The 144179-nt window shown below is 41.4% G+C and overlaps 2 protein-coding genes across 3 annotated transcripts; one reads left to right on the top strand and one right to left on the bottom strand.

Moving 5' to 3' along the window:
- Positions 1 to 36381: 36381 nt before the first annotated feature.
- LOC117527931 (cytochrome b5) lies at positions 36382 to 68345 on the bottom strand. 2 transcript variants are annotated; one of them, XM_034190450.1, is made up of 5 exons: positions 67921 to 68345; positions 67162 to 67290; positions 46846 to 46872; positions 46666 to 46699; positions 36382 to 38046 (listed from the first exon to the last, which is right to left on the bottom strand). In XM_034190450.1, exons 1-4 carry the CDS (start codon positions 68116 to 68118, stop codon positions 46688 to 46690), a joined length of 366 nt encoding a protein of 121 aa, XP_034046341.1. In that variant the 5' UTR covers positions 68119 to 68345; the 3' UTR covers positions 36382 to 38046; positions 46666 to 46687. The 2 variants fall into 2 exon arrangements, with proteins under 2 accessions (XP_034046341.1, XP_034046332.1); XM_034190441.1 differs by having other exon boundaries at positions 36382 to 38049; positions 46669 to 46699; positions 67921 to 68344.
- Positions 68346 to 69952: 1607 nt separating this feature from the next.
- dhx38 (DEAH (Asp-Glu-Ala-His) box polypeptide 38) lies at positions 69953 to 134134 on the top strand. The gene is made up of 27 exons (XM_034190431.1): positions 69953 to 70107; positions 70499 to 70818; positions 76542 to 76735; positions 82324 to 82479; positions 82715 to 82877; positions 85506 to 85624; positions 85737 to 85813; positions 88000 to 88155; positions 88243 to 88404; positions 88593 to 88700; positions 89585 to 89709; positions 89848 to 89985; positions 98824 to 99010; positions 103930 to 104115; positions 106540 to 106680; positions 107269 to 107379; positions 107488 to 107604; positions 107749 to 107856; positions 107985 to 108097; positions 109035 to 109243; positions 120102 to 120256; positions 123076 to 123231; positions 123708 to 123842; positions 127200 to 127325; positions 127417 to 127512; positions 127606 to 127724; positions 131977 to 134134. The coding sequence occupies exons 2-27, from the start codon at positions 70499 to 70501 to the stop codon at positions 132056 to 132058; spliced, it is 3759 nt and encodes a 1252-aa protein (XP_034046322.1). The 5' UTR covers positions 69953 to 70107; the 3' UTR covers positions 132059 to 134134.
- The last annotated feature ends 10045 nt before the right edge of the window (positions 134135 to 144179 follow it).

Raw genomic sequence — 144179 nt, 5'->3', positions numbered from 1 at the left:
TCTTGCACCAGCTCACGTGTCTTTGTGTATTACATCACTTCAGTTTGTGCACTCCCCTCACAATCTTGACTGTGCGTTATCTTTGTTCACTAGCCACGCCCCCTTCTAGATCGTTCCTCACGTGCACCTCATTGACAGCACCTGTCCCTCCTTTCACACTAATTAGTCCACATGTATTTAAACCCCACAGTCCTTCACTTCCCCGCCAGATTGTCTCATTACACTTTACAGCGCCCTTCACAGTCCGGTTTTTGTCTAGCCGTGTATCGAACTACTGCTCTGTTTCCTCGACCATGCCTCTTGCCTCATCATGAGAAAGTGCCATTCCTAAATAATGTGATGTGATATTTTTGTTAAATCCCTTAAATTAAGGCTGAAAGCCTAAAGTAAAAGCACATTTTAAATGGCTGATTTTACAGTTTTTCTCAGTCACTTTGGTACATTTCTCAAATCTTCCTCAACATTTGCAAACAGCAAGTGCATTTCTCAAAACAATTCATATAAATGGCAAAACACCATGGATTACCCATAAAAGCCTGTCTCTTGCTCAAAATCCTTCGTTTCATCTCTCAAAAGTAAATATCTGTGTCAGAACATCAGTGCCATCAGAATGGCAAGTCCTGGTGTCATTGTGTGTGGATAAGACAGTCAAGTTGCTTAGTCATGTTGTCAGTATAACAGTGTACTCTGGAAGGATGTTCTGATGTAATCTATGGCTCAAGGTTTGATGATGATGAAGTTACACCCTGGTGTATGTGGGAGACTGGACTCACATTGACGCTTTTACTGTTTGTACTGTAATTTGTTGACAGATAATGTCATTGTGATACAGAAAGGAAAAGGCAGCACTGCATAGGACATAAAAAAATGAACATAGGACAATGTCCTTAGGGACAAATGTACATACAGTGCTTTAAGAATTATGGTCCAGTCTTCCTACACCTCCTGATGTTCATGTCTGTTGGGCCACAAATTCTCTTCTACATCACAACACAGTGTGGGAAGAATCTTTTAGAGTGTCTCATCCAGCCTCTGCAGACATCTGCTGTGATGTCATCACACGCTGCATCCATTGCAGCAGTGCTGGGTAATTTACTTTGAAAAAGTAATTAGTTACAAATTACTAGTTACTTTTTACAAAAGTAATTAGTTACATTACTTAGTTACTGCCTCAAGAAAGTAATTAAGTTACATTACTTAAGAATTACTTTGTGTCAAAAAATAAAAGCATTGAACATGTCTGTTTGTTTTATTAAAGACATTAAACAAACAAACAAAAAAAAGATCCAACTACAAACAAGTTGTTCAATACTGGCTCAAAAGACAACATAAACATGAAAATAAATACTTTTATCAGCCAGGATTATTCACGGCAGTGAGAAGCAAGCTGCACAACTCTCATCAATATTCACATATACTGCGTAACAAAATACCAAATTACTGTTAACAATTATTCAGACAATGTGTCAAACCCAGGCCGGTCCTCAGCGTCTCACAAATGAACATCACAAGGTCGAGTTCCCGGCAATTCTGCTTGAATCACACATGACTTAAATGCAGAACGCCATCTCATTATCTGCTTCAGCTGAAAGTCTTTAAGGTTGCATGTGAGCACCATCCACAGGTGCTGCACATCACGTTGATGAGGGTGAAGGACTCTTCTGCCAGCACCTTCTCCACAGACAATAAATCAGTTTGCATACCACCTGGAGAGCAAAGAAAAGAAAAGAACACCAAAATGTCCAGCCAAACCCCCCAACACACAACAAAGGTAGTTTAGTCTACAAGAGTTTGTAGCGCTGAAACATTTCAAATAATCTAAAAATAAAAAATATTTGTAAACAACCTGAATTTTAACATGTATAAAAGTGCAAAACGTATTTTTAAACAGTGCAAAAGGTAACAGTGAACTGTTGTAGCATCCTATGCTTCCTTTAATGATTATCAAAGTAATGGTTGTACCTGAGTAGCAATAGCGTCTCAAATCGTTTGGCTGACAGCGTATTCCTTCTTGGAGTTAGCACCAGGCTACCCAGACTGAAAAGTCTCTCTACTGGGGCACTTGAAGGTGTTGGGGTGTTCAGTTTTAGGAATAAAGCTTTAATGTTATGAAACTGGTGGATAATGTCTATTTCGCAACCTGACTGGAAATAACTAAAGACTTCACCTTCACAGTTGCGAGAAGCTGGATTGTCATCTTCAAAAGCAAAAAAGTCCATATCACCTTTGTAGGAGGAATCAATCAATCAATCAATCAATTTTTTTATATAGCGCCAAATCAGTTGCCCCAAGGTGCTTTATATTGTAAGGCAAGGCCATACAATAATTATGTAAAACCCCAACGGTCAAAACGACCCCCTGTGAGCAAGCACTTGGCTACAGTGGGAAGGAAAAACTCCCTTTTAACGGGAAGAAACCTCCAGCAGAACCAGGCTCAGGGAGGGGCAGTCTTCTGCTGGGACTGGTTGGGGCTGAGGGAGAGAACCAGGAAAAAGACATGCTGTGGAGGGGAGCAGAGATCGATCACTAATGATTAAATGCAGAGTGGTGCATACAGAGCAAAAAGAGAAAGAAACAATGCATCATGGGAACCCCCCAGCAGTCTACGTCTATAGCAGCATAACTAAGGGATGGTTCAGGGTCACCTGATCCAGCCCTAACTATAAGCTTTAGCAAAAAGGAAAGTTTTAAGCCTAATCTTAAAAGTAGAGAGGGTGTCTGTCTCCCTGATCTGAATTGGGAGCTGGTTCCACAGGAGAGGAGCCTGAAAGCTGAAGGCTCTGCCTCCCATTCTACTCTTACAAACCCTAGGAACTACAAGTAAACCTGCAGTCTGAGAGCGAAGCGCTCTATTGGGGTGATATGGTACTACGAGGTCCCTAAGATAAGATGGGACCTGATTATTCAAAACCTTATAAGTAAGAAGAAGAATTTTAAATTCTATTCTAGAATTAACAGGAAGCCAATGAAGAGAGGCCAATATGGGTGAGATATGCTCTCCTAGTCCCCGTCAGTACTCTAGCTGCAGCATTTTGAATTAACTGAAGGCTTTTTAGGGACCTTTTAGGACAACCTGATAATAATGAATTACAATAGTCCAGCCTAGAGGAAATAAATGCATGAATTAGTTTTTCAGCATCACTCTGAGACAAGACCTTTCTGATTTTAGAGATATTGCGTAAATGCAAAAAAGCAGTCCTACATATTTGTTTAATATGCGCTTTGAATGACATATCCTGATCAAAAATGACTCCAAGATTTCTCACAGTATTACTAGAGCTCAGGGTAATGCCATCCAGAGTAAGGATCTGGTTAGACACCATGTTTCTAAGATTTGTGGGGCCAAGTACAATAACTTCAGTTTTATCTGAGTTTAAAAGCAGGAAATTAGTGGTCATCCATGTCTTTATGTCTATAAGACAATCCTGCAGTTTAGCTAATTGGTGTGTGTCCTCTGGCTTCATGGATAGATAAAGCTGGGTATCATCTGTGTAACAATGAAAATTTAAGCAATACCGTCTAATAATACTGCCTAAGGGAAGCATGTATAAAGTGAATAAAATTGGTCCTAGCACAGAACCTTGTGGAACTCCATAATTAACTTTAGTCTGTGAAGAAGATTCCCCATTTACATGAACAAATTGTAATCTATTAGACAAATATGATTCAAACCACCGCAACGCAGTGCCTTTAATACCTATGGCATGCTCTAATCTCTGTAATAAAATTTTATGGTCAACAGTATCAAAAGCAGCACTGAGGTCGCTTTCTGAAAGACTTCTAGTGTAATTAAACTTATTCCCCACTGCTGGGTAGTCCATCAGAGTAAATGTAAATGTTATTAAGAAATGATCAGACAGAAGGGAGTTTTCAGGGAATACTGTTAAGTCTTCTATTTCCATACCATAAGTCAGAACAAGATCTAAGATATGATTAAAGTGGTGGGTGTGTTGGGGAAAGTGAGGAACACGGACCCACAACAGGGGGCGCAAATGAACGGACAATAAAGAAAGTCAAATAACAAGGTTTTACTGTTGTGAACACGCACAACAAACACAACAGATCACAATTGTGAAATAAATCAATTCCAACGGTGTCGTGTGGGCAGGCTCGAAGATAGGAGACGTCCGTCTGAGTCGAACCGGAACCACCCGATTTCCTCTGCCACCGAACCCCGGGAATACTGGAGCCGCCAAGTCCCAAACTCCCAGGTGGCCACTGCCTCCGCTCGTCGGATACGGTACTGCTGGCGAGGAACAGAAACAGTCAGATGTGGGTGCGGCTGCACCCAGTAACACGTAGGGTGGAAACACCACCTCCACCTCTCGTCAGGAAAATACTGATAAGTGCAGGAATGTGAGTACTTATCCAAAACAAGTCCAACACAGTCTCCAGCTGTAATATTCACTATCTGTACACAAGCAACAAGGGATTACTGTCAAGAAGACAACACAATTGGCTGAGTACGTTACCTTCCTAGTAGAACGATATCTCGGCAATGAGATGGAGATGCCGTCCAGCTGATATACCATGGATGTCAGCTGTTTCAGTTGATAAGTGACGGCTGTCACCTGGGCTGCTCCTGTAAGGCGGCAGCGCTCTCTGGTGCCTGGAGCCCGCACTCCAGGCGGGGCGCCCTCTGGTGGTGGGGGGCCAGCAGTACCTCCTCTTCAGCGGCCCACACAACAGGACCCCCCCCTCAATGGGCGCCTCCTGGCGCCCGACCGGGCTTGTCCGGGTGGCGGCGGTAGAAGTCGGCCAGGTGGGCCGGGTCCAGGATGAAGCTCCTCTTCACCCAGGAGCGTTCTTCGGGGCCGTACCCCTCCCAGTCCACCAGGTATTGAAAGCCCCGGCCCATCCGTCGGACATCCAGAAGCCGGCGCACAGTCCAAGCCGGCTCGCCATCGATGATCCGGGCAGGAGGTGGCGCCGGACCGGGAGCACAGAGGGGCGAAGTGTGATATGGTTTGAGTCTTGACACATGGAACACAGGATGGATCCGCAGTGAGGCTGGAAGCCGAAGCCTCACTGCGGCGGGATTGACGATTTGGAGGATCTTGAACGGTCCTATGTATCGGTCCTTCAGTTTCGGGGAGGCCACTTGTAGTGGAATGTCCTTGGTGGACAGCCACACTTCCTGCCCGGGGCGATACGTAGGGGCCGGGGTCCGCCGCCGGTCTGCATGGGTCTTAGCCCTCGTCCGGGCCCTCAACAAAGCAGAACTGGCGGCACGCCACACCCGACGGCACTTCCGCAGGTGGGCCTGGACCGAGGGCACACCGACCTCTCCCTCAACCACCGGAAACAATGGGGGCTGATACCCCAAACATACCTCAAAAGGGGAGAGGCCGGTGGCTGACGACACTTGACTGTTGTGGGCGTACTTGATCCAGGCCAGATGAGTACTCCAGGCCGCCGGGTGCGCGGCTGTCACACAACGTAGTGTCTGCTCCATCTCTTGATTGGCCCGTTCTGCTTGCCCGTTGGTTTGGGGGTGATACCCGGACGAGAGACTGACCGTGGCCCCCAGTTCCCGGCAAAAACTCCTCCAGACATGCGAGGAGAACTGGGGGCCGCGATCGGAGACGATATCTGATGGTATTCCATGCAGCCGGACGACGTGGTGGACCAGGAGGTCCGCTGTCTCCTGGGCCGTTGGGAGCTTTGGGAGGGCCACGAAGTGGGCCGCCTTGGAGAATCGGTCCACTATCGTGAGGATGACGGTGTTTCCCTGGGACGGCGGGAGGCCCGTGACAAAATCCAGGCCGATGTGAGACCAGGGGCAATGAGGTACGGGCAGCGGCTGTAGCAATCCCGAGGACTTGCGGTGGTCGGCTTTGCCCCTGGCGCAGGTGGTACAGGCCTGGATATAGTCCCGGACGTCGGTCTCTAGGGATGCCCACCAGAAGCGCTGCCGGACGACTGCCACGGTTCTTCGCACTCCAGGATGACAGGAGAGCTTAGAACCGTGACAGAAGTCCAGGACCGCAGCCCTGGCTTCTGGTGGGACGTAGAGCCTGTTCTTCGGCCCGGTTCCGGGGTCCGGGCTTCGTGCCAGGGCCTCCCGGACGGTCTTCTCCACGTCCCAGGTGAGGGTGGCCACGATAGTGGACTCCGGGATGATGGGATCCGGGGGATCCGACGGCTCTGTTTTGACTTCGTCTTCATGTACCCGGGACAAGGCATCCGATCTCTGGTTTTTGGTCCCGGGACGGTAGGTGATCCGGAAGTCAAAACGTCCGAAGAACAGTGACCAGCGGGCTTGCCTGGGATTCAGCTGCTTGGCGGTCCTGATATACTCCAGGTTCCGGTGGTCAGTGAAAACCGTGAATGGCACGGACGCTCCCTCCAACAGATGTCTCCACTCTTCAAGAGCCTCTTTCACCGCAAGGAGTTCTCGATTGCCGACGTCATAGTTCCGTTCGGCCGGGGTCAACCTGCGGGAAAAATAGGCACATGGGTGAAGGACCTTATCGGTCTTCCCGCTCTGGGACAGCACGGCTCCTATCCCTGAGTCTGAGGCATCCACTTCAACCACTAACTGGCGACTAGGATCGGGCTGCACCAGAACGGGTGCAGACGAGAACCGGCGTTTCAACTCCTTGAACGCGGAATCGCAACGATCCGACCAGGTGAAGGGAACTTTTGGCGAGGTCAGGGCTGTCAGTGGGCTAACTACCTGACTGTAGCCCTTAATGAACCTCCTATAGAAATTAGCGAAGCCGAGGAACTGTTGCAGCTTCCTACGGCTTATGGGTTGGGGCCAGTCTCTCACCGCCGCAACCTTGGCCGGATCGGGAGCGACGGAGTTGGAGGAGATGATGAACCCCAGGAAGGACAGAGACGTGCGGTGGAACTCACACTTCTCGCCCTTCACAAACAGCCGGTTCTCCAACAACCGCTGTAGGACCTGACGTACATGTCGGACATGGGTCTCAGGATCCGGAGAAAAGATGAGTATGTCGTCAAGATATATACGAAGACGAATCGGTGCAGGAAGTCCCGCAAGACATCATTAACCAATGCTTGGAACGTCGCGGGAGCATTTGTAAGACCGAACGGAATGACCAGGTACTCAAAATGACCTAACGGGGTGTTAAATGCCGTCTTCCACTCGTCTCCCTTCCGGATCCGAACCAGGTGATACGCATTCCTAAGATCGAGCTTGGTGAATATCTTAGCTCCATGCAGGGGCGTGAACACCGAATCCAACAAGGGTAAGGGGTATCGGTTACGAACCGTGATTTCGTTCAGCCCCCTGTAATCGATGCATGGATGTAATCCACCATCTTTTTTCCCCTCGGGGAGGTGGAATTCCGGATCAACCCGGCGGCCAAAGAGTCCCGGATGTAGGTCTCCATTGATTCGCGTTCAGGTCGTGAGAGGTTGTACAGCCTGCTGGACGGGAACTCAACACCTGGAACCAAATCAATGGCACAATCATACGGGCGGTGCGGGGGAAGGGTGAGCGCCAGATCCTTGCTGAACACCTCCGCAAGGTCATGGTACTGCACCGGAACCGACCCTAGATTGGGCGGGGCTCTGACCTCCTCCCTGGCCTGGGAACCGGGAGGAACCGAGGAACCTAAACATACCCGATGGGGGGTCTCGCTCCACTGAACCACTACCCCGGACGGCCAATCGATCCGGGGATTGTGTTTCAACATCCAAGGGAATCCTAAAATCACACGGGAGGTGGCCGGAGTCACAAAAAACTCGATCTCCTCCCGGTGATTCCCCGACACCACCAGAGTTACTGGTGGTGTCTTGTGAGTAATTGGAGGGAGTAGGGAGCCATCTAGCGCTCGTACCTGCACAGGCGAGGTAAGCGCCACCAGAGGGAACCCTATCTCCCTGGCCCATTTGCTGTCTAGCAAATTCCCTTCAGAGCCCGTGTCCACCAGTGCTGGGGCCTTCAGGGTTAAATCCTCATACAGGATGGTAACTGGGAGTCGTGTGGCAATGTGGGTGTGTCCCACGTGAATGTCTCGGCCCACCCCTAGCCCAGTTTCTAGGGGCGGCGTTGGTGTTTTAACCGCTCGGGGCAGTCTCTTAATTGATGCTCAATCGAGCCACAAACAAAACACGCCCCGTGGGCCAGCCTCCTTTGTGTAACCGGTGCCCTAAATGTTGCCCTACTCGTGTCCATAGCTTCGTCAGCAGGGGGGGCTGTAACCGCACGGAGCGCAGGGGCCGTGGAGCGTGGGGAGGGCGGAACGCGGTCGGAACCGGAAGGGAGAGGGACGACGCGTGCCCGGCCACGCCCTTCGTCTCGTTCCCGACGGCGCTCTTCTAACCGATTGTCTAATCGTATGACAAGATCGATGAGCCCATCTAAATCCCGCGGTTCGTCCTTAGCCACCAGGTGCTCCTTGAGGACCAGCGACAGTCCGTTTACAAAGGCGGCGCGGAGGGCAGTGCTATTCCAGCCGGACCTCGCAGCCGCGATGCGGAAGTCGACTGCATAGGCAGCTGCGCTCCGGCGCCCCTGTCTCATTGACAGCAGCACGGCTGAAGCGGTCTCTCCTCTATTTGGGTGATCGAACACTGTTCTGAACTCCCTCACAAACCCATCATATGTCTGAAGGAGCCGTGAATTTTGCTCCCAGAGCGCTGTAGCCCAAGCGCGTGCCTCACCACGAAGCAGATTTATCACATAAGCTATTTTGCTAGCGTCAGTCGCGTACATGACGGGACGCTGTGCGAAGACGAGCGAACACTGCATAAGGAAATCCGCGCACGTCTCCACACAGTCTCCGTACGGCTCTGGGGGGCTTATGTATGCTTCAGGGGAAGGTGGGAGGGGTCGTTGAACGACCAGTGGAACGTCGCTGTTACGCACAGGGTCGACGGGAGGGAGAGCCGCAGCGGCGCCCGGAGGGCGCGCTTCCACCTGTGCGGCGAGAGCCTCCACCCTGCGGTTCAGGAGGACGTTCTGCTCGGTCATCAAATCCAACCGAGTCGTGAAAGTGGTGAGGATCCACTGCAACTCACCGATCACCCCTCCTGCGGACGCCTGTGCGCCCTGTTTTTCCATTGGCCGTTCAACAGCCGGTTGACGCCCCTCGGGATCCATGACGCTGGCCGAGATATCCTGTTGGGGAAAGTGAGGAACACGGACCCACAACAGGGGGCGCAAATGAACGGACAATAAAGAAAGTCAAATAACAAGGTTTTACTGTTGTGAACACGCACAACAAACACAACAGATCACAATTGTGAAATAAACCAATTCCAACGGTGTCGTGTGGGCAGGCTCGACGATAGGATACGTCCGTCTGAGTCGAACCGGAACCACCCGATTTCCTCTGCCACCGAACCCCGGGAATACTGGAGCCGCCAAGTCCCGAACTCCCAGGTGGCCACTGCCTCCGCTCGTCGGATACGGTACTGCTGGCGAGGAACAGAAACAGTCAGATGTGGGTGCGGCTGCACCCAGTAACACGTAGGGTGGAAACACCACCTCCACCTCTCGTCAGGAAAATACTGATAAGTGCAGGAATGTGAGTACTTATCCAAAACAAGTCCAACACAGTCTCCAGCTGTAATATTCACTATCTGTACACAAGCAACAAGGGATTACTGTCGAGAAGACAACACAATTGGCTGAGTACGTTACCTTCCTAGTAGAACGATATCTCGGCAATGAGATGGAGATGCCGTCCAGCTGATATACCCCTCAGCTGATGGATGTCAGCTGTTTCAGTTGATAAGTGACGGCTGTCACCTGGGCTGCTCCTGTAAGGCGGCAGCGCCCTCTGATGCATTTAATCATTAGTGATCGACCTCTGCTCCCCTCCACAGCATGTCTTTTTCCTGGTTCTCTCCCTCAGCCCCAACCAGTCCCAGCAGAAGACTGCCCCTCCCTGAGCCTGGTTCTGCTGGAGGTTTCTTCCTGTTAAAAGGGAGTTTTTCCTTCCCACTGTAGCCAATTGCTTGCTCACAGGGGGTCGTTTTGACCGTTGGGGTTTTACATAATTATTGTATGGCCTTGCCTTACAATATAAAGCGCCTTGGGGCAACTGTTTGTTGTGATTTGGCACTATATAAAAAAATTGATTGAAATTGATTGATTGGAGCCCGCACTCCAGGCGGGGCGCCCTCTGGTGGTGGTGGGCCAGCAGTACCTCCTCTTCAGCGGCCCACACAACAGGGTGGACTCATTTACTTTTTGAGCAAAGCCAATAGAGTCTAATAATAGATTAAATGCAGTGTTGAGGCTGTCATTCTCAGCATCTGTGTGGATGGTAAAATCGCCCACTATAATTATCTGAGCTAAGCACTAAGTCAGACAAAAGGTCTGAAAATTCACAGAGAAACTCACAGTAACGACCAGGTGGACGATAGATAATAACAAATAAAACTGGTTTTTGGGACTTCCAATTTGGATGGACAAGACTAAGAGTCAAGCTTTCAAATGAATTAAAGCTCTGTCTGGGTTTTTGATTAATTAATAAGCTGGAATGGAAGATTGCTGCTAATCCTCCGCCCCGGCCCGTGCTACGAGCATTCTGACAGTTAGTGTGACTCGGGGGTGTTGACTCATTTAAACTAACATATTCATCCTGCTGTAACCAGGTTTCTGTAAGGCAGAATAAATCAATATGTTGATCAATTATTATATCATTTACCAACAGGGACTTAGAAGAGAGAGACCTAATGTTTAATAGACCACATTTAACTGTTTTAGTCTGTGGTGCAGTTGAAGGTGCTATATTATTTTTTCTTTTTGAATTTTTATGCTTAAATAGATTTTTGCTGGTTATTGGTAGTCTGGGAGCAGGCACCGTCTCTACGGGGATGGGGTAATGAGGGGATGGCAGGGGGAGAGAAGCTGCAGAGAGGTGTGTAAGACTACAACTCTGCTTCCTGGTCCCAACCCTGGATAGTCACGGTTTGGAGGATTTAAGAAAATTGGCCAGATTTCTAGAAATGAGAGCTGCTCCATCCAAAGTGGGATGGATGCCGTCTCTCCTAACAAGACCAGGTTTTCCCCAGAAGCTTTGCCAATTATCTATGAAGCCCACCTCATTTTTTGGACACCACTCAGACAGCCAGCAATTCAAGGAGAACATGCGGCTAAACATGTCACTCCCGGTCTGATTGGGGAGGGGCCCAGAGAAAACTACAGAGTCCGACATTGTTTTTGCAAAGTTACACACCGATTTAATGTTAATTTTAGTGACCTCCGATTGGCGTAACTGGGTGTCATTACTGCCGACGTGAATTACAATCTTACCAAATTTACGCTTAGCCTTAGCCAGCAGTTTCAAATTTCCTTCAATGTCGCCTGCTCTGGCCCCCGGAAGACAATTGACTATGGTTGCTGGAAGTTGCTGCTACTGCTAAAGGAGGCCGAGGAATAACTAAACATTTCACACCCAGAGCAGAAAAGTGCGGGAGAGACAGGAGAAGCCGCCATGCTAAATCGGCTAAGAGCTAGTAGCTACGCTAAGCTAGCGGATTCCTAAAAACACGCAAAGTGAATAATGTGTAAATAATTTAGAGGTGATTCAGCAGAAGGAGTGTTTTAGTTAAGGCACGTAAAGATTACACTGGGAAACAAATCGTAATCTAGATAACTAGATCAATCTAACTGCGCAGATTAAACAGCTAACAGATACAGAAAAACACCGCTGTGCTCCGGAACAGGAAGTGATACAATACCGCAGTGAGAGCCAACCACCAGTAGAGGCAAGCAAGAATCCGAATCAATCAGAATCAGAGGAACAAGAGGCTTGTGGTGCAGAATCTGAAGGGAGCACGTCTTGTGTGACCATTGAAGTTTGGCATTCTGTGGTCAATAGAGTCTTTAATGTGACCTTCCTCTGCTCTTCTTTCAGCCACCTCAGTTTGAACTTTGGCAGTGTGACAGCGGCAAGCTGAGCATCCTTGCTTTCCAGCACTGACCCAAATCTGGTCTTGATGGCCTGCATGTAAAAAGAGTACAACAGCATAAATACTGATGCATTATTTTATATTCTTTAAATTATAGTATTGTACACATACCTGCACAATGACATCTGGCAGACCTGCAGTCATTCTTGAGATCCCAGGTTGCAATGCCAACATCTTGGACATCAAAACTTCAAGTGTTGGCAGAAGGCATCCGTAGTAGCAGTTATCTTCACCTTGCAAAATATCTAAGTCTACGGTGAGGGGTTTCATTACTGAACAGTATTCAGTCAGAAACTTGTGTTCACGTTCAGAGAGGACTCTTATGTCTAGCTTACTACACAAGTGGTTTAACTGTGGGATGGGATTGTCAGTATGCATGTCAATGCATCATGGAATGAGTTCCATCTTGTTGTTACAGGGACAATGAGCTTTTTCTGGCATATATTTTCAACAAGTTCTGATGCTACAATTGAACAACTACACTTGGTCCAGAGAGCAGAACACTTGGCTGTTGCACTTCTGTATACAGATTTGGACTCAGCATTTGCAGACAGCCATTTGTTGACATCATTATTGGAAATCAAGTTCAGTGTGTGTGAAGCACACCTTAAATGAGGAGGCAGAGTGTAATCTCCTTCTGACATGCCATTTGATAGGATGTCATTAACGTTAGCAAAAATAACATTGTCCTCCTCTTCACTCCCCTCCTCCTCCGAATCAGATGGTGCTGTTGTTGCCTCGTAAACACGAAAGGCTTTTATGAAGTTTGACCCATTATCTGTCACAGTAGCAGTTACTTTATGAGTGAGTCCAAAAGCTGAATGTATAGGTTCTATTTCACTTGCCACGATGTCGTATGTGTGATGTCCTTTTATTCTTCGGCAGGCAAGTGCTGCTTTCTCACGTTTTAAAGTATTTGGGTTAATCCAATGTGCCGTCATGCCCATAAAACCTTTGTTATGACATGTCCAAATATCAGCGGTGGTCGATGCATACTCCAGGCTCTCAAAAGTTGACTTTAGCTCACTTTCCATCTTGGTATAGCATTTCTCCAGATAGTTCGCAAATGTTTTTCTATCGCAGGTACTTTCCAATCCATCCGCTGTTGGTTGTTCTGCATAAAATGTTTCTGTAAGACAGCGACTCCACGGTAGAAATAGTCAACATTTCCTCCACAACATACGCTGCCACAAACCTGTTTATTTCTGTCTTGGAGGTTACGTGACTGTGGAATTCAAGTCGGGGTTGTTTGTATCTTGTCGGCGTTGTGCTGTCGGAGGCGGTGGCTTCACTGTGTTGTTGTTTAGCGAGTAGCTTGATAGTTGAGTGTTGACACTGAAAGTGTTTCAAAAGGTTGGATGAAGAGTCGGCTGCAGTTGACAATCGTTTGTTGCCCACACAAAGCTTGTACTCCATGACAACGTTTTTATCTTTTTGACTGACATAGTTAAAATAGTGTGCATATCTCCACCGGTGAAACGCATTCCTCTCCTCTGCCATGTTTACAACCTGTCACTCCTGTGCTCGGCATGGCGTGAGCACGCAAGCAAGTGAATTGAAGTGAATGTTTTCCACAGCTTTACCATAGCAGAGCCGGTGCCACCAGTAACTAAGTATTTAGATAGTAACTGTAATTTAATTACAAGTGTTTTCATAATAACGCGTTACATTACTGCGTTTCTAAAATTGTAATCGCGTTACAGTAACGCGTTACACCCAACACTGCATGGCAGCCAGAAGGGTCATCTGTGTATGCGGTTGCCGATAATATACTTTCCATCTCCATGCTGACAAAAATTCCACAATGGGGTTAAGGAATGGGGAGGAGGGTGAGAGGAACTCCATCAGTATCCTGTTGTGGGTCGCAAATCATTGCCTGATGATGTTGGAGCAATGGAAACTGACATTGTCCTAAACTATCATGTACTTTAACAAGTCATCTCCAATCTGAGCCTTTGTTGTTCAGGCATGAGATCCGTGTATAGGGTGTCTAAAAAGGTGACAACATGCTCTGTATTGTATGGCCCAATAATGGGAATATTGCTGGCTTAGTGGTTAGCACTGTTGCCTCACAGCAAGGTCATGGGATCAATTCACACCTGTGCCCTTTCTGTGTGGAGTTTACGTGTTCTCCCAGTGTTTGCGTGGGTTCCCTCCGGGTGCTCCAGCTTCCTCCCACATCCAAAGATATGTAGGTTTGGTTGACTGTAAACGCTGTATTTGTTCATCTGCATGAATGCCTTAGTAGATTTTGAGCAGTGTTTAGGGTCGTTGTCTTGTTGAAAGATCCAGCCCCGGCGCAACTTCAACTTTGTCACTGATTCATGAACATTGTTCTCAAGACTCTGCTGATATTGATTGGAATCCATGTGACCCTCAACTTTAACAAGATTCCCAGTACCTGCACTGGCCACACATCCACACAGCATGATGGAACCACCTCCAAATTTTACTGTAGGTAGCAAGCATTTTTCTTGGAATACTGTGTTCATTTTCAGCCATGCACACAATCCCTTGTTATGTCCAAATAACTCAATTTTAGTTTCATTGGTCCACAACACCTTATTCCAAAATGAAACTGGCTTGTCCAAATGTGCTTTAGCATACCTCAAGTGACTCTGTTTGTGGCGTGTATGCAGAAAAGGCTTCCTCTGCATTACAGCATCATACAGCATCTCCTTGTGCAAAGTGCGCTGTATAGTTGAATGAAGCACAGAGACACTATCTGCAGCAAGATCATGTTGTAGGTCTTTGGAGCAGGTCTGTGGGTTGACTATGACTGTTCTCACCATCCTTCACTTCAGCTTATCTGAGATTTTTCTTGGCCTGCCACTTCAGGCCTTAACTAGTACTGTGCCTGTGGTCTTCCATTTCCTCACTATGTTCCTCACAGTGGAAACTGACAGCTGAAATCTCTGAGATAGCTTTTTGTATCCTTCCCCTAAACCATGATGTTGAACAATCTTTGTTTTCAGGTTTTCTGTAAATCGTATAAACTTCATTTCACTTCTCAAATATCACTGGGTTCGTCTGCTATATGATATATTTAACTGAAATTTCTGATCCAGACAGCCAGTGATTTATAAAGGAAAATCATGAAAATTATCAGGGGTGCTGTGCACTGACGTCATACTTCCAAAAAAAAAAAAAACAAAAAAAAAAAAAAAGACTTTTTGTAGTTCCTCAGTCCAGTGAAAAGCCACATCAGCATTTCATCCTAACAACTCTTCATGGTGTAGTTTCTTGGTCCAGCAAAAAATCATATCAGCTTTTCAGTTGTTCATCAGAACAGCTCTTCATTCCTCCAGATGGCTTACAGCGGAGCAGATTTGTGTGTGTGTGTGTGTGTGTGTGTGTGTGTGTGTGTGTGTGTGTGTGTGTGTGTTAGAAGAACAAGCACCGTCAATTAGCTTTTTCAAATTGTTGTCCGTTAGCAACACAAACTCCGCCATGTTTGTTTTAAAGCTAAGCGCTGTCCCGCTTGTGTGAGAGCGCACGCACATACACACCGAGCGCACTCACACAAGCAGGACTGCGCTGGTGGTGGTGGAAGCGTGCTCTTCTTTTCTTCTTCTTTCAGCTGCTCCTGTGCAGGATCACCACAGCAGAAGCGTGCAATGGTACCAAACATATGGAACCAAATTGCACTGTAAATGGAACCAAATTGCACTGTAAATGCAACAATGGGATGAATAATCTATGTCACGTGACATACAAAGCACCAATCAAATGACAAGGATCCACTCAGCTGTTTTATATATATATATATATATATATATATTGTAGCGAGAAGCCTGTCTTCAACATTCAACCTCCTAAGATTGCATGAAGCAAAAGGTCATAAAAGTTTCTTCAAAGAAGAACCCAGCACAGCTCAAGGTATGGAATATATATAGATGTCAAAATGATGTTTTTCTGAGCCCAATACAGGATGGCCAGGTGTCATAAAACCACACCACTAGTAGGATTTAAGACTTCCAAAGTGCATTCCTCACTAATGCCGCGTTCACACCGGGCACGACGCGAGGGACAGCAGCGACAGGTTGCCATGTAATCCCTATGGAAGGACGCGCTGTGGCGCCAAACCACTCAGCACGACGCGATGGATGCGAATGAAGCAACGCGAGAGAAGCGATTTTGAGCGATTGGTGCATTTGTGGCGCGATATTGCGTCACGTCACGTCACATTGCCCTCCTCCCCAAGTTGAAAAATCTGAACTTTTTCATCTTGTCGCGCCGCGATGACCAATCAGGGACTGAATGTGTAGTGACGTGGAGATGTCTGGAGTTTGACTGAGTGGGATGTGAACATGTCCTGTCTCTAGTAACCAGCCTGTGAGCAGGACGTATGTCCCTTTTGTCCTTTATTTCACAATTATGACAGAGTTTGGGGAAAGAGCGAGTGGCAGTGGACAGTGGAGTTTTGTTTTGTTTTTTTTGTTTTTACGTGCGCGCGCGAGTGAATTGTCCGTGAAGACTATTTTATTTATTAACTACACAGATGTATAATAAACCAACTGGTGACGGGTTTCTAAACACAATTATGACAGAGTTTTTGGAGCGAGCAGCAGCCCCGCAGCAGGGGGAGCGGAGTTTTTTGTTTTGTTTTGTTTTGTTTTTTTTTACATGCGCACGCGAGCAAATCGTCCGTGAAGATTATTTTATTTATTAACTACACAGATGTATAATAAAGCAAATAGTGACTGGTTTCTAAACACAATTATGACAGAGTTTTTGGAGCGAGCAGCAGCCCCGCAGCAGGGGGAGTGGAGGGTTTTTTTTGTTGCTGTTTTATGTGCGCGCGTAAGCGAATCGTCCGTGAAGATTATTTTATTTATTAACTACACAGATGTATAATCAAGCAAATGGTGACTGGTTTCTAAACACAATTATGACAGAGTTTTTAGAGCGAGCAGCAGCCCCGCAGCAGGGGAGTGGAGGTTTTATTTTTTTTTTACGTGTGCATGCGAGCAAATCGTCCGTGAAGATTATTTAATTTATTAACTACACAGATGTATAATAAAGCAAATGGTGACTGGTTTCTAAACACAATTATGACAGAGTTTTTGGAGCAAGCAGCAGCCCCGCAGCAGGGGGTGCGGAGGTTTTTTTTTTTCATGTGCGTGTGCAAGCGAATCGTTCGTGAAGATTATTTTATTTATTAACTACACAGATGTATAAGCAAATGGTGACTGGTTTCTAAACACAATTATGACAGAGTTTTTTGGGGAAGAGCGAGGAGCAGCCCCGCAGCAAGCAGCTGAGTTTTTTTTAAATTGTTTACATGTGCGCGCGTGAACAGGACAGGATGTCCTCAAACTGGGTCCTGCAGAGGCGGAAGGACCGCTGAAAGCGACCGTCATCCAGACGCAGCTCCTGCAGCAAATAATGATACTCCCCGAATTGGGAACATCTCATGATGTTTGTCAGCTTTCCACAACAACTCGCTCTGTGTGATCAAGGTCCCTCATGTTAACTTGACTGACAACTGGAGCCGGCGAGTGGAATGGAAGCTCCTCCTATTTGATGATGCCTTGGGGTGAATTTTTGCAGCGAAAGCAGAGCAGCACACCAGGCGATGGTGGCGTGTCCGTCGCCAATCGACCAACGCGAATTTGTGGCGTCTGGTCGCGCCCGGTGTGAACGCGGCATAAGAGTTTGGCCCTTATCACCTTCCAAAGCCAGATGATCAGAACACTCCTTTATCCTCTAAAAACAAAGACCCAAGATAGTCCGGCGGCTAAGGGACAAATTTTAGGGGAATCATGCACTTTTATACAAAAGCGCCAAAACTTTATCAGAGGTACTTTATAGTGTCCTGAAGTATATAAGATCGGGAGACATTGAATCCATAAACGTCTACACTCTAAAAACCTGGGTTTAAGAGAATAACCATTTTCAGCCTTCTACAGCATATAATTGTTTATATGCTGTATATGCCCCACACCTGCTTGCAGTGGTAATGTCATTCCATGAGAACATGCACAGCACGGTCTGCTACAACGGCGCAATGTCCGAGGCATTTCCAGGCAGTAGCAGAGTGAAACAAGGCTGTGTCCTCGCACCGACACTGTTCGGCATCTTTTTCTCCATGCTGCTCCAGTTTGCCTTCCAAGACTGCAGCGAGGGTGTCTACATCCACACCAGGTCCAACGGCAAGCTCTTTAACATCGCCCGACTCCGCGCTAAGACCAAGGTCATCAAAGTTCTCATTCATGAGATGCTGTTTGCAGACGATGCAGCCTTGGCATCACGGCCTCCAGCAGCTTGTCAGCCGCCTCTCTCTCACCTGCAAGGAGTTTGGTCTGACCATCAGCCTCAAGAAAAACCAACGTCATGGCACAGGGTGCCCAGATCCCACCAGCAATCACCATTGACGGGTACACCCTGGAAGTGGTCGACAACTTCACCTACCTTGGATCTATCATCTCTAGCACACTGTCCATCGAAGCAGAAATCAACAGCAGGATTGCCAAGGCAGCAGCAGTCATGGCCAAACTGAACCAGCGAGTGTGGAACAATTCCAACCTCACTGAGAAGACCAAGATGTTTGTCTACCGGGCCTGCGTGGTCAGCACTCTCCTCTATGGCAGCGAGTCATGGACCACCTACGCAAGGCATGAGTGGAAACTAAACAGCTTCCACATGAGGTGCCTGCGACGCATCCACCAGATCAAGTGGCAAGACATGATTCCCAACACCGTGGTGCTGGATCGTGCCAGCATGGGCAGCATGCACTCCATGCTTTGCGAGAGACGGCTCCGTTGGCTCGGCCATGTCAGGTGGATGGACACAGGCCGCATCCCCAAAGACCTCCTCTATGGCGAGCTGGCAGAAGGCTCTAGGACGACAGGGTGCCCAAAACTGCGCTACAAGGACATCTGCAAGAGAGACATGAAAAACTGCAACATCGATGCCCAGACGTGGGAGAGCCATGCAGACAGCCATCCCACTTGGCGTCTTTCTATCAAACAGGGCACAAAAGCCTCGGAGGCAACACGGAAATCAGTCGTCATCAACAAGAGAGCAAAGTGGAAAGAGCACCAACACAAGCCCCAGAAACCCACTCACTTCGCCTGCGCCAGGTGCGGCAGAGACTGCCATTCAAGGATCGGACTTCACAGCCACTCCAGAAAGTGCAGAGGAACCAACTAGGGTCTACACCATCGTCTCTGGAGACGGACGGATGCAGAAGAAGAAGACAGCATATAATTCATGACAAACTCTTATCCAAATGTCTTTTAAGTTCATAATATAAACTTGAAGGTTATGAAAAATGTACGAGGTCTGTTAGAAAAGTATCCAACCTTATTATTTTTTTCAAAAACCATATGGACTTGAATCACGTGTGATTACATCAGACATGCTTGAATCCTCTTGGGCATGCGAGAGTTTTTTCACGCCTGTCGGTTACGTCATTCGCCTGTGGGCAGGCTTTGAGTGAGGAGTCGCCCACCCTCTCGTCGATTTTTCATTGTTTAGGAATGGCTCAGAGACTGCTGCTTTGTTTGATAAAATTTTTTTCAAAAGCTGTAAGGCACAACTGAGTGGACACCATTCGATAAATTCAGCTGGTTTTCGGTAAAAACTTTAACGGCTGATGAGAGATTTTGGTCTGGTAGTGTCACCGTAAGGACGGCCCACAGCACCTGACGGCGATCTGTGCTTCGAGGCGGCAGCGTCTCACCGTTTCAAGTTGAAAACTTCCACATTTCAGACTCTGTTCACCCAGGTCGTTGTCAGAGAACAGAGAACTTTCAGAAGAAGTCAGCATGAGGAGTTTATTCGGACATTCCATTGTTAACGGACATTTTGTAATGAAAGAACGTGCGGGCAGAGTCGCATGTCAGGCCGGACCCGACCGCGGGGGGTCACGACAGGAAAAACACCTCCGTTGGAAACCTTAACGGGCAAGTTGGAACATGCCCAAGCTGTTAAACAGTTTCTCAGTTACTCACTTGTTGAAAGCCATCAAAAGCCGCCTGAATTTTACAAATGGTTTTCAACACGGAGGTGTTTTTCCTGTCGCGGCGCACACAGATTTTGCGCGCACGTCTTTCATTTAAAAAATGTCCTTGTCCGCATAAAGTCCTCATGCCGGCCTCTTCTGAATCTTCTCTGTTCTCTCACGATGTCCTGGGTGAATTAAGCCTTAAATTAGGATGTTTTCAGCTCGAAACAGGCTAACGACGGCGCCTGGAAGCGCTGCGTGACATCCCGCTCCGTGGGAAGTCCTTACAGCGACAGAAACACCCCATAATCTCTCATCAGCCGTTAAACTTTTCACCGAAAACCATCTTAATTTCTCGAATAGTGTCCACTCGGATATTCCTCACAGGTCCAGAAAAAATTTTGATAAAGCAACGTGCGCCGTCTCGAGCAGCGTGTGAAACAAAGGAATTCAGCCGAGAGGGCTGGACCACATCTCACTCAAGGCCTGCCCACAGGGAAATGACATCACCGACACGCGTGAAAAAACTCACGCATGCGCACGAGGGTTCAAGTATGATTGGTGTAATCGCACGTCATTCAAATCCATATAGTTTAAAAAAAAATAAAAGTGTCGGTTTCTTATCTAATACACCTCGTATTAAGGCTAAGTAGGGATGCTTCAAATGTACTTCAGTGTGCTTACACTCTTAGAAAAAGCGTTAATCTAGGGAAAGTGACTAAATATTGTCTAACTCGTGAATATCAATATACCTATGCAATATAGCTGTTTGCGAGCATAGGGCAAAGGAAAGATGCTACTCATGCACTCTAACATATTTACACTCTAAAATAACAGTGTTTGAACGGAAAGAAATGCTTTTTTATTAATTACAAGAAATCAATTTTGTTTTTATGGCCATAACCATTATTATTATTATTGTTGTTGTTGTTGTTATCATTATTATTTTATGTTATTGGTATTAAGACGATTATCACCATATTTTTTAACTGAAAACATTGTAAATACCTGGTTGGCAAACTTCCTAGATATGCACAAATGTTTCATGAATATTTTTATTGAACTACTGTCTACAGCTTTCATGCTAGGAAGATCACAGTGACCTAATTTTATGTCTCAGAGGTAGAGGCCTGTTAAAGATCCCTACAGGCCTGAAACGAGTCCTGTACCTCTTTCCATTTTGAAACATACCACCCTGCTAATGTATAAGGATGTACAACGACGTATGATGCTGCACGATGGACGATACATGATCACATAAGCTCAGTATAGCTTTGCACTAGTTGCAGTAGCCATTCTCTACAGATTAACAGTGTCCAATCTTGATCACTGGCCCCCTACATAATAACCATATGATCGTATTGTCATATGAATAGCAAAATATACACTGTATTATAACCATGCAAACACCCTTTTAAAAAAAGCAGGATACAGGGCTAAAATCAAATGTCTCCCGCTTTGACATGACTTAATATAACCTAAAGAGTCCCTGGACAAAGTTTGGCGCTTTTGTAAAAAAGTGCACAATTCTATCCCTTAAGTGCTGGACTATTTACAACCCCTGGCAAAAATTATGGAATCACCGGCCTCGGAGGATGTTCATTCAGTTGTTTAATTTTGTAGAAAAAAAGCAGATCACAGACATGACACAAAACTAAAGTAATTTCAAATGGCAACTTTATGGCTTTAAGAAACAGTATAAGAAATCAGGAAAAAAAAATTGTGGCAGTCAGTAATGGTTACTTTTTTAGACCAAGCAGAGGGAAAAAAATATGGAATCACTCAATTCTGAGGAAAAAATTATGGAATCATGAAAAACAAACGAACGCTCCAACACATCACTAGTATTTTGTTGCACCACCTCTGGCTTTTATAACAGCTTGCAGTCTCTGAGGCATGGACTTAATGAGTGACAAACAGTACTCTTCATCAGTCTGGCTCCAACTTTCTCTGATTGCTGTTGCTAGATCAGCTTTGCAGGTTGGAGCCTTGTCATGGACCATTTTCTTTAACTTCCACCAAAGGTTTTCAATTGGATTAAGATCCGGACTATTTGCAGGCCATGACATTGACCCTATGTGTCTTTTTTCAAGGAATGTTTTCACAGTTTTTGCTCTATGGCAAGATGCATTATCATCTTTAAAAATGATTTCATCATCCCCAAACATCCTTTCAATTGATGGGATATGAAAAGTGTCCAAAATATCAACGTAAACTTGTGCATTTATTGATGACGTAATGACAGCCATCTCCCCAGTGCCTTTACCTGACATGCAGCCCCATATCATCAATGACTGTGGAAATTTACATGTTCTCTTCAGGCAGTCATCTTTATAAATCTCATTGGAACGGCACCAAACAAAAGTCCCAGCATCATCACCTTGCCCAATGCAGATTCGAGATTCATCACTGAATATGACTTTCATCCAGTCATCCACAGTCCACGATTGCTTTTCCTTAGCCCATTGTAACCTTGTTTTTTTCTGTTTAGGTGTTAATGATGGCTTTCGTTTAGCTTTTCTGTATGTAAATCCCATTTCCTTTAGGCGGTTTCTTACAGTTCAGTCACAGATGTTGACTCCAGTTTCCTCCCATTCATTCCTCATTTGTTTTGTTGTGCATTTTTGATTTTTGACACATATTGCTTTAAGTTTTCTGTCTTGATGCTTTGATGTCTTCCTTGGTCTACCAGTATGTTTGCCTTTAACAACCTTCCCATGTTGTTTGTATTTGGTCCAGAGTTTAGACACGGCTGACTGTGAACAACCAACATCTTTTGCAACATTACGTGATGATTTACCCTCTTTTAAGAGTTTGATAATCCTCTCCTTTGTTTCAATTGACATCTCTCGTGTTGGAGCCATGATTCATGTCAGTCCACTTGGTGCAACAGCTCTCCAAGGTGTGATCACTCCTTTTTAGATGTAGACTAACGAGCAGATCTGATTTGATGCAGGTGTTAGTTTTGGGGATGAAAATTTACAGGGTGATTCCATAATTTATTCCTCAGAATTGAGTGAGTCTATATTTTTTTCCCTCTGCTTGGTCTAAAAAAGTAACCGTTACTGACTGCCACAATTATTTTTCCTGATTTCTTATAGTGTTTCTTAAAGACAGAAAGTTGCCACTTGAAATGACTTTAGTTTTGTGCCATGTCTGTGATCTGCTTTTTTCTACAAAATTAAACAACTGAATAAACATCCTCCGAAGCCGGTGATTCCATAATTATTGCCAGGGGTTGTATTATTCACATGTGCGCGCAAACAAACCGTCTGTAAGTGGACTGGAGATGTCTGGACGTTTTACTGGGTGTGGACGTGTCCTGTCTCTGGCAATCATTCTGTGACCAGGACTTTTATGGACTTTATTTAAACACAGTTGTGAGAGAAGAGTGAGTAGCTGCAGCAGCTGTCAGGCTGCAATCAGCTTTTTTTTTTCTGTGCTCTTTTTGAGCGTGTAGTGTCACTGCATTGTGTACATGGTATAAAAACAATCCTGCCTGATTTATACTTTGGGAACAATGGAACACAGCAGGGATCATAAATTGGTGTCGGATAACATTGTATTGTGAGGGTGTGGCTTCCAGTCATGTTGAGTACCATCGCGTTGCTCTGACTTGCGCTGAAACCACTTAATTTCTGCGTCCTTTGCTCGATGCAGAAAAATTAAATATGTTTCATTTTTGGCGTCCGATTCGCTTCATCCTTTGCGTCCCTCGCGCTCTTCTGACGTTGAGCTACATCGTCTTTGCACTGGGTTGCTTCCACGTAGCATCGTCATGATGCCGCACGACACAACTCGAAGTGGGCCGGGTGTGAAAGGGGCTAGGCCTACCTTGCTTGGCCTACTCATCACCCGTGGTTATTAGGGTGGTTCAAAAAAATAAAAGTTGGAAATTCATTACTCTCACCCCTTCATTTTATGATGCTTTGGGAAAATAGAAAGCCTGTCAAATATTTTTGTCATACATTAATATTTAGAGGTAGCACATCATAGCTGAAGTGTTGTGAAAGTGTAGTGACATGGACCCACAACAGGGGGCGCAAATGAACGGTCAATAGATGAGCCAAAAAGTAACAATTTAATGTTGTGAAGGTGCACAACGAATATACAGACAATCTCAGAATCGGATAACAGTCAATCCACAAAGGTGACGTGTGGGCAGGCTCGAGGATAGAAGACGTCTGTCCTGAGAAGAGCCGGAACCACACGATTTCCGCCGCCACCGAACCCGGGGAATACTGGAGCCGCCAAGTCCTGAATTCCCAGGTGATCACCGTCCCCGACTGTCGGATCTGGTACTGCTGGCGAAGAGCAAAGACAGTCAAGTGTGGGTGTGTGTACACCCCGTAACAACAACGGTGGGAATGCCACCTCCACCTCTAACACACACTCGTGCAGCGTCTGTGTAACCACTTATCTGAATCTGCAGGCTGAGAAGGTTACCTCCATAGAAGTACGATATCCCGGTGATGAGGTGGAGATGACGTCTGGGTTTTATGGAGTGAGATGATGAAGCATGAATGAGCGACAGCTGTCAGGAAATAATGAGTGACAGCTGTCACTCCCGGCTGTGTCCGTGGCGGCAGCGCCCTCTTGTGCCTGAAGCCCGCACTTCAGACAGGGCGCCCTCTGGTGGTGGGCCAGCAGTACCTCCTCTTCTGGCGGCCCACACAACAGGAAGGTTGTAAATATATCAGTTATCGCTGCCCGAGTGCCCGTGCAATAGGTTATCCATTATCCAGTATCTAATCACATCACTTATAAAGAGGATAGAAGTTAACCACCTGAGTGTAACTAAAGTATAATTTTATACTCAATTCAAAACTATACCTGGGTTTAAATATTCCTTACAAACAACATACTTTCAAAAATGTTATTCTCGGCAACAAGCTGAAAATTTTGCTTCAATTCACAGCTTCTTTTCTTTCAGATCTTTGGTGATGGTGACTCTAACATGAGATAAATGTAAAAAGAGACACTTGCTGACTTAACATGCTTAACCATCAACTGGAAACTTCAGTAAAACATGTCAGCTGCTCGAAGCAGAACATTTGTATACCTTATTGGTTCCACCGACTGTGAAATAAAGGGAAACAAATTGCCCTCAAATGGGCAAATACTCAAGGTATTTTTCTTCAATCACACTGATTTGAAGAAAACTGTCCATGATGCTGCTGTGACTACAATAGACATGGCAATTCCTTTTTGGGAGAGAGCTAGAATTCCACTGAGGGCAAAGGAGCATCTGATCACAAAGTTAGAAAAGTTGTTCGGAAAATGGAAAACATTGAAAAAGACCAAGAATCGCAATACAGACAAGCAGAAGAAAGATGAAACAGTGTTTTGTGAATGTTTGGATGACTTGTTTGACATGGTACATCAGGATGCCCTAACAATGATAAAGATTGAAGATGACAGACAGTTCCTACTTGCTCAGCGAGAGAAAGGTAGAAGGGGAGGCATGGCAGGCATAGATAAAATACAAACTGCCAAAGAACAAAGAGCAGAAAAAGGAAAGCTGCAGAAGCAAAATACAAAGAGAAACTGGAGGAGCCTGGACCATCTAATGTTTCACTACCTGACACTGACTCCAGCCAGAGTGAAGAGAACACAGAACGTTCCGATGAAGAATTTGTTATGCCAGTGCCATGTGAACCTAAAAGACATAAAGCCAGTAAAATTAAAGCTGTTGTAACACCAGGACTTGCAGCAGCATTGGATAGGACCAAAACGACAGACAGAAGTGCCACCTGTATTCTGACCGAAACGGCAGCAAATCTTGGTCATGATACAAGCAACTTAAGTATCAGTCGCTCCACTATCCATCGCAGCCATACAAAATGGAGAACAATGCTTGCTCAGAACATTAGAGATGAATTCAAGCCAGAAGAACCACTAGAGGTACACTGGGATGGTAAGCTGTTAGAGGATCTAACTGGCAAGGAACATGTGGATCGCTTACCTGTCTTTGTATCTGGACACAGCGTTAGTAAGCTATTGAGTGTGCCAAAGCTAGCATCAGGTACTGATGAAATGATGGCAACAGCAGTTAGTGCAACCCTTGAGGACTGGAGAGTGTCAAACCAGGTCAAGGCAATGTGCTTCGACACTACTGCATCAAATACTGGGAGGCAGTCAGGTGCATGTGTTCTCCTTGAAAACAATCTTCAAAGGCCTTTGCTCCATTTAGCATGTAGACACCACATCATGGAACTTGTTTTGAAGAGTGCTTTTGAAACTGTCATGGGTAAACGCTCTGGTCCTGACATGCGTCTCTTTAAGAGATTTCAGGAAGCATGGTCATTCTTCGACCAAACAAGTTACCTTTCAGGCCTAACTGATCCACATGTGAGACAGCATATCTCTCCTGTCATGTCACAAATCATTTCAGAAGCAAGTGAGATGCTTTACCTCCAACATCCAAGAGATGACTACCGCGAGCTACTTGAGCTCACTATCATTTTCCTTGGTGGTGTTCCTCCCAAAGCAATAGCCTTTCGATGCCCAGGGGCTTTCCATCATGCTCGCTGGATGTCCAAAGTTCTGTACTGCTACAAAATTTGGCTCTTTCGTCAAAGCTTTCAACTTACTAAGAAAGAAGAAACTGGACTAAGAGAATTGTGCATGTTCGTGGCTATTGTATATGTAATGCCATGTCTGTTAGCTTTTGCAAGTGTATTTGAATTGGTGAGGAACTGCTTTATACAATTATACAATAACTAATTAAAATAATTAACTAAGGCTACGTCAAATGAATAGTTATTGGCCAAAGTTACAGAATCTGTAGTTGTAAGCTTTGGTCTTGAAAAATGAGATGTGGGGAATTTTTTTTTTTTTTACATTTCTGTATGTCGTACGGGACATGACCACAAACCCCCCATCGAATATGACAATTTCTGCCAAATGCAGTGAAGTCACATGATCAGGGGGTGGGGTGGATATAGGCAGTGCCCTCCCCTGTTGACTAATAACAATGAAAAAGCTGCAGCAATTAACTGTTAAAAATGTGGGACAAAAAGTCTTATTTTATCTTTTTCAGAATTTGAGAAAAATTCAAAATTCTGTGATTTTGCCCCAAAATATCCAATTCCTGGTGACTGGCAGGAAAAAATCTATTTGGTCTTTGAAGCTTAAGTATTTAAGCACACAATGCATCAGTCGTCAGTTATTTTTGAGTAATTTTTAAATTACCATTTTTTTACCTTCTCATGTGGAATCACCCATGTGTGATGTGGTATCGTAGTTGGACCACTTTCGTAATCACCCCAAGCCACTCTGCTAGTCTGAAACTAACCCTTTACAGCCTCCCTGCCAGTGGAAGACATCACCCAGCAACCTTCACAGCCTTCCTCGTCTTGGTGATTCAACGTTGGAGACCCAAAGTCGAATCGACTGGGGGAATGTAGCAAGAAGCCTGTCTTCAACATTCAACCTCTTAAGTTTACATGAAGCAAAAGGTCATAAAAGTTTCTTCAAAGAAGAACCCAGCACAGCTCAAGGTCTGGAATATATCTAGATGCCAAAATGTTTTGCTGAGCCCAATACAGGATGGACAGGTGTTATAAAACCACACAACTATCAGGAGTTAAGACTTCCAAAGTGCATTCCTCACTAAGAGTTTGGCCCTTATTAGCTTCCAAAGCAGATGCCAGAACCCCCCTTTATCCTCTAAAAACAAAGACCCAAGAGGAACATACTTTTCCCCCAAAGTCCCAGAAGTTTGTCTTCACAGCAAAATTCCAATAAGTTCATATCACAGATGAACTGTTACCAACTTGGAGATCACAATACAGTTTTTCTGGTCAAAATCGACTTCAGATTGATGGATTTCATGTTTTATGATAAAATCCAAAACCAGCCTCATGATCATTTAACCCCACACATGGAATTTACATATCCTGTGCCTTTTGTTCTGACCATAGATTGTAGAAAGTTTATAAAATGTTTGCTTGTTTTCATGTACGGTTGTGCGCTGCTTCCAAGGTGATTGTTTACAAGAGTTTTGTAATACAGGACTTGCTTGGTTTTAAGTGGGAATTTAAGAAGTGGACACTGATTTATTATAAAATTAGACAAAGAAACGCCAGAATTCCCAGAATTCTTGGGGGTGGAGCTTTTAACCCTTCAAAAGCATGTGCCCCCGGGAAGACCCTCTCTTACTCTTACGCTCTTACCCTCCGGCTCTTCCTCTTGCTCACTTTTTCTCTTTTCTTGGGTCTTGAGATGCTCACCTTTTCCGTCCCACTTTAGGACCCTTTGTACTTTCAACCATGTGTTGTTTGAATTGATTTCTCGTCTGTGTGTGCAACAAGAAATTACTTTTTACTGTTCTTCCGCAGATAACTTGTTCGTGCTGGCACATGTAACTTCCTTTGACGATTTTTCAATTTAAAACCTTTTTCTTCTTCAACTCCAAATTTATCTTGTGAATATTTTTCTTACAAAGTCAACTATTTTTGGTATCGCGTTTTTGATTTGACCTGGCTTCCAAAGATGACACGAAAGACGAATTTTTGTTTTTGGCCAGTAGAGAATAAAGACACTCAAACCTTTATTCTGAAAATCCCAGACCGCAAGTGCTGCAGAGATATATACATCCAGTTCAGCTTGAGCCGTGCAGTGATTCGAAACGCTGTCAGAAAGTCACAGCTTGAACAACATAAATCACCCTTAGTAACCACACAAAACCTGGGCGGGGACGGCAGAGTCCCTCTGTCAAGGTCCTTCAAGTCAGCTGTTGCAGACAGACTCTTCATCAACTGGAAACGAGATGGCTTCCAGCATCTGAACTCACAGAGATCTACCTGCACTGCGTCCCAAATAAGCTCTGGTTTTTGTCAGAATCTAAATGGAGTGGCTTCATTTAATTCTATTCCCTGTCATTAACAATATCTCATGTTAATAAATACCAAAGTAAATCACCTGCTAACTACGACGTAATTCATTCTTAAACTCACACAACTAAACCATATTACATAAATGTCATATAATAATTGTCCATTGAACTTTGTCATCATAAAATTGCCTTAGTGTGATATGTCCTGTTATTCAACTCCTGACTGAGTTAAATAAATGTTTGAAATGTATGCAGTGGTCTGTGACTTGTATGGTTTACAGAGGTATCGGATCTTGACCTGCAGAACTTCCGACCGGAAGATCAGAGACTGATTTAATATTTCCTATAGACTGACCCTAAAATTAGTGATATGATAACCTTGTTATAATATCGTTCAGTCATAGGTGGTGCCCCCAGTATTCGAGGTAAAATTACCCACAAGTGGTAATATCTGCACATCCAACAAAAACATCTTTCCGCTACTATATATATATATATATATATATATATATATATATATATATATATATATATATAGGAAACAAATTGTAATGGAAATATATTGAAATATGCTTGACATATTATGACAACTTGTTCAACCATTTTGCATGTAAAGACTTATGTAATGAACTCATGCTTAATGTGTGTGTGTGTGGGGGGGGGGGGACTATTCAACAGAGACCCATTTTAATACATTTTTAGCAACATGACATAAGCAATTAATAATGTAGGAAACAGTAGAGAATTGTACATAATCATTTGCATGGAGGTACCAAAGCCTTTGCAACTTATTCAAAGAAATGAGAAACTGCTTTTTGATGTGCACAAGTGACACAATGATGTGAAGATTGAACAGGTAGTTTTGAGAATTTCAATTCTGATTGGAGGAATGTACCAATAAAACTGTACCTTCGTTATGGTTGTGTACAGAGGCAAAAAAAAAGAAAAGAAAAAGTCATTGTTCAATTATACATGGACCTGACTGTCTCAGTGCAGCATCACATTGACACTTCATTATTCCATCACCACATGACATCTTTCACTTCAGGTGTGACAGTGCTTAATTATTCTCTTTACTGTTACAAAAGACATATACATTTTTTAAGTAAATACTATTTTAATACAATTCACAGCCATGCTTTTGAAGACCTCAATAAGTGAACCATCAGTAACTCCATGAGGTTGTAGTACCACCTAGTGTTTATAGCAACAGCATGGCATCAATATTGTTCCTGATGCTTAGAGTTTATGACACTGCTAAACAGGCTTTGTGATTAAATTGGCTCATATAATTACCCAAAATATTATAACTTAATGATTCACAGTTTACTCTTTTAACTGGCATGTATTTTTTTCCGGCCCTGGTAGAGGTGTAGGGCCTGGACAGCAAAAAGTATTTGAGTGAATGTGTTAATCCTTCTCAGCCAGCTCTGAAGACAATAACTCAAAAACAATAGATTCCATAGTGAGGAAGAAGTGATTAGTTTATTGTGAATTTTAATACACCGGATCAATTAAAAACAAACAAACACCTTTCTCTGGCCTATGTAACATCCCATAGGCATCTGCCACCTGCTGGATGGTTAGCAAATTCTGGACGGATTACGGAAAATTACAAATAGCTGCCTAGTGTTGGCTAGCTACATCTAGCAACCACAGGAATAAACATCCCATATGGAAAAGATATACATACATTTTATAAAGTTTGTATCTGTTCTATCTGGAACTTCTAAGTAATGCATGTGACAGCCAAACCAGATATAAGATCCTTAGTAAATTTGTACAATATGTGACTTATATAAATTGGGAACTTAAAAGAACAATATATGACAGTAATTCCACATACAGAATCCTTAATAGATATGTGTAATATCAAACTGAGACTTATAAGCACAACACGTCAAATATAAAGTTTATTACTGGAACCGATGTAACTTCTTGTGAGTTTTTTCTATTTCTTTTCCATATGGGATGATACAACAGAGCGGGAAAGTAAAACCAGAATAAAATAATGTGGTTGGGGACAGACATGGGGCCAAATATAAAAGTATTTGTATTTGAAAATACTTAAATACATTTTTCGGAGTATTTGTATTTTCTGATTTTGAATTCAAAGTATTTGTATTTGTATTTCAAATACATCGCCGATCCCAAGTATTTCCAAATACTTTTACAAATTCTTTTTCAAATACTTTTCAAACTTGGGAATCTCTGTGACACCGTGTTGAATATAGATTGTGATAGTTTGATTATTGCCTGTGATATTATAATAATGAATTCGTGATAAAACATTCAATCCTTTACTTATCAATAGTATTTGGTCATGCTATTTTCACAAGAAATTGTCACCGGTTTATCAGTTTTTATGTTGATTTGTTGTTTATGGTTCATAGAAAGTATTTGTATTTGAAATACTCAAAATATAACGTATTTGTATTTGTATTTGAAAAAGTACAAAGTATTTGTATTTGTAATTCGAAAATCTAAAGTATTTGTATTTAAATATAATGCAAAGTATTTTACCCCATGTCTGGTTGGGGACCATATCAGATCTTTTCACCAGTATTTTTAAAATTACTGACAGCACATTTGAGACACTGTTCAGACATTTTAAATATAACGCAATGCTAAAATACCCTCGGCCATATGAGCCTTGTGTTCTTTATAATTTGCAGTCGTTTAATTATTAAGATCCTGTTGCCTTACATACAATTTGTACATGCTCAATAAAGCCTCTATTAATCAGTCAATCAAAAACAATATTTATGTTTTAACAGTATCTGCAGGAGGCTTTGCGTGTGCGTGTACATAAGCTTTTGACAAAAGCAGACGTTATGCAAATCAAGGAATATTTGTAGATCACCCTCTGTGCATTTGCTGTTATTAATGAGACAAATTTAACTCCATAGGAAGTTAGGGTTGAGTCAGCGTAAGTTAGTGTGCATGGTAACGCTGCAAAATGTGTTATCAGGTTTAAAAAAGAGCATTTTTAGTATTAGAACTGTTTATTTTTCGCTATCTTTTACATAATATATGACAAAGAGGATATATTTAGTTTTGCAGCTAGCTACCAGCCTGTGACGTCACCATGCTAACATCTGTGAAATAAGTTCAGAGGTGTTATTAGGTTCCAAAAATGGCGTTTTTGGTTTTAGAAGTGTTTATTTCTTGCTAGCTTTTACATAATGTATGAGAGACATACATATAAACACAAAGCAAAGCGGTTTTGAAGAGACCAGCCACTGACGTCACGGTGCAGCGCTAGTCTGATTAGCTGTCATCCCCCGCCACTCCAAAACAAAGCAGAACAGATTCAAACAGAATGTGACTTTTTAACCTCTTAAAATATGTCAAGGTTAGCTATCTTTGAACTTGTCCAAGGTCTGTGTCCCAACAATGTTCCCTGTGAATTTTAAGACCGTGGCAGTAATAGAACTGGAGTTATGCTGAACACAGACAGACAGACGGACAGACGCCAGGTCTTCGCAATATCCAATGGCCATACATATGTTGGCCTCAGGTAAAAACCGTGTTTGGGAGCGCATATCAATAGAAGCTATCACGTACTGTGCTAATGGGGCCTCCTTCACAGTTCCAAAGCAAATGTTTAAGAATGTGTTAATTTGCACCCTGTGGCATTGAAACATAATATTGAACAAGTGTTTGTCACAATGAAACTGTTATGAAACTGTTACCAGTATTACAAAAATAAGTTGCAATGTTTGTGCAGGATTGTCTATTTTTTAATTCCCCCTTTTGGAACTGTTGGCCAGATGGCTTTCTTCATGCTGTAGTGTGGCTGAAACCTGTGTTCACTTATCTAAAATGCCTTATTCATTTTGACTAATACATACTAGTACATTGTTTATGTAACTACAACAACAGCTCTTAATACAGCCCACCTGATTAAAGGGTAAATTGATGCTGTTGATTTGTATGTTCTCTTTTGTGCTTATGAACAATTTGTGCTTTGAGGGCTCTTGCGGAGGCTGCAGGATGAAAGGCTTTAATTTCAATCACTGTGTCCTGCTACTCCCCACGCAACTGGAGCTGAAGGCAGAGAGCATACGCAGGGCTCGAGTATTATTCACTCAGTGCCGTTATTGAACTATCACAGTTATCTCAGGAAAACAAATCCAAAACCACATCAGCTATAGTCAGGCCTTGTTCATGTGAGATCACAACCCCATGTTGATTTAACAAGCATACAGATGATTCCAGTACCACTGCCAGCTACAATTTTGAGTCATTTTTCAACTTTACTTGACTTCATCACATGATGTCATTGATGTCACAGATCTGATACATTTGTTAATCCCAGGAGAGCATAATTTTACTCAGAAGACTGCGTTTCAACATCCTATGTATTTTGTTCCAGAGATCTGCTCATTAATGTGTTTTGGCTCTGATTTGATCCTAACCTTAGGCATGTGATGTTACGAGAGAATGGGCTATCGAGTTTGTCCACCAAGTTTTACTAAAATTCTTCTTTGTGTTTTCGCAGTGGACATTACATTAGCTTTTATATAATGGCTGAGTGGATCCTTGTCATTTGATTGGTGCTTTGTATGTCACATGACATGGATTAATTCATCCCATTTGTGTTGCATTGCAGTGCGGCTTGGTTCCATACGTTTGGTACCATTGCACTCTGCACACACACACACACACACACGCACGCGCACGCACGCACACATGTCCTTGTGCAGGCACGCACACATGATCACACATCATTGCACGCGCACACAAAACAAGTCCACTGTGCTGTCTGGAGGCTCTTGGGTTGGAAAGAAAAGCTGGACTCATTTCAAACATGATTTTTTTTTCCGCTGCACTGAGGATGTACACAGTCTTTTTTTGGTAGTACACGCACGCACAAGTGCCGACCAGATTGCGTGTGTGTGCGCGCACAGGGGACAATGACACAATTTGATTGAGCTAACTGACGCTGCTTGTAACACACACACACACACACACACACACACACACACACACACACACACACACACACACATAAAATCCACTCCGCTGTAAGCCGTCTGGATGCATGAAACGCTGATGTGATTTTTGGCTGGACTGAGGAACTACACAAAGTCTTTTTTTTTTTTTTATGGAAGTCCGAAGTCAGTGCACAGCATCACTGGACTACATGTTACAGTGGAACACCAAAATGTAAGTCCCTTTTCTGTTGTTTATAAATTAATAAATATCAAATGACAAGGATCTATTTTTGCCGTTATATAAAACAAATAATGAATGTTTTTACATTCTTTCAATGGTATGTTCCAGCTTTCACCTCATAAAATATTCGTACCATTGAACTCATAAACATTCATTATTTGTATACTTTTCACTTTGCGACTAGGCTATAAGTGCAGCAGATAAGAGAATGTTTACAGAGGAATCCTTCAAATGGTGATAGAAACATGAAATTTGGAACAAATACTCCTAGACATTACTCTTCTGAAAAAACAACTGGCCACTTGAATTTTCAATAGGCAGTCAGGTTGGCAATATATGTTTTTATGTATGTCCACGTGAGGACAGCAAGCAGGCACACGCATGTTACGGTGGACAGTTGTTAGTTCATGTCCGTCCAAACACAGTACGTTTCCCAGCCATGACATCCAGAACCACAGATCTCCACAGCCATTCCTGTGGGTGGCCACACCCCCTGTCAGTTCAGCGCACACACCAATGTGTCACTGTCTGTTTGCAAAGCCACACTCATGGGGCACTTAGACAAATTTCACATCCAGCTTGACAGTGATCATCTGCTGTTTTCGTGATGATAGTGCAAATGGCCACACATTTTCTAAGTGCCATGCGAGCGGTGTTAGATGTTCATGTGTCACCTGGAATTTGGCAGACACCTGCTGTGAGAGGGTTCGAAGGGCTCTCACAGTGCACACTCTGTCTTTCAGCTGCTGGTGTGCACAAATAGTCGTAGCAACAGGTGTACGAGGCATTGGAGGCAGCTACAATTTTTCACGTATTGCATAAGATTCCTGCTTCATGTGCAATTCAACCAAATTCCCACTATGTGTGAAGGGGCCCTTAGACAAGACTGGGGATGGATACATGAACATTTCCAAGTCACTGAATATGTCTTGGACTTTATTTACGTCAGTATTTAAGAAATACAAACAGTATGGTAAATCTGTCTGGAGGAGACAGGTTTCTAAAACTGAGTGACTGTGCAAGAAAGAGACAAATGAGGGAAACCACCAAGACGACTCTGAAGAAGTGATAGGCTTCTGTGGCTGATTGGAGAAATTGTGCACAGTGGAACTTTTGTCTGTTGCACCACCACTCAGCCTCATAGTGTCATGGAGCAGAGAGTGATTTTCATACAACAAAACAAACCAAATCTGGGCCTGCCTCTCTTATGTACCTTCTGTACCTAAACTGTAGCTGAAATTTCACTTTTTTTTTTTTTAGAAAATCCATCTTTGTGCCACTCTAACATGAAGCTCTGGTGATGCAAAATTCAAAACTTCCACTAAACTTCTTCAGGGTTGTCTGGGTGTCTTTCCTTACTCATCTCCTTCTTGCAAGGTCTCTTAGTTTTTGAGAATGTTCTGCTCCACAAATTTACCAGTGTGCCATGCTGTTTGTATTTCTTCATAACTGATGTAAATAAACTACAAGACATAATCAGTGACTTGCAAATGTTCATGTGTACGTCCCGAATTCTCAAAAGAAAATTGGCTGTAAAAGTGATTTACTGTAAAATCAAAGGGTGCCAATAACTGTGTCCGACTTGCATTTTATGTCAGGATTTTTTAGTTTCACTTTATAAAAGCATTTTGTTTTGTTCTTGTTGCCAAATAACTTTGGACACTTTGAAAAAAAATATTTTAACAAAATTGCTTTGTTTGCATTTATTTCTGATCATCTATTAATATGTGTACATAAAATATAGGGGTACCAACAATTTTTATACAATTTTGTATACTATTGAGTTCATTAATATTTAAAAACTAGCAGCACACCACAGAGAATACAAGTGTATGACCAGAATAATCAATCATATGGACCACTCCTGTTACAGACTACATCATCTAATGACATGGTGATGAATGTGTAAGTGGAGAACAGAAGAGGCTGGCTGTGATCTTTTACATTGTATATGTTAGCCACACTATAGTTGTCTAATTTAAATGTTTAAAATTTAAATCTTGACTTACCATGTCATATTTTGATTCAAACCGATACTCTATTTATAGGCTAAATGATAATGCCGCCCTTAAAGAAAATGCTTCTAATATACAGATACTGAGCAGTTATAGTATAGTGTATTATTATTAAAAAAATCCCAGTGCATCACATGGCTTCCAAACTGTAGGCATATTTTCACTGTTGCACTGGATATTTTAACATATATTAGCACACAGTAATTGTAAGGCAGTATCATACTATATGGAGAAAGTCAAACTGTTGGCAAGATCCCCCCTATCACCACCACTAGAAACCAAAAGCTACACAGTATAATCACTGCAATTCAAAAGTGCATAAACTTTGGAAGCATTTGTAATTTTCAATAACTACATCTGTTTATTGAGAACATAAGAACTGTAAGCTCTCAAAAAAGGAGTCAAGATTGCTACTTGACAATTCACACTTACACCACCACCTTAGGAATATAATTATTGTATACAAATGAATTTCAAGTTTACCTATAAGGCATGCATTTCCTTTTAAATGCCAGTGTATTTGCACAGAACCTTGACAGATGAAATACAAAGAGTCTGCAAATCTTTATGGTCTAAGAGCTACTTATGACAATTTATGTTGACATCAGTTGTGTAACATTTTTGTCACATGTGCAAACTGCAATATGTTATGTTGAAACTTAAGCACTCAAGTCTTACGAGGCGTTTGGACAGTGGTAAAGTAATTAAAAATGTGGTCTTTCTCACCAAATGTTTTTTTTCCTAGTGAATGTAAGCAATGGTACTGTACTTAATCTAATATTTCTTCCAATTCATAAAATGATACCCACAACTGACCAATTTTATTTGACATTCAAAGCCTCCTGTAACAGCTGGTAGTAACAGTCATTTAAATTATAACATTAAAATGCATTACAATGAAACAAAATTGTGAAAACATGTTGTATAATGGCAGTGACATTTGAAATAGATTATCTTTCAAGGGTATTCATGAAAATGATCAACTTCATGCAGTTACAATTGCTTTATTCAGTCTACCAACTTTGCTTTGTTGATGCACTTTAATATTCACAAATTTGAAAGAGGACTAAAGAAAGAAAACCCCACGAATTATACCAAAAATGACAATTATTCCAAAATAAATATGTAGAAAGACATGACACTGTATTTAAATACTCAGTGACCAGCAAAACAGTTACATCTGTTCCAAGTATAATTCAGAGTGTCCTGTAACCAACACTTACTCAAACCAAAATTAATAATTTGTTTTCATCATTGATACTATGCCAAAAGAGGTTCTGATTGAGCTGCATGGTCATTTGGAGATTGGAGTCCATGTTTCTGATGGCAGATTGTTTTAGTTCAACAGGTTTTATATACACTGTGCTCCAATGCATTTGTAACTAAATAAATTGCATGAAATTTTAAATCCACTTTAAATAATATCTATTCAGTACATCTCATCCAGCAATTAGTTTCAAAATGTATCCTAATATTGCTTCACATATAAAAAGACAAGACTGAAGAAAAGTGAACATTTTAATTTCTGTCATACTTACTGAATGATAGTTTAATGGTATGGTAAAAACGTGTCAGTTTTTCTGGCCACAGAGTACATGATTAACAAATTTTGCATTTTCAACTAGAACATAAATGCAACTGAGCATTCACTGACACCAGAACAAATATGAATTACTGCTTTAAAGTGTCCAAAGAAGAAGGTCTCATGCATCAACTAAAGCAACAAAAAAATGCAATGGAAGTCATAAATCAGCGTAACAGCTACATAATCATCGCCGTTACTTTCTCTGAGTGCACACAAACTTAAGAGAACAAACACAGAATATAAATGCATATTAAATGGCAGAATAAGAAATTGGCATAGTGAAAAGCAAAAAGACAATATCCAACTGTCTACTGAATGAGGTCACTGACAAGGTAAAAAGGTCAAAGGTACTTTATCAGACTGCTTGTATTTCTGTTGAAAAGGATGCAGCCAACCCTATTGTGCATTTGTTAAGTGGGACAACAATTTAATCAAACATTTCAAGGCCTACAGAAGAAATGAATGATAAAAATTGTATACCAGCACTCAAAAGGACTTGTGTTCAAATGTATAGTATCGGTACATTATACCAGCAATAATGACACCAATGGCAGGTAGCATCCACATGATCCAAGAGAAGCTGAGGAAGAAAACATACACACACACAAAACACTTAGTACACATGCAATATGTGTATATGTACAGTACATTTGGAAAGGATTCACAGCGATTCACTTTTTCCACATTTTGTTATGTTACAGCCTTATTCCAAAATGGAGTAAATTCATTTTTCCCCCTCAAAATTCTACTCACAACACCCCCATAAACACAGGAAAGACATTTTTAATTTTTTTTTGCAAGTTTATTAAAAAAAAAGAAAAAAAGAGAAAAATGATATGATACAGTGAGGCCAATAAGTATTTGATCTACTGTTGTAGTTTTCCCACCTACAAAGGATGGAGAAGTCTGTATTTTTTATCGTAGGTACAGTAGTGTTCAGAATAATAGTAGTGCTATGTGACTAAAAAGTTTAATCCAGGTTGAGTATATTTCTTATTGTTACATGGGAAACAAGGTACCAGTGGATTCAGTAGATTCTCACAAATCCAACAAGACCAAGCATTCATGATTTGCACACTCTTAAGGCTATGAAATTGGGCTATTAGTAAAAAAAAAGTAGAAAAGGGGGTGTTCACAATAATAGTAGTGTGGCATTCAGTCAGTGAGTTCGTCAATTTTGTGGAACAAACAGGTGTGAATCAGGTGTCCCCTATGTAAGGATGAAGCCAGCACCTGTTGAACATGCTTTTCTCTTTGAAAGCCTGAGGAAAATGGGACGTTCAAGACATTGTTCAGAAGAACAGCGTAGTTTGATTAAAAGTTGATTGGAGAGGGGAAAACTTATACGCAGGTGGAAAAAATTATAGGCTGTTCAACTACAATGATCTCCAATGCTTTAAAATGGAAAAAAAAAAAAAAACAGACGCGTGAAAGAAAACGGAAAACAACCATCAAAATGGATAGAAGAATAACCAGAATGACAAAGGCTCACCCATTGATCAGCTCCAGGATAATCAAATACAGTCTGGAGTTACCTGTAAGTGCTGTGACAGTTAGAAGACGCCTGTGTGAAGCTAATTTATTTGCAAGAATCCCCCGCAAAGTCCCTCTGTTAAATAAAAGACGTGCAGAAGAGGTTACAATTTGCCAAAGAACACATCAACTGGCCTAAAGAGAAATGGAGGAATATTTTGTGGACTGATGAGAGAAATTGTTCTTTTTGGGTCCAAGGGCCGCAGACAGTTTGTGAGACGACCCCCAAACTCTGAATTCAAGCCACAGTGAAGACAGTGAAGCATGGTGGTGCAAGCATCAAGATATGGGCATGTTTCTCCTACTATGGTGTTGGGCCTATATATCGCATACCAGGTATCATGGATCAGTTTGGATATGTCAAAATACTTGAAGAGGTCATGTTGCCTTATGCTGAAGAGGACATGTCCTTGAAATGGATGTTTCAACAAGACAATGACTCCAAGCACACTAGTAACCAAGCAAAATCTTGGTTACTAGTGAAAATATGGTACAAAGTAGTCAAAGGAGGTAAATTGGAAAATATGCTAAAAATCTTCAGATGGTGTGCATATGACACGGATTTCAAACCTAACTTAAATGATGGACGATTTAAATTATGGACAAAAAACGGACTAACAACTTTTCATTCTTTTACACACAAGGAAATACTCCGCAGCTTTCAGTCACTACAAACAATGGTTTGTGGCGGAATGATTTCTTCAGATTCCTACAGATGCGAGACTTTTTAACAATCAATGCAACATTGCAAAACTTACACCAGAAGATTATGATTTCTATAAAATTATTAAAGCGTCGTACAAGGGCTCCCTGAAAAAAGCTATCTCCAAGTTATATACTGTGCTCCTAAATGCTAAAAATGACAATACTCTTCACATTAAGAAAAAATGGGAAATGGAAGCGGGAGTGGCTATATCTAATGAGAACTGGGAGAAAATTTATAGTTTCCAGTGGTGCTCCACTAGTTCACTATCCTGGAGAGAGCACTTCTGGAAAAATATAATAAGATTTTTTAGAACACCCCTGCAGAGTAAATATAAAAATTTAAATGCAGAATGTTGGAGAAAATGTGGCTCTCTAGAGGCAGACCATTTCCATGTGTTTTGGTCTTGCCCGGTTTTAAATCAGTACTGGTCTGGAATCCATAAGGCTTTGAAAGATGTCTTCAACGTTCAAATTAATAATGATTTTATAAGCCTATATCTTGGTTTGATTGCATCTGTTGAAGGAGGGGATGTGAGGCTGCTCCAGGCTCTTCTAGCAGCCAGTAAAAAAAAAAAAAAAAGAAAAAAAAAAAAGAAAAAAAATCAATTACAAGAAAATGGTTAAATCCAACCACCCCCCCCCCCCCCCAACATTAGAAGACTGGTTTAATACTGTTTTAGAAATATTTAAATAGGAAAAATTGTCATTTTCCTTAAGAACCCAGAAAGAAAAATTTTATAATATTTGGAGGGGATGGATCAGGTTAATATCCCCGTATAGAAGTGATTTTATATAATGTTTGAATCCTGGTGGTATTGAAACTCTGTATCAATCACCGGAAACTGTAATAAGATGACTGGATATAGTTCTTTCTGTATATGTTTAAAAAGGTACCTGCAATACTCAGTTAAAGCCACAATGTTGTTTTGTTCATTTACTCAAAAATGTAAAAACAAGAAAAGGACTCATCTGGTATGTTTAAACAGATTGTAATGAATGCATCCTTTTCAATAAAAAAAGGGAATGGAAAAAAAAAAAAAATGCCACAAGCTTAGCGCACCTACAGTTGTTTGCAAAAGTTTGGGCACCCCTGACAATCTTCATGATTTTCCTTTATAAATCATTGGTTGTCTGGATCAGAAATTTCAGTTAAATATATCATATAACAGACGAACACACTGATATCTGAGAAGTGGAATGTCTAGTATTTACAAAAAGTGTACAATAATTTTTTTAACAAAATTAGGCAGGTCCATAAATCTGGGCACCCTTGTCATTTTATTGATTTGAATACATTTAGCACTAACTATTGGAACACAAAACTGGTTTTGTAAGCTCACTGACCCTTGACCTCCTCACAGGTGAATCCAATCATGAGAAAGGGTATTTAAGGTGGCCATCTGCAAATGTTTCCCTCTTTGCATCTCTTCTAATGAGTGGCAACATGGGAGCCTCTAAACACCTCTCAAATGACCTGAAAACAAAGACTGTTCCACATCATGGTTTAGGGGAAGGATACAAAATCTATCTCAGAGATTTCAGCTGTGAGTTTCCACTGTGAGGAACACAGTGAGGAAATGGAAGACCACAGGCACAGTATTAGTTAAGGCCCAAAGTGGCAGGCCCAGGTATGCATAAAAACTATAAACTTTCATTTCACTTCTCAAATATCACTGTTTGTCTGCTATATGATATATTTAACTGAAATTGCTGATCCAAACAACCAATGATTTATAAAGGAAAATCATGGAAATCATCGGGGTGCCCAAACGTTTACACACACTGTAGCTTTGGGCAGTTTTTCCCATTCCTCTTTGCAGCACCTCTCAAGCTTCATCAGGTTGGATTGGGAGCGCCGGTGCATAGCCATTTTCAGATCTCTACAGAGATGTTCAATCAGATTCAGGTCTGGGCTCTAGCTGGGCCACTCAAGGACATTCACAGAGTTGTCCTGAAGCCACTCCTTTGATATCTTGGCTGTGTGCTTAGGGTCATTGTCCAGCTGAAAGATGAACAGTTACCCCAGTCTGAGGTCCAGAGCACTCTGGACCAGGTTTTCATCCAGGACGTCTCTGTACATTGCTGCATTCATCTTCCCTCAATCCTGATTAGTCTCCCAGTTCCTGCTGCTGAAATACATCCCCACAGCATGAAGCTGCCACATGGTGCCTGGTTTCCTCCAAACATGACACGTAGCATTCACGCCACAGAGTTTAATAACTACATCTGTTTATTGAGAACATAAGAAAATGTTGAATTGTAGGCTGAGCCTGATTCTGCTGGAGGTTTCTTCCTGTTAAAAGGGAGTTTTTCCCTTCCCACTGTCGCCAAGTGCTTGCTCACAGGGGGTCGTTTTGACCGTTGGGGTTTTTCCGTAATTATTGTATGGCCTTGCCTTACAATATAAAGCGCCTTGGGGCAACTGTTTGTTGTGATTTGGTGCTATATAAATAAAATTGATTTGATTTGGGCTCTCAAAAAAGGAGTTAATATCGCTACTTGACAATTCACACAACACCACCTTAGGAATATAATTATTGTATACAAATGAATACCCAGTTTAGCCATTAACACATGCATTTCCTTTTAAATGCCAATTTATTTACTCAGAACTTTGACAAAATTCTTTGATTTTGGTCTCATCAGACCAAAGAATTTTGTTTCTCACGATCCGAGAGTTCTTCAGGTGCCATTTGACAAACTCCAGGTGAGTTGCCATGTGCCTTTTACTAAGGAGTGGCTTCCGCCTGCCCACTCTACCATACAGGCCTGACTGATGGAATGCTGCAGAGATGGTTTTCCTCCTGGAAGGTTCTCCTCTCTCTACAGAGGAATGCTGGAGCTCTGACAAAGTGACCATCGGGTTCTTGGTCACATTACTGACTGAGGCCCTTCACCTCGATTACTGAGTGACGGGTGGCCAGCTCTAGGAAGAGTCCTGGTGGATCCGAACTTCTTCCATTTGTGGATGATGGAGGCCAGTTGGAACCTTCAAATGTTACTATACCCTTCACCAGATTTGTGCCTTCAGATAATCCTGTGTTGGAGGTCTACAGACAATTCCTGTGACTTCATGCTTGGTATGTGCTCTGACATGCACTGTCAACTGTGGGACTATATATGCAGACAGGTGTGTGCCTCCAGTTAAGCTCTCAAAGATCAACAGTGGAAACAGGAGCTCAATTTTGAACTTTATGGCAAAGGCTGTGAATACTTACCAACATGTGTTTTTTTGTTTTTTTTTTAATTTGTAATAAATTTGCAAAAATCTAAAAAATCCATTTTGGAATAAGGCTGTAACATAAAAAATGTGGAAAGAGTGAAACACTGAATATTTTCCAGATGCACTCATAATGTGTGTGTGTGTGTATATATATATATATATATATATACACACACACACACACACACGGGGAAAAAAAAAGTATTTAGTGAGTCCCTCATTGTGCAAGTTCTCCTACTTAGAAAGATGAGAGAGGTCTGTAATTTTCAACATAGGTATGCTTCAACTATGAGAGATAAAATAAGAAAAAAAAATCCAGGAAATCACACTGTAGGATTTTAAAGAATTTATTTGTAAATTATGGTGGAAAATAAGTATTTGGTCACCCACAAACAAGCAAGATTTGTGGCTCTCACAGACCTGTAACTTCTTCTTTAAGAAGCTCTTCTGTCCTTCACCTGTTACCTGTATTACTGGCATCTGTTTGAACTTATCTGTATAAAAGACACCTATCCACAGCCTCAGTCAGATTCCAAACTCAACCATAGCCAAGACCAAAGAGCTGTCGAAGGACAACAGGAAGAAAACTGTAGATGTGCACCAGGCTGGGAAGAGTGAATCTACAATAGTCAAGCAAGTTGGTGTGAATAAATCAACTGTGGGAGCAATTGTAAGAAAATGGAAGACATACAAGACCATCGATAATCTCCCTCAATCTGAGGCTCCACACAAGATGTCATCCTGTGGGGTCAAAATGATCATGAGAATGGTAAGCAAAAATCCCAGAACTACACGGAGGGACCTGATGAATGACCTGCAGAGAGCTGGGACCAAAGTAACAAAGGCAACACACTACGCAGAGAGGGACTCAAATCCTGCAGTGCCAGGCGTGTCCCCCTGCTTAAGCCAGTACATGTCCAGGCCTGTCTGAAGTTTGCCAGAGAGCATGTGGATGATCCAGAAGAGGATGGGGAGAATATCATGTGATCAGATGAAACCAAAATAGAGCATTTTGGTAAAAACTCAACTCGTCTTGTTTGGAGGAAGAATGCTGAGTTGCATCCCGAGAACACCATACCTACTGTGAAGCATAGGGGTGGAAACATCATGCTTTCCGGCTGTTTTTCTGCAATGGGGACAGGATGACTGATATGTGTTATGGGAAGAATGAATGGGGCCATGTATCATGAGATTTTAAGCCAAAACCTCCTTCCATCAGTGAGAGCATTGAAGATGCAACGTGGCTGGGTCTTCCAGCATGACAATGATCCTAAACACACCGCTCGGGCAAGGAAGGAGTGGCTCCATAAAAAGCATTTCAAGGTCCTGGAGTGGCCTAGCCAGTCTCCAGACCTCAACCCCATAAAAAATTTGTTGATGGAGTTGAAAGTCTGTGTTGCCCAGCGACAGTCCCAAAACATCACTGCTCTAGAGAAGATCTGCATGGAGGAATGGGCCAAAATACCAGCTACAGTGTGTGCAAACCTGGTGAAGACTTACAGGAAACGTTTGACCTCTGTCATTGCCAACAATGACTCCGGCCTCGGAGGATGTTCATTCAGTTGTTTAATTTTGTAGAAAAAAAAGCAGATAACAGACATGACACAAAACTAAAGTCATTTCAAATGGCAACTTTCTGCCACAATTATTTTTCCTGATTTCTTATAATGTTTCTTAAAGCCAGAAAGTTGCCATTTGAAATGACTTTAGTTTTGTGTCATGTCTGTGATCTGCTTTTTTCTACAAAATTAAACTGAATGAACATCCTCCGAGGCCGGTGATTCCATAATTATTGCCAGGGGTTGTACAAAGTATTGAGTTGAACTTTTGTTATTGACCAAATACTTATTTTCCACCATAATTTACAAATACATTTGTAAAAAAAAAAAAATCAGACAATGTGATTTCCTGGATTTTGTTTTCTCATTTTGTCTCTCATAGTTGAAGTGTACCTATGATGAAAATTACAGACCTCGTTCATCTTTCTAAGTAGAACTTGCACAATCAGGGACTGACTAAATACTTTTTACCCCACTGTGTGTGTGTGTGTATGTGTATATATATATATATATATATATATATATACACAGTGAGGAAAATAAGTATTTGAATACCCTGTGATTTTGCAAGTTCTCCCACTTAGAAATCATGGACGGGTCTGAAATTTTCATCTTAGGTGCATGTCCACTGTGAGAGACCTAATCTAAAAAAACAAACAAAAACAAAAAAAAATCCGGAAATCACAATGTATGCTTTTTTTTTAATAATTTATTTGTATGTTAATGCTGCAAATAAGTATTTGATCCCCAACAACCAGCAAGAATTCTGCCCCACACAGACCTGTTAATTTATCTTTAAGGAGCCCTCTTATTCTGCACTCTTTACCTGTATTAATTGCACCTGTTTGAACTTGTTACCTGTATAAAAGACACCTGTTCACACACTCAATCAATCACACTCCAACCTGTCCACCATAGCCAAGACCAAAGAGCTGTCTAAGGACACCAGGGACAAAACTGTAGACCTGCACAAGGCTGGGATGGACTACAGGACAACAGGCAAGCAGCTTGGTAGAAGAAAACAACTGTTATGATTATTTATTAGAAAGTGGAAATAACACAAGATGACTGTCAATCTCCCTCGTTCTGGGATTCCATGCAAGATCTCACTTTGTGGGGTAAGGATGATTCTGAGAAAGCTCAGAACTACACAGGAGGACCTGGTCAATGACCTGAAGAGAGCTGGGACCATAGTCACAAAGATTACATTAGTAACACATGATGCTGTCATGGTTTAAAATCCTGCAGGGCAGCAAGGTCCCCCTGCTCAAGCCAGCACATGTCCAGGCCCGTTTGAAGTTCACTAGTGACCATCTGACTGATCCAGAGGAGGCATGGGAGAAGGTCATGTGGTCAGATGAGACCAGAATAGGGCTTTTGGAATCAACTCCACTTAACATGTTTAGAGGATGAGAACAACCCCAAGAAAACTATCTCAACCGTGAAGCATGGGGGTGGAAACATCATACTCTGGGAGTGCTCTTCTGCAAAGGGGACAGGATGACTGCACGGTATTGAAGAAAGGCTGGATGGGATCATGTATTGCGAGATTTTGGCAAACAACCTCCTTCCCTCAGTAAGAGCATTGAAGATGGGTCATGGCTGGGTCTTCCAGCATAACAATGACCCCAAACACACAGCCAGGGCAACTAAGGAGGGGCTCCATAAGAAGCATTTCAAGGTCCTGGAGTGGCCTGGCCAGTCTCCAGACCTGAACTCAATAGAAAATCTTTGGAGGGAGCTGAAACACCAAACCTGAAAGATCTAGAGAAGATCTGTATGGAGGAGTGGACCAAAATCCCTGCTGCATTGTGCGCAAACCTGGTGAAAAACTACAGGAAATGTTTGACCTCTGTAATTGCAAACAAAGGCTACTGTACCAAATATTAACACTGATTTTCACAGGTGTTCAAATACTTATTTGCAGCAGTAACATACAAATAAATTATTTAAAAAAAAAATCATACATTGTGATTTCCGGATTTTTTTTAGATTATGTCTGTCACAGTGGACATGCACCTAAGATGAAAATTTCAGACCCCTCCATGATTTCTAAGTGGGAGAACTTGCAAAATCGCAGGGTGTTTTTATATATATATATATATATATATATATATACAGATAGATAGATAGATAGAGCCAACAAGACTTGCATTCGCAGTACATCCTTATGTCTCACCTGGACACTTCTGAATTAGTCACATTTCTTCCTATAGAATAAAGGGGGTGGGGGGTATGGTATGAGAGAAATATCATACATTCAGATAAGTAAATATATTTGACCAGAGCAGCTTTGGGAGGAGTTCTGTGCATTTTACATGATTGTAATAAAAAAAAAAAAAAAAAAAAAGCTTACCTGTGGTTTCTCACTTTGTCGGTCACCCTACAAAGACAAATCAATAAACCACTTTTATTACATGCATGTTCAGTGTGACAGAAGATATATGAATGGAAATGGAAGGTGATCCAGCATAAGCTACATTATTCTATAATAAATGGAGTGTGATGTGGAAAGTGATTTAGTAATGGAATGAAAAAAATACTTTTCATATCCACAAAACTTTGGCACCAGCTAATAAATACTCCCAAGAAGAGTCTGAAAATTACATCATGTAATATATTCCACAAATGTGATTGAGGACTTAAAAAACCTTCAAAATACCACATCTGGATGTGCAATAGTTGCATCCTCTTGATGTTTCGTGGAGATCAGATAGCAATCCTGCTAATAAGCTGACAAACAAAACTAACCATAACTGAAAACAACATCCTTGGTACAGGAGGAAAAATCTTACTCCACACATTATCATAAAAACAACTATCAATAAACCAATAAAAAAGCACCAGAAAACCTGCAAGCACACATGCCAAGAATTGTTTGGATAAATACGAGGGCTGTCAATAAAGTAATGGTCCTTTTATTTTTCAAAAACTATATGGATTTCATTCATATGTTTTTACGTCAGACATGCTTGAACCCTCGTGCGCATGCGTGAGTTTTTCCACGCCTGTCGGTGACGTCATTCGCCTGTGAGTACTCCTTGTGGGAGGAGTCGTCCAGCCCCTCGTCGGAATTCCTTGTCTGAGAAGTTGCTGAGAGACTGGCGCGTTGTTGATCAAAAGTTTTCTAAACCTGTGAGACACATCGAAGTGGACACGGTTCGAAAAATTAAGCTGGTTTTCAGTGAAAATTTTAACAGCTGATGAGAGATTTTGAGGTGATTGTGTCGCTTTAAGGACTTTTCACGGTGCGAGACGTCGTGCAGACGCTCTCAGGCGGCGTCATCAGCCTGTTCAAGCTGAAACCTCCACATTTCAGGCTCTATTGATCCAGGACGTCGTGAGAGAACAGAGAAGTTTCAGAAGAAGTCGGTTTCAGCATTTTATCCGGATATTCCACTGTTAAAGGAGATTTTTTTTAATGAAAGACGTGCGGACGGAGCCCGCGCGTCGGGGTGCGGCGGCACAGGAAAAAAACCTCCGTGTTGATACCATTTGTAAAATCCAGGCGGCTTTGATGGCTTTCAGTGGAGTGAGTATATGAGAAATTGTTTAACAGGCAGGACATGTCCAACTTGTCCTTAAGCTTCAACAGAGGTGTTTTTCCTGTGGCGGAGCGTCGCGGCGGCTGCGTCCCGACGCGCGGACCCGTCCGCACGTCTTTCATTAAAAAAATTCCTTTAAACAGTGGATATCCGGATAAAATGCTGAAACCGACTTCTTCTGAAACTTCTCTGTTCTCTCACGACGTCCTGGATCAATAGAGCCTGAAATGTGGAGTTTTTCAGCTTGAACAGGCTGATGACGCCGCCTGAGAGCGCTGCACGACGTCTCGCACCGTGAAAAGTCCTTAAAGCGACAGAATCACCTCAAAATCTCTCATCAGCTGTTAAAATTTTCACTGAAAACCAGCTTAATTTTTCGAACCGTGTCCACTTCGATGTGTCTCACAGGTTTAGAAAAAATTTTGATCAAACAACGCGCCAGTCTCTCAGCAACTTCTCAGACAAAGGAACTCCGACGAGGGGCTGGACGACTCCTCCCACAAGGCGTGCTCACAGGCGAATGACGTCACCGACAGGCGTGGAAAAACTCACGCATGCGCACGAGGGTTCAAGCATGTCTGACGTAAAAACATATGAATGAAATCCATATAGCTTTTGAAAAAAATAAAAAGGACCGCAACTTTATTGACAGCCCTCGTATATACAGTAGTGTTCAGAATAATAGTAGTGCTATGTGACTAAAAAAGATTAATCCCGTTTTGAGTATATTTCTTATTTTAACATGGAAAGCAAGGTACCCAGGTAGACTTCTCACAAATCCAACAGACCAAGCATTCATGATATGCACACTCTTAAGGCTATGAAATTGGCTATTAGTAAAAAAAAAGTAGAAAAGGGGGTGTTCACATAACGTAGTGTGGCATTATTAAGTGAGTTTGTCAATTTTTGTGGAACAAACAGGTGTGAATCAGTGTCCCCTATGTAAGGATGAAGCCAGCACCTGGTTGAACATGCTTTTCCTCTTTGAAAGCCTGAGGAAAATGGGACATTCAAGACAATTGCAGAAGAACAGCGTAGTTTGATTAAAAAGTTGATTGGAGAGGGGAAAAACTTATATGCAGTGCAAAAAATTATAGGCTGTTCATCTACAATGATCGCCAATGCTTTAAAATGGACAAAAAACCAGAGATGCGTGGAAGAAAATGGAAAACAACCTCAAAATGGATAGAAGAATAACCAGAATGGCAAAGGCTCACCCATTGATCAGCTCAGGATGATCAAAGACAGTCTGGAGTTACCTGTAAGTGCTGTGACAGTTAAAAGACCCTAGTGTGAAGCTAATTTATTTTGCAAGAATCCCACGCAAAGTCCCTCTGTTAAATAAAAGACATGTGCAGAAGAGGTTACAATTTGCCAAAGAACACATCAACTGGCCTAAAAAGAAATATAGGAATATTTTGTGGACTGATGAGAGTAAAATTGTTCTTTTTGGGTCCAAGAGGGCCGCAGACAGTTTGTGAGACGACCCCCAAACTCTGAATTCAAGCCACAGTTCACAGTGAAGACAGTGAAGCATGGTGGTGCAAACATCATGATATGGGCATGTTTCTCCTACTATGGTGTTGGGCCTATATATTGCATACCAGGTATCATGGATCAGTTTGGATATGTCAAAATACTTGAAGAGGTCATGTTGCCTTATGCTGAAGAGGACATGCCCTTGAAATGGGTGTTTCAACAAGACAATGACCCCAAGCACACTAGTAAACGAGCAAAATCTTCGTTCCAAACCAACAAAATTATGCCTCGCAGATGTGAAGAAAATCATAAAAAACTGTGGTTATACAACTAATACTAGTTTAGTGATTCACAAGATTGCTAAAAAAGCAGTTTGAACATAATAGTTTTGATTTTGTAGCATCAACAGCAGATGCTACTATTACTGTCAACACCCCCATTTTCTACTTTTTTTTACTAATAGGGCCAAATTCATAGCCTTAAGAGTGTGCATATCATGAATGTTTGGTCTTGTTGGATTGTGAGAATCTACTGTACCTTGTTTCCCATGTACAATAAGAAATATACTCAAAACCTGGATTAATCTTTTATTCACATAGCACTAGCTATTATTCTGAACACTACTGTATTTCAGACAATGATGAAAAGAGTAAGAGCATTTAAATATTGTGTATGAAAGATTTGCTTGTTCACAGTTCTGTGTCATGTGAGAAACAGGAACAGATCTGTGCTGTAAAGGCAGAGTATTTTTCAGTAAATATAGAACTAAGACTTGCTCATGTGGCAGCCTTGTCTGAAGGAGTCATCCCAATTTCTGTTTGCAGCTCCCTCAGGCTGATGCACAAGCTGGAGGAATAAATCCTTCATTATATACTGCAAGGCAGCGTCACATGACTCCAAGTATCTAATACCAAAAGCTACTTTTCTGTCAGATATTTGGTTATGTGTTGTACTGGCACATTCAAGAGTGTTCCATCATGTTAAAATGTTTCACAATAACTACATTTTAGGACAGTGTTCCTAACTCTTGTGTATGAAAAGGAAGAAATCACATGCCTGTGCTACACAGTGCCTCAATGTATTCACTAAAACACTACATTGGACTTGCCCCCTTTGGTGTTCAAACATGATATAATTAACAAGAATTTACTGCAACACACTTCAACTTATGCTGCGTCTCCTACTCCTGTCTACAACCCCTGGCAATAATTATGGAATCACCGGCCTCGGAGGATGTTCATTCAGTTGTTTAATTTTGTAGGAAAAAAGCAGATCACAGACATGACACAAAACTAAAAGTCATTCAAATGGCAACTTCCTGGCTTTAAGAAACACTATAAGAAATCAGGAAAAATAATTGTGGCAGTCAGTAACGGTTACTTTTTTAGACCAAGCAGAGGGGAAAAAAATATGGACTCACTCAATTCTGAGGAATAAATTATGGAATCACCCTGTAAATTTTCATCCCAAAACTAACACCTGCATCAAATCAGATCTGCTCGTTAGTCTACATCTAAAAAGGAGTGATCCACACCTTGGAGAGCTGTTGCAACCAAGTGGACTGACATGAATCATGGCTCCAACACGAGAGATGTCAATTGAAACAAAGGAGAGGATTATCAAACTCTTAAAAGAGGGGTAAATCATCACGTAATGTTGCACAAGATGTTGGTTGTTCACAGTCAGCTGTGTCTAAACTCTGGACCAAATACAACAACATGGGAAGGTTGTTAAAGGCAAACATACTGTGTAGACCAAGGAAGACATCAAAGCGTCAAGACAGCGTCAAAAATCGAAAATGCACAACAAAACAAATGAGGACCGAATGGGAGGAACTGGAGTCACGTTGTGACCGAACTGTAAGAAACCGCCTAAAGGAAATGGGATTTACATACAGAAAAGCTAAACGAAAGCCATCATTAACACCTAAACAGAAAAAAAACAAGGTTACAATGGGCTAAGGAAAAGCAATCGTGAACTGTGGATGACTGGATGAAAGTCATATTCAGTGATGAATCTCGAATCTGCATTGGGCAAGGTGATGATGCTAGAACTTTGTTTGGTGCCATTCCAATGAGATTTATAAAGATGACTGCCTGAAGAGAACATGTAAATTTCCACAGTCATTGATAATATGGGGCTGCATGATAGGTAAAGGCACTGGGGAGATGGCTGTCATTACATCATCAATAAATGCACAAGTTTACGTTGATATTTTGGACACTTTTCTTATCCCATCAATTGAAAGGATGTTTTGGGATGATGAAATAATTTTTTCAAGATGATAATGCATCTTGCCATAGAGCAAAAACTGTGAAAACATTCCTTGCAAAAAGACACATAGGGTCAATGTCATGGCCTGCAAATACTCCGGATCTTCATCCAATTGAAAATCTTTGGTGGAAGTTAAAGAAAATGGTCCATGACAAGGCTCCAACCTGCAAAGCTGATCTAGCAACAGCAATCAGAGAAAGTTGGAGCCAGACTGATGAAGAGTACTGTTTGTCACTCATTAAGTCCATGCCTCAGAGACTGCAAGCTGTTATAAAAGCCAGAGGTGGTGCAACAAAATACTAGTGATGTGTTGGAGTGTTCGTTTGTTTTTCATGATTCCATAATTTTTTTCCTCAGAATTGATTCCATATTTTTTTTCCCTCTGTTTGGTCTAATAAAGTAACCGTTACTGACTGCCACAATTTTTTTTCCTGATTTCTTATAGTTTCTTAAAGCCAGAAAGTTGCCATTTGAAATTACTTTAGTTTTGTGTCATGTCTGTGATCTGCTTTTTTCTACAAAATTAAATAACTGAATGAACATCCTCAGAGGCCGGTTATTCCATAATTTTTGCCAGGGGTTGTATTTTCATCATCTCTCCAATGATCCAAAGTCTTTTTTGCCAGCTACTTTCTCCAAACATCATTCCACCACCAAGTCTCCTTGCCTTCCTTCCTGTGTCATGTTGTCACACCCAGTACCTTCCTAATTGTCTGTCTGAACATCATTTTTGCACTATTTATGCAGAATACTTTGATGTGCACATTTTTGTTTTACTTTGTTTTTTTAAGTGTTTGTGGGATGGGATTTTTTTTTTTTAAACTGAAAGCAGAAATCACAGTTTTCAAAAATACCTATGAATGTGCAGAATTAGTCTCAGTGTTATTTCAAGAGGTTTTAACACAAATATCATCTTAACCACTTAGGAATTATGACCATTTGTATAAATTAGGGATATCTTTTTTATTTTTATTTTACAGCCCTGCAGTCCTGTATCATATTCTATTGAGCTTTGCTAGAAAACAATGAACATCAATGTTTTTTTTGTTTGTTTTTGTATTTTATCGTAAAAGCTTACCCATAACTAACTTTGAAATTTTTATATTTTCTTACATTTGGGTGGATTTTCAAAAACTCGAACCCTGAGTAATAAAGAAAAAAAGGAAAAAGCATGATGACTCAGCAATACAATCTAATCACCACAGAAGTCTTACAAATGCTAAAGCTACGTTTACACATGACGACAAGTCACGAATGCCACGAAGTACACATTCTTGGCCGCTGATCACGAATGTGATTATTCGGGGCAGAGGCGTCAGGTGTCCTCAGGAACTGCTGCAACCTGTTACCACACGTTACGATTAATGGCACATGTTGCCGGAGAATTATCAGGAACCATTACGCACGGTCAAGAATAGTGTTACGCGTTGTTACGCGCTATTGTGCGTAACAGCGCATCGTTAAGTTCTGTCACGTTGTGTGTTAGAGATTTTGTATACATGTTATCACTGTTAAACGTTTGTACATTTGCCTTCTTTCTCATGAGAACGGTGTTGTGCTGTTTTGCACTTCACCCTGAGAACGTACGTGTTATTCAACCTTGTTTAGCTTTGTCTTCTTTCTCATGAGAACGGAGATGTGCTGTTTTGCACCTGTCTTAATGCAATCCTGAGAATTCAATTTTGTTTTGACGTTTGTGATGTGGTGTTTAGTGTGAAGGAGTGTGGAAGACAGGACACTTCAGGCAGATGGCAGAACAGCTGATACCTGCAACAGACAACGAGATGTGCTGACCTGAAGTTGTTCTTCCTTACAGCTGCACTTATTGACGTTTATGTTATGGGAAGAAACTTGTCTTGCGTCATTACCCCCACCCTTAGGACAAGTTTCTTGTTTATTGATGAGGGCGTCTCTTAATAAAAAGAGCGGAAAAGCAGGCCAGACTTTAGTGTAGCTTGGTGTACAGCCTGGCCGCACTCCGCGCGTAATATTTGATTTTCTGTCTCACTGGTGTTTCTTGACTCTGTCTTGTTAAAGGTTTTAAAAATGCTTGGAGGAGAAAATACCCAACATTGACTGGGGGCTCGTCCGGGATCTCAACAAACCGGAGTGTCCGGCGGAGGTCGTCAAGTCCAGACGTAAATCCTTGCCAAGGGCTGATCGATCGGTGATCGTGTCTGCAATTGTCGACCACCGTTGGCATCGTCTTGTTGACGAGATTTTCCCGAGAGAAGACAGACAGGAAGTCGAATCAGTGAGTAAAATTTCTTTGTAACAGTACTGAGTGAGTGGTGATCAGATCACATAAAACAGTTAAATTCCGCAAGCGATGATACGAATCGCCTGTTAATGCAAAGCAGTTAAACTCTGTAAGGAGGGTGCGGACTCCTCTGTTTATATACGCGTACCGGTAGGGGATAAAAGTGATCACATAAAACAGTTAAACTCCGTAAGCGATGATACAGAATCGTCTGTTAATGAAACACAGTTAAACTCTGTAAGGAGGACGGACTCCTCTACGGTTGCGAGGGACGCAAGTAGTTAAATTCCGGAAGGAGGATACGGACTCCTCTGTTTTAATACGTACAGGAAATCCCGGGTAGAAATATGTGCACTGTAAAAAGGCAGTTAAATTGGCAGGGACGGCGGAGTCCCCTAAGGCAGGACATTAGTTAAATTTCACGGGAGGGCGAGCTCCCCTGACATAAGAATACGCTTACGATTATTAGGAGTGTTTCTATGTGTAAATAGTGTTTGCGCAAGTGTAAATAACTGTGTGAAAGTGTAATACTTTGGACAACGTTAGTGACAAACCGTGCGTGTGGAAGCAGAGGCAAGTGATTCCGCTTCCTACGGGGAGGTGAAAGGAATCAACCACACGACGGCAAATTAATTGTCACGTCCAAGAAAGTGTGAAAACTTCAGATTTAGAACACCCTAGGTGTGGCCCCCGTCTGAAGTCCAAATATAACAAGGGATAATAAAAAGGGGGGGTAAGACGTCTAAAAATAAGGAAAATTTATCAACTGACGACTGGAAGGTTATGGAGGCAAAAAATCCAAAAGCAACAAAGAAATTGGAGACCTGGATAAATAAACATGACTTTGACGACGACTGAACCTGATCAGCATACAAAAGCTGAAGAAGGAGTTAGAACGGGAACATAAAGGTGATGAGAAAAGATGCAGAAAGTAGGGGCAGATTTAGTGGCATTTTGGGAGGAAGAAGCAGAGAAAGACAGAAAGGAGCAGAGAAGCGACGATTAGAGAAAGCAAGGAAAAGAGAAGCTGTAGGTTAAGGCAGAAGAAGATGTGATAATTCAGCACAGAGAGCCAGACAGCGCAACAATCACCGCCGGCTGGATCGTCGGTGACAAAGAGACCTTTATCTCCTCTACCAGAGGATGACGATGTACCGCCACCACAGTATGATTTGGCGGTAAAACCTAAGGTAAAAAGAGAAAACCAGAAAAACCAAACACGCAGTCAAGCGAAAGTGCCTACAGCCCCTCCCATGGTGGAACATAGTGATCAGGGAGGTGCCTATCCTATGATAGAAGTACCAAATCCTCGTGCAGGAACAGCAGACAGCTACCAACCATGCTCGTTTATCGTACATGGAATGCCTGATGATATCAAAGCAGCAGTCGACATGATACCATCGCCACATGTCGATATTGAGGGATTTATGCAGGATATAGAAAACATTAGAACATCTTACCACCTTAATGGACCTGAAGTCCAACAGGTGTGGATGAAAGCATGTGGCCCTAAATGGAGTCAGGTACGCGGAGACTGGAATCCTGCAGATCAAACAAGGCGTACCACTGACACATGATGATCTAGTCTTGAAAACAAGAGTGGAAGCTATGATTACACGTGCAAAAGGAGTGTTAGGACCAAAGATAATTATACTGAAATTACCAGGACAACTCAGAAAGAAGGAGAGCCATGGACAGAGTTTAGGTGCAGATTTGAGAATGTGTTTTAGGGTCCATAGTGGCATATGCCAGAAACACCTGTGTATGAACCACAATTGAAAAAACGCTCTGATCCACATTCCAATAAGGATATAAAGCTTGGATACAGAAACATTGGATGGGATTGCCTACAGGCACATTGGAAGACCACACATACACACTGCTGTCAGCAGGAAGAAGTCTTAAAACAGAAAAAGACAAGAAACAGCGACAAAGGGAGTGTATGTAGCACATGGAGATGATGAAATATATTACCAGCAGGGCAACTTAAGACAGCAGAAGCAGTGCAACGCCCCAAAAAGCCATGGCAAAATAGACAAGGTGGACAAGCCACAACGTCAGGACCATGGCAACCACAACAGCAGGAGGGCCACCACGTGTCCCCTGATTTGTTGGAACTGTGGAAGAGAGGGACATATGTATAGACAATTGTCCAAATCCACCTACTGAGGAGCAGCAGGATGAATTCCACAACGGAATAATCCTCCGCAGCCACAGTATCCAACAATGACTAGAATCCAAATCCATGATTCCATATCAATAGGCAGTCTGAATCTGTATGTATGGATCTGTGTGCCTTGCTGGAATCGGTACCAAAACCAGAAGTGACTTGTTGGTATGGACGACCAGTGACATCCTTTGTGAACAGGAGCATGTAGAACCACATGTAAGGACAACATACCTGTCCATCAATTAAGCAACGAACTCTTTAGGGTTCGCTCTGCAAATGGACAACATCAGACGTCCCTTCACCAAACCCATAACGTTGACAGATCCATTTGGCCTGACGTGTACTATGTCAGTGTTAAGCATGCCACAATGTCCAGTTAACCTCCTAGGACGAGACGATGACTGCATTGGCTGGTCCATAATTGTGGAACAAGGGAAATTAGTTGTTGAACGCACAGGAGGCGTTAACATGGTAAGAGAAGAAAGCGCTGACCCCACATTCCACTATTACTATACATTTGACATCTCAGAGAGATGCTGCAGGATGGGGTAAAGATGTCGTCTTGCAAGCGACAGCCCTACTAAAAAATCCTGAACAACAGATGTCACCACCTGACCTGCATGTCACAATGTGGCATAAAGATCCTCCAGGTCCGGACGGTGACTATGAAACTAAATTGAAAAATGTTTCACCTGTGAAACTGACAATGACCGATTTGATTCATGATGGCAACTCAATAGCCGTCATAACAGTAACAGGCGCCACTGAAGATGTATCAAAATTGAAATTCACAGGTATGCCATTACATATGTCACTTTGTAAGCCATATTTGACAGAATGGCAAGAATTGGGACTGACAGTCATAACAGCTTTGTCAGCCTCTGATTGGAGTAGAGTTGGCCCACGAACGGAGTTCAGTCCATCAACCAAGTTGTATAAAGTGCTAGTTAATGTCTCATTGGTGCTGACAGCTGGAACACACATTGATGCGTCCACTTCACAATCCTGAGTGTTTCAGTTGAGTCCTGAAGAGGATGCTCTTCTCTCTTCAGTACCGTCAGGATTGTGGACAACAGGTCCTTCAGACGTAGGACTGATTAAAAATGCACAACCTGTAGTTATAAGGCCAAAAACAGAATACAGACCATGTGTAAGACAGTATCCATTGAAACCTGATGCAATGACGGAATCAGGCCAGTAATAGAGGATTTATTAACAGCAGGAGTAATAGTGCCATGTCCAGATTCACCATGTAATACACCCATATTTCCTGTGAAAAAGGCTCCGCCCTCAGTGGGGTGGAGAATGATTCAAGATCTGCAGGCAGTAAATGCTGCTGTGATTAAAAGAGCACCATGTGTCCCAGATCCACATACCTTGTTAAATTCGCTGAGACCAAATTCTAATAGTTTCTCAGTAATTGACATAAGTAATGCATTTTTCTCTGTGCCAGTGCATCCAGATAGTCAATTCTGGTTTGCTTTTACCTTTAAAGGACAACGATATACATTCACCAGATTACCGCAGGGTTACGCAGAGAGCCCAACTATTTATTCTCAAGTCATGTCAGCATGTTTAGCCAATTTTGTTCCACCAGCAGATAGCCAACTATTAGTGTATGTTGATGACATTTTGATTGCCTCTGACACACGAGAAAACTGCATAACTGACACAGTAGCATTATTACGTTTCTTATTTGATAATGGCCACAAAGTGAGTAAAAACAAAGTTCAGTTGTGTAGGGATAAAGTAAAATATTTAGGACATGAGTTATCAGCCACAGGGCGCACGATCCTGTCTGACAGGAAGGAAGCAATTTTGCACGCTCCAAAACCACAAACCAAAAAGCAGATGATGTCATTTATTGGATTGACAAATTACTGCAGGGCATGGATTCCTTGCTATGCAGAGTTGACTAGTCCACTTTCTGATTTGATGTACAAAGATGATATTTCAATGTCAACCGTGTTGGAATGGAACAAAGATGCTGAGGAAGCCTTTGTAAAGTAAAGCAAACATTAGTGTCATCCCAGTTTTGGCACTACCAGATTATAGTAACCATTCATTCAAACAGTTGATTGTAAGAATAAGTTCATGACTAGTGTTTTGGTTCAAGTGTATGGCTCAAAATTGAGGCCAGTTGCCTACTACTCATCTAAATTGGATGCAGTAGCAAGTGCTTTACCACCATGCGTACAGGCTGTTGTTGCGGCCTCTATGGCTGTTCAAAGTAGCAGTAATGTTGTTCTATTCCATCAGTTGACATTGAAAGTTCCACATGCAGTCTCTGCACTTTTGTTGCAGACAAACATGAGCCTTTTGTCCCCAGCAAAACATCTTTTGTGCATGTCCTTGCTATTATCACAGCCACACCTTACGATAGAGCGATGTACAACATTGAATCCCTCCACATTGATACCTTTACCTGAGGATGGTGAGCCGCACAATTGTCTTGATGTAGCAACAGTTTGTACAAAAGCACGCCCAGACCTCCGGGACACACCCATCCCAAACAGTACAATCGTGTATGTGGATGGTTCTTCCACCAAAAATGCTTATGGACAACGCAATCTGGATATGCTGTCGTCACAAATTCAGAAGTATTAGATTCTGCTTCATTGCCATCGTCATTTTCAGCACAAGCAGCTGAATTAGTTGCTTAACTGCAGCTTGCTATCTGTTGAAGGTACGGCTTGTAACAATTTATACAGGACAGCCAGTACGCTTTTAGCACAGTGCATGTGTTTGCAAAACTGTGGGAGGAGCGTGGAATGGTGACGTCGTCTGGAAAGCCAGTGACTCATGCCACTCTCCTAACTGCCCTACTTGCAAGCTGTGAAGTTGCCTCAACAAATTGCTAGATGCAAATGTGCGGCTCACACCAATGGCTCTGACAGTGTTTCAAAAGGAAATGATTTTGCTGACAGAGCAGCAAAGAGGCAGCAGCAGCTCCTTCTATTTTTGTTGTACAGGAAACTACCCCCAGAGTTGCATTTAGGTCATACACTGCTTGCTGACATGCAACAGCAGGCAACTGACAGAGAGAAACAAATGTGGATAGCTAAAGGAGCTACGTATGCGAATGCTTGTGCGTATGACCACAAAAGAAAACCCATATGCCAAAAATATGTTTAAATGGGCAGCTATTATGAGCCATGGCGTGACGCATGTCTCATCAGGGGGTATGATATCGCAATTGCAATCTATTTTTTGTCTTTATGGGTTCGAAGCATATGCAAACAGCATTGTAGAGCATGCATGATATGTGCAAAACACAACTCACAAGGCAATTTGAGACCCCAAAGAGGTAAATTTCCAACACCACAATATCCCCTTTCAAGTGATTCATATGGATTATATACAGCTGAGTAAACATGAAGGGAAGGAATTTTGTTTAGTCATAATTGATGCCTTCTCAAAATGGGTAGAATGTTTCCCTACAAAACATGCAGATTCACTTACAGTGGCTAAAGCATTATGCAAAGACATCATCCCACGATTTGGAATACCAGAAACAGTCTATTCAGATAATGGAGCGCATTTTGTTAATGCAATAGTGCAATACGTAGGAGAAGCACTACAGGTAATCTCAAAATCATTGTTCTATCATCCACAAAGTGCCGGATTAGTGGAAAGGATGAATGGAAACAGTAAAAAACAGACTTAGAAAGACAATGGAGGAAACAGGCAGACCATGGACACATTGTGTAGATTTGGTAAAATGTATATAAACATAACTAGTACCATGGGGTTGACACCGTATGAAACATTGTTTGGCAGAAAATATCGATTGCCATATTATGGACAAATTTGGGATGTACCTGAGGAAGCCAATTTGGCGGATTACATGAGAAAAATGTTAGAAGGACAACGAGGGAGAGTTCCAAACACTGATGATCCCATTTCTCCACAGGAGGACCCTAAAGTGGTACCTGGAGACTGGGTGTTGATAAGAAGCATCAAGAGAAAACACTGGCATTCACCTAAATGGAAGGGCCCTATCAAGTACTACTCACAACACCCACAGCTTTGAAAATTGGGGAAAGAAGTACATGGATTCATTTAACTCACTGTAAGAAAGTCATTTCTGCAGACACAGACAAACAGTAAGAACAGTAGGACAAGACTAGTAATAGTGTGTGAGCTTGGTGTTGAGATCCAGGTTAGACACGAAAGCTAGCAGAAGACATTAAGAAGCCACTGTTCTGAACATAGGTGTGCTGTAGTGTGCAGAAATGGCGAAAGAAAAAAAAAAAAACGGGGGTTTCTGGACCCCACGGACAGTCCTTGTTATGCTACTTTTCTTTTTTGAATTGGGAGTATTATTAAAAGCCATGAGCACGGGACATGATAATAAGGATCACATCCGCAGATTGCAGAGACCAAAAAGAAGTAACAAAGACCCCAGTCCGATAATTAATGCCACAGTACATAGCTGTGATGGGAATAATGCATACCGATTTGGTGTACAGGCCTGCATTCCTAGAAATACTTCTGTGATCATCTCTGTACCATATAGTGCTCTTACCCATGGAATGCCGGATGGTGACAGAGGGACTAATTACGGAAATAGTTTCTCATGGTATATGACCAACGATCAACAAGATAGGAGATGGGAAAAAGTTGGTAGCCGATGAATGGAGTAGATGGACACCAAGATGGGCACAAACCGAGTGGGCTAAGTACCAGAGTCAAAGTCTCAAAATGTATCAAACAGATGATAAGCTGTCTATAGTGGTGAATACCACAGAAAAAGGAACCATATTCCCACCTGATATAGAGGGAGACTGTTGGTTGTTCCTCCTTTGGGTATACAAACAAGGAAAAGATCCGTATTTCCATTTCTTCCTCTGTGAAACAGAATAGAGTACAGCAACCAATATTGACCGAATTAAGTACGTCAAAGGGGGTGTCCATACAAGCAAAGGGGGTGTCCATACAAGCAAAGGGGGTGTCTGTACAAGGCACAAAAGACATGAAGGCAGATGACTGGTTCCTAGTAACTACTGGAATTAGTGGACAAAATAACAATTGGCTTTTAATGGCAGAACAAGCAGGACTAGCAGCAAAGAAGGACTGTGTTGTATGTATGGGACCCAGACCTATATTACAGGTAATACCGGCAGCATTACCCAAAGACTGTCTACTGACTGCTATGACACAGACATACATTGCGGCAAACAACAAATGTTCTAAGTGGGACAAGATCTATCCAGTGACCAATTGACTAAGATTAAACCTTTATTCTCAAGCAAAGTTGGGCATGCTAACCATACATGTGTACACTTGACAGGGACAAGTAAGACTTTGGGTAGCTTAAACCACACCGCCTGGTGTAAGAATGTGGTCCATAGTACTCCCACATTCAAACCTGTCGGGAGGAGTGACGTATGGTGGTGGTGTGGGGATAACAGAATCTTTGACAGACTGCCACGAAATGTGTCAGGTTATTGTGCATTAATATCATTATTGTTACCAGTTGAAGCCATACCCATGACCCCTGAAGACGTTACGACATATGCAGCCTCTCTTATTCCTGAAGATTGGCAGAAAGGCGTAGCCAGACATAGAGTGAAAAGAGATTGGAAAGGAGTGGGAAATCCAACATATATTGACGCAATAGGAGTCCCCAGGGGAGTGCCTGACGAGTATAAACTGGTTAATCAAATAGCAGCTGGATTCGAATCTTCCATCTGTTGGTGGTGCTCAATTAATAAAAACGTGGACAGAATAAACTACATCCACTACAATGTACAGAAAATTAGGAAATTGGACTGAGGAAGGATTTAAGGCTGTCCATTCACAGTTAGAAGCCACGTCCCTTATGGCCTTCCAGAATCGCATTGCTCTGGATATGTTGTTGGCAGAGAAAGGAGGTGTTTGTGCCATGTTCGGAGAACAGTGCTGCACATTCATTCCCAACAACACAGCTGCAGACGGCAGTCTCACTCAAGCCATTGACGGGCTGAGGACGTTGAACAGGAAGATGAAAGAGCACAGTGGAGTAAACACCGAAGGCTGGGATTGGTGGCTGGAAGGGATGGGAAAATGGAGGTCTTTGATTTCTTCACTATTAGTGTCTATAGCAGTATTTGCTGCAATTCTAACATTGTGTGGATGTTGTTGTATTCCATGTCTCCGAGGCCTTGTAAATAGAATGATAACCACAGCAATAAGTCCAGGACCAGGAGGGGGTCCAGCATCATATCCACTTCTGGGGACAGATGACGACAAGGAGGACGATGGCTCTCCTGACCTGTACCCAGACCAATGGAAGTATGATGACCCAGACGCCGATGATGGTGACAATGATGACATCACCTCTGGGGTGTAAGCCTAGAGAAAACATACCATGATGAACCTCTTAGTGAAAATCTCAAAAAGAAGTGCTAAGCTGAGTGATGCCTACTGTATGTTTAACAGGCGATAAACAGGAGGGGAATGTTAGAGATTTGTATACATGTTATCACTGTTAAACGTTTGTACATTTGCCTTCTTTCTCATGAGAACGGTGTTGTGCTGTTTTGCACTTCACCCTGAGAACGTACGTGTTATTCAACCTTGTTTAGCTTTGTCTTCTTTCTTATGAGAACGGAGATGTGCTGTTTTGCACCTGTCTTAATGCAATCCTGAGAATTCAATTTTGTTTTGACGTTTGTGATGTGGTGTTTAGTGTGAAGGAGTGTGGAAGACAGGACACTTCAGGCAGATGCAGAACAGCTGATACCTGCAACAGACGAACGAGATGTGCTGACCTGAAGTGTTCTTCCTTACAGCTGCACTTATTGACGTATGCATTTATGTTATGGGAAGAAACTTGTCTTGCGTCATTACCCCCACCCTTAGGACAAGTTTCTTGTTTATGTGATGAGGGCGTCTCTTAATAAAAAGAGCGGAAAAGCAGGCCAGACTTTAGTGTAGCCTTGGTGTACAGCCTGGCCGCACTCCGCGCGTAATATTTGATTTTCTGTCTCACTGGTGTTTCTTGACTCTGTTTGTCTTGTTAAAGGTTTTAAAAATGCTTGGAGGAGAAAATACCCAACATTGTGAACGAGGTGAATTATCTCCACACACACCCATATTCATCCAACCGAATTCAGATCGCTCCAGTTTTTCAGAAGAACTTTGTGACTGCATGCGTAGTTGGGCTCTCTGCCATGGAGTGGTGCAGAGAGGAGGAGGAGGACAGAGCCAGATGTCTGGCTTCATGCAGCTCTCGTCTGGCACATTTTCCCAAACATCAGGCACATGCAGCAGGTGGAACACCTGCAGGAGCGCGCTGAAGAGCACTGAAATTTGACTTTTAGCCCACTTGGTGTCAGCAATCAAACAATGTTGTGCAGCAGGGTTTAATTGTGTGCACGCTTCTTCCTCCGCCGAACTGGAGGAGGTGCAGAGATGTCTGGCTGCACATGAGTCTCCTCTCGCTCCTCTGGCTCAGACTCGTTCTCCCGCTCATCGGTTACAACAGCAGGTGGAACACCTGCAGGAGCGTCCTGAGGAGCTTCAGCAGGAACTGTGGACCGACATTTGGAGCCGAGTTTAATTGTGTGCACGTGACAGAAAACTGATCCGTCGTGGCGCGCAGTGAAATGTGACGCCGCGTTACAAGTCGTGTCAAAACTTGACAGTTTCCGTGTCATTTCGTAATAACGCGTGACAGTTTGGGCTCCAAGAACCATCACGGGAACCACTACGAACGCTGTCGCGTTCTATTAAGGATCACTACTCATCAAGACGGATCAACACGCTCAGTTGCGACCTCCACGACGTGAGACGAAATGAGGGTGGTGTGTGACATTCGTGGAAGATTTTTTGACAGGCAAAAACATGCTCCACGAATATCAAGAATATCACGCACCAACACGCACTATTAAGAAACCTATTCAGATGCGTTAAGTCACATTAAGAATGTCAGGAATGTGTCACGATTGACAGAAAAATTACATTCGTAACGCTTCTTGGTTATGTGTAAACGCACCTTAAGAATTTATTGAAAGCCAAGAGTACTATGCAGCCTTGCCCCTATTCAAACAGGTTTTGCATAAGAGTCCTGGCATCCGTCCATCTGCGGGAGACAATGGTGTAGCATCCAGTTTGTTTGTTTCTTTTCTTATTTTTATACTCTTTTTTAAGTTCAATTTATTTCATTTACATAGCACCAAATTCCAGCAAAGCTGCCTCAAGGCGCTTTACAAAAGCAGTCACATGACTCATTGTGCCATCTTGGCTCTAAAATAGCATTGGCTGTTAATCTGTCTGCATGGAAATCCAGCAATTTTATTTATTTATTCACTGAAAATGCCAGGTTGTTGTGCATTTGGAGGCACAAATAGACGCAAGGGCCTCAAGATGTACAGATTCCCTTCAGATCCAAACAGAAGAAAAATTTGGGAAAATAAAGTCAGCCGTGTGGGATGGAAGCAACTTCATCGTCAAAGCTTTGAGAGGTAAATTTATTGTTCAGTCCCATGTGCAGTAAAACTCACCTAAATCGTCACTGTATAAACCAGATATTCACAGTCACTGGTCAAAAAAAAGTCCCAAAGTTTTTGTATTGTTTTCCATGTAATAAACACCATGTACAACGGATTTTTCGCTCACATCGGATAAAATGGCCTGTCCGATCGCAATGTATTTCCATTAAAACCCCGAGCAGTCTGGACGTGCACAGTAACAGAGGTACAAATTAAAGTTCAGCTCTGACACGCGCCAATTTGAGGAAAGTGGGACAGGAGTCATTTCTGTGATTAAAAGTCAGTTTATTTTTTTCACACTGCGTTCAGACTTGGACCCGCAGCCTGGATGAACACCTGTTAAATCAGACACAAAAGGCTGTGATTTGACATTTTTCTGCTTTCACTCTTTCATATTTTAACAGTTTTTGCAGTGTGCACGCTGATTACAAATGGATCAGAAAAGGCTGCACCAAGTCAGTAAAAGAGGAAATTGTACAGCTTACCTTTGATTTGGAGGTGATGACTGTAGCAAGAAAAGCTTGTTGACGGTCAAATTAGTCCAGAATAAAGCATAATCCAGCGACAGAGAACTTTAAAACTGTCACGCTCATCATTGCATGACACGGAATTACAGCTGTATGAATCAGGATTTAAATTAATTAAATAAATCATCATGAATTGTAAATTTATATAAATTTGATAGCTTAACTATTTTTATATTTATTTTGATAGCACCTGTACCTGAATGTGTTGCTCTATGTTTTAAATGATTTAAATAAAACATTCAAAACATAAAAGGTTCATTCAGTAGTTCCGCGCAGTTGGAACCAAAATGGTGTCATGTTCTGAGATGACACCACTCTCTCAATTAAGACACTGTAGCTCCAAGAGCTCTGTGTTGGGCACCTTGTTCTGCCATCCAATGTGCAGAATTCATCTAAGGCACCTCAGATGGTAGCTGTTGAGCTTTTTCTCATGTCTGGCGTAGGCGGCCCATGCCTCGCTACCACAGAGCAGTGTGCTCAGTCCGATGGTCAGATGGTCAGTCCGAACTCCTTGCAGGTACAACTCCTTGCAAGCGTACAAACATGGGTTCATGGGTGAACTTTGTTAAAGATACAAAGGGTTCTCCCCAGAAATTTTTAGTATAGCGGTGCTGTTGACAATTATCACCCGAGGTGGTGCAATGCTATTGGCCACCCAAGAGGTGTCTGAGAGCGGATCTGAGCAAGGAGTGGACAGAAATTCTTTGTGAGGAGGCGGGGTTGACCCCGTTGCTCGGTATGACATAGTCCTCTAAGAGCTGTGATTGGTTGTCACGGTAAGGGGATGAGAAATAAAACAAATGTGTTTGCTCCTAGTTATGAATGGACAGTGCAATCAACCAATCATATAACCTGAAGTGCATTAAGACATGTAATCATGAGGATAACTGAATGTCATGATGATGAAACTCAACAAAATTAAACGAATTGTTACACAGGTTGAAAATGTTTGAACATATGTCAATCATATGCCGAATATCTATATATTCAAAGAGTGACAGTGTGCGTTTATTTAGTAAGTTCATTGCAAGTACATAATATAGTTGTAAATACATTAAAAATACATGCATGACAGAAGAAAGTGTAAACACTCATTTCCATTATGGTCCATTTAAGAATCAAATGACAAAGTAGAATATAAAAGGAAGTAACATTAATAATACCAATAATAATAATAATAATAATAATAATATCAATAGTGTGTATATGATAACAAGAACCTAAACAATTTAGAAATACATTAAGACAATAAATTAACACAAATTAATTACATAGATCAAGCCGGTAGCGTGTTACTGAATCACTGTCATCCTACATATGGAGAATATCCCTCCTTCCTCTCTGTCTTTTCCACCATCTTCTCTGCTTAAGACACTCTTGGGCTTCTTAAAAGTCCTCCTCCCTACTCACCAGTTTGGCACCTTAGGAGCTCTTTTAAGGCAACTTTCATCTTACCAAGGGAAAATTCTAAGAAATGTCTAAGAATTCGAGTAATTCTAAGATTTTTCTTAGAATAACGTCACTAGGTGCTATTTTTAGCCTTAAGCTGCTTCATGGATACAGGCCCAGGAGATTAAGTTACTTTTTCTGATGATACAACAACAAACTTTATTAACAAGTGCAAAATTCTCATTTACATACTGCTGTCTACGTGACATTACTGCCCGCTATCAATTGCGCATTTCATTTCAGTAAATCACTCACAAAACTATCCTCTCCCCAATGCACAATAGTTTGGAATACCAATACAATTTAGCACTCCTTATCTCATAGTAAATCCGACCCATAATATTTTACTGAATCAGAAGTTTCATTTGATTCAACCTCTTAAACATTCTATTTTTGCCATCACTAGTCATGTATTTATGCTGTTACATGTGTACCTACTGCAATAATGTTACTCTTACATACTTTTATATGTAGGAGAGGCCCGATCTTACCATATGAAGCTCGCCAATGTAGTACTGCTGAAGCGTCTCCCTGGCATCAGTGGAATGGCCTACATCCTCAAAGCTCTCTGTGGCATCTGTACCTGCCTGCTCCATCAAAACCTCCTCACCACCAGGATGCTAAAATTAAAGTAATTTCAACACCCAAGACAGATTACTTCCAAATACATTGAAGAACTCAGTTTTACGGGCCATACTAAAATACGAAATGGAGCAAAATGGGTACCGATAATCACGAAATGGGGTAAAATGTAACGAAATGGAGCAGACTGAACTAGACTGACGCCAAATAATTACTTTTATTTAACTGTTTAGCTTTTGTTTTTGTGAGATGCGCTCAGCACATGTAGTGGAGCAGGTGCGCCATCTGGCGTTCAAGAGATGAAACTTCAGTCAATGGGTCAGTCTGCTCCATTTCGTTACGTTTTACCCCCGTTTCGTTATTATCAGTTCCCATTTCGCTTAAAAATAATTAAATAAAATTAAGTGAATCATATTTAATCATATTTGGAATCAGTCTGCTCCATTTCGTTACTTTTTACCCCCATTTCCTGATTATTAGGCTCCATTTCGTATTTTAGTATAGCCGGAGTTTTACACAAGCTCACAAGATCAACTTTAAATATCTCATTTATAATAGGCGCAGTGCAAGATGGTAAACAGTCAGCAACAGGAAGTTAATAACCATTATTTCAAAAATCTATCAATCTTTTTGTAGGGTGTAGGTGCAGCAGTTTTTGGTCACGTTACCTCTTCAAGGAAACGTGTGATGTCGTACACCTTATCGTGGATGACGATCCACATGTCACTGCTCACATTATGAAGTTGTATTTCTTCAAAAGTGTAATGTTTCCCAATACTGTCTAATGTATCGGCGGCGGCGACGTCTGTGTTATCAGCAGACGCACTGTCCGTCTTAATAGCATTGTCGTTAATTTTTTCTTCCATTCTAATACGATCTGTCGTCTCACTAACCAAGCTTACTAACCAGCTAGCGTTAGCACCCCGCTGGTTCGTCTGCGCCGTTTGATCTTAATGTGCAACCCGGCTCACGACGACACCAAAGAAACGACAAAACATAAACACACGTACAAATTGCAAAAAAATAAATAAATAAACAATTCAGATTACGAAGTCAAACAACAAACACACTCTTCTTCTTCTTCTTCTTCTAATACATTCCGGCAGGCTATACGCTGGCGTAGCATAATACTGCCCCCCACAGGTAATAGTTAAATACTTTATCTCATGTTAGACTCTCAAATAGAGGTTGGTGGAATGGAGGAACTTAATACAAACACACTCGATAACTCAGCAAACATAAAAACACACCGACCAGTCGAAAACACGACAAATAACCAATGAACCCTCACCTATTTGAGTGGCAGCCAATCAGAATTGACTATGTGATGCTCACGAAATACAATTTGGTAGCGTTGTCAATTATGCGCTGCAGTTACGCATTCATCTTTAAAAAAAAAATCTATTTTAATCATTGCCTGTGTTCCAAATAAAGAACCATCGTGGGATTATTATGTTAAAAAATGATCATACCTTCAGAATCATACCTTCAGCATGGTCAATAGATACCCGATGGGTATTAGGACCATCTGAGGCTAAGGTAGGACATCACAAAATTTTAATACACAAGCATCTTTCAAGTTTTTTTTTCTTTTGTCTTTTTTTGCGTCGACACACGCGCACGAGTTTAGACCATTGATCTGAATATAACACTGGATAGCTCATTGGCCCACACCGCACACTCCGTACAAACCGCTGAAGCAAGCTGGCGGCCATCTTACCACTCGCAAGGTATGTGGTCCACACATAGATGGCTTATTAGAACGTCAACAATTTGGAGTAATAACTGATCTGATTCTCTAATTTTCTTATTGCTGTTCTCCAGATAATGTGACCTTCATCCCTCCTAATCTATGCCTGCCATGATTAGCTGTTTCATTTATTTCCTTTCTTTCTTTTAGTACTTTGACACATTCTCTTCTCAATTACTCCCATCTCACTGGGACAAATTCTCCAGTCTAATTATAATTCTTTAATCAAGGTTTATACAAGTTTTGTGTAATCATCAACAAGCTTATTGATATTAATATTTATTACACATAGCTCTATGAGCTTCAGCCTAATATTAGTAATAAAGCTCGTAGCAACAACACCTAAAGCTCCAAACTATGCACAAGTAGACCTAATGTCTTAAAATAGTTCGTCCAACACAAAACTCAGCATGTGGCTACACACAAGCCACGCCACCTATTATTATTATTATTATTATTATTATTATTATTATTATCATCTATGCCTGTATGCTGGAATAAGGGAGAAAACTTGAAATTATTGTTCATTACTTTCCATTTCAATCATACTCACAGGTGAAATTCGTCCACAGCCTTTTAACCGGCGATTTCCGCAGTTTATAGCTGCACATGAAGGCGTGTTTTTTTTTTTTTTTTTTTTACAAAATCACAAAGAATAAATTTGCGTGCGCTTGGTTAAAGATCAATAGAAAAGAACGTTCAGGAGCGGAACGTGCGAGTGGTAATATGGCGGCCGATTTGCTTCAGAAATAGAGATCAGTGACTCAGACACAGTTTGTTAGCTTTTATTTTTGTAATTTTGGACTTTCTACTTCATTGTCTTTCAGACATACGTTAAGTCTTGTGTTTTTGTCCATGTGTAATTTTCGTCATTGAAACAGTTACACATGACGTTTATCCAATTTCATAAAAATAAAATCGACGCTGGTGTCAACACCGGAAATAAAAACTAAGGATGATGGGATTGAAATGGCCGCGTTCTTGTCTGTAAACAAATGTGCGTAGTGTTAACGAAAGCTGCGTTGTTGGTTGATTTAACAGTTTTCCTCTTAAAAACGCAGCTTCCCTTCTTTTTCAGGCGTACGAAATCTTCTTCAGTCTAACCGTGAGTTGAATGTGATTGGAAAAGAGCAGTTTACTGATGGCTAACTAGCGGTAGCTGCTTCTCCTGAGTTTCTGTCATGTTTCGTTTAATTTTTTGCTGTTCAGTATTCTGGGGCGATAAAGAAGCATTGTTTAAAAAATAAAAATGAGCAAATGTTTACATTCGAGAATGAATTTACTAATTTACGAATTAGCTAACTTAATAAACACATGCTTTTTCGTAATGTTGAAGATATTTGAAGTCGTTTTCATGATCAGCTTTACTGGTTTAAATTTTGCTGCCATGTAGAAATGCAGATAATTCGCTAGTAGATCAAAAATACGCTTATAAGCAGTTTGATATTAAGCAACGTCATATTTTCCTTTCTTGACTTGTGTTGTTTTCTCCATAGATGATGGATGATGACATGTCCATGCACAGGTTGGAAGGGACAGATTCATCTGCTCAAATTAGTGGACTAATAGTGAAGAAGAAGAGTGCTGCTGCAGAACCTCATGTTTTTCGGGCGCCGACCCCACGTACCTCTGTACTGGGCCTGGATCTTTTGGCAGCCCAGAAAAGGAAGGAGCGTGAGACTAAGGATCAACCAGATTTACATGATGACAGAAAGAAATCAAAAGTTTCATCCTACAAGGACTGGGAAGAAAATAAAAGTGATTCAGGTTCTGATGATGAAGACGACGATACAAACAGAGGGGCTAAGAAAGAAAGGTAGGAGTGCAGACTTCACACAGCATCAAGTCATTTATTCATAATTACCGATGATATGCAATAAAGTAACATCTCATTAATTTATAAAACAAAACAGGTTTTTATTTTAATTCTTCCATGAGCCAACCTATGAGAAATCTTTTTTTTTTTTTCAATTCATATTATCTGTATAACGCCAAATCACAACATAAGTCACCCCAAGGCACTTCACATGGGTATGGTCTAACCACCAACCTCATCAACTTTTTTGAAAGGTAATAAATATTAGGCACTGTATGCTGTAGGCTAGTAGCTTTACATTATTTTTGAAAGTGTCAGACACATTGGAATTGTAATGTACTTGCCAGTACACCTGCAAATATATCACATTTTTTATGTGAAAAAAGAGATTTGTGAATTTATAGTTGATTAACAGTGAAGTAGTAAAATAAAGTCACTTTGCATTAAACAGTGGATAGTCTTGCGGATGGCTTGAATTCAGCGCTCAAGGCTACACTGGATAAGGTTGCACCTCCTCTTTTAAGGCCATGCCTTCCCAAGGCACAGTCACCTTGGTTCAGTGGTTACTTGTGTGACCATAGACAGAAGGCTAGAAGTTTGGAACGGAAATGGCGTAGTTCCAAATTAGAGGTGTTCCACCTTGCATAGCGTGATGCTATCTTAGATTATGAGCATGCACTACAGGCTACAAAGCAGGCCTATTATTCTGATTTGATCAGTAAAAACAAGCATAACTCAAAGTTTTTGTTTGACACGGTAGCATTTCTCATTCATAGCCGGCCACCTGTTAGTCACTCTCCCTTTTCAACACAGGACTACTTGGACTATTTCGAGAAGAAAATTGAAGATATTAGGTTGAGCATATCTCAGCAGGCCTTGGTCCAACCACCGCATCCTGCTATGGGGGTGGATGCTACCACTGAGGTGTTACCCAGATTTACACATTTTGATGGTATCTCACTAGGTGCACTGATGAAGCTCGTGACGTCTACAAAAAGTACAACCTGCTTATTTGAAGGCATACCAACAAAACTGCTTAAGGATCTATGGCCCATTCTTGAGTCGACTGTGCTGGAAATACCTACTATTAAGTTTACGCTAGAATTTACCTCTGATTCTGTGTCTTTTCTTGATGTGAATGTAAGGATGAATATTTTAGTACCAGTCTGTATAAGAAAAAGACTGACTGTAATAGTTATTTGCATTTCACCAGTTATCATCCATCTGGTCTTAAAAACAGTTTACCTTTCAGTCAATTTTTGAGAGTAAGGAGAATTTGTAGTACTGAGGAGAGTTTTGATGTATAGGCAGAGGAACTCTATAATAGATTTTTAGTAAAAGGATATGACAAAAAGATACTGGTGGACTGCTGGCACAGGGTCAAACAAATTGAGAGACGGTCGCTTTTAACTTCTAAACCTCGTCCGTCCAATACTTCACGGTTGGTCTGTGCCACTACTTTTTCAGTCATTACTCTAGATCTTAAAAATAGTGTTAAGAAATATTGGTGCATTTTGTCAAGTGATCCACATGTTGGCCATTTGTTTCAAGAGTTGCCTATATTTGCCCATAAGAGAGCCCCTAACCTGAGAGACAGGCTTGTTAAGACAGATACATATATGCACCCGGAACATCTTTTGTCTTCACTGCCTAATGGGAATTATCCTTGCCGGGGTTGTGTTCAGTGTAACTCTATGATTAAGGGAGACTGCTTTACACATCCACATTGGGGCCGTAAATATTTGTTGAAGAGCAGGATTACCTGCAAAACTAAATTTGTTGTTTACTTGCTGAAATGCCCTTGTGGCTTGTGTTATGTGGGCAAGACTAAGAGAGAACTAAAGACTCGCATCTCGGAACATAAAAGTAACATTAGGAACAGAGTTGAAAAGTCTTCAGTGGCGAGACATTTTTTGAGTGCTGGCCATGATGTATGTTCTCTCAGATTTCAAGGTATAGAAATGGTTGAACCCCCTAGACGTGGAGGTAACAGGGAGAAGCTTCTATTGCAGCGGGAAGCATTTTGGATACATACACTCCAAACGGAATTTCCGAGGGGAATGAATGAGGAATTACTGTTGGGCTGTTTTCTTTAAATTTGTATGTGCCTATTCTTTTGGGCCTTGTATTTATATTATTTTTTTGAGGTGTGTTTTTTATCCTTTACTATGGCTATTTGGTTTTGTGAAGGCTTGATGTGTTATATTTGTATTGTTTCTATTTATGAGCTTATTGTTATTGATATATGTTTTTGTATTTTTTTCATGTATGTCTTTTTATACACTGTTTTTTGTAAGTGTGTAGCCCTAAGGACTGTAGTTTCAGTTTGAGCCGTTGTTCATTGGTGCCTACATGTGGTATATACAAGCCACAGCTGTTGATGTAGACTGTTATATATTGCTAGGCCTCATTGTGGTACCCTTATGTGTTTTGTTTTGTTTTGTTTTTTGTTTGTTTGTTTTTTTTGTTTGTTTGTTTGTTTTTGCAAGTTTGTGTAGGTTTTTTTGCAGTGTAAATGTTTTTAGTATATTTTCTCTACAGTGGGATTTTTCTTTTTCTTTTTTCTTCTTTTTTGTTTTTTCTTTCTTATTTTTCTTTATATTATTTTCTTCTTCTTATTATTATTATCTGCTTTTGTACATTTTGGTTTGTTATCAGTAATATCTGCATTTGCATGTTTTGTGGAGTTTTACACCTGTTTTTGATTGGTGTTACCATAAAAGACGTCATTTCCTGAACGGCCTTACACACTGATGAAGACCTAGTCGAAATGCATCTGTGCTCCTGATCCTGTCGTCTTGCTGTGAGTCATTAAAACCTTTATTAAGAAGGACACTTGAGTGTTGCTGGCTATATTTTTATATTGGAAATGATAAATCTCTCACTAACTTCCGGATCTTTTCCTAAATGTTTCAAGTCTGCGGTGATTAAACCGTTATGTAAGAAATCCAATCTCGACCGTAGTGTATTGAAAAATTATTGGCCAATATCAAATCTATCATTTTGTTCAAAAATCCTGCAAATAGTGGTTTCACTGCAGCTTCTGGACAACCTCACTGAGAATAATCTTTTTGAGCCCTTGCAGTCTGCTTTTAGAAAATATCACTCCACAGAGACAGGACTTACGAAAGTAGTGACACCTTTTGCGAGCAGTGGACTCGAATACCACTGCAGTCTTGGTGCTGTTGGATCTTAGTGCTTATGTGCAACCGTGGATCACCATATTTTACTCGATAGGCTGGAGAATCATTTCGGCATTACTGGACCTGCCCTTGCATGGTTGATGTCATACCTGTCCAGTCATTCTTACTGCGTTTTGTGCAATGGCACTACCTCTGATCTTAGGGACATGAAGTTTGGGGTTCCGCAGGGATCCGTTTTAGGCCCCCTGCTTTTTCCCTTTTTGTAGCACCCCTTGGGAAGACACTGCAGCGTTTTGGGATTGCCTTTTATTGCTGTGCTGATGACACCCAACTGTACATGCCAGTAACTGCTGGTAATCTCATTCACATAAAATCTTTGGAAGATTGCCTTGCATCAGTGAGAAGTTGTATGTCTAGTAACTTCCTACTTTTAAATTCTGATAAGACTGAAATGATGGTTCTTGGTCCAGCAAGGTATCAGCATCAATTTGATCAGCTAGCGCTTAGCTTAGGTTCGTGTGTTACACATCATACGGACAAAGTGAGGAATCTTGGGATAATTTTCGATCCTGCGTTGTCTTTTGACCTCCACATTAGAGACTTTATGAGGACTGCTTTCTTCCACCTGCGAAATATAACGAAGATTCGTCCCATTCTGTCTATGGCTGATGCTGAGACTTTGATTCATGCATTTATCTCTTCTAGAGTGGACTATTGTAATGCTCTATTTTATGGTTTATTGCAATCCAGTATTAGGGGTCTTCAACTGGTTCAAAATGCTGCTGCCAGACTTTTGACACAAAGCAGAAAGTTTAACCACATTACGTTCATTTTGGCATCCCTTCACTGGCTTCCTCTCGCTGCAAGATCAGATTTTAAGATACTGTTATTGGCTTATAAAATTGTTCATGGACTTCCACCTCCCTATTTGGCTGACTTGGTAAGGCCCTATGTACCAGCTCAGACCCTGCGTTCACAGGGTACAGGACTTTTATGTGTTCCCAGGATGAATAAAAAGTCTGCCGGTCACAGAGCTTTCTCTTACCATGCCCCACCTCTGTGGAACGATCTCCCGGCACACATACAGTCGGGTACCGTGGAGACTTTTAAATCACGTTTAAAGACTCATTTGTTTTCCTTGTTTTATCATTAGTTTTATTGTGTTATGGTGTGTTTTTATTCTTGTATTCTTTTATGGTTTTGTCTTTTTATTGTTTTTAAATTTTTAATTCAGTTTTCTGTGTTTTTATTATGCTGTGTGAAGTGCCTTGAGGCGATGTCATCACGAATTGGCGCTATATAAATTAATAAATTTGATTTTGATTTGACTTCAATTTTGTTGGGATTCTCCTACTTTCTAAGTAGGAGAACTTGCACAATCAACGACTGACTAAATACTTTTTTACCTCACTGTGTGTGTGTGTGTGTGTGTGTGTGTGTGTGTGTGTGTGTGTGTGTGTGTGTGTGTGTGTGTGTGTGTGTGTGTGTGTGTGTGTGTGTGTGTGTGTGTGTGTGTGTATACACATACAGTTGTATGCAAAAGTTTGGGCACCCCTGATAATCTTCGTGATTTTCCTTTATAAGTCGTTGGTTGTCTGGATCAGAAATTTCTGTTAAATATATAATATAGCAGATGAATACACTGATATTTGAGAAGTGAAATGAAGTTTCTAGTATTTACAGAAAGTGTGCAATAATTATTTAAACAAAGTAAGGCAGTTGCATAACTTTGTCATTTTATTGATTGGAATACATTTGGCACTAATTGAAACACAAAATTGGTTTGGTAATCTCATTGACCCTTGACCTCCTTACACAGGTGAATCCAATCTGAAAGGGTATTTAAGGTGGCCATTTGCAAATGTTTCCCCTCTTTGCATCTCTTCTAATGAGTGGCAACATGGGAGCCAAACAACTCTCAAATGACCTAAAAACAAAGATTGTAGAGATTAGAAGGGTGTCAATTCAGCACAGTCTGTCGGAAAAAAGTTGCCAGATCTGTGAGCCAGCATCAGCGCCTGACTGGTAACACTGTTTAAATTTTGTGAATGAGCTTTTTACCAGCTTGTAGTTAGTCAGGCTACATACTACTGGGATATACATGCCTAACTGAGTAATTAAGATGTCGGAGTTCAATGTTACAATGTAATGACTGCAAAAAGACCAAAGCAGTGCCCAGTTTGATACCTGTTAGTATGTTATAGCTTTGGTCATAACCGTCCAGGTGCATATCATCACTCAGTACACAGTAGCTGTCCCTGGTCTGGGGGGTATGAAATCATATCAAACCAACACTTAATATGAATTACTCTTGATTTGGGAGATTGTGCATATAATAGCTATGAAATTTACCATTACGTACAACATCAGGCTTGTAACTGTTGTGGTTAATGGTGGCAGATAGACTAAGTACAATAAGGCTATATCATATTTATGACTAGGGTTGTAAAAAAGTGAACTTATACTTTAACTCACTCTTTGTCTCTTCTCATTGACAACCACTAGACTGTTGCTTGTCTCAGTGTCATTGTGCTTTTAATACTCCGAATCATTAGATTTTTCTCCCCCTTGAACCATCAGGAAATATCGCGTTACTGGATCAGAGACACCATCCAACCCTGGAGGAGTCAGCGAAGAGTTCCGTCGCAGACATCAGCAGAGAGAAAAGGAAAGACGTGAGCATGGAGTCTACACCTCCTCTAAAGAGGACAGAAACAGAGAACCAGACCGAGAAAGGAACAGAGACAAAGACAAAAACCGACTGAGCAAAAAAGGTGATATATATATTTTTTTTATTTCAGTTTTAAATGGATCGTTTCTTCAGGTGTACTGAGAAAAACAGGACTACTTGGTGCTGGAATGTCAACTGACGATGGCTCATTTAACTTTTTTTTTTTAACTCAACTATCTTCCAGTTTCATAACTGGAAGATAGATTGCTGATGTTCCGAAGAGACGCATGTGCACTGAAGACAAGGGGGACTGATTTTTAGGGGGGACCGTTCGGACATTCGACACCATTTCGCTGGTAAGCTGAAGTTATGGTCCCTCATGTAAAGAAAGAAAATAATAATTAAAATAATATCCTCCGTTTGTTGTTGTGGGACTTGACTGATTTAAATACCCCACAAAGTGAGATTTTGCATGGAATCCCAGACCGAGGGAGATTGACAGTCATCTTGTGTTTCTTCCACTTTCTAATCAGTAATCATAACAGGTGTTGTTTTCTACCAAGCTGCTTGCCTGTTGTCCTGTAGTCCATCCCAGCCTTGTGCAGGTCTACAGTTTTGTCCCTGGTGTCCTTAGACAGCTCTTTGGTCTTGGCTATGGTGGAGAGATTGGAGTGTGATTGATTGAGTGTGTGTGAACAGGTGTCTTTTATACAGGTAACAAGTTCAAACAGGTGCAGAATAAGAGGGCTTCTTAAAGAAAAATTAACAGGTCTGTGAGAGCCAGAATTCTTGCTGGTTGGTAGGGGATCAAATACTTATTTCATGCAATAAAATGCAAATTAATTATTTAAAAATCATTCAGTGTGATTTTCTGGATTTTTTTTTTTTTTTTTTTTAGGTTCTGTCTCTCACAGTTGAAGTGTACCTACGATAAAAATTACAGACCTCTCCATTCTTTGTAGGTGGGAAAACCTGCAAAACTGACAGGGGGTCAAATACTTATTTTCCCCACTGTGTGTGTGTGTGTGTGTGTGTGTGTGTGTGTGTGTGTGTGTGTGTGTGTGTGTGTGTGTGTGTGTGTGTGTGTGTGTGTGTGTGTGTGTGTGTGTGTGTGTGTGTGTGTGTGTGTGTGTGTCAGTCACCATACCAAGTTTGGTGTTGATTGCTTAATTAGCACAAACCGTGTCACATACATACATAGATTGCCTTTTGTGTATGTGTATTTGTGCATGTCTGCTTTCAACCTAAGGGCTCCAGTGACCTCCCCTTTGGTGCCCACAGTCACCATACTAAGATTGGTGTTGATTGCTTCCACCCTGTGGAAGACCTCCTGTGTGGTCCCGGTTCCCAAAACACCACACGCCAAGGAACCGGCCCACTACAGACCAGTTGCCCTGACCATGGAACAGCTCGTCCTGTCTCACCTCTGCACCGTGGTGACGGACACCCTGGACCCACTGCAGTTCGCCTACAGGCCCAACATCGGGGTAGATGATGTTGTCATCTACCTACTGCAGCGAGTGCTCACCCACCTGGAGACCGGCGGGAGCACTGTGAGAGTCATGTTCTTTGATTTCTCCAGCGCTTTCAACACCATCAGACCGGTGCTGCTGGGGGGGAAACTGGAGGAGGCAGGTGTGGATGGACACCTTGCTGCCTGGACCATCGACTACCTCACTGACCGCCCGCAGTATGTGCAGCTGCGCGGCTGTCAATCTGAGGTGGTAAGGTGCAGCGCCGGGGCCCCCCAGGGCACCGTCCTCTCGCCTTTCCTCTTCACCCTCTACACCTTGGACCTCACCTACAACACAGACAGCTGCCACCTCCAGAAGTTCTCTGATGACTCCGCCATTGTGGGTCACGTGTCTGAGGGGAACGAGCTGGAGTACCGGTCGGTCATCACTGACTTCGTGGACTGGTGTGAGCGCAACCATTTGTGTCTCAACAGCAGTAAGACGAAGGAGATGGTGATTGACTTCAGGAGAAAACCACCACCTCACCCACCGGTGAACATCCAGGGGGGGAACATGGAGACTGTGGACAGTTTCAAATACCTGGGTGTTCACCTCAACAACAAACTGGACTGGACTCACAACACCAACGCCCTGTACAAAAAAGGCCAGAGTCGCCTCCACCTCCTGAGGAGACTGAGATCCTTTGGAGTGAGCAGGCCTCTGCTTACAACCTTCTGTGTCTCTGTTGTAGCCTCAGCTCTCCTCTATGCTGTCATCTGTTGGGCCCCGGGCAGCACAGAGTGGGAGAGAAAGAGACTGAATAAGCTGGTCAGGAAGTCCAGTTCTGTCCTCTGGGCTCTCTGGAGGAGATGGCTGAGAGGAGATTGTAAAGAAAATGCTCCTATCTCCTTTTCAATCCCAATTATGTTTATATATATATATATATATATATATATATATATATATATATATATATATAATATACACTCAACAAAAATATAAACGCAACACTTTTGGTTTTGCTCCCATTTTGTATGAGATGAACTCAAAGATCTAAAACTTTTTCCACATACACAATATTACCATTTCCCTCAAATATTGTTCACAAACCAGTCTAAATCTGTGATAGTGAGCACTTCTCCTTTGCTGAGATAATCCATCCCACCTCACAGGTGTGCCATATCAAGATGCTGATTAGACACCATGATTAGTGCACAGGTGTGCCTTAGACTGTCCACAATAAAAGGCCACTCTGAAAGGTGCAGTTTTGTTTTATTGGGGGGGTACCAGTCAGTATCTGGTGTGACCACCATTTGCCTCATGCAGTGCAACACATCTCCTTCGCATAGAGTTGATCAGGTTGTCAATTGTGGCCTGTGGAATGTTGGTCCACTCCTCTTCAATGACTGTGCGAAGTTGCTGGATATTGGCAGGAACTGGTACACGCTGTCGTATACGCCGGTCCAGAGCATCCCAAACATGCTCAGTGGGTGACATGTCCGGTGAGTATGCCGGACATGCAAGAACTGGGACATTTTCAGCTTCCAAGAATTGTGTACAGATCCTTGCATCATGGGGCCGTGCATTATCCTGCTGCAACATGAGGTGTATGGCACAACAATGGGCCTCAGGATCTTGTCACGGTATCTCTGTGCATTCAAAATGCCATCAATAAAATGCACCTGTGTTCTTCATCCATAACAGACGCCTGCCCATACCATAACCCCACCGCCACCATGGGCTACTCGATCCACAACACTGACATCAGAAAACCGCTCACCCACACGACGCCACACACACTGTCTGCCATCTGCCCTGAACAGTGTGAACCGGGATTCATCCGTGAAGAGAACACCTCTCCAACGTGCCAAACGCCAGCGAATGTGAGCATTTGCCCACTCAAGTCAGTTACGACAACGAACTGGAGTCAGGTCGAGACCCTGATGAGGACGACGAGCATGCAGATGAGCTTCCCTGAGACGGTTTCTGACATTTTGTGCAGAAATTCTTTGGTTATACAAACCGATTGTTTCAGCAGCTGTCCGAGTGGCTGGTCTCAGACGATCTTGGAGGTGAACATGCTGGATGTGGAGGTTCTGGGCTGGTGTGGTTACACGTGGTCTGCGGTTGTGAGGCTGGTTGGATGTACTGCCAAATTCTCTGAAACGCCTTTGGAGACGGCTTATGGTAGAGAAATGAACATTCAGTACACGAGCAACAGCTCTGGTTGACATTCCTGCTGTCAGCATGCCAATTGCACGCTCCCTCAAATCTTGCGACATCTGTGGCATTGTGCTGTGTGATAAAACTGCACCTTTCAGAGTGGCCTTTTATTGTGGGCAGTCTAAGCCACACCTGTGCACTAATCATGGTGTCTAATCAGCATCTTGATATGGCACACCTGTGAGGTGGGATGGATTATCTCAGCAAAGGAGAAGTGCGCACTATCACAGATTTAGACTGGTTTGTGAACAATATTTGAGGGAGATGGCGATATTGTGTATGTGGAAAAAGTTTTAGATCTTTGAGTTCATCTCATACAAAATGGGAGCAAAACCAAAAGTGTTGCTTTTATATTTTTGTTGAGTGTGTGTGTATATATATATATATATATATATATATATATATATATATATATATTCTACCTCATATCTTATGTCTTGTACTGTTACCAGTATTATTATTGCTTATCCTTGCACACGCTGTTTGAACATTTTCCTCTACTTGCACCCACCTTGTGTGTTTTTTTAAGAGCTGACGTAACATATGAATTTCTCCTCTGTGAGATCAATAAAGTTTATCTTTATCTTTTACTGTGGCTGTGCATAGCGAACACAAACTGTGCCACATACATAGATTGTCATATAGTTTGCACTGGGATACCAATTAAACAACTGCAAATTATAAAGAAGGCAATGTTTATACAGCCAAGGGGATTTTAGCATTGATTTATATTTGTTTAATTGCTAACCCTAGGATAAATCCAACCTCTTTTTTTCCAGTCTTTCCACTAGAAATATTTTGTGTCGGCAGACCACCTCTGCAAAATTATTGTTGCTGCTGCTGCTTAAGTAGGACAGGCACACACATTGTAGCACATTTATTTGATCAGTATATGCTTTGATGTTGAAACAAACCCAGGGACAAAATATTCTACAGAAATGCATTTGTCAGTTGAACCAGTATGTTATTCTCTATGAAATAGTACATGCTGTGTATGTGACAGAGTGTCAGTCTCACTCTTTCAAAAGCGCCGGGAAGTAACAAGCAGAGCTCAGAGCTGTCATGATACCACTTTAAAAACATTTCACTCTCTTTCACTTAAAACACACACCAAGTCTGTTTCTGACGGACGGTGCGTTTGATTTTTTTTTTTTTTTTTCTTTGTGACAGGTCAGTCAGGCAGCCATTTCCACAAAAAATAAAGTTTTCTTGTGGTTGGGGCTTTTTTCCTTCTACTTACAGAGATTGCTCAGGTTTGTAGCCAGAGAGGCAAGGGGTTGAAAGCCCCCTTTAAGTACTTTTGAAGATGATTTAAATGCTTTTTGTGCATGTAATAATAATAATATGCGTAATAATCCTAATAATAATAATAGCAATATCAGTTTATTTCAATGTAATGGTTGTAGGGTGCAGACTGGTTTGCCCCAGCTACAAAAAAAAATAAAAAAATAGAGAGGTAGCACCAGTTCACATAAGGCAAGCTTTTTTGCTCAGTTCACGCGTTTTCTCAAGTAGCAAAAAAGAGGTTGGGCACTTTACATGCCGACCTGTCCCACATGTTGTGCACCATATGCATAAAGCCATCAAGATGGGACACATAGCACTGAGATTTTATTTCTTGGCAGTATTGTGGAAACAAAGTTGTTGATTTAATTTATCATTTTTTACTTCATTGTTTGAGTAATTTTTACTCATATTACTCAAACAAATATTTTATTTGCTGGCCAGTGGCCACAGCCATTGAAATGTGAGGACTGCCTCATTTTACTCTGTTTCTGAATATCATACTGTTGTTCTTACTGTTGGCTTACCACTGTTGCTCTGGGGGTTGGTAAGGTTAGACCTTACCTGTGTGAAGCGCCTTGAGGCAACTCTGTTGTGATTTGGCGCTATATAAAGGAAAAAAAAAAAAAAAAAAAATTGACCATAGAATTAAACAACACATTATTAATTACTTGACAATGTAAAATACGCAGCCAGAACTGTTTAGAATAAGTGGCTGTCACTTTCTCAGATGAACGACAGGGCAGCCAGAGCCGCGGCAGCAGCCGGTCAGAGCGTTGGGAGCACAGTGAGAGAAGCGAACGCTCACAGAGAGACGACTGGTCTGAGCGCATCAGCCGTGGCAGTAAGAGAGATGAACCAGCTACACCACAGCAGCGACCTAGAGGTACTTCTGAGTAATCATTTGATCATGCTTCATTTCCTTAAACTGTTTTCTCTTAGAAAGATGTAAAGATTCATATCAGTGGAGAATATTACATACAGCATAAATGATAGTTACATGATGTTTCTTTGGGAATTGCTCTGTCATATGTGAGGCCATTTGCTATTTACAGACACACACACACACACACATTGTTGCAAAGTGAGATTTCTTGGTAATCTCAACTAATTGCATGTAGATTCTTCCACACCCTCACGTTCTAACTGGGACGAGGATGACAGCGGTTATGCCAGTACACGACATTCCCAGTGGGAGTCTCCATCTCCAGCTCCTTCTCACAGAGAGTCGGATCGGTCAGAGCGAAGCCATCGATCTGGTCGAGAAAGTGAGAGGAGAGACCGGTAAGAACTATTTCTCTCCTTTTTTTGATCTGACCTTCATCAAGCCTTAGTTTAATTTCAAAATATAGACTAAATGCTGGGAATATCACAGGGATGCTTATTCGCCGTCTTTGGACGGTTTTCCATCTTTTTGTAAATTCTTGCCGTCTAAAAGAAATGCAGGGCTAAGAAAAATCTGTGGATCCGCGAAATTCCGCGGATTTCATCATGGGGGGAGGTGTTAGTGTTTTACTCTGTAATCATGATTGTCATTGAGTTTTTAAAATGTCTATCGCAAAGTATTCTTTTTTTTTTTTTAACGAAATCGTGCATGTTTTATAAGACTGCGGCAATCCGCGGACAATGATTAAAAATCAGTGTCCTGTGAGGAAAAAAAGCCTGGCTGTTGCGACAGTTGCCATAAAGTGAGACTGGTTGGTTGCTGCGGCGACGCTGTGTGTCTCCTGCACGAAGTTTTAGCTAAAGGTAGCATGTGGACATCGCAAACCTTTAGAGCGCGAAAATTTTTAAAAGAAGACCGACGTCGGACAGAGAGAAGATGGCGAGAAAGATTGTTTGAAAAAGTCTGATAAGGACAAGAATCCGTGGAATTGTCGCTGGCTTCATCAACACACCTGAAAGATAAAAGAAACGGGAAAAGTGAACTGTGCCCTCAGGAAACACGGTAAGAATTTTTCTCTCTCTGGAAAATAAACATTGTGCTGTTCAAACAGGATTGTAGAAAAGATTATGTGACTTTTTTCATTAATCTAGACTTTCTTTCATTGGGAAAAAAGACCGGCTTTGAATTGATTTAGGGTGCATGAATTTACACAAGAATGTAAATGAGTTTTTATTAATGTAGACGTTTTTCATGGGAAAAAGACAGTGGCTTTGAGTGGATTTACAGGAATTTACACAAGAATATGTGGCTTTTTTACTATAAGGTATGTTAATCAAGGTATGTCAATCAATAAATAAATTTCTGTATAAAATAAAAAATAAATAAATTCAGGTTCAGATTCTTACAGGTTTGGGCTCAGACTGAGATGGATAATTTAAACAAATTTAACATTTTATTGTTGTGCATTATTGAATGAATAATAGTAATCGAGTGGCTTCAATATTATGGTATGATATTATGATATGATGTCTCTTTACCTAGTCTGAAAGCAGTTATGAAGTTATTTATAACATTTTAGTTGAGAGTTATGATTTTTAATTGCCTAGTCTTTGAGCCCAATCACTAACAAACTAAAGTTTTCATAAAGATTTAGCTATATTTGTAAACTGTTGTGCTGTTATATTCTGTACATGCTCCTACAGGATGGCACAACATGCATTCAAAAGCCACATGTTGTGCCATACTGCATGAGATCACGAGAAATTTAACAGCTGTTTCAGGTCCAAATTTAGTCCAAAGAATGCACCAGAATGCACCACAGGGCACTTGTATTCTCAAAATTTTCTGGGGATCATATTCCCCCCAGACCCCCCTTAGCTTTCCAAACGCCTAGAGCATTCGGGGTAACTTTTGCTGTCTTGAATATTATAGATGAATCACATTGCTGTCTTTTTTTTTTTTCTCCGAAGCGTCCATGATATCATCACACACTAATTTTTACACGATATGCAACACAAAATACAGGTAAAACCCATTAACTCGTGTATGCGTAACTCACGTTTTGGCTTTACTCACGGTGGTTTTGTGGACCCCAAAAATTTTGACTATAATTAATGGTAAGTTTTAGTGACCAATCTCATTAACTCGCGGTTTCAGATAACTCACGGCCTGATTTTTGTGGACCCCAACTTGCGTGAGTTAATGGGGTTCACCTGTATGAAGTTTTGTGATTCATTGTGCACTCAGTTTTCGACAGAAATGATGACTATATTTAGTAAAAGGCTCATTTTCTGCATTTTTGATCTTGTCTAACTCAAATGTATATATTACAAAGTCTTTATTTCTCTCCATTTGCGTGTAATATTTAGGATGGCTATAATGAATAATTTATTTATATATTTAATTTATTTAACCTTTATTTATTTGGTTATTTATTTAATTGTTTAATGATACACCTATGCTTATTTTTTAAGCATTAAAACTTGTTTTTGGACAGAATTGCTCAAATGCCAAGGCCATACAGAACTGTATATTATGGTATGGTATCACTGAATCACAGTGAATGAATTTGTGTGGCTTTCTCAAACATGTAAGTCGTTTTTGCACTCTCTGAGTGCCCCTTCTTTTTTGGAATTGGTTCACATGTCAATTGAATCTGGCTCCGCTGTGGTTTCCCCTGTTTTGGGAAGGTGGGGAAGATGTTAACATCAATCACACGTGCCCAGCTTGAAATATCTGCCTTAAGACCTTTAGATTGCTTGCACTTATCAGCATATGGATGCTATACAACTTGGACCGACATAAAGCTGTAGTGGACATAGGGTTTCATTGGGGTCTGTGTTCGATCCCCTGCAAGAAATTTACCACATTAAACATGTAAATAAATGAGTTCTTTGTCCAGATGTGGCCAGTGCATTTCCATTTAATGTTCCTTGTTGTAAATGTGCACCGTTACTCTTCACATTTCGTGTATAGGTTGTTTGGAAGTGGTCCTTCCTTCCTAACATGTTTTCTGATGTGTTCAGGTCAGTCAGAGGCAGCTACCCTGATGACACACCACTTCCCACACCATCCTACAAGTACAACGAGTGGGCCAATGATAGGAAACATTTAGGTTCTACACCTCGCTTGTCACAAGGAAAAGGTGGTCTTTATTTAAAAATACAAACCAAAAACCAGCTGCTGTTTTTATTTGCATGACTTTGTCAAATACTGCACGTGTCCATCAAAAAACAATGATTGTGTCGCTGCTTCAGGAAAGAGGGAAGATGGCGAGGGAGGAATTGTGTTTGATAATGTGGACGAGAAAGAACAGTGGGAAGAGGATCAAAAGGTGAGTGTTTGAGCCAAAGCCACGATTGTCACATGAACTATTTCATGTCTGTTAAGTTCTCTACAGTGTTTTGCACAGGCCTCTTCAACTCTGCTTCTCCCATTGGAAGTTCATCCATGGACCTTATAGTATTACATCGTTATCGTCTGTCTGTCAACCTTTCCTTCAAATCACTCCACTAATTGTAGCTGGAATTTAGTATTTCTACCAACAGTTTTCAAGAGGAAGGGTAAATATTGAAAAGCAAGTCAAAACTTCAAATCACTTCTTCTATGGCACCTATTGGATCAGTCTGAATTTTCGTTCATCCACATTAGGCCCAATGCATGAATCTGCCATTTAGAATTTCCATCCACTATTTCTGCAGGAAATTAAAATCCTGGATATCAGGTCAAATCTTCCAATCACTGCTACTCATAAGGTTCTTCTTGGATCTGTCTGAATTTTAATATATTTTAATAATTTTAATTTTTGCAAATTTACTAAAAATAAATAAACTTAAGAAATTACATATACATTAGTATTCACACCCTTTGCTTAATACATTTTTCATGCACAATTTGACAGCAGTTACAGACTCAAATCTTCTTGAATATGATGCCGCAAGCTCTTTGTCATGCTGAAAGATGAACGGTAGCCCCAGTCTAAGGTCAAGAGTGTTCTGGTTTTCATCCAGGATGTCTCTGTACATTGCTGCATTCATCGTTCCCTCAATATTGACTACTGTTCCAGTTCCTCCTGCTGAAAAACATCCCCACAGCATGATGCTGCCACCACTATGCTTCACTGTAGGGAAGGCTCCTGATTGGATAGAATTTTAATCAGTACCGCCACCCAAAGGTTTGGCAGACTAATTACAACACATTTAATACGGTTCGATGTGGATGGATTTTTTTTTTAAATGACGTAATGTGGATGAAGTTTTTTCCCCAAACTGAAAGGGTAAGATATTCGGTTTTACAAATACCCGACAACGTGTGTACATGGCCTTATGTCTGTGAAAGGCACTATATAAATAAATTTGCTTACTTACTTATTAATATTGAGTGCACGTTTTACAACATCATAAAAGTTTTAAAACATGCAATTGCGATGACACTTCCAGGGCTCCGTAAAAATGCCTGTTTTTACAAATAAAAATGGAATATTTTACAAAAGCACATTTATCTACACACGACACACGTCACATTAACGTGTTGGTTTACATAATGGATTACTGAACCAATCACTGTTTAGCACTTTTACCCAGAATGTGTTTGTTACAAAACCTCAGAATTAGTGCCTTATTCAACATTAAAAGATATATGTTATATTTTAACTTTGTACAAATGACAGAATTGACATTAATGGAGTTATTCTATCAGTATTTTCAAAAAACCATAAGTTAGTATGACTTTATTTTTCAAGACCTCCGCCTGACCGGAGTGTTGAAATTGATAGAGAGCTGGCCTTATGGCTGCTCTTGGTGTCTCTGTGGCGGGAGCGTTGTTGTAAACAAGAGCTTCCAGCAGGGGCAGAATGTTGAAAGAAAAATGATTATGATTAGTAAAGAGTTGATTTCGTGGGTGCTCTCAGGATTTGTCTGTGCTGCTTCCTGCAGGGGGCAGTATGGTCAAACATTCTTGCTTATTCTTTAGGTCTTTTACCGCTTTTGATGCTTTCAAAAGTGATCGTGTTAAAAATCAATTTCAGCTCTTTAGTAACTGCAAATGTCCCATAGACAACACCGGAATTTATCAGTTATCGATTATCTGTAACTTCCGATACATTTTTGGGTGGTTTATCGGTTTATCTTTATCAAAGATAACTTTTCAGTTATCTTATTATCTGTTATCGAAGTTAATTTTTTGGTTATCTGTGCCCACCACTGGGACTAACTTACTTTCCCACAAGAAGCAGAAATTGTTCAAATTGGGCCAAAAATGCAAAACACTGCTCCTCCTATGGTTATCGAAAGGCTTATTCTTCAACAAATGTGAACATAAATTCTAGTTATCATTTTGGTCAAACCAAAAGAGAAATATGGTTCATTATTCTGAGTGGTCCAGGTACATGCAAAGATTTGCTTTTTAACAGACTGAATTAAATAAATCAATTGTTTTAAGAAATTCTTGTGTTTAGGGGTGATTTCTGGTCAACAAGTCAGCATCTTTAAATTTGTCTGCGATTGTGTGCATGTTATGTAGCAACTTGACAGAGATTGGTACATGGAAGATGAAGGCTACGATGAGTTCCGCAATCCTTTCACCTCCATTTCTGATGATTATGTGAAGAAGAGAGAGCAGATTCTGCAGAAGCAAACTCAAAAACGAATATCTGCTGTGAAACGACAAATCAATGAGGTACAACAGTAACTCTGACAGGACAGTCACAACTACATGTGTCTGCATACAAAGACATATCGCATGCTTGCTGTGTTCTTTATTCAGGATAATGAGCGGTGGGAGACAAATCGTATGTTGACCAGTGGTGTGGTGCAGAGGTTAGAGGTGAATGAAGACTTTGAGGAAGACAATGCCACAAAGGTTCACTTACTGGTTCACAACCTGGTTCCTCCTTTCCTGGATGGACGAATAGTCTTCACTAAACAGGTAACTGGAATCATAATGAGGAAGCTGTAATGGAGTAACTTTTAAAGTTGGGAAGCTTTTACAGCATAATGTTTAGTCATGATTCTGTGAATTGCATGTTGGCTTTATTTTTTACACAATATGTGAGATCTGTAGTCATGTAGCATGTTTTTGATTACAATGTGTGCGGATTTGTTTGCCTGCATCAGCCAGAGCCTGTGATCCCGGTGAAAGATGCTACCTCTGACATGGCCATCATCTCTAGGAAGGGCAGCCAACTTGTCCGTAAACATCGTGAGCAGAAAGAGCGCAAGAAGGTAGGTCGTATGAGTAATTTACTTCAAATGACATTAATCTAGTTTTCTGCCCCTGCTGCTTGGAATCTCTTGCAGGATACATTGCAGCTCCAAGATCTGACCTCACTAATGTATGTACTGTCTGATTGTTTCTAGGTTTGTTGAGCTGCTTTGTTTTGTTATGGGATGTGTCTTGTTTTGTTGTTTTTTTTTTACTGTTTTGTGTGTTTTTTCTGAACTGACTGCTGTCTTGGCCAAGGCTCAATGGTAAAAGCGAATTGTAATCTCAGTGGCACTCACCTGATAAAATATAGCTTAAATAAAAAAATCTAACATTAATTTCACTTTCTGACCATGTACCTTTGGTCAGAGTGTGTCTCTGCTCTGCTTGGATAAGAAAGAAGTTCTGCTGGTAGTTCAGTGGATGAGCGATAGATGTCTTCCAATTAGATGATCTAAATTCACCACTACAACTTCATAGTACAGTCATACAATGCAACAACTGTGAGGTGCAACAACTTGACACATCTGACAGTTTGAGGTCTATCAGTTTTGCTCGGTACCCAGATATGGAATTTGAAGATTGGTTCTATAAACCTTCTAATATTATATGGAAAGGTGATGGTCTACTGGTTAAGTGTTGGCCTTGAGACCACAGGATCCTCAGTTCAAACCCCCTCCATATTGGAAAATCACTATGGGCCCTTGAACAAGGTTCTTAATCCCCCATTTATTTCCAGTTTGCAGTTGAGCACCTTTCTTGGCAGCACCCGGACATTAGTGTGTGAATGGGTGAATGCAGGGCATCATTGTAAAGTGCTTTAGGCTTCAAATGGAAGTGCTGTATAAATCCAGCCCATTTGCCATTTATTTTCCAATTTGTCTAATTAAATATATCTTTTCAGGCACAGCACAAACATTGGGAATTGGCAGGTACCAAACTGGGTGATATCATGGGCATCAAGAAGACAGAAGACAGTGATGAATCAGGGGGGAAGGTGGTAGGCGAGGATGGAAAAGTGGACTACAGGTGATCTGACTCTTCATACATTTGTTGGATTTAAAACTCTTTTCCAAATTTCTCTTGTTTACTTTTCTGGGACAGCAGAGACAGTTTGTCTGTCGTGGTATCATAATATTTGCCTGTGATTTTCTTTCTGTCTTGCAGAGCAGAGCAGAAATTTGCAGAGCACATGAAAGAGAAGTCTGAGGCCAGCAGTGAGTTTGCCAAGAAAAAAAGCCTTCTGGAACAGAGACAGTATCTACCTATTTTTGCTGTCCGACAGCAGCTCCTCAACATTATAAGGTATTAGTCTTAATACAGATTCACTTCAGGTCGATTTTCATCCTTTGTTGTCACTTAAAAAGAGCTTTCCATCCCATCAAAACTGTAGTCTGCATATTATGTTTCATTCAGCATACGAGGGCTGTCAATAAAGTATAGGTCCTTTTTATTTTTTTCAAAAACTATATGGATTTCATTCATATGTTTTTACGTCAGACATGCTTGAACCCTCGTGCTGACGTCACCGACAGGCGTGGAAAAACTCACGCATGCGCACGAGGGTTCAAGCATGTCTGACGTAAAAACATATGAATGAAATCCATATAGTTTTTGAAAAAAATAAAAAGGACCTACACTTTATTGACAGACCTCATAAATGTAAAAATTAAATAATTATAATAATAAAGTTTTATCCCCCCGTATGAAATACGGGTGGATAGGTCCGCATGTGCATTTTTGCTTGTTAGCGCGATATATCAAGAACCAGTTGACCAATTTCGTTTATATTTAGCATAAGGGTGGACTTGGGTGATCCCCCCCAACACTTTGTATTACTGATTTGTCGGGACCAGGGGAATATGTCATCTCCTGATGACTCTTGTTAAATAAGGTATTGAACAGTGGTTCTGAAACAGTATCTGTCATTGTTCCATTTAGAAGCACCCACTACTGTGAGAAATGGTCTTTTAAATCTACAGCGTGTAGGATTTAGTGTCATTCAGTGGTAAGGTTCCTTATCGTATACCTATAAATGATACGCCAATATGATTGGATAAATTGGATAAAACACTAAAGAATAAATAGCAATACACCCTTTTCGCGAACGGGTAATATTTTCATACCACCCGAGTAATCAGCCAATCCAGACAGCGGAGCGGCGACGAAGAGGCGCGGTCAGAGGAACTGTGAAATACTGGTGAGTCACTATTAATAATTTCTTACGTGTCCAGCCTCATAGGTTGATCGTGAAAATTAAATTTGTTAGTTCTAAAAGCCATCATAATTATTTACAGGAAAACGTTCGATTTTTTTTTTTTTTTTTTTTTCTGCTAAGGTTTGAACTTTGAGAGTTTACACAGGAGAGAAAAGTCAGAAAATGTTAAAGGAGACCTGCATTGAAAAAATGCAGTCAGATTTTTTTGAACAAAAAATGACTTACATTTACACATGAGATCCTTCTGAATGTAGTAAAGTAAATCTGCAAGCCCAGATCTGTCATTCAACGGAGAAATCTTCATTTGAAAATCACAAATTTACAGCTAACATTTAGCCCTCCGCAAATTGTCCCTCTCATCATGGAAGCTGCCGAGACGTCACGGACAAGACCCTCTCCCAGCATGCATTGCGCCAATTGTAATTTGTGGATTTACGTCAGTTTGCATCTGCACCTTTTTCTTGTCTTATACGGAAGGATCTACTTTTTTAAAACTTCATATTGTCTTGCGGCACATTTGGTGAGTACACATTTCTTTTATTTGTGCTTGAAAATTATTTTGGGGGACTTTTTCATACGCCCGTTTGATTGAGTGCTGTCACAATGAAAATCTACTGTCTTTCGCCTCCGGTACTATCGCGGGATATGGAGGCAAGACCCGCAAAGAATCCCAGTCATTAAAAATATATAAACCTCTCTCAGCGTCCATGGAGCTCTGGGGCTCCGATTGCCGAGATGTGCGGTGCTGTGGATTTTGCAGCAAGAAGTCTGTCCTTGCAGCAACAGGTGTACCGGCCGCTTCGCATTAAAACAGCGAGCGTAATCTCAGGACTTGTGCCAAGTGTGCTGCAGCTCCATTCAGTAGACAGAGAGGTGATGCCGGCTGCAAAGCAGACACGGGCGGTGTGAGTGGCCCGCGTCGGCGGTTAACGAGCTCATTAACGAGCCCGCAGACTTAATAAGCGCAGCGGAGGCAGAGAGCGGGAGAGGAACAACGGCGCCCGCTGTCGATGTCGTTGCTGATCTGAGCACACAGATCTGTATCTCACATTCATTGCAGCTTACTTTTGGATGTTGAAACCAGGACGTGTATAAGTAACATTACTAACAGATAAAATCAATTTCAATGCGGGATCGGACTGAAGGCGTCATGGAAATGATACGGCTGTACAAACTGTTTTCACAGAGGGCTAAATTTTAGCTGCAAATTTGTCATTTTTAAACAAAGATTTCTCCACTGAATTACAAATTTGGGCTTACAGATTTACTTTACTGCATTCACAAGGGTCTTATAAATACATATCAGCTATTTCTTTCTGAAATCTGACCACATTTATTTCATTGCAGGTCTACTTTAATGCCTGTATGAGAGAAGTGTATAAAGTGTGTAGTGAGGGGTTTTACAGCCTTAAAACATCTATAATAATTGTAAAAAATAACGCTGACTACTTCGCGGATTTAGTGCAATTTTGCATGCTTTTTTTTTTTTTTTAACAGCACATTGATGCTCTCACTGCCTCCGATTCGCTTTCTGAGTCTGCAGGCTCGGTAAGCGCCGCAGCGGGCCACTCACACCGCCCCCCTTCTGCTGTGCTGAGCTGTATGCAGCAACCGGTCCAGAGACTACGCTCGCTGTTTTGATGCGTAGCGTCCGCTGCATGGTCTCGGTAACCGCAGCCGCAGAGCTCCGTGGCCATGACTTGGATTCTTTGCGGATCCCGCATCTGTAGCCCCAGAGGCATTGAGCGAAGGGAGAGCATGCGCATTGTGTTCTGCGTGCATTTATCAGGGTGCATGGTTTTCTTCAGGGTGTATAAAGCCATATTCATTGGTGAACAACTTGATAACTGATAATATTGCGTTATGCCATCACAAGTCACAGTTCTATTTCCTTTCAGATTTTTGCTTGTTTGGCAGCTTGGATTCATGCGTCCTTGTCTACTCTTGCAAACTGAATAATCCTCCACATCACAATCATGAGGGTTCTCAAACTTAACCTACACTTGTAACCAGTAAACAGTGTACATGAGAACAACCACTGGTTTCTCTCTTTTTTTTTTTTTCTTCAGTCTTCTAGATACACTGCATAAATATGAAAATCAGAAAAAAGTATATCTATTTTCGGCTACAATATCAACATGGCTGTGTAACATGCAGTTATGTAAGTCTCATTCTAAGGTTATGAAAACGGTTAAATTAATTTACAGAGGTAATTATAATAATCTAATAATCACATGGTTATGAATTGGGGTGGGTGATAAAAATCAATTATTGGATGCACTGCGATGCAGAAGATTGTGAAATGATTCACAAATGTCAGAAATCAATTTTATAAAGGGTAATTGCTGGGGTAGGAACATGGGTGCTGGCCACCGAGCACTTTTCATTTACCTTTTGTAAACCTGAATTTCTACTTTTACCCGAGTAATTTTTTTGAGTCAGTAATATACTTTTTAATTAAGTACATTTGCCATATGGCTTTGTTACAGCCCCTCTTTTCCAAATCTGGGGGAGATGGAGACCACGTGGAGCAGATGTTGAGCTGTGCTGCGAGATGAAACACAAAAACCACCTGTATTTGGGCTTTGATAAATGTGACACACGACAGACGAAGAAGCACTTAGCAACAAATTCTGGTTATGCCTGAACACACTTCAAAATCTAAAAAAACAAACAAAATAGTTAAGTGACAGAGCACTTGTTGTGCCTTTTAAAGAAAATCTCCGCTTTTAAAAAATCTTCACATTCAGCAAGCACATTGAAGGCTCCAGTGAAAGCAGACTTGTATTCTGTTTCAAAAAGGGCTAGGAAAGAATCCATCCATTTTTTTGTACTTGCTTACTCCAGTTAAAGATCACGGGGATAGAGCCTGTCCCAGCAGTCATAGAGTGTGAGGCGGGGTATATCCTGGACAGGATGCCAGTTTATCGCAGGGCCTAAAAAAAAAAAGCATCCAAATAGCTTATTTGCAGAGTATCATGGTTGTCATTTGTGGTTGGTCACAAATCATCACCAGTATTTTCATTTTCATATACATCGTGGTGCACTGTGTTGAAGGGCAACTTACTGAATCCAAAGTGTTACTAAATGGAAATGCACATGCACAAGATGAGAACAACTGTTGTGTTCCATTTTTTTTCTGCACTTTTGACACTGTAAGGGTGTCAACAAATCAGCAATACAAGAAAGTTTCACTATTATCACAACATGCATACCTGTTTGAATTATTCTGACACAAGTACCATATTTTCCAGAGTATAACACTTATTTTGTTTGTTTGTTTTTTACTAGTGTGAGAGTTCCTGTGACTATACGGAAAAAAATCACGATTCACAGCCACAAATTTTCTTTACACTTGAAATGAGAAACATACCATTAAACTCCCTTTTCAGTTTAAAAAACGAGAGCAGTGGAAACTTCTAACAGGCTTGATTACTTTCAGCATGCGTTTAAAATTAGCCGGATCTTTAAACGAGCGATCATCATGGCATTACGATTTTAAGCTTTTCCTCATGTTGGGCTCCAAATAAAATACAATTAGCCGTCATGCTTACTTCAAGCAAATAAATATGAATAAATGTCTTTATCAAATAGCAAAGAGTGCTAATAATGCTTATGCTAACAAATACCCCAAAACCTATAAGCTGTAGCTTTAAATTTCCTGTCACAAATGCCCTTTATGGTTAATAAAGGGAATTTATTTAACTGCTTTATTTATTTAGCTACTTATTTAACATTTGAAATGTTTAAGTACAAAGCAGCAACTGAAATGAAAATGCTCAAAGCTTTTCTGTTGCTAAGACAGAACTGATGTTTGTTCAACAAGCATAACCTCTTTTTGTTTCTTGTCAAAGATTTTGTATTATACATGTTGATTGGTTCTCTAAATATTTGTTGCCAATGTAATTGGTGATAGTACTGACAGACTGAAAATATTTTATTTTTGCTGTGGTCGTGCACATCCACAGTTTCCAAATATTGATCTCTGGTTTCCAGTTTTGACTGAGAATTAAAGTGTAGGTGACACCAAAAAATGTGCACAAATAATCATTGAAAATGATGAAATGTTGATATTTTAAAAAATCTTGAACAATAAAAGTCGATGATAAGTGTGCAGGTGTAGGATAAACAACAGCTGTCTGAAGCCTGCACTCTATTTCAGCCCTCAGCCGCGGCTGTAATGTTGCTACAAAGTCCAGAATGAAGGTGATTCTGAAGCAGCTGTGGGGGACACAGCCTTATGATTTTGAGCCTTATTTAGACCACAATGAGGGAGAAGAAACCTTGGAGGAAAACGTTCAGTCTGACAACAGTGATCATATTGGCCGAGTTCAGAACACAGAACTCGGAGGTTTTAACCATTGCAATCTATCTGCAACACTACCGGGTTTCTTTCAGTATATTAAGTGCAGTACTGGGCATAAGAACATTCTTGATAAATGCTATGGCAATATTAAAATTGCCTATATTGCCAAAGCTAGAGCACCACAGGGCAACTCGGACCATAATGTGATCCATCTAATCCCTACATACTGGTCTGTGTTTAAGGCAAGCAAGCCTGAAATAAAAACTGTGAAGAAGTGGACTTATGATAAAGAGGAGAAGCTTAAGGGATGCTTCCTCTGGACAGATTTGGACACCTTTTTTGAGGATGCAGATGTGAACAAGGCTACAGAGGCCATTACAGATTACATCTCTTTCTGTATTGACCCCATTATTCCTCACGTAACTGTCAAAAGGTATCTTAACAACAAACCATACTTTGACAGGGGAGTGAAGGAATGCCTGGGGAGAAAGAGGGCGGCTTTTAAAGCAGGAGATTCCTCAAGTGTAAGAGCAGCCCAGAAAGATCTGAATCACCAACTGAAGGCTGCCAGGAGTCGGTACAGGGAGCTGGCTGAGCAGCACTTGGCTGCATCTAATACAAAGAAGCTGTGGGATTCAATTAGGCACATGACAAATATGGACACAAAAAGAAAACCACTGATGGCCCAAAATGAACTGGCAAGGGCCAATGTACTGAATAATTTTTATATGCGTTTTAATACGGATAATGTTAATGAATGTAATATGATTTTAGAGAATGTTATGTGTGATGTAAACTCGGACACAATTTTAATTGATTCACAGGCTGTTACAAAAACCTTTAAAACCATTAAGACGAACAAAGCTACTGGTCCAGATAATATGTCAGCGTTTTAGCTGAAAACTTTGGCAGAAGAACTCACTCCTCTTTGGCACAAGTTATTCCAGCTGTCAATAGACACTCATACTCTGCCAGTACTGTGGAAAAAAAATCCATCATTATCCCAGTACCTAAAAAGACAAGCCCTCAGGAGGATAATGATTATAGACCAGTAGCTCTAACCTCTAATGTGTTCAAGTGTGTTGAGAGACTCATGCTAGAGAGGCTACATACAGATGTAGCACCACTAGTGGACAGGTACCAGTTTGCCTATCCAAAAAAATTGCAGCACAAGTGATGCAATCACACTCATGCATCTCATTCTAAAACATCTAGAATGTCCTGCTGCATATGCCAGACTACTTTTTTTTTATTGATTTCAGCTCTGCTTTTAATTTAATACAGCTACACATCCTTCAGAATAAGTTAGTCCAGGTAAAGGTAAACCCATTTCTCGTCAGATGGTACCATTCTTTCCTGATCCAGACCTTAACAGGTAAAGTTTAACTCGGTCCTGTCAGACATAGCCATATGCAGCACTGGCGCCCCCAAGGGGCCAGTAAGCTTGCCTTTTCTTTTTACTTTCTATACCAATGACTGTCTGTTTACAACCAAATCAGTACCTTCTCAAATTTTCAAGTGATACAGTCTTGCTCAGTTTCTTGAAACAGGAAAACAACTCAAGTCTCCACAGAGCTGCTATTGAAAATCTTGTAGCCTGGTGTGATGAACACAAACTGATCATCAGTCTAAATAAGACTGTTGAAATGGTGATTGACCAGGTGTAGATCTCGGACCTATTAACATCCATGGCCATGCCATAGAGCAGGTGAGCTCCTTTAAATATTTGGGAGTTCACATAGACCGCGACCTGAGCTGGCGCACACAGTTCACCACAATCTGTAGCAGAATTCCCCAGCGCCTTCGCTTCCTGCGCAGGCTCAGACTGTTTGGTGTCTGTAGAAACATCATGCTCATTTTCTATAGAACGGCCATTGAGTCAGTCCTCAGATATGGCATAACCAGCTGGTTTGGTAATTTGCTGGTCAAATCAAAGACACAATTATTCAACCTGGTTAAGACAGCAGGAAAGATAATGAGCGCTCCTGTTCCCCTGGCCCCACAGGAGCTGTATGAACAGGCCATGAGGAGACAGACCAGGAGCATCCTCTCTGACCGTACACATGTTACACACAGAATAGCAGCTGCTGAGCTCAGAGAGAAGATATAGGGTGCCTCTTTGTCGGCTTAACCATTATAAACATTCTTTTGTCCCTGTTTCGTTGAAGCTGTTAAATGTCTAGAAGTGACAGGAAGGAAGCGTGTGTGTCTGGGAAAGGGAGTGCTGAGTGAAGTTGGGCAAATGTATGGAGTAAATATTGTACTGCATATTGATACTGATATTGTTGAGGTTGGGACTTTATTTCTTGGGCTATACTGTTTATTGTCTGTTGGTATTGTCCTATGTGTAGCAAGCCTCTGTCCGAACCAAATTTCTCCCAAGGGAGACAAATAAAGAGTGGTGATTATAAAATAAATAAATAATGCAAGCAATTTTGGCATGTGGGTGGAGATGATAAACTGTTTTTATTTATTTATTTTGCCAGCTCTTTAGTCGTAATCAACTGATTTAAACAAAACAAAACAAAAAAGTTTTACTATCTGTGACATCAGAAAAAAAGTGATGAGGGAGTGTGGATTTTTATTTGATACACCCCAAGTAAAGGGTACATATATTTCAAATCAAATCAATTTTATTTATATAGCGCCAAATCACAACAAACAGTTGCCCCAAGGCGCTTTATATTGTAAGGCAAAAGCCATACAATAATTACAGAAAATCTGAAAAATGTCATGAGGGACTGAAAATATCAGCTATTTTTAAAATAAATATTGTTTCCTTCTTGAATACAGTTAGTGTACTGTATGTTAGTAGTGTAACACGTTATTATTAAATATTAAAACTATCCGTTCAGTGAGATCATCTTTAGTCTGATGAAAATGTCTGAAAATGATTTAATTTGTTGTTGGCTGAAGAAAAGTCCATGATGGGTCAAGTCTCTGCTCTGCCGATCTGAGACCGGAACGGTCAACTACAGGTGTAATCCGTTAATTGTGGCTGATGGATCGAGTCTCTGCTGTGAATGGATCCTCTTGTTCCACAGCGGGCCACTTTGCGTCGCAAGTTAAGACTCGCAGCGCCTCAGCGACTCATAACGTCTTAGTCTGCATGCGATGAAATTATCCCATGATCCACAAAACAGTAAAATAATGTGTAAATACTCAGTTTTGCCTCCGTGTTGAGTGGAAAAGCTGCAGACGCTCATCAATATAAGCGTTCCACCTGCCAATCAAAAGGATTCTGCCAGCAAGAATTAACGGTTCTGACACATATAAAAAAAAAAAAACATGCATCACCGACCTGAACCACTCAGTGGAAACGGGACTGTCAGTAGCCTGTAAAAATCCATAAATTAATGGGACTATTAAGATAATGGATCCAGCACTGATATCACTTCCTCCTTCTTCTCCAAGTCTTGGGACTCGCCAGGAAGTTCCTGGTTTTTAGTGATGCACAATTCAAAATCCGAATATTCATCTCTTCAGTAACTGCGCACAAGGAAAGGATAAATTTCAAACTGTTTAATTTTAGTCTTAAATTCTCAAAAAAAAAACATTATATATCATGTCACCTACACTTTAAAACTTCAGTTTGAATTGAAAATGTATTCTTCTGCAGGGACAACAGTATAGTGATTGTTGTCGGGGAGACGGGCAGTGGAAAGACCACCCAGCTGACGCAGTACCTTCATGAAGATGGCTACACCAGCTATGGCATGGTGGGATGCACTCAGCCCCGGAGAGTGGCAGCCATGAGCGTGGCCAAGAGAGTGAGTGAAGAGACAAGCAGTAACCTGGGAGAGGAGGTGAGATGTCAGCATGATACTTGAGCAAAGAGTCGCGACCTGTTGCAATTCTGATTTCTGCTTTCTTCAAACTGGACTGTTCTTTTTGCAAATGTAAATGTTACATCCTGGAACACATAAATTGAATCCTGATGTAACAGCGACATGAGTTACTTTGTGCTCCTCAGTCATGACTTTGGCTTCAAACTATTTTTTGCATGCAAAAGGGATGGGCAGGTTAACGAACAAGATTAGACAAGAGTCTCCATCAACTATGATGTTTACAGATGACTGTGATCCGTAATGGGAGGACAGAGCAGGTTTAAGCAACCCTGGAGAGGTGGAGAGAAGAGGAATGAATGTCTTGGGAGAAGAGGAATGAAAGTCGGCAGGAGCAAGATGTGAATGAGAGGGAGCACAGTGGAATATTGTGGTTTTAAAGAGTGGAGGTGGTGAAGGTAGACAAGTTGAAATATTTGGGGTTAGCTCAAAGCAATGGAAAGTGTGATTGAAGGTAAAGAGAGTGCAGGCAGGGTGGAATGAGTAGAAAACAGTGGCAGAAACACAGTGTGATACAAGAAAAAGTTAAGGACTTTAGATCAGCTACAGATGAGGACACTTATTACCCCGAGAGTCCCTTGATTGAGAGAGTAATGACATGACAAGTGGGGAAAAAAAAAATGGTCACGTGACTCGAAGTGCCATGTTGGGTCCAAAATAGCATTTGCTGTTAATCTGTCTGGATGTAATTTATTTATTTATTCACTGAAAATGCCAGGTTGCTGTGCATTTGGAGGCACAAATAGACACAAGGGCTTCAATATGTACAGATTCCCTTCAGATCAGAACAGAAAAAAAAAATGGGGAAAATAAAACAGCCGAGTGGGATGGAAGCAACTTCATTGTTTTGAGAGGTAAATTTAGTGTTCAGTCCCATGTACAGTAAAACTCACCTAAACGGTCTTTGTATGAACCAGATATTCACAGTCACCGGACAGACAAAGTCCCAAAGTTTTTGTTTTCCATGTAATAAACACTGTATAACAGATTTTTCACTCACATCGGATAAAATGTCCCATCTGATCGCAGTGTATTTCCATTAAACCCCTCGCATGTGGGACCGGGGTTATTTCTGTGATTCTGTAAAATGCCAAATCAACAAGGAAATAAACTTTTTTTTTTTTTTTAAGAGAAAAAAGCGCCGTAATAACTGACAAAACGACATTTGTTACGGCTTATTTTTGGTATTACGTGACTGAAAGTGGTGTATTTGTGGCACTGTTGGCTTGTCATATTGTCATAGTCATGCGGTGCGTCTGTTCATTCATGACATTAACATCACCTGCTGCGTGATCTGATGGTCCGTTTCACATGCAGCAGTCTGCCGAGGTGTGCTGTGTGCGGCCGTTGCAGCCCGGCTGTGTGCGCTCCGACATGGCTGTCCGGCCCCCATGTGATCATGTCTGTAAATACATATCAGCATGTCATGCAAGTGTGCTCTCCCCCTGCACACAATGTGTTGAGTGGGTGGGTGGGGGGGGGGGGGGGCACATACACGCCACATGTGGAAGCGCAACACATGCGCACACGTGCGATACACATGCACGCCACATGTGGGTTGCTTTTTGCCACACCGCACTTGTGGGGGCACTTAAACAAATTTCACATCCAGCTCGAAAGTGATTGTCTGCTCACTGTTTTCGTGCTGACAGCATGAATGGCCACACATTTTCTGTGTCTCAAGTGAGCGGTGTTAGATGTTCATGTGTGTCAGCTGGAATTTGGTCGACATGTGCCGCGAGAGGGATCGAATGGGCTCTCACAGGGTACTCTCTGTCTTTCAGCTGCTGGTGTGCGCAAATAATTGTAGCGACAGGTGTACGAGGCCTTGGAGGCAGCTCCTATTTTCATGAATGGCATGCAGTTCCACCTTTGTGCACTAGTCTGCTTCAATCATGTTGTGTGAAGGGGCCCTTAACTCTGTCATGCTCAAAGCTTTTAAAATCGAGTTAAAACTGAGGGTTAGCTTCCAATGTACACACAGTATAAAAACTTCAGTAAGGGTTTGAGCTGTCATTTGAGCAAGCATCAGAAGAAATCAGTTTAGACTTGAGAAAAATAATTTTTGATGCTCACAACGCAGGAGAAGGATATACAAAACTATCACAGCATTTCCAAGTATCAAGAACTGGAGTGATATGTATCATCAAGAAATTCAAAGAGTGCCATGCAGTACAGAACAAGCCTGACAGAGGAAGAAAGCAAAAGTTTTCAAAGACTCTGGAAAGAAAACTAGTGAGAGTAGTGTTACAAGACCTCGGAACAACTGACGACACTCGTGAATGACTTAGCCAAGTCAGGAATTGCAGTCTAAAAGAAGACAATCATGAGAGTCCTGGACAGGCATGGACTGTGAGGTTGCAGACCAAGAGAAACTCCACTTCTGCAGAAGAGACACCTTAAAGCCAGACCGAAGATTGCTAAAGACAACCTGGAGCAAGATTATGCATACTGGAAGAGTGTAATTTGGTCAGATGGGACAAAACCGGAGTTCTTTAGCCACAGAGATGTTGCTTATGTTTGAAGAAAGAAGTGAGAGGTGTATAACCCAAAGAACACCGTTTCCACAATGAAACACAGCAGTGGGTGTATTATGCTGTGGGAATGCTTCAGTCTGTTTGGAACTGGGAATCTCCTCAAGGTGGAAGGAATCATGAAGAAAGAAGGATATATGAAGATTTTGAAAGAAAACCTCAAGCAGTCAACAACAAAACTTGATCTGGGTCGTCTCTTTGTTTTCCACCATGATTGATGCAAAACATACCTTGCTTCTGGTGAAGTACCTTCAGAAGACCGAAGTGAACATTATTGACTGGCCTGCACAAAGTCCTGACTTTAATCCCATGGAAAATCTGTGGGATGAATTGAAGACCAAGATCTGTGCTAGTTTTTTGTGAAATAATTTTGTTTCTTTGTGCAAAGTAAAACAAGCATCCAAAATAAAACTAAGATGTTTAGAAATGCTGTGTTGAAAATTCTTTGCTCTGTTAAAAAAAGCACTTGGGAAAATTTTGAATAAAATGTTTAATATCATAGTGGGGCTAATAATTTTCATTTGTATGTTGTATAATTTAGAGATAGTGACGCTAACAAAAATGCTTTATTTGGAGTGATCAGGTCAGGCAGGATTAAGAATTAACAATTCAGAGGAACAGTGGAGGTAGGACTGTTTTTAGACAAAGTCAGAGAGCATAATTGAGATGGTTTGGACATGTGTAGAGGGGGGACCCAGGGAATATTGGAAGAAGGGTACTGAGGATGGAGCCACCAAACAGGCGAAGAGGAGGTGTGTAGATGTGGTGAAGGAGGACGTGCAGTTAGTTGGTGTAACAAGAAGATGCATAAGATGGTGTGAGATGGAGACTGATGACCTACTATGGCAAACTCTAATGGGAGCAGCCACTACTTCCTTAAAATAGCCATTCTGAACATTCCTTATCTATGAGCATTGGGCCAAAATTTTTACCTTGGATGGTAACTTTGATTTTAATCTGTTTTTCTTCTAATCAGATCACTTTGCACTTGGCTCACCCTCATTCCTTCCCATTTGGTCCAGTTATTTTGTTCACATACAAGCAGGTAGACACAGAACCAAGCACAATACCCAAGCATGAACTGATGCTGTGTGTGGGTGTAAAATGCCTGACACAGAGATCGGAACATTTTTGTTACTAATGAGCTGCCTCAAACCATACTGTGGGCCAGTCGTTGCCGCAGTGTAGTTTGTATCACTTTTCCATCCAGTCGACACAACCAGCTAATCATGTACCTGCAGCCAAACATGGCTTGCTCAGATCTACCACACCTGCCCATACGCACAGTCAGACTTCATGCTTTCTTAAAGTAACTCTCCTTCTCACATCAAATTTGGCGAATCAAACCATGTCTTGCTGTTGCATGAATCCTGTCTGAACCCACGCAGAGTGAACTGCAGTCAGCCTGGCAGAGATGGCAGACTTTACAGCTGAATTACAGTAATCTTGATACACTGATACTCCTGGGCACATTTTTTTCAAGGATGCAGTCATGTTGGCATGAATTCTGCATTAATGTGTGGCAGAAAATCTGATATGGCAGTCCAAACTTAAAAGGCTATGCTATAAACATCCTAGCTTATTTAGCTAATTTGTTAGTTGTCACATCTTCTCATGTGTTCGCATTTAAATATTTTTCACTTTATTCCTGTCATTTCTGATAATGTTGTGTTCATTGGTGTTAGTTATGGAGATTTAGCAACACGGTAATACTGGCAGTCTCAGGTTAACAGTGGAGTCCTGTGAATTGCTTGTTTAGATGTCAAAATTAAATTGCTCCAGAATGTTTCTTTAAAAAATAACCGGGGAATTTTGGATGAAAAGGGGCTTGTAATATATAATTTAGAGTAAAGACAATAAGTTATATGTTACAGCACCTTTTCATCTAGAACTCCCTGCAGGTCTGCAAAACTGAAGGGGCATTTACAAGTAGTTATTAAGATGAACAGTGGCCTTGATTTGCAGTTTTCCCAATGTAGCTTTATGTTTTGAATTTACTGGACTGTGATGTATGAAGCGGTTATGTGTTCTTTGAGCACCTTTGTGTGGTTATGGAATCCAGGCACTTTGTGTTCATCAAGAGAGATTACAATCTGTTATACTCTGTGTAATGCCACCATCTAGTGGGGAAGCTGAGCTTAGAATCTGTTTTAACAAATGAAATGAGGAGCAGTAGTCAGGGGTGAGATAGATGTTTCTGCTTTCTGTAAATCAAACATTATTTGAATTGTCACAATTTATTTGACTTTTTTAGTAATTATATCTGTGCAGTGTTGTATTTCATAATTTTGTAACAGTTTTAGCTGTATGTATTCATTTGACTTATTCTGACATTGTTTGTTGTAGGTGGGGTACGCAATCCGATTTGAGGATTGCACGTCTGAGAAAACGTTGATTAAATACATGACAGATGGTATCCTACTCAGAGAGTCCCTAAGAGAGTCAGACCTCGACCACTACAGTGCTGTTATCATGGACGAGGCTCATGAACGCTCCCTGAATACAGATGTGCTGTTCGGCTTGCTGCGTGAGGTCTGGACACAGTCTACATCTAGTCATTCAGCTACATTTATTTACTGTGAAAATGATTCAAACATTCTGAATGAATATGATTTGGACAGTCAGTTTTCGGAAAACACAGTCGAAAAAGCCGTTGACAACTTGCTGAAAGCTGTCTAAAATGTGGAGTTTTTCATTTTGGTCACCCTGCTCCCCCCAACCACATATTTCATATCATCCAAACTTTTCTGATTTGGAGTTATAAAAAAACTAAACAAAAAAAATCATTAAAAACATATAATAGAAAATCATACGCTGTGTTATCTTTATTCATTCATTTTAAAGGTCAGACATGTTTTGTGGCACTAAAAGAATTTTATTTGTGGAAAATGGGACAAAACGGGCTCTTTTGACAGTATAAAGGCTGCAGACCTCTGACCCATTCATAAATTTTTCATCATACTAATCTGAGAAGCAATAGGTAGAATTGTTGCCCAAAAAATCAGAGGTATTATAGAGCTTACACAGCAAGAATAGACAAGTGGATTAAGTAACAAGAGTAAAGGCTGTTTGGGCTGCATAAGACAAGCACAAGGCCAGAATTATAGAAAAGCGAAGTATAAGGTGCACAGTACATTCACATAAAAGCAGAGGATCATGTAAAAAATGTTTGTAACTATACATTCAACACAAAACAAAAATGTTTTATCATGTTATAGATTTACAAGTACAGTATTGATTGAATACATGCGCATGATATGATGATTAATACTAAGCTGAGGCTCTGAGATTCCAAATACCCGAAGCCACTACCTTGGACCAGGAGGACCAGTAACAAAATTAGTGCTACTGGTCCTGACCAGTAGGCTCAAAAAATATTTCTCTAACCCTGGTTAGTATTCTAATTAGTGGTACAGCAACATCACTGAAATGCATTTTACTGAAATAAATAAGGGAAACTTTGGTTGTTTTCAGTAGTCAAGCATGGTGGAAACGCTCATCATGACAATATATAGTTTATATATATTTATATGTTTAGTCTGTCGCTAAACATTGTGCACAAGTAACGGGGTTGAAAAACATTTTTTAACCTACTTGCACTGGTGCTAGTAACAAAAAAATTACTTGCACAACCAAAAATCACTCTTTCTTTTTTTGCGCTCTTTTTTGAGCGTGTAGTTTTTACTGCATTGTGTACACGGTATAAAAACAATCCTGCATGAATAATACTTCAGGAACAATGGAACACAGCAGGAATCATAAATTGGAATCAGGTAACGTTGTCTTGTGAGGGTGTGGCTTCCAGTCATGCTGAGTACCGTCCTGTTGCTCTGACTTGCTCTGAAACCACTTAATTCTGTGTCGAGCACAGGACGCAAACAAAAATTAAACCTGTTTAATTTTCGGCGTCCGATTTGCTTCGTCATTTGCGCCCCTCGTGCTGTTGTGGTGCCGAGCTGCATTGTATCGGCATTGAGTTGCTTCCATTTGGCGTCGTCATAACCACACACGACGTAACTGGGAGCAGCCCCGGTGTGAAAGGGGCTGAAGCAACTCGAAGCAGGTCCGGTGTGGTTATGACAGAGTTAGAGGGAAGAGCAAAAGCAGCGGCAGACTGTTTTGTTTTGTTTTTTTTCATATGCACGCGCGAACGAATCATCAAAGCAACTCGCTCCATGTTTGAGAATCATAAAATGCAGGGAAGATGAAGACAACACACTGGAAATTGTTTTTTCCTTATTTATTCCTTTATTGGTTCATTCTACTGGTGCGTATAGTTGATAAAACTTGGATAAAATTACTTGCACCAGTGCTAGTGCAGTATAAAATTACGTGCACCGCTCGAATAATATGTGCATAAGCTAGCACATGCACGTACTATTTCGAGCCCTGAGTAACCATGGCTGGCCACGCCCTTGGAACGCCCATCTAGTGGCAAATGCCAACTGCTTGTTGCCCTCATTTGTAGCTAATGTGACCATAGGGTCAGACCTCAGACAAGTTGTGGTTTGTGACATAGATTAGGGTATGCATTTCACTTGTTTGTTTGTTTTTTTATCAGTATGTCAGCAAAAGACCAAATTTTCAATTTCCCAAAATAAATTAAAATCAAAAGAAGCAACAAAAAAATCCAACATCCAATTTCAGTGTAAGAAAAGCCATTATAGGTTTATATAACTCAGTGCAAGAATCTGCAGAGGCAGAATACAAGATAGCAATCAGTGAAAACTCAGTTGGTTAAAATGTTCTTGTAAATCCATGAAATCGTTTACCCTGAAAAATTAATTTATAAAGGTAGGAGGTAGTGATTTATGATATTTATTGTGATTGTACGTAAATGATTGGCACTTTTTATATTTAAAAGCTTAGCATTATTTTTGCTGCTTTTTTTTTTTATCTGTCTTTTGCACAGTGCTGTATTATAATTTACCTCATCTCTTCTGTTTCTCCTACCAGGTTGTATCTCGGCGTACTGATTTGAAACTCATAGTCACATCTGCAACAATGGACTCAGACAAATTTGCAGCATTTTTTGGCAATGTCCCAATATTCCATATCCCAGGAAGAACGTTCCCTGTGGATATCTTGTTTAGCAAGGTTTGTTATTGTCTGTATTTTATTTTTGTTGGTAAAATCTCAATGTTAAATCACTGCCACCTCAGTGTTGCAACTTTATCCTTCATCTGTTATTAACTGCATTAATATGACACTTTTGTGCAGCAATGGACAGTGTACATAATATATAATAAGTATGTCCCTTTGGCTGCTCCCTTGTTTTCACTGTGGGTCGCCACAGCAGATCCATGTTGATTTGGTACAAGTTTTACGCCGGATGTCCTTCCTGACGCAACTCCACATTAAAAATGCTTTCTCAAGTGGGTTATAATTAGTCAAAATAGCAAATGCGCTCGGAACATGTACAAGAATTAAGTTCCTTTTAACTGCAGTATTTATTTATTCTTAATCTATATTTGCTACTGTTTCTGAGAAAATATATTGCACACACACATTTTCTCATTTGATTTGTTACACGTCAGTGTAATGTTTAATTAGTACTTAGTTAAAATTGACTTTGTTTTGGCTAATATCAGTAAAAACTGTTTCAGTTGCCGTGTCAATGTCCTGTGAATGTGTGGTTTTTTTTTTTTTTTTTTTGTGGTTAATGCATTGTTACTGTATGTGTAGACTCCTCAGGAGGACTACGTGGAGGCAGCAGTAAAACAGGCCCTGCAGATCCACCTCAGTGGTATGGCTGGAGACATTCTTATCTTTATGCCTGGTCAGGAGGACATTGAGGTGAGGGATGCGGTCACTGTGACTGGCCATTCATATGGCTGTCATTATATTCAACACACACTATCCAGTTTGTGTTTTCAAAAAGTAAAGCCATATTTTTCCTGTCAGGTGACGTCAGACCAGATCGTGGAGCGTTTAGAGGACTTAGAGAACGCTCCTGCTTTGGCTGTGTTGCCAATCTATTCCCAGCTGCCTTCTGATCTCCAGGCTAAGATTTTTCAGAAGGTTTCTCGCCACTGCTGCGAATACTATTGCATAGTTTGACTTAAACAAAATTGTATTTCTTTTTCTTTTCACGTATTTGCACATTTTATGTGGATTCTACCCATATTTGGCATTTTCTAATTCCTTTTCTTTGCCCACTACCAGGCTCCAGATGGTGTGAGGAAATGTATTGTTGCCACAAACATTGCTGAGACATCACTCACTGTTGATGGAATCATGTTTGTCATAGATTCAGGATACTGCAAGCTCAAGGTACTCATTTGTTTTGATTTTTCCCTCTTCAATACAAGAAAGGCTCTTACTCTCCTCTTCAGTCTGTGTCAGATTGATCACTTTTGATGAAATCTGTCATTTCTTCTCCTCTTTGTTTCCACAAACAGGTTTTCAATCCACGTATTGGTATGGATGCTCTGCAGGTTTATCCCATCAGTCAGGCCAATGCCAACCAGCGTGCTGGGAGAGCAGGGCGCACAGGACCAGGACAATGCTACCGGTAAAAGGCCTTTTCTGTTCTGCATTTATTCACACTGGCTATACTGCATGTGCTGAGCTGGAACGAGTTACAGTATACCCCCTGCAGTTACAAATTTGGCAGGATATGTGGGAATTTCCTCTCTGTCTGTTCATGAGTCATGATTCAGATCAGGTTGGTCCTCTTTGGCCACATGTTCTGCTTACAGAAGATGTGCACAAAGTGAAATAGTTCATGATAACTCATGCTTATCAATTACTTGCACAGAGGTTGACTAGTTTGGTTATTCTATTATGCTGTGTTGAAACTGTCATAACAGTCATCATAGCAGAATTTCTGCCCTCTGAATTGGCAGACTGTAGGTGATGATGTGAGGCACGGCCATTTTTCAAGGCAAACAACATGGGCAGTAATTTACATCATTGAAAGATGCAGCGTTTTGCACAACATTATATTAAAACAGAGCGTGTGCTCTGCACTGTTTGGTAAATTGTCTGCATTAAGTAGTGTAACCTGCTGCTCACAAATCTCATTGCACCCCATCATAATTGTGAAATATAATTAGAATACATTTTCAGTCTGGCAGTAATCAGTTTTGGCATCAATCAAATGACATGGATCTATACAGAGGTTATAAATAAAATTGATTTGAATTTTCACTATGTCTGTTTAAACAGTAATTAAATAATAAACACAGATCCATTTTACATTGCTATTGAACAAAGATGTTTGTGAAAGGTGTCATATTTTAGGATGAATCCTACCTCCCTGTTCACAAGCTCTTACAAATCTGAAAAGAATCAGTGTAGAACAAGTGGAATAAATTCCCCAGAGGAGCATACTTCTCCTCCTCAGTCAGGACTTGTCTTTGCTGTTTTCCAGATTGATAGATTGATTTTAATAATGTCATTCCTTGTAGTTTATGTTTTAGTCCTCACTCTGCCCGCTTTTTGTTTAGGCTCTACACTCAGAGTGCCTTTAAGAATGAGATGCTGACCACCACTATTCCAGAGATCCAGAGGACAAACCTGGCTAATGTTGTGCTGTTGCTGAAATCTCTGGGAGTTCAGGATTTGCTCCAGTTCCACTTCATGGATCCTCCACCTGAGGACAACATGCTCAACTCAATGTACCAGCTGTGGATCCTAGGGGCTCTGGATAACACAGGTGAATAAAAAAAATGGCATAATAAAACATTGTCATGGTGCTTGCCTTTACATATTCCTATTTTCTTTGCACTTTCTAAGTGACTGTAGGCAATTATTAGAAGATAAAAAATAACGTTAGAGCCAATATATTTGTCTTGAATACCTCACTCATCATGGATCTGGATGTCATGGCAATATTGGGTTTACAATGATTTTTTTGACCTGTTCTAAAATCACCAGAATCAAATGTCTGTCATCTTGCTAAGGCTTTTTAGCCTCCTATTAGTGGAAGCTTTTCTGTGGAAACATTCAAAGGTTTGTTTTACAGCACTCAGTGGTTTGACCAAAACATAAAATCCAAGGAGTTTAGTTCAAATTTACACTGGTCAAGAATGTCTGTTGAGGGTACCTAAACAAATGAGTCCATAGAGATGTTGTCAAACAGTTGTACTTAAGTGCAAGCTATTGGCAGGTTAGCTACTTTGCCAAGGTCTGGAAGTAATCAACCTAAGCTGAGAGGAAAGTGATTTGTTTGGTAATGAACACACTACCAACTGTTAGGCATGGTTGTGGTAGCATCATGCTCTGGGGTTGTTTTTTTTTTTTGTTTTTTTGCCAGTGGAATTGGTGCATTGCACAAAGTGAACAGAATAAAAAAACAAGGGCAGCCTCAGAATTCTTTAGCAAAACCGCAAACCGTTTTTGTGCGTGAATTGTGTGTCATCGTGTCCCTACACCCGCGAGGAGCTTCTAAACATCAAATCATCAACACCCACGGACATTACGCCAGTTTTTTTTAGTGCCTGCAGCTGAACTGGTTCACTTTTTGGCCAAAAAAGTGAGACGACGGCGGAGAGGAAAACGAGCTGGAGCTCTCGTGCGCCTCAGACGAAGGGGCACGCGCACGCCCCTACCTGGGATATTTCTCTCCAACGTCCGCTCACTCCACAACAAGATGGATGAGCTGGCACTGCTGATGAAGAAGAATAGAGATTTCTCCTCATCTTGTGTACTGTGCTTCACGGAGACGTGGTTAAATGCACAGACACCGGACTGTGCGCTCCAACTAGAGGGATTCCAGCTCCTCCGCGCAGACAGAGACCGAGCACTCTCTGGTGGAAAAACTAGAGGGGGAGGACTCTGCTTCTATATCAACAATGCCTGGTGCTCCGATGTGACTGTGATCTCCCAACACTGCTGTCCCTCTCTGGAATATCTCCTCATAAACTGCAGACCGTTCTACTCTCCACGTGAGTTTAACTCTTTCATACTTTGCTCTGTGTATATTCCACCGAGCGCGGACCTGCACGAGGCCGAGCGCGCGCTCGCAAATCAGATTATGAGTGTGGAGAGAGACTTTCCGGACTCTCTTGTTATAATTCTCGGTGATTTTAACAAAGGGAATCTCAGTCAGGAATTACCAAAATACAAACAGTTTGTTAAATGCCCGACCAGAGAAGGGAGCACGTTAGATCATTGTTACACGACAGTGAGCGGCGCTTACCGCGTAGTGGCCCGTGCAGCTTTGGGACTCTCAGATCACGTGATCTGAGACCAGACCACGTACAGACAGAGACTTAAACTCTCTAAACCTGTTGTGAGGACGTCTAAAGTGTGGAGCAATGAAGCTGTAGAGGAGCTACGCGCGTGCTTGGCCACCACGGATTGGGATATGTTTGAGGCTTCAACAGACAGTCTAGATGACTACACGGACACTGTGACGTCATATATTCATTTCTGTGAAGACAGCATCATCCCACAGCGTACCAGGGTGAGATATAACAATGACAAGCCCTGGATCACACCTAAACTCCAGCAGCTCCGTCAGCAGAAAGAGGTGGCTTTCAGAGAAGGAAACAGCTATAGAGGTGCAAAGTACAGATTTAACAAGGAGGTGGGAAAGGCTAAATCCATGTACAGTTCACGTCTGCAGCAAAGGTTCTCTGCCAATGACTCGGCCACTGTGTGGAGGGGGTTGAAAGAAATCACCAACTACAAGCCCAAAGCACCTCATTCTATTGACGACCTGAAGCTGGCCAACGACCTGAATGTCTTCTATTCATGCTTTGAAGACAAGGACTCACACCTCCCCACCCCCCACACAACTGGATATTCAAACACTCTGGACCTCCCCCCTCTCACTGCTGCCCTCCCCACTCCCCCTGTTGCCCTCTCGGTCCAAGAGGAGGACATGAGGAGACATTTCAAAAGGCTGAATCCATGTAAGGCCCCGGGCCCAGACTGTGTCTCTCCTGCCACCCTGAGACACTGCGCTGATGAGCTAGCCCCAGTCTTCACAGGGATCTTGAACACCTCCCTGGAGTCATGCCATGTTCCAGTCTGTTTCAAGTCCTCAATCATAGTTCCAGTCCCCAAGAAACCACGCGTCACTGGACTTAATGACTACAGGCCTGTGGCTTTCACGTCTGTAGTCATGAAGACCTTCGAACGCCTGGTTTTATCCCACCTGAAGTCCATCACCGACCCCCTCCTGGACCCCCTGCAGTTTGCCTACAGAGCCAACAGGTCTGTAGATGACGCCATAAACCTGGCCCTGCACTCCATCCTGCAGCACCTGGACTCCCCAGGAACCTACGCTAGGATCCTGTTTGTGGACTTCAGCTCTGCATTCAACACCATCCTTCCAGCTTTGCTCCAGGACAAGCTTTCTCTGCTCTACATGCCCAACTCCACCTGCAGGTGGATCACAGACTTCCTGACGGACCGGAGTCAGCGTGTGAGGCTGGGAAAAAATGTCTCGAACATTCGGGCTCTCAGCACAGGATCTCCACAGGGCTGTGTCCTTTCCCCTCTGCTCTTCTCCCTCTACACTAACTGCTGCACCTCCAGCCACGACTCTGTAAAGCTCATCAAGTTTGCGGACGACACCACCCTCATCGGACTCATTTCGGATGGGGATGAGTCTGCCTACAGGAGGGAGGTGGACCGGCTGGTGACCTGGTGCAGCAGCAACAACTTGGAGTTCAACGCCCAGAAAACAGTGGAGATGATCGTGGACTTCAGGAAAGCCACAGCCCCCTCGCCCTCACCAACAGCCCCATCACCACTGTGGACTGTCACCGCTTCCTCGGCACCACCATCACCCAGGACCTCAAGTGGGAGTCAACCATCAGCTCCCTCATCAAGAAGGCCCAGCAGAGGATGTACTTCCTGCGGCAGCTGAAGAAGGCCAAGCTGCCTGTCCAGCTGATGGTGCAGTTCTACACGGCCATCATCGAGTCCATCCTCTGCTCCTCCATCACGGTGTGGTACGCCGGGGCTACAGCCAGGGACAGACACAGACTGCAGCGCATTGTGGCCTCTGCTGAGAAGGTGATCGGCTGTAGCCTTCCATCTCTCCACGACCTGCACGTCTCCAGGACTCTGGGCCGAGCAGGTCGGATCACAGCTGACCCTTCTCACCCTGCACACGGTCTATTCAAACCACTCCCCTCGGGCAGGAGGCTACGCCATAAGAACAGTTTCTTCCCCTCTGCCGTTAGACTCATGAACACCTCATAACAACTACTCACAAATAACTCAGTCACCTTAAGCTTAACTCTGTCACTTTATCATTTTATCATGGGTCACTTTAGACAATGTACTTTGGTTTTTAATTGCACTCCTCCCACTGCACTGTTTTTTTCTGTTTCTCTGTTTTTCTGTTGCACACAGCCTTTCATATTTCATATTTCTTTTTTTTATCTTATATTTTATCTTATTTTGACACACATGTTATATTTTATCTTAGCATTTTATCTCTTCTTAATGTTGCAGCATTGTACCGAAGCAAATTCCTAGTCTGTGAATCCTGTTCACTGGCAATGGCAATAAACTTCTTCTGATTCTGATTCTGAAACGATCAGCTAAACAGTTGAATCTTCTGCACAGTTTGGTGTTCTAGCAAATCCAGAAAACAAAAACTTCAATAACTCTTTGAAAACCCATTATTGCCAAGAGATTCATGTCCATGATGGGTGTATGTAAAATTGTGATCATTACTGTATATTTATGAAATGCTGATTATATAGGCTGCATTTTGTGGTTTACTGGAGTGTCAATGTATTTACAACATTATTACCTTCGCCAAGGAGGTTATGTTTTCGGTCGCGTTTGTTTGTTTGTCTGTCTGTCAGCAGGATAACTCAAAAAGTTTTGAACGGATTTTGATGAAATTTTGTGGAGTGGTTGGAAATGACAAGAGGAACAAGTGATTAAACTTTAGTGGCGATCCGGATCATGATCCGGATCCAGGAATTTTTTTAAAGGATTCTTCACCATTGCGGGATAGGGGGAATTTTGACATTCTAGTTTCTAACTCCACAAAAACAAGGCAGAAAGGCTTGAAAAAAATTAAGGTGTAACATAGTCAAATGTTCTATCAAACAACAAAGTTTGGTGATGATTGGATCCGGATTCCAGATCTGGTGATCCAGAATATGCAAAAATATAGGGAAAATAGAAAATGTGTCAGTGTGAGGTGACAAATGAAGCTAGAGATGCACAACTAACACCAAATTGTAGCTGAATCTGTACTGATTCAGGAAGGTGTCATTAGATTTGATGTAGCTTCAAATGTTATGGAGCTAGATCCAGAAGAAAACCGCCATCACCGAAGAATCGTTTTTGTACAATAACTTTTCAACTAATAAAGACATAAAAGTGATTCCAAGTTCTAGTGGTATGTTTTCATGGTCAAGGATGTCAAATATACAGGAAAGAAAAGTGTACGTATCATAGTTTTGGTTGTAACACTGAATTGTTGAATAGATCACTGTGCCAAGGAGGGAATCTCTTTAGGGTCAGTGACCCTATGGCCTTGGTGGAGGTTTGCACTCTCTGAGTGCTTCTAGTTCAATATACATTTGAAAATATGAACACTTCAGCTAGGTGGATGTTGTCAGGATTCTCAAAATTTGATTAGCTGTTAATTCTTTGGGCCACATTAAAAAAAAATCAATCTAGCTGCTTGCACATAGAAAAGAAATATCTGTATTATCATAGCCAAGTGACCTCTGTGTATGTGTATGCATGTGTGTGTGGGTGATTCTTAGACTACGGGCACTTATTATGTCCTTTGATCATATTGTATCAAAAACGGAAAAAAGGGGAAATTTCACACTTTTATAGTTATCTTTACAATGAAAGTGTGTTAAGAAATTTGTTCTAGTAGTCTATGATGTCTTTTTCACCTTTTTTCAGCATCATTATATGCAAATATTGCCGTTTTGTGCTTGTCCCACACCCAGACTTTTGATCTTCAATGATAAAAATGAATGGCAAAGAAACGTTTTTTCTAATGTTTTAAAATATCTCTGAATAAAATATCAGTAAAATAATCAAAACATAATTGGGGTATTCATTGTCATACAACTGTTGTGATTTTTTTAAACAAAATGTAGTTGTCCCACACTATTGCCGTAATTTCCACCACAACACTAATGTCCCTTTAAACAGTTTGTGTGAAAGATTGTTTGGGTAGTTTCTATGGAGATAAACAGTGACATCAGAGCACATGTATATAGCGCCAAATCACAACAAACAGTTGCCCCAAGGCGCTTTATATTGTAAGGCAATGGTGTGGTGGAAATTACATTTACAAGGCCAATAGTGCCCGTAGTTAAAGAATCACCCGTGTATGGCTTCGATCACGGAGAAACTGGGGAGAGCTGACATTTGCCGTTTGGTATGCTTATGATGATATAAGATGTATTGTAAGTTCAGAGTAAAGGGATGGGACTAATAAGTCTATACTTCTTCCCATTCATTTCTGAATATGTACTTTCTTTATGTAGTAATGATATTGTTTTGTCTTGTCTTGTGTACTATACACACATTCAAATAAACAAACTTGAACTTATGTATTTTGGGTCAAGGATGAACACCGCCACAACAGAATGTTGATAGGGCTAACATTTGTTGGCAAAACTATGGATATTAGCTAATAACACAAAAACAATGGACATTGATAATTACATTCTGGGCTCACATGCCGTTCCAGCAGGGGGTAGTAAATCATCTATATATTAAAAGTGTGTGTGCGTGATTTTATTTAGTAAGTTCAATGTATGTACATAATTGTAAATTCGTTAAAAATGCATGGATGACACAGTAAAGTAAAAATGCTTATTTCCATTGTGGTCTATTTAAAAATCAAATGACAAAATAGAAGTAATAATAAAACAAAATAATAGTAATTCTGATGGTGATAATAATAATGATAGTGTGTATATGATAACAAGAACCTAAACAATTTATAAATACATTAAGACAGTAAATTAACCTTAAAATGACACAATTAACATGAAATAAAAGGGTTGAGTTCTTCTTCTAAAAACTGAGGTCTAAGGTTCTAAAAACATTCTGGACTCACACAACATTCCAACTCATTATAGAAACTTTACATAATTTATTATCTCTCAAATTCAACCACTTATCAGGGATAGGGTCGCAGGGGCACCGGCTCCAGCTCCAGCAGGGGACCCCAGACTTCCCTTTCCCAGGCCACATTGACCACCTTTGACTGGTATCCCGAGGCGTTTCCAGGCCATTTTGGAGATATAATCTCTCCACCTAGTCCTGGGTCTTCCCCAAGGTCTCCTCCCAGATGGACGTGCCTGGAACACCTCCCTAGGGAGGAGCCCAGGCAGCATCCTTACCAGATGCCCAAACCACCTCAGCTAGCTCCTTTCAACGTGAAGGAGCAGCAGTTGTACTCCGAGCTCCCCACAGATGACTGAGCTTCTCATCCTGTCTCTAAGGGAGACACCAGCCACCTTCCTAAGTAAGCCCATTTCGGCCACTTGTACCCGCGATCTAGTTCTTTTGGTCATGACCCAACCCTCATGACCATAGGTGAGAGTAGGAGCAAAGATAATTTCTTATCACCCTTGAAAAATGTCAGTTACCATTTTCTAAGCACTACCCAATCTTGGGCCCATGGATCTCCATGGGCAATACGATAGTTACAAATTATTTGTTACTAGATCGTTAAACTGCAGTATGCTGTGTCAGTGGCAGCAAAGCTAACTGGTCATAAGCAGATAACTGGTGAAGAGAAACCACAAATGTTTGGTAATATATATTGTGTCAGTGTTCTTTCCCAAACCACCAGTATTCCTCCATAAGTAGCTTAGACTTGTGAAACATCATTCATTCTCATTTGAGGACAGTGAATCCATCCATCCACCCATCTGTTCATCAAAACATCCATCTACTTGTACTTTTAAAATTCATACGGAACTGGGATGTAAGGGGTCTACATGGGAGCTGTTTGAAATCCTAAGTATGCCTCTGAGACATGTGGTCAAAAACTGTGACTGAGTGAATCACAGAATTGCCAACTTTAGTCTATTTTTGTGGGACTCTGCTCTTCACCTCTTGGTTGTTTTTTGAGTTATCTGTTTTTGTGACAACTGGACTCATTATCGTTGCTTCATTGCAAAATTTCTGTCTTTGCATGTTTGATATTTTCTTGTGGTGCTTTTATTTTGTTGTTTTGTTAGCATGGCCAAAGCAGGTGGTCACTCCATTGAGTCTGGTCTGCTTCAGGTTTCTTCCTATAGTAAAAAAAAAAAGGGGAGTTTTTCTTTACTACCGAGGGAATATTTATTGCCAATGTGTTGGGTAAGGTTTAAATGGTACTCATATATCACAGGGGTCGACCAATATGGATTTTTAAAGGCCGATACCAATTATTTGGATTATTATTTGGAGGCCGATACACGTATTTCAGGCTGATATTTGCCTGCAGTAAAATATGTCAAAATTTAGTATATCACACTCATAACACAAATCTTTCTTTAAATGTTTTTCAGCATATGTTTAATTCACAGAACCTTTCAGCATGACCTTCACACAAAAAGTGCAAGGATAAAGGCTAGGCTATAAATTACATTATTATGAAGCTGAATAAATGAACATATGAATAAATACAGCTGACACAGCTGCAATCGTTCCACTGCTATGTTCTTCTATGCCAATCTGTGGGACAGCAGCCTTCGGCACTGACAGGCTGAAGTTGTGGAATCTAACAAGTCATGTTGTGGGTGGACTTTGTTACAAACCAGAAAGTAGGGATTCATATTTTAAGAGTGGTATGGGCTAACAGCTCCCTCAGTGCGTGAAGTCAGGGGGCACTAGCTTCATATGATGGCCCTTCTCACTCATCAGTGGGCCTTTGTGAAGTGGAATGTATTAAAGTAATTTAAGATTTTTAATGTTTTGTATTCAACTGTAAGAGCCACATCTTTAGGCAGTTTAACTTAACTATGATGCATATTTCATGTTTCTGTTATATTTTATGTTATGCACAGGTCATAAATAACATTTAAAAGGTTAAAAACAGAGCAGCAAGGTAGATTAGTGGTTAGCACTGTTCCCTCACAGCAAGAAGGTCATGGAATTAATTCCCACCTGTGGCCTTTGTGTGTGTGCTGTCCTTTTGTTTAGCTCAAAGCACTCTTTTTTTGGTCCTCCAGGATCTTTTTGGAAACACAAACCCTTTAATCTGTAAAATAAACTGTTAATTTCTGAATGTAACAGCAGCTACAGACACAGGAGGAGCTCTGTATTATTTTATGAAGGATTTGCTTGTTTTTGTCTTTCTGTAACTCTGAACTGAAAATCGGCAGAGTCCTGCAGCGAGAATAGGGATGAGTATTGAAAACCGCTTCTTTTCAGGCATTGTTAAGAAATGATTCCATCCACCGATATCAATAGCCTTTTTGCTTAACGGTTCCCTTATCGATTCTTCAGAGTGGCCATTGTTTTTGAGGGTGTTTTTCAGGAAAACAATCATTTCTCTATGTTGATTGCAAACGCTAGAGCAGGTCTGTAATCAACCACTTCTGTATTGGCTCTGCTTTGAAGCTTGAACCAATGAAGCAATGCTCTGACCTGCCGCTTCGTTGGTTCATTGCTTCGCTGTTTTTCAGAAGCAGCAAGCTCACTTACCCTCTTAAAGCCATTACTATTTAAAGATGTCAATCATGAGTTACTTTTGTGTGGATTAAAGTCACTAACTGGGATTCTTGTTTTGTTGCGGGAAAGAAACGAGAATTGTCCTCCATTCCCTTTGCACAGCTTCAAACGCTGCATCGCTCTCTGCTTAGTCAAGTTAGAGTCCGGTCGGAATTAATAACTTCAAAGCAAATCGCCATTTTAAATCAAATGACACCTCTTTCCAAACTTTGTAAAACAAACAGTAAACTACAATTGACCAAAACGCTTTTTTTCCTCCCAAAATGAGACGTCCTGTGTTCTTTATGAATTACATTGATGTTGACGTGCAACGCAGCTGAGCTCAGCTCAGTGGCATTCATGCCTTTAATGTCTGAAAGGAAATGCATTTGACAAACTACAGATTTAGTTTATTTGTATTTATGTCCAGAGATCAAGGATCCGCCATGTAAATTTGATGTATGTCCAGAGATCAAAGATGCAGTGAACAATTTCATATTTATTTACTTTAAGACTCAATAAAATGTTGTTGACATAGAAAACCTGTAAAGCCTACTTTTAGTACACAGAAAATTCATAAGAGGTACCAGTAAGGGAATCGATAAGGAATCAGATTAAGTGGAATCAATAATGATATCGATAAAATCTTATCGATACCCATCTCTAAGTGGTGCATCTTTCAGCTGTGCAAAGCAGCATAGAGAAGCTCTCTTGGTTCGCAGCATGGAACACTTCGGTCTGAAAATGCTGAATGTCGATAATCAGTGAACCCGTAATGTGTACCACCTTGGGTGACTTAGTGAATATGTTGAATTGAGGAAAGTTAAGGTGTGTGTCAGAGAATATTTTAAGTTTTGTTGTTTTTGTTTTGTTTCTTGCACAGCGGTGCTCTAAACTGCTATATAGTGAAACTGATGTCACCAATACAGAAAGGTGTCTAGCTTTTATAAAGAATGTGGAGTTGATGTAGATACTGCAAACACTTCTGCTCAAGGTTGTTTGGCTCCTGGGCCCAGTTTCATAAAGCAGTCTAATCTTTTAGTGTTTTAGTCTAGTAAGCTTACTAAGTAAGAGAAGCGCTCCTGACCTCGGCATCCGTAAACATCTCCAATGGATTATTCCGGGCCCGCAACACCCACTGCTGCCGTAAGTCTCTCCCTCCTTCCTCCTCCATCAATCAGTGGTACATGATAGCCGCCTTTTTTGAGGTAAGACACTGACGTTTTGTCGACCAAAATAAGATTAGCCTCCTCTGTGCCAGACTAAACCTTGAGGTGGGTAACGCGAAACTTTAGCTGACTAAGCACTTTGTGCAACAGCTAATGTCAAAAGATGAGTCGACTAAATGAGTTTAGTCGACTAAACACGATTAGACTGTTTAATGAAACCGGGTCCTGAAGTAATTGCCTATAAGTTGATCCTGTGTTTAATTTGAGTGGTCAGGCCTCATTTCTGTCTCATCCTCAGTCAGATTTCAAAGGCTTTAGGGATTTGATAATAAGGGAGGACTTTTGATGATTGGCTGTATGGTGTGTTAACAGCAGATTATCTCTGAGTAAGGTTTACCTGCACCTAACTGGTTGCACTTTCTCTGCTTTTCCTCGTCATAAGCTTGTGACACTATATGTTCCAATCATTTAAATCAGAATCAGCAAAGTTTTTTTGAGTTCCCCCCCCCCCCCCCCCCCCCCGTCTTATTTTTCTAAATGTATTGTCAACTGTCAGAAGTTCATCCTCCCATCTCACACTGATGGATATATATATAGCTGTCACATTATTCTTCCTCACACTAGCAGGCTTTTTGCAAAACAGAATTTTATCAAGAGTTTTATGCTGATCCCTCCTACATGATTCAAGTCACTGCTAAATTCTGTTTCCGTAACTTGCTTCAAATTGTCTGGTTCAATTCTCTTCAGGTGCTTTGACACCAACAGGCCGTCTAATGGTAGAGTTTCCTCTTGACCCGGCACTGTCCAAGATGCTGATTGTGTCCTGTGATATGGGCTGCAGTGCTGACATACTCATCATCGTCTCCATGCTGTCTGTGCCAGCCATCTTTTACAGACCTAAGGTACGTCTTAAGGCCCCCTGACACTTGCACGACTTTGACCAGCGCACTATGTTTACTTGTCACAGCTACCTCATTCTAATGCAAGTGTTTTATAGAAGTCTGGGTTCAACATCTAAGGCATAAATAATACCTTACTGGGACTGTCCACCACAAAAACAGCTGTCACAGTCTGAGTCACATTGCAGTGGAAGAACCTTTTTTTTAGTTTCTTTTCTCAAGTCTCTTTGTCTGACTTCCTTTATGCTGTCCTCCATTTCTCTTTTCCTGTTTTATTTTCAATCATTCATTTTATATTTGAGGACAGCAGTGAAAACAGGTGCCATTTGTCATTGTATACAATAGTTTAACTATAGTTATAGTTTAAATAATAGTAATAGTTTAACTTTAACTACTCTTAAAACTTTTGCACATGTTCAGTATTCATCAAACAATGTCTGTGTTAAGTCAGTTACAGTATCTCCTTTATGTCTATATAAAGTTATTTAAAAAACAATGATAAAGCCAATTTATTTAAGTTTTTCTTCACTATGTTGAATTTTCATTGGGTCACCAGTTGTCATATACCAAGAAAAATGCCTCTTTAAACTGCATGGAAGATGGTAAATAAATGGTAAATAGACTGCATTTATATAACGCTTTTCCATCTGCATCAGACGCTCAAAGCGCTTTACACATCAGTGCCTCACATTCACACCAATGCCATGCAAGGCATCCACTATACACTGGGAGCAACTAGAGGATTAAGGACCTTGCCCAAGGGCCCTTAGTGATTTTCCGGTCAGGCTGCGATTTGAACAGAGGATCCTCTGGTTTTAAGTCTGATTTATGAAGATTCCAGAAATTGATGTAATTATGCACAAAAGCTTCTAAATTACTAACTGACATAATTCATGATTAATTAAGGAACCTTTGGCTGTACATAAGGGCCTTGTAGAACTTCTGCCTTCTTGCATTGAAGAACACAACACAAAAATCTAAAGAATTAAGTCGAAGCTTCCAAAGCACAATTTTTGATCACCACAAGTCTGGTTACTCCTTTAGAGTCAAAAAGATTCATGGTGACACAAACAACTTTACAGGCTCTTATATAAAAATCATGGTATGAAGGAGGCCTAAATTAACAACCTAGAAATTAAACTTTTGTCGTAATGGTCCAACAGAGCCTCATGATCACAATTAAGGAACAGATGAAGGAGTTGCAGGCATCAGATAGAAATGTGACATCATCCTCTGCTTCTTTGTTTTTTTGTTTTTGTTTTTTTGAGAGGTGATGCTTTTGCCTCTACCACAGACAATGTGACCATTTCACAGCACAAATTAGCTCATTACCTCTGTTTCACAGAACAAGCAGTAGTTCAAATATTTCATTGAAGATAAATGACGTGTTTCATGACTAACTTTAGCTTATATCAGGATTTCTACAACCACAGACTATAATCATTAGACTTTGACAGTCTTTAAATTGAAACGTCAATTATGTTAACTGTAAAAGACAAATAACCTAACTTGAGTAATATCCACTTTAAGTGAATACTTTAAGCTTGAATTAGAGCATATTTGCATCCGCAAAGCCCTCTTCAGTTTCACAGTTATGCATCCCAGAATTCCACAATTTGAAATCTCATCCTTAGCTTGAAAACCCTTGCATGGTCCAAACAGATGTCCGTGGTGAACCGGGGTATTCTGTTATTGTCTCTTGATCTTGGTTTAAACATGCTTGAATTTTCAAGATGTTAGATTTCTTTTCTTCCATTGAGACATTTTGACAAACTTCGTTGCCCCCCCACCCCAATATGAAATACAGGGGGATATAGTGATCAGCATGTGTAGGGGTGGTGGCCAAGTGGTTAATGCACTTGGTTTCAGTGCGGAAGGTTCCCAGTTCGAATCCCACCCCTACCACATTTCTCCATGTAATGTGGAGTTGTGTCAGGAAGGGCATCCGGCGTAAAATTTGTGCCAATTCAACATGCAGATCCACCTTGGATTTGCTGTGGCGACCCTGAGTACAAAACAAGGGAGCAGCCGAAGGGACTTACTTTTACTTACTATAGTGATCAGCATGTCAGTCAGTCTGTCCATTTTTGCTTATTAGCACCATATCTTAAGAACCAGTTGACCAATTTCATTCATATTTAGCATAAGTGTGTATTTGGGTGATCCCCGACCCTTTGTATTACTGATTTGTGGGGACCGGGAGGATACGTCATCTCCCAATGACTCCTGTTAATGTCTAGCATTTCTATAGAGCCTGCAATGTTGGTGTACATGCTGTAAGGTCATTGAGATGGTTTTTGGAAGCTCCAGAGTTCTGCTAAATTTTTGCTATAGGCATGCTACAGTGTCTACAGTTATGCTATGGCTGCATTTGCACACATCGCTTAGGATATGACCAGCACGTTACACCATCAAACTACCCGCTCAATCACATTTACTGGCAACTGTGATTAGCTTAGTTTGTCATGGTTATAGATCATGACTTTCTGTGAAAGTGTTGATGGCAATAACACATCAACCATCTATTTTACAGGCTCAAGTAATTCAGTAGCTGCCTGGTCAGCTGTTACATGGCCAGGTGTGTGACTTTGAAATTATTTAATTTACAACTAACTAGATAAAATATGAGGTCCCAATCTTAATAATAATTTAAAAAAAAAAAAAGCCTCCATTAAGATGAAAAAAGCCAAAGAAATTTATCGCAATGATCTTAAAAATATTACATGTGGCTACTTTGGTACATTATGTAAAAGAAAACACAAACAAGTTAAAGAAAATGAAAAGGCCTGAAGAACCAGAAATAACCAGGTGTGTGCTTGCAGGGTCGTGAAGAGGAGAGTGACCAGGTGAGAGAGAAGTTCTCAGTCCCTGAGAGTGACCACCTCACGTACCTCAATGTCTACATGCAGTGGAAGAACAACAATTACTCCAGCATCTGGTGCAACGACCACTTCATTCACACCAAAGCCATGCGCAAGGTCAGACTGCTCCGCTGCTTTCTGTTGGTTACCTGTTTACTTCACCAGCTTTTGATTGTCTGGACTTACCTGCTTTGGTTTGCCAGATGAGAGAAGAGCAGGGAGAAATTGAAGTTTAAAATGTGCACAGCAAGGGTTCCCCAGGAGGGGGATTGTGAACTATTGAAACCTAAATAAATTCCAGCATCTCTCCTTGTGGCTGTGTTTGATTAGATATGGCTGAAAATAATGAGGGGAACACTGTGTACCCCTCATTATTTTTAGCAATGTATATTGAATAATTTCAAGGCTCACAGAGGCTGTTCATGGTTCTGGTCCTTTCAAATGTTCCAGTTGTTGGTCTGCAAATATGGAATTTTTTGATATTGTAGAGATTCAAGGCAGTTATCTGACAGCAGTACAGTGTAACTGCAATACAAACAGGTGTTCCATCTCTGATGGACTGTTGATGCTTTTTTTTTCTTTTTCTTGTGCAGGTGCGTGAGGTGCGTTCTCAGTTGAAGGACATCATGGTGCAGCAGAGGATGAACATGGTTTCTTGCGGCTCAGACTGGGACATCATCAGAAAGTGTATCTGTGCCGCTTACTTCCACCAGGCTGCCAAACTCAAGGTGGTCCGAGTTCTGACATTTATACCAGTTTGTATATTATGCCTCATTGGAACTTTTGGTAACAGATGGATAGTACTGACACCACAGTGATACAACGCTAAATTCTGGCAGAGAATTACAAATGACATCACTGTATATATTCAAGCAAGAATTTTTTGGTATCTAGTTCCACACATTTGTATTTTAATATGTACATGTCACAGACATGAACGAGCAAAGCTCTTCAGCATCTTACCATGTCATTTAGGTCCCTCAGACTTTTTTTTTTGAGCAAATGCTCCAGGGGAGCATTAGCATGGCTAAAACCTTTCAGCTTCTGTGGGGTCCACCCCTCCAGACCCCCTGCCTTTTTAAGCATTTTTCTTTTGTTGTCTTTCAGCTTCTGGGGGGCTCCACCCCCAGACCCCCCTAATTACAGCCCTCTTAATTCCCCGCCACTTTAAGCATTTTTTTAATGTAGGTGTAAATTAATATTCAAGGTTTTCAGCTAGTTGATAGTAGGGCTGTACAATATGGCCAAATTACCATATCTCAATATTGTCATATCAGTATGATATACGATATGTCTATAATTTCACACAAAGTGCAGCAACAGTGAATTATTAATTACACATTCTTAAAATACAAAAAGAAATACAAAATTGTAAAGAATAAAAATTTGTATAAATATCTTCCTCAAACTCAAAGTGAAAGCAAATCTCTAAAACTTGATAATACCTGTAAATCATAATCAGTTTTATTGCCAGTTTTCTTCTGACAAATTTGGGGATGGAAACATGAACATTTCCAAGTCACTGAATATGTCTTGGACTTTATTTACATCAATTATGAAGAAATACAAAAGTTTCTTTCACCAAAACATCAAATCTACACTTGCATCTCAGATGTACTTTCTGGCAAATTGTAGCTGAATGTTCAGGTCTTCTTTTTAAGAAAATCCTTCTCTACACCACTTCATCAGGAAGCTGGATATTATATATATTTAATTAATTTATATCAAGTTATAGAGATTTGCTTTCAGTTTGAGTTTAAGGAAGATAACTTTAGATTTATTTATCTAAAGTTGTGTCACTGGTGTGTCACTCAGACAGCAAAATTAAGAGGTTATTTAAAAATAAGTCCTTTAGAGAGCAAAATTAAGAGGTTGCACAGGTTTTATACAGAACAGAGGAGTAGTAAATTACCTGTATTTCTTTCAGCTGAGTGTCTTCACCTTATATCTCATGAATCAACAGCTGTCTGCTCGTTTAATATCACTGGAGAAACACGTGTGTGTATATATGTATATGTATATATATATATATATATATATATATATATATATATATATGTATATGTATATGTGTCTATGTCAACCCGATTAAAAGGAGAAATGCCACTTTTAACAACCTGGACCTCATTTCTGGCATAAAATACGGTCGTTTACTCACCAATATAACTTTGGTGTCATTTGGAGTCTGTGGTTCAGATGATGTGTTCAGTTCCAAATGAGTCAAACATTTTTTTCTTTTTATACTAAGTTGGATTAGAACTTTTTGTGGTACACAGCACCAACTACTGTATAGAATGGGTTTAGCAGTCAGTATGTGTCAAAATGGATTTCAAAATGCAGCTGGGTTTTTTTTTTTTGTTGTTGTTGTTTTTTTTTTTTTGCATGTGTAGTGACAATGTGTCAATCATCTGTGTCCAGTCAGATTTCAGGGGAGTCCAGTGCAACCATAGACATTATATATATATATATATATATATATATATATATATATATATAGACGCCTCATAACTTACGTAATCCAGCGTCGTCGCTGTATTGGATGAGTCTCTTCACAATAGGCTAGCACCAAAGTCAACCGGAGTCAATGGAGAGTGAGCAAATATGCTGGTATTTTGTGCTGCTTACGGTTGCAATAACCGTGTGTGTGTGTAAGAGAGAGAGAAATAAATTCAAATGAACAATCCAAAGTTATTTCTTTACTAAATTATAAAATTAATTCATTTATACATTTATTTATATGCCATACCATATGTCTTTGTTAAAGAGCATAAGACAAAGTCTTTCAGCATGAAAGTACATATTTTTAATGTGTCACAGCATCCTGTGTTAGAACTGAATTTCTGCTGTTTCTCACAAACCAAACCGTGGGAAAATCGGATAAAAAGTTGGGGAGTTATGGATTATTGTAGTTGGGTTCCGCAGTACAAATAAATGCACTGGGGACGCAATAGGGACCCATCCAAGATGGCGGCCGTGCTGATACGTCTGCTCCAATAGGCAGCGGCAGTTCATGAGGCGTCTACGTATATTATGTCTATGAGCACAACCCTGGCCCTCTGCTCTAGCTCCACCCATGCCAGGAAGTGTTAAAGATTTGACATTTCCTTTTTCACTGTGGACTCAAAATTTGGCACTTCCTGTTTGGGATTCCCTGTAACATGAGTGAGCTTTGCACCGCTGTGCGCACTTCTCTCATATAAATACAGCCAAGTAGTTAGACAGTGTAGAATAGGTAACTGAGTGGATAAAGAGCTGACCTGCCAATATCTAGACTGGGGTTTGAATCCTGCACATGGTACCTGTCTGTGTCCTTGGACAAAATATTTAATCTACATTGTCTCAGTCCACCCAGCTGCAAATAAGAACTGGCCTTGGTTGGGGAAGTAACCTGTGACAGACTGGCATACCATCCAGGAGTAGTCATAGACTGTTATCTGCTTGATGCTCTGATCTCCGGAGATAATCACTCATGAAGCATTGTAACTGGTGATACAACAGACAAAGTTGAACAATGCACAGTTTCTTCAATCACAGCCACAGATGTCTGACTCTGGAGTTGTAATGAGTGTCTTGGTGGCTTCCCTCACTAGTCACCCCCTTGTTGTGGTTACTCAGATTAGTGTCCTCTTTGTTCCAGTTACTCAGATTTAGAGAACTGCACAGTCTAGATAGATAGACACACACACAGTACCATACTGTCTGTATTTCTTAATGATTGATGTTAATGAAGTCCAAAACATATTCGCTGATTTGGAAATGTTCATGCATCCATCCACTGGCTGGTCTTTAAATAAATAAATAAAAATCAGGCTATAAAAGTGATGATTGTTTTTATGAATAATCATTACATGTTTTTTGCCCAGTTATTTGTCCAATAACTTAAAATGGAGGAACTGAATATAAAATTGGCTATAATTCCTGAGTGGTTAATGTAATATTTTGTTGACCCCTTTGAATCAAAGATAAAAGCATACACAACAAGCACATCCTGATTGTTTCATTTTGTCTCAATTGTGGTAGTGTACAGAGGCAAAATTACACTGTCCAAACACTTATGGACTGACTGTATGCCTGTTTACTCCTAGGGCATTGGTGAATATGTGAACGTGAGAACAGGTATGCCATGTCACCTCCATCCTACCAGCTCCCTCTTTGGGATGGGCTACACACCTGATTACATAATCTACCATGAGCTGGTCATGACCACAAAGGTAAAAAGTCACTGACTGTGGCAAGCATTCAAAGAAACATTTCACATCAGCTGTGGTGGTGGTGTTGTTGATCTTGTGCTTTGTCATACAGGAGTATATGCAGTGTGTCACTGCAGTGGATGGAGAGTGGCTGGCTGAACTTGGACCCATGTTTTATAGCATCAAGCATGCAGGAAAAAGCAGACAGGTATGTTAATTTACCAATCAAATGTTGTTTGTTGATTTCTCATGGATGTTGCCTGCTGCATTGTCTGACGTAAATCTCATGATTTTCCTGCAGGAGAACCGCCGCCGAGCCAAGGAAGAGATCAACAACATGGAGGAGGAGATGTCCCTTGCAGAGCAGCAGCTTCGGGCACGTCGAGAGGAGCAGGAGAGGAGCAGCATGGGCAGCGTTAGGTAAACCAGCACCCGGTCTCTCCTTCTTTTGCCCCTCATAACATGCAGGCATCCTGTCACAAGAGTTCCTTGTAGCCTCCATTTTCCATATGCAGTCAAGATAGAAGCATTTAATTTACCTACCTCTGTAGAAGTCCATATCGTCACCCCTCCTGCGCTCTCCTCCTCTGCCAATCTCTCTACTCCCCCTCCCTCACTCTTCATGATGAGCTTTTCTCACCTCTGGTCCCTCCAGACGAGACAAAAAGAAATAATATTGACTCCTGGCTGACCCCCATTACTGCAGCAATTTAAATTGTGCCGGAGAAAAGCGGAGAACGTAGGCGAACGTTCATTTTCAAATTAGACCAAAAAAATTAATTTCACTCCCATCCACAGTCTGTACGCTGAGAAATAGGGTTATAAAGAAAGATTTAAAAGGAACTGTTATTGTTAATTAATCACATGGTTTATCTCTGAGTATGTGTGACAGAACTGATGAAAATAAGTCAAGGTATGAGATTAGAATTAGATTTAAGGACAGGAAGTTGGATATTGCTGCTCTCCTGAGCTCACTGTGGTTTCTGTCCTCAGGACTAGGTCAGAAAACATGAACCTTTGTTTGACGGTTCACCAAACCAATTACGTATTACAGAAACCTCCTCAGAAGAACAACACTTAAGCCTCGCTCCCTGGTCTTCCCCCCTCCCCTCAGCTTCTGCAGCTCTGACGTGAACTGTGGACTGTCCAGGACTTTCTCAGCCTGCGCAGGGCTGTTCCCTTCCCCCCCCAGACTGTCAGACAAGGCCGTCGACGGCGCCGAAACTGGCTGCCTTCCGGAGTGTTCTGATAAACTGGTCCTTTCAAATCTCGGTTGTCGTCCTGTGTCCTTGTTTTGTCTCTGTGATTATTGTTTTTTGTGCTGATGGGATTTTTTTTTTCCTCATTGCCGCTGTGTAATGCAGCGGCTATGAGGGTTTTTTTTTTTCTTCTCCTTTTCCCTCGTGTTTTGCTTTCATATATATGTTTTATGTACCGGGCCGGCCTACGTGTTGTGTGTTATGTGTGTTGTTTGTTATGGGTCGGTGTTGGTTTGCTCAGCCCTGCTGTTGACCAAGGCAGGGATGTACATCTGGAGCTGGTCCCCGGGCGCCTAATGGCGACCTCTGCTCCTACTGGCAAATAGGATGGGTTAAATGCAGTAGCCACATTTCATTGTGCAGGAAAGTTTTTCTGTTCTGTGCATATGACAATAAAATTTCCTTGATTCCTTGAGATCACATATATTTTGTATTAAAACACATTTTAACAAGTTTCACATTTTTATGCCCCTGGTATGAAATACGGGGAGATATAGCAATCAGCATGTCCATCTGTCCTTCTGTTTTCACTTGTTAGCGCAGTATCTTAAGAAACAGTTGACCAATTTCATTCATATTTTGCATAAGGGTGTACTTGGGGGGGGGGGGGGGGTCACTTTGTATAACTGATTTGTGGGGACCGGGGGATATGTCATCTCTTGATGACTCTTATATCATGATACATACATATAAACTATATAATACCATATTTCCTCTAATAAATGCTCCCTCTCCCTTGACTTTTTTTTGTCACATTGCATGTAATGAAATTGTGAATTCCTGAGAGAACAGGGAAAAATGAAAATGAAATAGTCCTACGTCATTGCCACAAAATCTCATCAAGTCTGTTCTGGTTTTCATGTTCCCTGTCACACGAACGCCTGCCATTCCCCCACCAGGCAACCGTATCTTTTGCTGTTTTGGCTAGGGTTGCAAGCTTATCCATGTTCCTACACCACTCCTGGACGTGTTTCCTATCTACTAGGAAAATCCAGGCGGCATGGTGCTTCCCCTTCTCTTTTACTTCTTTCACAACTTTTAGCTTGAACACTGCAAAGTGAAAACATTTGTGCAGAGGCATTTTATGTAATTGTGTAGCAGCTACTGCGTGCAGAATAACATTAGTTTCAAGGCTACGCTCCTCCTCTCGCATGCAGTATGCATGTGCGTACATACTGTAAGGCCATACTGTGCACAGCATGCAGGCATGCACGCGTACACACATGATCGTCAATAAATGCCCCCCTTCATTAAAATTTTACACACGTCCTCTGCATTTAACCCATCCTGATTAGAACTACACACAATCCACCCACTGAATGCAGTGGGCAGCCACAGTCTGGCGCCTGCAGACCAACTCCAGATGGAGAGACAGCGTCATGGTCAAAGGCAGCGAAAACAGCAGACCCTAATGAGCATGTTTTAGATGTGCTCAGAGAAAACCCACACAGACATGCAAACTCCACACACAAAGGAACTGGGCATAGTTGGTGGACTCAAACCTCACACCTTCTTGTTGTGAAGCAGGAATGCTAACTATGAGCCACTCTGCTGCCTCATTATGGATTTCAGTGAAACTTCACATAATGGTCACACGCCATATCAAGATAGACATGAAGGGAAAATAATTACCATCTGACATCTTCAAAGAGAGATAATTAGACTTTATTTCTTTTTCCTTTTAAATACATCATATTTGTCAATTAAAGTAGTGTTCAGAATAATAGTGCTATGTGACTAAAAAGATTAATCCAGGTTTTGAGTATATTTCTTATTGTTACATGGGAAACAAGGTACCAGTAGATTCTCACAAATCCAACAAGACCAAGCATTCATGATATGCACACTCTTAAGGCTATGAAATTGGGCTATTAGTAAAAAAAAAAAAAAAAAAAAAAAAAAAAAAAGTAGAAAAGGGGGTGTTCACAATAATAGTAGCATCTGCTGTTGACGCTACAAACTCAAAACTATTATGTTCAAACTGCTTTTTTAGCAATCCTGTGAATCACTAAACTAGTATTTAGTTGTATAACCACAGTTTTTCATGATTTCTTCACATCTGCGAAGCATTAATTTTGTTGGTTTGGAACCAAGATTTTGCTCATTTACTAGTGTGCTTGGGTCATTGTCTTGTTGAAACACCCATTTCAAGGGCATGTCCTCTTCAGCATAAGGCAACATGACCTCTTCAAGTATTTTGACATATCCAAACTGATCCATGATACCTGGTATGCGATACATAGGCCCAACACCATAGTAGGAGAAACATGCCCATATCATGATGCTTGCACCACCATGCTTCACTGTCTTCACTGTAAACTGTGGCTTGAATTCAGAGTTTGGGGGTCGTCTCACAAACTGTCTGTGGCCCTTGGACCCAAAAAGAACAATTTTACTCTCATCAGTCCACAAAATATGGGTGAGCCTTTGCCATTCTGGTTATTCTTCTATCCATTTTGATGGTTGTTTTCCGTTTTCTTCCACGCGTCTCTGGTTTTTTTGTCCATTTTAAAGCATTGGAGATCATTGTAGATGAACAGCCTATAATTTTTTGCACCTGCGTATAAGTTTTCCCCTCTCCAATCAACTTTTTAATCAAACTACGCTGTTCTTCTGAACAATGTCTTGAACATCCCATTTTCCTCAGGCTTTCAAAGAGAAAAGCATGTTCAACAGGTGCTGGCTTCATCCTTAAATAGGGGACACCTGATTCACACCTGTTTGTTCCACAAAATTGACGAACTCACTGACTGAATGCCACACTACTATTATTGTGAACACCCCCTTTTCTACTTTTTTTAACTAATAGCCCAATTTCATAGCCTTAAGAGTGTGCATATCATGAATGCTTGGTCTTGTTGGATTTGTGAGTATCTACTGAATCTACTGGTACCTTGTTTCCCATGTAACAATAAGAAATATACTCAAAACCTGGATTAATCTTTTAGTTATTAGTCACATAACTACTATTATTCTGAACACTACTGTAAGTTGTATGTTTTCCTGCAGGGATAAGTTGAGCTCTGTACAGATGGTAACAACACACCTGTGACTTGGTATTTTGTGTGTGTGCTTTATTGTTTGAAACCAGCAGTATTGCAGTATGTGTGGAGTAAATGTACCTGAAGTGAACAGGGAGACAGAAGAGGGCCTGTGGCCTTATTGTTTTAATTGCAGCAGGTGAGGAAGAGGAGTGAGCGATGAGGGCACTGTCAGTGTGTCAGAGCGCTGTAATTAAAGATGATAGATTGTGCTGTCACCTGTTCTCAGAAACACCAGTCTGATGACTTTTTGTTCTCCTCCAGCGTGTTGAGGAGAATAAGAGAGCAAAAGTATAACACTGTCGTTGCAGCTCTGCACAGCAAATCAAACTTCTCATTCCTGGCTTCTCTTTCGCTCTCCCTCTGCCTTAGGACCTGGAAAATCTGCACCCCAGGAAGAAGAGAGGAGGCCCCCATGACACCCAGACGCACCCCTGCTCGCTTTGGATTGTAGAACACAACCTGAAAGAAATTCCACTGTTGTCAATACATACTTTTGTCTGACTGCTTATCACAACATCAAGATACTTACCATTTCCACTGCAGCAGACTGGTAAAGTCAGACTCCGGCAGGAACAGTCAGAGCTGGAACCTGGAGCTGCACAGTGTATAGGATAAACCTGTCAGCTGAGACAGGCAAGCTGACTGAAAACTGATTGGCTTGGATTCACTGTTCGCCCCAACAGCTGCAGCACAAGCAAACGTGTCTCACAGTTTGGCCCAAATGAGCTGCAGTTCCTCCAAAGAACACTAGAGTGAGAACTTGTATAAGGCTCAAAGCGGAGTGTTGCTTGAGGTCCATCAGATTGACTCCCTGTTTCTCATCCACTGCTGTCTTTATTTCTTTGATATTTCATGTAGGAATAAAGGACATTTGGTGTCCTTTCATTGTTTCAGTGATCGTTTTAACTGCAGTCTTTGCGGAAGTGTTTTATAGACGTGTACATGTTGTCATTCTTATAGCTGAGCATGAAAACTTTTTAATTTGGTGCATTTTGTCTGTGCTTAGTGTATCGTCAGAGGGTTTGTGTGTTTGATTCTGTGCTACAACTAGTTTTTGGTGTATTGTGGGTTGAGCAGTGTGGGCTCCTCCTCAAACTGTATGTGGACATGAATGTGTTCAGAGTTGTACTGTAGAACCACACGTTTTCTCTTGTACTATTTCTGGGCTTTTTCTTCCCCCACAACACAGTGCGCCTCAGCCATTCTCTACACCACTGGTTGTCATTCCTGTTACACAGGACCCCAAGTATTGCACATTCCACTTCTCCCTGCATATAGTAAGTGAATCAGGTGTGTTCCATTGCTTGGCCAGCTATTGAGTACATGTGACTGACCTCACAGAGTTTAAAAAAGAAAAAAAGATGCGCTTACTCGTATTTCAGCAGTATACTTTTGTGCCATCTTGTATAAGGAATTGCCACACTTTTGGATGTGTTTGTGTTTTGGGCTGAAAATCGATCATTATAAATTAACTCCAGTAGTAGACTTCTCTTTTGAGAACTACATTAGGTACAGTAAGTGATATTTATAACTTTCGGTGCTTCAAAGTGGAATATTTATGATTATGATCACTTCAAACTTCAAACACAGGTAATCTGGCTGTGGCAGTGTTATGATTCTGAAGCACTTCATATTTAGCCAGTCAACTGGATGACTGGCTGGTTCCTTTCCCAAGTTTTTGTGATGTAAGCAGTAAGCACATTGCTTTGTTTTCACTGTTTAATGTCATTCAATTCCTTAAACAAGATGGCAGTCCAAACTGCTCCTTACTAGCTGGTTCAATGGAGGACTATGTCCACTTAAAAGGGTTTTATTTTATTATTTTTTTGAATTAATCTGTATGACTGAGCTGAACAGGTCTGTGTAGATCAGAGACAAATGGAAAATGTGCTCTGAGTCTCAAGAAGTATGATTGAGAACCACTGCAATACACAAAATACCATATTGCCCTATTAAAGGTTCATGGTCTTTGTGCTTACAAAAACAAGCAGTTTGTGACTTGTTTCCAGGTAAATGTGTAAATAAGTTACATTTATTGACGCTTCGTCACACTTTTGCTGATTGCTACAAAATGTAACTGTAAACAGAGCAGCCTAATACCTTTGCATAGCTACAGTGCTTTTGTTTTGTTGACTTTTTTAAGTAATTTGTAAATGGAAAACTAATTTTGCTTTTTTGTTTATTTTATTTATTTTTTTATTATAGTGTATAGGTCCTGTGACTTATACTGCTGTCCGAAGCATACTCCCAAAAATATGGTATATATTTGAACCTACATTTTAAGTCTTCTTGTGACATGACGTAGCCCTCATGACTGATCACCTGTAATTTATCCTGGTCCCAAGGGATGCTCAAGGATCTTACCTTCTTACACATAGCCTAATGGATCAGTCAGGTGTCTGTTGGCTCTTGATTGTCCTGAGCACAACTGAATGAGCTGATCAGCTTTCACCACAGCAGGGATAGATGAAAAATGTGCAGGTTAGGGGTCCCTGAGGACCGGAATTGGGAACCACTACATTAAACTTCCAAAAAAACAAAAGTGTGTAATGTGACCCTTGTGTTTACAGTGATACAATGATACTTAAACCTCACAGCCATTTTGGGGTGCATCTCAACAACATGCCTTCACATTGTATGGCAGTGCATTAATCTGATGTCTCAGACCATAAAATAACATTCCATCTGTCAGCTACTGATTTATTGAAAACAATGTAAATGTTATTGTAGCACGTTTCTAACACTGCAAGACTGGAGTGGCAGTAAGACGTGTGTGAAAGTGTATATGCCCATACGGAGCCCAGGGGCCCGAGTCTTCAGTATGCCGTTTGGTGTAGGCAGGATTAATAACTATAAGGAATTCACACGCACACATTTTCATCTATAAATTGCACAAGAATAAATACTATTTTTACAGTTTAAAATCAGACTTTAGTATAATATATACCATCTTTACATATACAGACAAGCCAATGACTGATGGTACAAAAGTGAAAGTCAATACCACAGTAAAATTTGAGGAGGTAATGAAAGGTAGAGCATGAAAGGATGTGCCAGTTAGACATGTTAGAGTTGTTGATGTTAGGAGAAAAGGTACAGTTGTGTTCAGAATAATGGCAGTGTGTTTAAAAAGTGAGTCAATCTCAAAATCCTTATAATAGCTTTTATTTCCATTCATGCAAATGCATCGGGAACACTGCACATTCTATTCCAAATCAAAACATGAAAAATGTATTAAATTTATTAATTTACCGAACATGAAGAAAAAGGAGTATTAGGCTGTTCAAAAATAGTGTCTACATTTTTCTTTACAAGCGCAAACATTTACTGTATAAACTGAAAAATGCTGGAAGATTTAGCTTTCATGTGAATCACTGAACTAATATTTAGTTGTATAGCCAGTGTTTCTGAGAACTGCTTCACATCTGTGTTGCATGGAGTCAACCAGATTCTGGAACAATGGACAACGTATTCAAACGGATCCATGATCCCTGGTATGTGACAAATAGGCCTGACACCACATTGTGAGAAACATCCCCAACTTCTTGATGCTTGCTCCACCATGACTCACTGTCTTGACAGTGTGCTGTGACTTGAATTCGGTTTGGGGCTGGAGGTGGGGGGGTCTGACAACATGTCTGTGGCCATTTGAATGGTGGTTTAATGTATTCTTCTGAATGTATTCTTTCTTTCTGATTTTGGTTGCCATTTTAAAGCATTTAAAATCATTTTACCTGAGCAGTCTATCATTTTCTGCACTTCTTTATATATTTTCCAAACCACTTTTTTAATCAGTCTTCTGAAAAAAGTCTGGAACAATCCATTTTACTCAGATTTTCAGAGAGAAACGCACCACAAGCAGCGTGTAAAACTTACATGAGGGTCACCTGTTTGACACCTGTTTTTTGTTTGTTTTTTGCAGAAAGAAAAACGCAGGTACTATTTTTTTTTTTAAGAGCCTAATTACCTCTGCCAGTGAAGTTCAATCTCTCCACCTAGTCCTGGATCTTCCCCGGGGTCTCTTCCCAGATGGACGTATCTGGAAGACGCACCCAGGGGGCATCCTTAGCAGATGCCCAAACCACCTTAGCTGGCTCCTTGTAATGTGAAGGAGTAGGGGCTCTACTCTGAGCTCCTCATGGATGACTGACCTTCTCACCTTATCTCTAAGGTGCCACCCTCCTAAGGAAGCCCGTTTTGGCTGCTTGTACCACAATCTAGTTCTTTCAGTCATGACCCAACCCTCATGACCATATGTGAGATTAGGAACAAAGATTGATGCGCCAGCCAATCTCGTGCACCATTGTCCCTTCACTCATGAACAAGACCCTGAGGTACTCTTTCACTTGGGGCAAGACTGCATTCCCTACCCGGAGTAGGCAATCCATCGGTTTCCTATGCTCTCTCTCTCTCTCTCTCTCTCTCTCTCTCTCTCTCTCTCTCTCTCTCTCTATCACTCTCTCTCTCTCTCTCTATCTCTCTCTCTCTCTCTCTATCTCTCTCTCTCTCTATCACTCAACAAAAATATAAACGCAACACTTTTGGTTTTGCTCTCATTTTGTATGAGATGAACTCAAAGATCTAAAACTTTTTCCACATATACAATATCACCATTTCTCTCAAATACTGTGCACAAACCAGTCTAAATCTGTGATAGTGAGCACTTCTCCTTTGCTGAGATAATCCATCCCACCTCACAGGTGTGCCATATCAAGATGCTGAGTAGACACCATGATTAGTGCACAGGTGTGCCTTAGACTGCCCACAATAAAAGGCCACTCTGAAAGGTGCAGTTTTATCACACAGCACAATGCCACAGATGTCGCAAGATTTGAGGGAGCGTGCAATTGGCATGCTGACAGCAGGAATGTCAACCAGAACTGTTGCTCGTGTATTGAATGTTCATTTCTCTACCATAAGCCATCTCCAAAGGCGTTTCAGAGAATTTGGCAGTACATCCAACCAGCCTCACAACCGCAGACCACGTGTAACCACACCAGCCCAGGACCTCCACATCCAGCATGTTCACCTCCAAGATCGTCTGAGACCAGCCACTCGGACAGCTGCTGGAACAATCGGTTTGCATAACCAAAGAATTTCTGCACAAACTGTCAGAAACTGTCTCAGGGAAGCTCATCTGCATGCTCGTCGTCCTCATCGGGGTCTCGACCTGACTCCAGTTCGTCGTCGTAACCGATTTGAGTGGGCAAATGCTCACATTCGCTGCTGTTTGGCACTTTGGAGAGGTGTTCTCTTCACGGATGATGCGAAGGAGATGTGTTGCACTGCATGAGGCAAATGGTGGTCACACCAGATACTGACTGGTATCCCCCCCCCAATAAAACAAAACTGCACCTTTCAGAGTGGCCTTTTATTGTGGACAGTCTAAGGCACACCTGTGCACTAATCATGGTGTCTAATCAGCATCTTGATATGGCACACCTGTGAGGTGGGATGGATTATCTCAGCAAAGGAGAAATGCTCACTATCACAGATTTAGACTGGTTTGTGCACAGTATTTGAGGGAAATGGTGACATTGTGTATGTGGAAAAAGTTTTAGATAGTTGAGTTAATCTCATACAAAATGGGAGCAAAACCAAAAGTGTTGCGTTTATATTTTTGTGTATATATATATATATATATATATATATATATATATATACAGTGAGGAAAATAAGTATTTGAACACCCTGCGATTTTGCAAGTTCTCCCACTTAGAAATCATGGAGGGGTCTGAAATTTTCATCTTAGGTGCATGTCCACTGTGAGAGACATAATCTAAAAAAGAAAATCCGGAAATCACAATGTATGCTTTTTTAATAACTTATTTGTATGTTACTGCTGCAAATAAGTATTTTAACACCTGTGAAAATCAATGTTAATATTTGGTACACTAGCCTTTGTTTGCAATTACAGAGGTCAAACGTTTCCTGTAGTTTTTCACCAGATTTGCACACACTGCAACAGGAATTTTGGCCCACTCCTCCATACAGATCTTCTACAAATCTTTCAGGTTTGGAGTTTCAGCTCCCTCCAAAGATTTTCTATTGAGGTCAGGTCTGGAGACTGGCCATGCCACTCCAGGACCTTGAAATGCTTCTTACGGAGCCCCTCCTTAGTTGCCCTGGCTCTGTGGTCGGGGTCATTGTCACGCTGGAAGACCCAGCCATGACCCATCTTCAATGCTCTTACTGAAGTAAGGAGGTTGTTTGCCAAAATGTCACAATACATGACCCCATCCATCCTCCCTTCAATACGGTGCAGTCGTCCTGTCCCCTTTGCAGAAGAGCATCCCCAGAGTATGTTTCCACCCCCATGCTTCATGGTTGGGATGGTTTTCTTGGGGTTGTTTTCATCCTCTAAACATGGTAAGTGGAGTTGATTCCAAAAAGCTCTATTCTGGTCTCATCTGACCACATGGATCATCTGGATCTCTCTGGATCATCCAGATGGTCACTAGTGAACTTCAAACGAGCCTGGACATGTGCTGGCTTGAGCAGGGGGAACTTGCTGCCTGGCAGGATTTTAAACCATGACAGCATCATGTGTTACTAATGTAATCTTTGTGACTGTGGTCCCAGCGCTCTTCAGGTCATTGACCAGGTCCTCCTGTGTAGTTCTGAGCTTTCTCAGAATCATCCTTACCCCACAAAGTGAGGTCTTGCATGGAATCCCAGACAGAGGGAGATTGACAGTCATCTTGTGTTTCTTCCACTTTCTAATAAATAATCCTAACAGTTGTTGTCTTCTACCAAGCTGCTTGCCTGTTGTCCTGTAGTCCATCCCAGCCTTGTGCAGGTCTACAGTTTTGTCCCTGGTGTCCTTGGACAGCTTTTTGGTCTTGGCTATGGTGGACAGGTTGGAGTGTGATTGATTGAGTGTGTGAACAGGTGTCTTTTATACAGGTAACAAGTTCAAACAGGTGCAATTAATACAGGTAAAGAGTGCAGAATAAGAGGGCTTCTTAAAAAAAAATTAACAGGTCTGTGTGAGCCAGAATTCTTGCTGGTTGGTAGGGGATCAAGTACTTATTTGCAGCAGTAGTATACAAATAAATTATTAAAAAAATCATACATTGTGATTTCTGGATTTTTTATTTTTTATTTTTTTTTTAAGATTATGTCTCTCACAGTGGACATGCACCTATGATAAAAATTTCAGACCCCTCCATGATTTCTAAGTGGGAGAACTTTCAAAATCGCAGGGTGTTCAAATACTTATTTTTCTCACTATATGTATTTATATAACGGCTGAGTGGATCCTTGTCATTTGATTGGTGCTTTGTATGTCACATGACATGAATTATTCGTCCCATTTGTGTTGTATTGCATTTAGAGTACAAATTTGGTTCCATACATTTGGTACCATTGCAGTCTGCACACGTGCACACGTACACACACACATGCACGGGCACACTTGCTCACACATGCACTGTCTGGAGGCTGTTGGCTGGACTAATTTCTGACGTGATTATTTTTTCACTGCACTGAGGATGCACACAACCTTTTTTTGGTAGTACACGTGCGCACAAGCACTGACCCAGTTGCGTGTGCGCGCACACCGGGGACAACGACTATCAAGACAATGATTTGATTGAGCTAACTGACGCTGCTGATTCTTGTAACACACACAAAATACACTCCTCTGTAAGCTGTCTGGGTGCATGAAGAACTGTTCAGATGAAAAGCTGATGTGATTTTTGGCTGGACTGAGGAACTACGCAGTCTTTTTTTTTTTTCTTTTTTTTTATGGAAGTCCAAAGTCAGTGCACAGCATCACTGGACTACACGTCACAATTTGGACTTTAGCAGAAGTGAACACCAAAATGTAAGTCCCTCTTCTGTTGTTTATAAATTGATAAAATATGTAATGACAAGGATCTATTTTACCCATTATATAAAACAAATAATGAATATTTTTACATTCTTTCAACGGAACAAATATTTAATTTTTATTTAATTTTACCATTGAACGGTATGTTCCAGCTTTCACCTCATGAAATACACTCAACAAAAATATAAACGCAACACTTCTGGTTTTGCTCCCATTTTGTATGAGATGAACTCAAAGATCTAAAACTTTTTCCACATACACAATATCACCATTTCCCTCAAATATTGTTCACAAACCAGTCTAAATCTGTGATAGTGAGCACTTCTCCTATGCTGAGATAATCCATCCCACCTCACAGGTGAGCCATACCAAGATGCTGATTAGACACCATGATTAGTGCACAGGTGTGCCTTAGACTGTCCACAATAAAAGGCCACTCTGAAAGGTGCAGTTTTGTTTTATTGGGGGGGGATACCAGTCAGTATCTGGTGTGACCACCATTTGCCTCATGCAGTGCAACACATCTCCTTCGCATAGAGTTGATCAGGTTGTCAATTGTGGCCTGTGGAATGTTGGTCCACTCCTCTTCAATGGCTGTGCGAAGTTGCTGGATATTGGCAGGAACTGGTACACGCTGTCGTATACGCCGGTCCAGAGCATCCCAAACATGCTCAATGGGTGACATGTCCGGTGAGTATGCCGGCCATGCAAGAACTGGGAAGAATTGTGTACAGATCCTTGCAACATGGGGCCGTGCATTATCCTGCTGCAACATGAGGTGATGTTCTTGGATGTATGGCACAACAATGGGCCTCAGGATCTCGTCACGGTATCTCTGTGCATTCAAAATGCCATCAATAAAATGCACCTGTGTTCATCCATAACAGACGCCTGCCCATACCATAACCCCACCGCCACCATGGGCCACTCGATCCACAACATTGACATCAGAAAACCGCTCACCCACATGACGCCACACACGCTGTCTGCCATCTGCCCTGGACAGTGTGAACCAGGATTCATCTGTGAAGAGAACACCTCTCCAACGTGCCAAATGCCAGTGAATGTGAGCATTTGCCCACTCAAGTCGGTTACGACGACGAACTGGAGTCAGGTCGAGACCCCGATGAGGACGACGAGCATGCAGATGAGCTTCCCTGAGACGGTTTCTGACAGTTTGTGCAGAAATTCTTTGGTTATGTGTAACCCACAGGAAAAATATTTATTATAAATATAAATGAATTTCATTTTTTTGTGTGTGTGACCTAAAATGTGTCTGTCATGTAACGTCATCACGCACGTACTGTGTACATGCGCTTTGGTTGAGTATGTAAGTCCTCCGCTTTCTCCCACTGCAGATGCAGGGAGAGGAAGTTAGCGTATGGCTCCGACAGGTATGCTTCGGTAATTTTTAATCTTATTTAAATTATTTTTGTACATTTTTATTAAGTTACATGCCTCTTTCAGGCCTCGGACTATATCTGCCTCTAGAACATCGGGTTTCGCTGTGAGGGATCTCTGAGAGGAATTGGTGAGTCTGTTTGTTGGTGCTATGGTTAGCATGTTGCCTAGCTAGGCGTTAGCTGCGCCCATTCAAAGCGGTGTATTTTAATACTAACTGTAGCCAGAGTTTATAGGATGTGTTTACAAGCTGCATCGGCTAAATCTCTGAATGTTTACATATTGTTACTTTACTATGCATTTTTCTTTTATTAATGGAGATGTTGTGAATGTGTACACTGAACTGGAATGACATTTGTGAAGAAGCTAGCTAGTAGTATTTGTTTAGTGATCTGTGGTCCTGTTGTTTACATGTAGGCCCTTCTCCATGCCCTTCCGAACGACGTTCGCCCATCTCTTAGGACCGACTGACCCATGTTCAACTGCTGTTCCTGTTAAGAACTGAGGAAGACCGTGAAGCAAATAAAGCTCTCAGGATGAAGCAACACCTGGGAACATCTAAGCAGAGAGTGACTGCTCAGGCCCAGTTCGCAGTTGAAGAGGAGAAAGGAGTTTCTGCGACCCTGTCCCTCACAAAGCAAATGGCTGACATACAGAAACAACTTGCTGCTGTAACCGCTTCCCAGCCTCACCATTCCCGTGCTCCAGTTGAAAAGCCACAATATAAACAAAGAACTGCTCCAAATAAAATGCTTCACCCTCCAGCCCAAAGCCTGGGTTGTGTTTCCATTGTGGAGAAGATGGACATATTAGACCTCAGTGTGAAAACAGTCCTAATCCAGCACTTGTAAATGAAAAACAAAAACAGTTCAGTGAAAAGAAACAGAAGTGGCAGAAACGCAATCCAAACTCCACTGAACATTTAAACTAAATCCAGTTCCTGTAGTGGGACATACAGGAGCTGTGCTGGACCCATATCGTCCCGCAAAGATTATTCACTGCGCAGACCAACAAATCCATCCTGGATCAACCATAAAGTTGCCTCGTGGGTTAGTTGGGTCAAGGTGCACAGCAGAAGTGGAGATTGCAGGTCATACTCACCGATGCCTGCTTGACACAGGTTCACAAGTCACTACTGTACCTGTGTCATTTTACAGTGAACATCTTTATGAGCAACCGATTCAGCCTCTTCAAGATCTCCTACAAATTGAAGGCGCTGCAGGTCAAACAGTCCCATATCTTGGCTTTGTTGAAATTCCTGTTAAATTTCCCAAAGACTTCGTTGGTGATGAATTTGAAATAGCCACACTAGCATTAGTGGTTCCAGACACACATCCTAATTGTCCCAACAGCATTCTCGTTGGCATGAATACTTTGGAGCCACTGTATGAGCAGTATCTTAATAAACATTTAGCATTCCAGCCCAGTGCTCATGGTTATGGAGCTGTGTTGAAGATACTCCAGCTGTTGCACCAGAAGGACAATGGCGACGTGGGAGTTGTGAGGCTCCAAAGCAAAGTCCCGGTGTGTGTTCCGGCTGGCCGCACTGTTGTCATCGAAGGCTCTGCAAAGGTCCCTCCCTTATTGTCCAGCTTAAGTGTCCTCCTACAACATCCTGCCTCCACCCTGCCTGGCAGTTTGTTCGTCAGCAGTTGTCTCATTACTCTCCCGGCTCTATCGCCGCACAAGGTTCCAGTGGTTATTTCCAGCAAGTCTGAGCAAGACACCTACATTCCACCGCACAGTGTCATCGCAGATCTTACAACTCACTATTGTATTTTATCTGAACAGCGTGTGACCCATTCATCGGTTACAAAAACACCATCTAGTTTGAATTTTAATTTTGGTGAATCCCCATTGTTGTGTGTTGGGGGGGTGTGGCTGGACATTTTGGTGTTCTTTTCTTTTCTTTGCTCTCCAGGTGGTATGCAAACTGATTTATTGTCTGTGGAGAAGGTGCTGGCAGAAGAGTCCTTCACCCTCATCAACGTGATGTGCAGCACCTGTGGATGGTGCTCACGTGCAACCTTAAAGACTTTCAGCTGAAGCAGATAATGAGATGGCGTTCTGCATTTAAGCCATGTGTGATTCAAGCAGAATTGCCGGGAACTCGACCTTGTGATGTTCGTTTGTGAGACGCTGAGGACCGCGCCTGGGTTTGACACATCGTGCCTGTGAAGGAGGACGGGTGAGGGACACATGCTGTCAGCACACATCAGAGGTGATTTGATTGTCTGAATAATTGTTAACAGTAATTTGGTATTTTGTTACGCAGTATATGTGAATATTGATGAGAGTTGCGCAGCTTGCTTCTCACTGCCGTGGCGTGCTGACAGATGATCCTCCACCTGTTGTGAGAAGCTGCTCATTTACATAAAGCTTAAATTCAGACCTGAATGTGTTGCTGATAGTGTGTGCCTTTGAAGGATATTAGTTGTAGCTGCTGACTTACCTCACCTTTTCTATCCTTCGCAGAGTCGGTTTGTCGTGTCCACCTGGGGGGTGTTTGGCGGTGACCGTGGGTCCAGAAGCGCCGGGCTTCGATCCTTCACTCCGCCAGACAGACGCATGTTTCGTTTGTACACTTTGTTATGCACCAAAGGGGGAAAATAAATTGTTTTGTTATTGGAACCGCTTTCTGGTTGTTTTGGCGCTGGGTTCCGTCAGACGCAGGTCCGCTCCTCAACCCGCGTTGACACATAATACCCATTGCCATTTGAATGGAAGAAGGGGGTCACGGAAAAGTTGAATGATATTTCAGAGGTCTTTTCCCATCATGACCTGGACTTTGGCTGCACAACGGCTGTTAAACACCGTATCCCACTTCATGACAATACACCAATCAAACAACGTGCCCGGCCAATCCATCCACAAGACATTGAAGCTGTCCGACGTCATTTGCGTGAGCTTCTGGAAGCTGGAGTAATAAGGGAATCATCATCTCCCTTTGCTTCTCCTCTTGTGGTGGTGAGAAAGAAAAATGGTGAAGTCCGACTGTGCATCGATTATTGCAAGTTAAATCTTCAGACAATTAAAGATGCCTACCCGTTACCTAACTTGGAAGAATCATTTTCAGCTCTAACTGGTTCAAAGTGGTTTTCGGTACTTGACCTGAAGTCTGGCTATTACCAGATCCAGATGGAAGAGGAAGATAAGCTAAAGACTGCTTTTGTCACTCCCCTTGGCTTCTGGGAATTTAACCAGATGCCCCAGGGTGTTACCAATGCACCAAGTACATTTCAGCGTTGATGGAACGGTGTATGGGGGATCTCCATCTGAAGGAAGTACTGATGTTCCTTGATGATTTAATAATTTTCTCTAAGACACTGGAGGAGCA

The sequence above is a fragment of the Thalassophryne amazonica genome, chromosome 2, assembly GCF_902500255.1.
Source record: "Thalassophryne amazonica chromosome 2, fThaAma1.1, whole genome shotgun sequence".
Lineage (NCBI taxonomy): Eukaryota > Metazoa > Chordata > Actinopteri > Batrachoidiformes > Batrachoididae > Thalassophryne > Thalassophryne amazonica.
Note: the sequence above shows the minus strand (reverse complement) of the source record. Positions and strands in the feature narration are given on the sequence as shown.

Bases quoted from the DNA above. Each gene is read 5' to 3' on its own strand.
- LOC117527931 (XM_034190450.1), bottom strand. From the start codon at position 68,118: ATGGAAGAAAAAATTAACGACAATGCTATTAAGACGGACAGTGCGTCT. The intron at 67,291-67,920 runs GTAACGTGACCA...CTTTAATTTTAG, and splicing joins TCACACGTTTCCTTGAAGAG to CATCCTGGTGGTGAGGAGGT. The intron at 46,873-67,161 runs GTAAGATCGGGC...TTGTCTTTGTAG, and splicing joins ACATTGGCGAGCTTCATATG to GGTGACCGACAAAGTGAGAA.
- dhx38 (XM_034190431.1), top strand. From the start codon at position 70,499: ATGATGGATGATGACATGTCCATGCACAGGTTGGAAGGGACAGATTCA. The intron at 76,736-82,323 runs GTGATATATATA...TCACTTTCTCAG, and splicing joins AAACCGACTGAGCAAAAAAG to ATGAACGACAGGGCAGCCAG. The intron at 120,257-123,075 runs GTACGTCTTAAG...GTGTGCTTGCAG, and splicing joins CCATCTTTTACAGACCTAAG to GGTCGTGAAGAGGAGAGTGA.